The 144,179-nt window shown below is 42.0% G+C and overlaps 28 non-coding genes across 28 annotated transcripts; all 28 read right to left on the reverse strand.

The window, feature by feature from the left end:
• Nucleotides 1-3,213: 3,213 nt before the first annotated feature.
• On the reverse strand, nt 3,214-3,295 carry TRNAS-UGA (transfer RNA serine (anticodon UGA)). Its single transcript has one exon. It is a non-coding gene; the product is annotated as a tRNA-Ser (tRNA).
• Nucleotides 3,296-7,202: 3,907 nt separating this feature from the next.
• TRNAS-UGA (transfer RNA serine (anticodon UGA)) lies at nt 7,203-7,284 on the reverse strand. Its single transcript has one exon. It is a non-coding gene; the product is annotated as a tRNA-Ser (tRNA).
• Nucleotides 7,285-11,191: 3,907 nt separating this feature from the next.
• Nucleotides 11,192-11,273, reverse strand: TRNAS-UGA (transfer RNA serine (anticodon UGA)). Its single transcript has one exon. It is a non-coding gene; the product is annotated as a tRNA-Ser (tRNA).
• Nucleotides 11,274-15,180: 3,907 nt separating this feature from the next.
• TRNAS-UGA (transfer RNA serine (anticodon UGA)) lies at nt 15,181-15,262 on the reverse strand. Its single transcript has one exon. It is a non-coding gene; the product is annotated as a tRNA-Ser (tRNA).
• A 3,907-nt stretch (nt 15,263-19,169) lies between these two features.
• TRNAS-UGA (transfer RNA serine (anticodon UGA)) lies at nt 19,170-19,251 on the reverse strand. Its single transcript has one exon. It is a non-coding gene; the product is annotated as a tRNA-Ser (tRNA).
• A 3,905-nt stretch (nt 19,252-23,156) lies between these two features.
• Nucleotides 23,157-23,238, reverse strand: TRNAS-UGA (transfer RNA serine (anticodon UGA)). Its single transcript has one exon. It is a non-coding gene; the product is annotated as a tRNA-Ser (tRNA).
• Nucleotides 23,239-27,144: 3,906 nt separating this feature from the next.
• TRNAS-UGA (transfer RNA serine (anticodon UGA)) lies at nt 27,145-27,226 on the reverse strand. Its single transcript has one exon. It is a non-coding gene; the product is annotated as a tRNA-Ser (tRNA).
• Nucleotides 27,227-31,133: 3,907 nt separating this feature from the next.
• On the reverse strand, nt 31,134-31,215 carry TRNAS-UGA (transfer RNA serine (anticodon UGA)). The gene has a single exon. It is a non-coding gene; the product is annotated as a tRNA-Ser (tRNA).
• Nucleotides 31,216-35,120: 3,905 nt separating this feature from the next.
• On the reverse strand, nt 35,121-35,202 carry TRNAS-UGA (transfer RNA serine (anticodon UGA)). Its single transcript has one exon. It is a non-coding gene; the product is annotated as a tRNA-Ser (tRNA).
• A 3,906-nt stretch (nt 35,203-39,108) lies between these two features.
• TRNAS-UGA (transfer RNA serine (anticodon UGA)) lies at nt 39,109-39,190 on the reverse strand. The gene has a single exon. It is a non-coding gene; the product is annotated as a tRNA-Ser (tRNA).
• A 6,689-nt stretch (nt 39,191-45,879) lies between these two features.
• On the reverse strand, nt 45,880-45,961 carry TRNAS-UGA (transfer RNA serine (anticodon UGA)). Its single transcript has one exon. It is a non-coding gene; the product is annotated as a tRNA-Ser (tRNA).
• Nucleotides 45,962-49,866: 3,905 nt separating this feature from the next.
• Nucleotides 49,867-49,948, reverse strand: TRNAS-UGA (transfer RNA serine (anticodon UGA)). Its single transcript has one exon. It is a non-coding gene; the product is annotated as a tRNA-Ser (tRNA).
• A 3,903-nt stretch (nt 49,949-53,851) lies between these two features.
• TRNAS-UGA (transfer RNA serine (anticodon UGA)) lies at nt 53,852-53,933 on the reverse strand. Its single transcript has one exon. It is a non-coding gene; the product is annotated as a tRNA-Ser (tRNA).
• Nucleotides 53,934-61,880: 7,947 nt separating this feature from the next.
• Nucleotides 61,881-61,962, reverse strand: TRNAS-UGA (transfer RNA serine (anticodon UGA)). Its single transcript has one exon. It is a non-coding gene; the product is annotated as a tRNA-Ser (tRNA).
• Nucleotides 61,963-64,515: 2,553 nt separating this feature from the next.
• Nucleotides 64,516-64,587, reverse strand: TRNAH-GUG (transfer RNA histidin (anticodon GUG)). Its single transcript has one exon. It is a non-coding gene; the product is annotated as a tRNA-His (tRNA).
• A 9,356-nt stretch (nt 64,588-73,943) lies between these two features.
• TRNAS-UGA (transfer RNA serine (anticodon UGA)) lies at nt 73,944-74,025 on the reverse strand. The gene has a single exon. It is a non-coding gene; the product is annotated as a tRNA-Ser (tRNA).
• A 3,907-nt stretch (nt 74,026-77,932) lies between these two features.
• On the reverse strand, nt 77,933-78,014 carry TRNAS-UGA (transfer RNA serine (anticodon UGA)). The gene has a single exon. It is a non-coding gene; the product is annotated as a tRNA-Ser (tRNA).
• Nucleotides 78,015-80,568: 2,554 nt separating this feature from the next.
• On the reverse strand, nt 80,569-80,640 carry TRNAH-GUG (transfer RNA histidin (anticodon GUG)). The gene has a single exon. It is a non-coding gene; the product is annotated as a tRNA-His (tRNA).
• Nucleotides 80,641-81,922: 1,282 nt separating this feature from the next.
• On the reverse strand, nt 81,923-82,004 carry TRNAS-UGA (transfer RNA serine (anticodon UGA)). Its single transcript has one exon. It is a non-coding gene; the product is annotated as a tRNA-Ser (tRNA).
• A 3,908-nt stretch (nt 82,005-85,912) lies between these two features.
• On the reverse strand, nt 85,913-85,994 carry TRNAS-UGA (transfer RNA serine (anticodon UGA)). The gene has a single exon. It is a non-coding gene; the product is annotated as a tRNA-Ser (tRNA).
• A 3,908-nt stretch (nt 85,995-89,902) lies between these two features.
• On the reverse strand, nt 89,903-89,984 carry TRNAS-UGA (transfer RNA serine (anticodon UGA)). The gene has a single exon. It is a non-coding gene; the product is annotated as a tRNA-Ser (tRNA).
• Nucleotides 89,985-93,887: 3,903 nt separating this feature from the next.
• TRNAS-UGA (transfer RNA serine (anticodon UGA)) lies at nt 93,888-93,969 on the reverse strand. The gene has a single exon. It is a non-coding gene; the product is annotated as a tRNA-Ser (tRNA).
• Nucleotides 93,970-97,869: 3,900 nt separating this feature from the next.
• On the reverse strand, nt 97,870-97,951 carry TRNAS-UGA (transfer RNA serine (anticodon UGA)). The gene has a single exon. It is a non-coding gene; the product is annotated as a tRNA-Ser (tRNA).
• Nucleotides 97,952-101,853: 3,902 nt separating this feature from the next.
• TRNAS-UGA (transfer RNA serine (anticodon UGA)) lies at nt 101,854-101,935 on the reverse strand. The gene has a single exon. It is a non-coding gene; the product is annotated as a tRNA-Ser (tRNA).
• Nucleotides 101,936-116,055: 14,120 nt separating this feature from the next.
• On the reverse strand, nt 116,056-116,137 carry TRNAS-UGA (transfer RNA serine (anticodon UGA)). Its single transcript has one exon. It is a non-coding gene; the product is annotated as a tRNA-Ser (tRNA).
• Nucleotides 116,138-120,048: 3,911 nt separating this feature from the next.
• On the reverse strand, nt 120,049-120,130 carry TRNAS-UGA (transfer RNA serine (anticodon UGA)). Its single transcript has one exon. It is a non-coding gene; the product is annotated as a tRNA-Ser (tRNA).
• Nucleotides 120,131-136,400: 16,270 nt separating this feature from the next.
• TRNAS-UGA (transfer RNA serine (anticodon UGA)) lies at nt 136,401-136,482 on the reverse strand. The gene has a single exon. It is a non-coding gene; the product is annotated as a tRNA-Ser (tRNA).
• Nucleotides 136,483-143,607: 7,125 nt separating this feature from the next.
• On the reverse strand, nt 143,608-143,679 carry TRNAH-GUG (transfer RNA histidin (anticodon GUG)). The gene has a single exon. It is a non-coding gene; the product is annotated as a tRNA-His (tRNA).
• Nucleotides 143,680-144,179: the final 500 nt, after the last annotated feature.

Consider the following 144,179-nt stretch of genomic DNA (forward strand, 5'->3'; position numbering starts at 1 on the left):
CAGTATCCGAGGACAGTGTAAAGCATTTGTTGTACACACTCAGTCAGCAAATGGTCTCACACACTCAAGAACTGAACTCTAGGCCAATGGTTTGTATAAAAAATATATCGTTGTTTTATTTTAGAACCAACAATAGGTATCAAAATATACTTTCTCAGAATAAGATGCTTTAGTTAAATACTTTGCAATAGGCAATTGACTTTTGCAGGTAATAGTTACAGTTTATTGCAATAGGAAACACAATTTCAAATACAATAATACATTGAGCTCAATGGGAATTTTAAGTTATATGCAATTAATTACTTTCAGGATTACTTTTCTAAATCCAGGGCTGGATCCTAGATTCAGTCCTGGGACAGTTCTTGGAAACAAGTGAGTAAATTAGTTTTAGTAACTGTTGTGATTTTCAAGCAATATTTTGCTATTTTAAAAGTTGACACTTAGAAATTTTTTCTGATCAAATTACCAATGTTATCCTATGGAAGGAATTTCACTTAGCAGGTAGGTGGGGTTATGGTTACTTTTTCTATGTCAGTGTTGGATCCTAGATCCAGCACTACTGTACCACCTGTAAGCAGTTGAGAAACTGCGTTTAAGTTATACAAGCGATTTTTAAGGAATATTTATAAGTTTGCAAAATCGTCACTTAGAAGAAATTTTACAGAAAAACAGTCAATGGTTTCCTATGGAAGAAAATTCAAGTTACGGGTAAAGTACATTCTCGTTACTTTGGTAATTCAGTGCTGGGCTCCTAGGCTCAGTACTGGGACATCTATCTAAAACAGGTAAGCAATTACGTTTTCACAATTGGTACGATTTTTAAAGAATATTTGTAAGTTTCAAAAATCGACACTTAGAAACTTTGTCAGCAAAAAGCAAGCAATGATATCCTATGGAAGAAAATTCGAGTTACTGGTAAGTACGGTTAAAATTACTTTTCAGGGTCAGTACTGAGCTACAAGATGCAGCACTGAGGTCTCTCCTGATAACAGGGGAGTAAATCAGAATTCGTTGTTCGGCTGATTTTAGATGAATATTTTAAAGTTCCAAAACTCCACACTTAGAAGAATTTCCAAGTGAAACCAGTCAATGTTAGCCTGTGGAAGAGAAGTGAGTTATCGGCTTTTAGGTAAGTACTCGACTGGCAGAGTTATGGTTCTGGGCATAGACTCAGGGGTCTCCCAGGGGAGTCCCAGTCTACTTGCCAAGCCCTAAACTCCCCTTTTATTACACATAATTTACCCCTAAGGTAGGCCCTAGGTAGTCCTAGGTGCATGATGCTATGCAAGTAAAAGATAAGATATGTACTTTGGTGGTTCGCATGTCCTGTAAGTACCAAACAGTCTATTTCATTTTTCACTACTGTGAGGTCTACCTCTCTCATAGGTTAGCATTGGGTATTCCCCTATACTTTTTATTTGGTAATTCCATATCGGAGAGGCGAAGCTTTATTTATTTATTGAAAATCCTACTTATTGGTGAGGTTGGATTTAACTTTACTATTTTAGAAATGCCACTTTTAGAGAGTGAACATTTCTCTGCACTTACTGCTCTATTTACCTGAAACCTGGCCCCAATACACGTCTGGATTGGGCTGGGTGACAGCAACATTTGTGCCTTCCCTGTAGAGAGCCACAACACAGGTTACTCAACTGCACCTGGGGGGTGAGCTCCGCTCCCCCTCCACCCCCAATAGGTTCAAGAACGATAATTTATGTAAGTAAATACATTACAGCTACAGCTTATAATCATGTTAAATTAAATAATTTGTTGTTAGATGGTTTAAATATTTAAACCTCTGGTACATTTGGTAATTCTGTAAAAGCAGAACCCAACTGCCGTAACATTGCCAACCACAATGCCGTGACTTGGATTCGAACCAAGGTTGCTGCGGCCACAACACAGACTACTAACCACTATACGATCACGGCGAGGTACATGGGCTCAATGACATACACTAACATGGAGAATTTATAATTTGGAACACTCAGGGCTGCTCCTGTGATAGGCTGGATGTATTCATTGCTTCCTCATTCCTCATACAGAGGCTGCGTCTCCTCAGTGGTTGATAGGCTGAAACCGTTTCCTGGCCGCCTGCTTGTGAACTGCCAGGAGTCAAAGATAACACATTACACTTGCGGGCCTGTGATGGGACACCAATGCAGAGAAACCCACTTTGCACAGACCTTCTATTCTGTCTATTAGACCTGCATCTTCCCTGCACCTTTCAAGCCATTTGTATGTGAAGCAAGAAAGAGTTAAGGAGTGATCCATCTACACTTTTATAGGGAGGATGCCGCCGTGAGATCCTCCCAGCTAATCACACGAACAGCAGTAAAGTAATATAAATACACAGTTGAGGGCGGGCTGCAAGGTCATGTTTTTGAGTAATTATTGAAACTGACCTCAGTGGCTCATTAGCAGAGCTGCGGCTAATGACTGGTTCCAAATCATGATGAAGCAAGCACCATGGCTCGTAGGGGACCCACAACACGCTTTTCTTAGCTCACTGAATTAAAGTATAAACTTCCGCCGTGTGTGAGTGGTAAAGGCTTGTTAATATGGTTCCTTTTTCAATTCAAGTCTGACAACAAGAGGCAGAAACCACGTGGCTTCGAAAGCTCTGGATTTTAGCAACCAACGACAGAGAAAGAGAGAACTGGCAGTATGAGAGTTGGAGAAAACAGGAGCGGGAGCAAGGAGCTCAAATGAGATTAATGGCGCGTAAATAGAGAGCGTAAAGGAACAGTTACACAGCTAAGAAAAGGGAAAGAAAGACTAAGGAAAAAAACACAGAAAGAGCCTGTAGAGGAAATTCTCTTCCTGGGACAGCACATTAAGAGAAATTACATAGGGAGAGGTTAAGCATGTAACATGGGGGAGAATAAAAAAGAAAATGCAGTTTTATGAAGTGTGGTTGCCAAATCCAGCCAGCACTTTTGTTCTATTTCTCTCTTTGCATCTTTTATTGGTAAAGTAAGTTTCAAGTGCATGCGCAGGTATGATTGAGAGAGCAATGGTATAATAATTTCAAGTGTTTACACCAGTGCTAAAGTAGGAAGAGAGGTGTAGCAAAGACATGAAAGAGGTAGCGATAATAAATATGTGGAGAGGCAATAGTGACACAAAAATAAGCCACCTATTTATAAAACTGAAATTGAAGAAATACTAAAGGTTAACTTCTGAAATTGTAGACGATAATAACAAGACTCTTGTTGTTGGCAGGATTCGAACCTGCGCGGGGAGACCCCAATGGATTTCAAGTCCATCGCCTTAACCACTCGACCACAACAACTTACTGTAAGCTGCATGCAAATATTTTGTTTGAAAGTATTCAAGTTGTCCCACATCAAAGTACTGATATTCTGCAATGCGCTTTTTAAAAACAATGTTTTTTTCATCATGCACGTTCTGTCCTAAAAACAAAAATTGCATGAGTATATCTCTGGATCTGTAAAAGGATACGCTTGCATGCAAACTCTCATGTGGCACTCAATTTTTTGGACCCTGTTGCACTCTGTTTTTGCGCTGCTTTTAGTCTACGACCCATATTACAGAAGTCTACCATCTCTGAGTATTTGTGACTCCTTTGTAAGTACCTTATCTTTAATCCTTGAAGAGCTCTATAATAAATGGGTCCGTCAAAGATTGCTTGAATGGAAGATAAAAGAAGGCCCACTTGTCTCACCAAATGCCGTAGAGAAACCTGATGTTTTACTCACGTAATCCTCAGTTAATTTTTGTTAGACACGGCATCCTTAAGGTGGCCTACCAGCAACCTTTTTGCTTTTCACCTCACGTTTTGCTCTATCTTTATGTTGGCCTTAGGACTCTAATCACTTTATCACTACTGTGAGAAAGTGGCTCTGTATATACTGTTCCCAAATAGGTACAGTGTGCACAGAGTCCTCAGTACCCAGAGGTTTGACAGAGGCTAAAGTTTGATATAACCTTACTCTCTAAATTGGTAGCTTGCTCGAGCAGTAAGGCAGTATCCGAGGACAGTGTCAAGCATTTGTTGTACACACTCAGTCAGCAAATGGTCTCACACACTCAAGAACTGAACTCTAGGCCAATGGTTTGTATAAAAAATATATTGTTGTTTTATTTTAGAACCAACAATAGGTATCAAAATACACTTTCTCAGAATAAGATGCTTTAGTTAAATACTTTGCAATAGCCAATTGACTTTTGCAGGTAATAGTTACAGTTTATTGCAATAGGAAACACAATTTCAAATACAATAATACATTGAGCTCAATGGGAATTTTAAGTTATATGCAATTAATTACTTTCAGGATTACTTTTCTAAATCCAGGACTGGATCCTAGATTCAGTCCTGGGACAGTTCTTGGAAACAAGTGAGTAAATTCGTTTTAGTAACTGTTGTGATTTTCAAGCAATATTTTGCTATTTTAAAAGTTGACTCTTCGAAATTTTTTCTGATCAAATTACCAATGTTATCCTATGGAAGGAAATTCACTTAGCAGGTAGGTGGGGTTATGGTTACTTTTTCTATGTCAGTGTTGGATCCTAGATCCAGCACTACTGTACCACCTGTAAGCAGTTGAGAAACTGCGTTTAAGTTATACAAGCGATTTTTAAGGAATATTTATAAGTTTGCAAAATCGACACTTAGAAGAAATTTTACAGAAAAACAGTCAATGGTTTCCTATGGAAGAAAATTCAAGTTGCGGGTAAAGTACATTCTCGTTACTTTGGTAATTCAGTGCTGGGCTCCTAGGCTCAGTACTGGGACATCTATCTAAAACAGGTAAGCAATTACGTTTTCACAATTGGTACGATTTTTAAAGAATATTTGTAAGTTTCAAAAATCGACACTTAGAAACTTTGTCAGCAAAAAGCAAGCAATGATATCCTATGGAAGAAAATTCGAGTTACTGGTAAGTACGGTTAAAATTACTTTTCAGGGTCAGTACTGAGCTACAAGATGCAGCACTGAGGTCTCTCCTGATAACAGGTGAGTAAATCAGAATTCGTTGTTCGGCTGATTTTAGATGAATATTTTAAAGTTCCAAAACTACACACTTAGAAGAATTTCCAAGTGGAACCAGTCAATGTTAGCCTATGGAAGAGAAGTGAATTATCGGCTTTTAGGTAAGTACTCGACTGGCAGAGTTATGGTTCTGGGCATAGACTCAGGGGTCTCCCAGGGGAGTCCCAGTCTACTTGCCAAGCCCTAAACTCCCCTTTTATTACATATAATTTACCCCTAAGGTAGGCCCTAGGTAGTCCTAGGTGCATGATGCTATGCAAGTAAAAGATAAGATATGTACTTTGGTGGTTCGCATGTCCAGTAAGTACCAAACAGTCTATTTCATTTTTCACTACTGTGAGGTCTACCTCTCTCATAGGTTAGCATTGGGTATTCCCCTGTACTTTTTATTTGGTAATTCCATATCGGAGAGGAGTAGTTTTATTTATTTATTGAAAATCCTACTTACTGGTGAGGTTGGATTTAACTTTACTATTTTAGAAATGCCACTTTTAGAGAGTGGACATTTCTCTGCACTTACTGCTCTATTTACCTGAAACCAGGCCCCAATACACGTCTGGATTGGGCTGGGTGACAGCAACATTTGTGCCTTCCCTGTAGAGAGCCACAACACAGGTTACTCAACTGCACCTGGGGGGTGAGCTCCGCTCCCCCTCCACCCCCAATAGGTTCAAGAACGATAATTTATGTAAGTAAATACATTATAGCTACAGCTTATAATCATGTTAAATTAAATAATTTGTTGTTAGATGGTTTAAATATTTAAACCTCTGGTACATTTGGTAATTCTGTAAAAGCAGAACCCAACTGCCGTAACATTGCCAACCACAATGCCGTAACTTGGATTCGAACCAAGGTTGCTGCGGCCACAACGCAGAGTACTAACCACTATACGATCACAGCGAGCTACATGGGGTCAATGACATACACTAACATGGAGAATTTATAATTTGGAACACTCAGGGCTGCTCCTGGTATAGGCTGGAAGTATTCATTGCTTCCTCATTCCTCATACAGAGGCTGCGTCTCCTCAGTGGTTGATAGGCTGAAACCGTTTCCTGGCCGCCTGCTTGTGAACTGCCAGGAGTCAAAGATAACACATTACACTTGCGGGCCTGTGATGGGACACCAATGCAGAGAAACCCACTTGGCACAGACCTTCTATTCTGTCTATTAGACCTGCATCTTCCCTGCACCTTTCAAGCCATTTGTATGTGAAGCAAGAAAGAGTTAAGGAGTGATCCATCTACACTTTTATAGGGAGGATGCCGCCGTGAGCTCCTCCTAGCTAATCACACGAACAGCAGTAAAGTAATATAAATACACAGTTGAGGGCGGGCTGCAAGGTCATGTTTTTGAGTAATTATTGAAACTGACCTCAGTGGCTCATTAGCAGAGCTGCGGCTAATGACTGGTTCCAAATCATGATGAAGCAAGCACCATGGCTCGTAGGGGACCCACAACACGCTTTTCTTAGCTCACTGAATTAAAGTATAAACTTCCGCCGTGTGTGAGTGGTAAAGGCTTGTTAATATGGTTCCTTTTCCAATTCAAGTATGACAACAAGAGGCAGAAACCACGTGGCTTCGAAAGCTTTGGATTTTAGCCACCAACCACAGAGAAAGAGAGAACTGGCAGTATGAGAGTTGGAGAAAACAGGAGCGGGAGCAAGGAGCTCAAATGAGATTAATGGCGCGTAAATAGAGAGCGTAAAGGAACAGTTACACAGCTAAGAAAAGGGAAAGAAAGACTAAGGAAAAAAACACAGAAAGAGCCTGTAGATGAAATTCTCTTCCTGGGACAGCAGATTAAGAGAAATTACATAGGGAGAGGTTAAGCATGTAAAACGGGAGAGAATAAAAAAGAAAATGCAGTTTTATGAAGTGTGTTTGCCAAATCCAGCCACCACTTTTGTTCTATTTCTCTCTTTGCATCTTTTATTGGTAAAGTAAGTTTCAAGTGCATGCCCAGGTATGATTGAGAGAGCAATGGTATAATAATTTGAAGCGTTTACACCAGTGCTAAAGTAGGAAGAGAGGTGTAGCAAAGACATGAAAGAGGTAGCGATAATAAATATGTGGAGAGGCAATAGTGACACAAAAATAAGCCACCTATTTTTAAAACTGAAATTGAAGAAATACTAAAGGTTAACTTCTGAAATTGTAGACGATAATAACAAGATTCTCGTTGTTGGCAGGATTCGAACCTGCGCGGGGAGACCCCAATGGATTTCAAGTCCATCGCCTTAACCACTCGGCCACAACAACTTACTGTAAGCTGCATGCAAATATTTTGTTTGAAAGTATTCAAGTTGTCCCACATCAAAGTACTGATATTCTGCAATGCGCTTTTTAAAAACAATGTTTTTTTCATCATGCACGTTCTGTCCTAAAAACAAAAATTGCATGAGTATATCTCTGGATCTGTAAAAGGATACGCTTGCATGCAAACTCTCATGTGGCACTCAATTTTTTGGACCCTGTTGCACTCTGTTTTTGCGCTGCTTTTAGTCTACGACCCATATTACAGAAGTCTACCATCTCTGAGTATTTGTGACTCCTTTGTAAGTACCTTATCTTTAATCCTTGAAGAGCTCTATAATAAATGGGTCCGTCAAAGATTGCTTGAATGGAAGATAAAAGAAGGCCCACTTGTCTCACCAAATGCCGTAGAGAAACCTGATGTTTTACTCACGTAATCCTCAGTTAATTTTTGTTAGACACGGCATCCTTAAGGTGGCCTACCAGCAACCTTTTTGCTTTTCACCTCACGTTTTGCTCTATCTTTATGTTGGCCTTAGGACTCTAATCACTTTATCACTACTGTGAGAAAGTGGCTCTGTATATACTGTTCCCAAATAGGTACAGTGTGCACAGAGTCCTCAGTACCCAGAGGTTTGACAGAGGCTAAAGTTTGATATAACCTTACTCTCTAAATTGGTAGCTTGCTCGAGCAGTAAGGCAGTATCCGAGGACAGTGTCAAGCATTTGTTGTACACACTCAGTCAGCAAATGGTCTCACACACTCAAGAACTGAACTCTAGGCCAATGGTTTGTATAAAAAATATATTGTTGTTTTATTTTAGAACCAACAATAGGTATCAAAATATACTTTCTCAGAATAAGATGCTTTAGTTAAATACTTTGCAATAGCCAATTGACTTTTGCAGGTAATAGTTACAGTTTATTGCAATAGGAAACACAATTTCAAATACAATAATACATTGAGCTCAATGGGAATTTTAAGTTATATGCAATTAATTACTTTCAGGATTACTTTTCTAAATCCAGGACTGGATCCTAGATTCAGTCCTGGGACAGTTCTTGGAAACAAGTGAGTAAATTCGTTTTAGTAACTGTTGTGATTTTCAAGCAATATTTTGCTATTTTAAAAGTTGACTCTTCGAAATTTTTTCTGATCAAATTACCAATGTTATCCTATGGAAGGAAATTCACTTAGCAGGTAGGTGGGGTTATGGTTACTTTTTCTATGTCAGTGTTGGATCCTAGATCCAGCACTACTGTACCACCTGTAAGCAGTTGAGAAACTGCGTTTAAGTTATACAAGCGATTTTTAAGGAATATTTATAAGTTTGCAAAATCGACACTTAGAAGAAATTTTACAGAAAAACAGTCAATGGTTTCCTATGGAAGAAAATTCAAGTTACGGGTAAAGTACATTCTCGTTACTTTGGTAATTCAGTGCTGGGCTCCTAGGCTCAGTACTGGGACATCTATCTAAAACAGGTAAGCAATTACGTTTTCACAATTGGTACGATTTTTAAAGAATATTTGTAAGTTTCAAAAATCGACACTTAGAAACTTTGTCAGCAAAAAGCAAGCAATGATATCCTATGGAAGAAAATTCGAGTTACTGGTAAGTACGGTTAAAATTACTTTTCAGGGTCAGTACTGAGCTACAAGATGCAGCACTGAGGTCTCTCCTGATAACAGGTGAGTAAATCAGAATTCGTTGTTCGGCTGATTTTAGATGAATATTTTAAAGTTCCAAAACTACACACTTAGAAGAATTTCCAAGTGGAACCAGTCAATGTTAGCCTATGGAAGAGAAGTGAATTATCGGCTTTTAGGTAAGTACTCGACTGGCAGAGTTATGGTTCTGGGCATAGACTCAGGGGTCTCCCAGGGGAGTCCCAGTCTACTTGCCAAGCCCTAAACTCCCCTTTTATTACATATAATTTACCCCTAAGGTAGGCCCTAGGTAGTCCTAGGTGCATGATGCTATGCAAGTAAAAGATAAGATATGTACTTTGGTGGTTCGCATGTCCTGTAAGTACCAAACAATCTATTTCATTTTTCACTACTGTGAGGTCTACCTCTCTCATAGGTTAGCATTGGGTATTCCCCTGTACTTTTTATTTGGTAATTCCATATCGGAGAGGAGTAGTTTTATTTATTTATTGAAAATCCTACTTACTGGTGAGGTTGGATTTAACTTTACTATTTTAGAAATGCCACTTTTAGAGAGTGAACATTTCTCTGCACTTACTGCTCTATTTACCTGAAACCAGGCCCCAATACACGTCTGGATTGGGCTGGGTGACAGCAACATTTGTGCCTTCCCTGTAGAGAGCCACAACACAGGTTACTCAACTGCACCTGGGGGGTGAGCTCCGCTCCCCCTCCACCCCCAATAGGTTCAAGAACGATAATTTATGTAAGTAAATACATTATAGCTACAGCTTATAATCATGTTAAATTAAATAATTTGTTGTTAGATGGTTTAAATATTTAAACCTCTGGTACATTTGGTAATTCTGTAAAAGCAGAACCCAACTGCCGTAACATTGCCAACCACAATGCCGTAACTTGGATTCGAACCAAGGTTGCTGCGGCCACAACGCAGAGTACTAACCACTATACGATCACAGCGAGCTACATGGGGTCAATGACATACACTAACATGGAGAATTTATAATTTGGAACACTCAGGGCTGCTCCTGGTATAGGCTGGAAGTATTCATTGCTTCCTCATTCCTCATACAGAGGCTGCGTCTCCTCAGTGGTTGATAGGCTGAAACCGTTTCCTGGCCGCCTGCTTGTGAACTGCCAGGAGTCAAAGATAACACATTACACTTGCGGGCCTGTGATGGGACACCAATGCAGAGAAACCCACTTGGCACAGACCTTCTATTCTGTCTATTAGACCTGCATCTTCCCTGCACCTTTCAAGCCATTTGTATGTGAAGCAAGAAAGAGTTAAGGAGTGATCCATCTACACTTTTATAGGGAGGATGCCGCCGTGAGCTCCTCCTAGCTAATCACACGAACAGCAGTAAAGTAATATAAATACACAGTTGAGGGCGGGCTGCAAGGTCATGTTTTTGAGTAATTATTGAAACTGACCTCAGTGGCTCATTAGCAGAGCTGCAGCTAATGACTGGTTCCAAATCATGATGAAGCAAGCACCATGGCTCGTAGGGGACCCACAACACGCTTTTCTTAGCTCACTGAATTAAAGTATAAACTTCCGCCGTGTGTGAGTGGTAAAGGCTTGTTAATATGGTTCCTTTTCCAATTCAAGTATGACAACAAGAGGCAGAAACCACGTGGCTTCGAAAGCTTTGGATTTTAGCCACCAACCACAGAGAAAGAGAGAACTGGCAGTATGAGAGTTGGAGAAAACAGGAGCGGGAGCAAGGAGCTCAAATGAGATTAATGGCGCGTAAATAGAGAGCGTAAAGGAACAGTTACACAGCTAAGAAAAGGGAAAGAAAGACTAAGGAAAAAAACACAGAAAGAGCCTGTAGATGAAATTCTCTTCCTGGGACAGCAGATTAAGAGAAATTACATAGGGAGAGGTTAAGCATGTAAAACGGGAGAGAATAAAAAAGAAAATGCAGTTTTATGAAGTGTGTTTGCCAAATCCAGCCACCACTTTTGTTCTATTTCTCTCTTTGCATCTTTTATTGGTAAAGTAAGTTTCAAGTGCATGCCCAGGTATGATTGAGAGAGCAATGGTATAATAATTTGAAGCGTTTACACCAGTGCTAAAGTAGGAAGAGAGGTGTAGCAAAGACATGAAAGAGGTAGCGATAATAAATATGTGGAGAGGCAATAGTGACACAAAAATAAGCCACCTATTTTTAAAACTGAAATTGAAGAAATACTAAAGGTTAACTTCTGAAATTGTAGACGATAATAACAAGATTCTCGTTGTTGGCAGGATTCGAACCTGCGCGGGGAGACCCCAATGGATTTCAAGTCCATCGCCTTAACCACTCGGCCACAACAACTTACTGTAAGCTGCATGCAAATATTTTGTTTGAAAGTATTCAAGTTGTCCCACATCAAAGTACTGATATTCTGCAATGCGCTTTTTAAAAACAATGTTTTTTTCATCATGCACGTTCTGTCCTAAAAACAAAAATTGCATGAGTATATCTCTGGATCTGTAAAAGGATACGCTTGCATGCAAACTCTCATGTGGCACTCAATTTTTTGGACCCTGTTGCACTCTGTTTTTGCGCTGCTTTTAGTCTACGACCCATATTACAGAAGTCTACCATCTCTGAGTATTTGTGACTCCTTTGTAAGTACCTTATCTTTAATCCTTGAAGAGCTCTATAATAAATGGGTCCGTCAAAGATTGCTTGAATGGAAGATAAAAGAAGGCCCACTTGTCTCACCAAATGCCGTAGAGAAACCTGATGTTTTACTCACGTAATCCTCAGTTAATTTTTGTTAGACACGGCATCCTTAAGGTGGCCTACCAGCAACCTTTTTGCTTTTCACCTCACGTTTTGCTCTATCTTTATGTTGGCCTTAGGACTCTAATCACTTTATCACTACTGTGAGAAAGTGGCTCTGTATATACTGTTCCCAAATAGGTACAGTGTGCACAGAGTCCTCAGTACCCAGAGGTTTGACAGAGGCTAAAGTTTGATATAACCTTACTCTCTAAATTGGTAGCTTGCTCGAGCAGTAAGGCAGTATCCGAGGACAGTGTCAAGCATTTGTTGTACACACTCAGTCAGCAAATGGTCTCACACACTCAAGAACTGAACTCTAGGCCAATGGTTTGTATAAAAAATATATTGTTGTTTTATTTTAGAACCAACAATAGGTATCAAAATATACTTTCTCAGAATAAGATGCTTTAGTTAAATACTTTGCAATAGCCAATTGACTTTTGCAGGTAATAGTTACAGTTTATTGCAATAGGAAACACAATTTCAAATACAATAATACATTGAGCTCAATGGGAATTTTAAGTCATATGCAATTAATTACTTTCAGGATTACTTTTCTAAATCCAGGACTGGATCCTAGATTCAGTCCTGGGACAGTTCTTGGAAACAAGTGAGTAAATTCGTTTTAGTAACTGTTGTGATTTTCAAGCAATATTTTGCTATTTTAAAAGTTGACTCTTCGAAATTTTTTCTGATCAAATTACCAATGTTATCCTATGGAAGGAAATTCACTTAGCAGGTAGGTGGGGTTATGGTTACTTTTTCTATGTCAGTGTTGGATCCTAGATCCAGCACTACTGTACCACCTGTAAGCAGTTGAGAAACTGCGTTTAAGTTATACAAGCGATTTTTAAGGAATATTTATAAGTTTGCAAAATCGACACTTAGAAGAAATTTTACAGAAAAACAGTCAATGGTTTCCTATGGAAGAAAATTCAAGTTACGGGTAAAGTACATTCTCGTTACTTTGGTAATTCAGTGCTGGGCTCCTAGGCTCAGTACTGGGACATCTATCTAAAACAGGTAAGCAATTACGTTTTCACAATTGGTACGATTTTTAAAGAATATTTGTAAGTTTCAAAAATCGACACTTAGAAACTTTGTCAGCAAAAAGCAAGCAATGATATCCTATGAAAGAAAATTCGAGTTACTGGTAAGTACGGTTAAAATTACTTTTCAGGGTCAGTACTGAGCTACAAGATGCAGCACTGAGGTCTCTCCTGATAACAGGTGAGTAAATCAGAATTCGTTGTTCGGCTGATTTTAGATGAATATTTTAAAGTTCCAAAACTACACACTTAGAAGAATTTCCAAGTGGAACCAGTCAATGTTAGCCTATGGAAGAGAAGTGAATTATCGGCTTTTAGGTAAGTACTCGACTGGCAGAGTTATGGTTCTGGGCATAGACTCAGGGGTCTCCCAGGGGAGTCCCAGTCTACTTGCCAAGCCCTAAACTCCCCTTTTATTACATATAATTTACCCCTAAGGTAGGCCCTAGGTAGTCCTAGGTGCATGATGCTATGCAAGTAAAAGATAAGATATGTACTTTGGTGGTTCGCATGTCCTGTAAGTACCAAACAGTCTATTTCATTTTTCACTACTGTGAGGTCTACCTCTCTCATAGGTTAGCATTGGGTATTCCCCTGTACTTTTTATTTGGTAATTCCATATCGGAGAGGAGTAGTTTTATTTATTTATTGAAAATCCTACTTACTGGTGAGGTTGGATTTAACTTTACTATTTTAGAAATGCCACTTTTAGAGAGTGAACATTTCTCTGCACTTACTGCTCTATTTACCTGAAACCAGGCCCCAATACACGTCTGGATTGGGCTGGGTGACAGCAACATTTGTGCCTTCCCTGTAGAGAGCCACAACACAGGTTACTCAACTGCACCTGGGGGGTGAGCTCCGCTCCCCCTCCACCCCCAATAGGTTCAAGAACGATAATTTATGTAAGTAAATACATTATAGCTACAGCTTATAATCATGTTAAATTAAATAATTTGTTGTTAGATGGTTTAAATATTTAAACCTCTGGTACATTTGGTAATTCTGTAAAAGCAGAACACAACTGCCGTAACATTGCCAACCACAATGCCGTAACTTGGATTCGAACCAAGGTTGCTGTGGCCACAACGCAGAGTACTAACCACTATACGATCACAGCGAGCTACATGGGGTCAATGACATACACTAACATGGAGAATTTATAATTTGGAACACTCAGGGCTGCTCCTGGTATAGGCTGGAAGTATTCATTGCTTCCTCATTCCTCATACAGAGGCTACGTCTCCTCAGTGGTTGATAGGCTGAAACCGTTTCCTGGCCGCCTGCTTGTGAACTGCCAGGAGTCAAAGATAACACATTACACTTGCGGGCCTGTGATGGGACACCAATGCAGAGAAACCCACTTGGCACAGACCTTCTATTCTGTCTATTAGACCTGCATCTTCCCTGCACCTTTCAAGCCATTTGTATGTGAAGCAAGAAAGAGTTAAGGAGTGATCCATCTACACTTTTATAGGGAGGATGCCGCCGTGAGCTCCTCCTAGCTAATCACACGAACAGCAGTAAAGTAATATAAATACACAGTTGAGGGCGGGCTGCAAGGTCATGTTTTTGAGTAATTATTGAAACTGACCTCAGTGGCTCATTAGCAGAGCTGCGGCTAATGACTGGTTCCAAATCATGATGAAGCAAGCACCATGGCTCGTAGGGGACCCACAACACGCTTTTCTTAGCTCACTGAATTAAAGTATAAACTTCCGCCGTGTGTGAGTGGTAAAGGCTTGTTAATATGGTTCCTTTTCCAATTCAAGTATGACAACAAGAGGCAGAAACCACGTGGCTTCGAAAGCTTTGGATTTTAGCCACCAACCACAGAGAAAGAGAGAACTGGCAGTATGAGAGTTGGAGAAAACAGGAGCGGGAGCAAGGAGCTCAAATGAGATTAATGGCGCGTAAATAGAGAGCGTAAAGGAACAGTTACACAGCTAAGAAAAGGGAAAGAAAGACTAAGGAAAAAAACACAGAAAGAGCCTGTAGATGAAATTCTCTTCCTGGGACAGCAGATTAAGAGAAATTACATAGGGAGAGGTTAAGCATGTAAAACGGGAGAGAATAAAAAACAAAATGCAGTTTTATGAAGTGTGTTTGCCAAATCCAGCCACCACTTTTGTTCTATTTCTCTCTTTGCATCTTTTATTGGTAAAGTAAGTTTCAAGTGCATGCCCAGGTATGATTGAGAGAGCAATGGTATAATAATTTGAAGCGTTTACACCAGTGCTAAAGTAGGAAGAGAGGTGTAGCAAAGACATGAAAGAGGTAGCGATAATAAATATGTGGAGAGGCAATAGTGACACAAAAATAAGCCACCTATTTATAAAACTGAAATTGAAGAAATACTAAAGGTTAACTTCTGAAATTGTAGACGATAATAACAAGATTCTCGTTGTTGGCAGGATTCGAACCTGCGCTGGGAGACCCCAATGGATTTCAAGTCCATCGCCTTAACCACTCGGCCACAACAACTTACTGTAAAGTGCATGCAAATATTTTGTTTGAAAGTATTCAAGTTGTCCCACATCAAAGTACTGATATTCTGCAATGCGCTTTTTAAAAACAAGGTTTTTTTCATCATGCACGTTCTGTCCTGAAAACAAAAATTGCATGAGTATATCTCTGGATCTGTAAAAGGATACGCTTGCATGCAAACTCTCATGTGGCACTCAATTTTTTGGACCCTGTTGCACTCTGTTTTTGCGCTGCTTTTAGTCTACGACCCATATTACAGAGGTCTACCATCTCTGAGTATTTGTGACTCCTTTGTAAGTACCTTATCTTTAATCCTTGAAGAGCTCTATAATAAATGGGTCCGTCAAAGATTGCTTGAATGGAAGATAAAACAAGGCCCACTTGGCTCACCAAATGCCGTAGAGAAACCTGATGTTTTACTCACGTAATCCTCAGTTCATTTTTGTTAGACATGGCATCCTTAAGGTGGCCTACCAGCAACCTTTTTGCTTTTCACCTCACGTTTTGCTCTATCTTTATGTTGGCCTTAGGACTCTAATCACTTTATCACTACTGTGAGAAAGTGGCTCTGTATATACTGTTCCCAAATAGGTACAGTGTGCACAGAGTCCTCAGTGCCCAGAGGTTTGACAGAGGCTAAAGTTTGATATAACCTCACTCTCTAAAGTGGTAGCTTGCTCGAGCAGTAAGGCAGTATCCGAGGACAGTGTAAAGCATTTGTTGTACACACTCAGTCAGCAAATGGTCTCACACACTCAAGAACTGAACTCTAGGCCAATGGTTTGTATAAAAAATATATTGTTGTTTTATTTTAGAACCAACAATAGGTATCAAAATATACTTTCTCAGAATAAGATGCTTTAGTTAAATACTTTGTAATAGCCAATTGACTTTTGCAGGTAATAGTTACAGTTTATTGCAATAGGAAACACAATTTCAAATACAATAATACATTGAGCTCAATGGGAATTTTAAGTTATATGCAATTAATTACTTTCAGGATTACTTTTCTAAATCCAGGACTGGATCCTAGATTCAGTCCTGGGACAGTTCTTGGAAACAAGTGAGTAAATTCGTTTTAGTAACTGTTGTGATTTTCAAGCAATATTTTGCTATTTTAAAAGTTGACTCTTCGAAATTTTTTCTGATCAAATTACCAATGTTATCCTATGGAAGGAAATTCACTTAGCAGGTAGGTGGGGTTATGGTTACTTTTTCTATGTCAGTGTTGGATCCTAGATCCAGCACTACTGTACCACCTGTAAGCAGTTGAGAAACTGCGTTTAAGTTATACAAGCGATTTTTAAGGAATATTTATAAGTTTGCAAAATCGACACTTAGAAGAAATTTTACAGAAAAACAGTCAATGGTTTCCTATGGAAGAAAATTCTAGTTACGGGTAAAGTACATTCTCGTTACTTTGGTAATTCAGTGCTGGGCTCCTAGGCTCAGTACTGGGACATCTATCTAAAACAGGTAAGCAATTACGTTTTCACAATTGGTACGATTTTTAAAGAATATTTGTAAGTTTCAAAAATCGACACTTAGAAACTTTGTCAGCAAAAAGCAAGCAATGATATCCTATGGAAGAAAATTCGAGTTACTGGTAAGTACGGTTAAAATTACTTTTCAAGGTCTGTACTGAGCTACAAGATGCAGCACTGAGGTCTCTCCTGATAACAGGTGAGTAAATCAGAATTCGTTGTTCGGCTGATTTTAGATGAATATTTTAAAGTTCTAGAACTACACACTTAGAAGAATTTCCAAGTGGAACCAGTCAATGTTAGCCTATGGAAGAGAAGTGAATTATCGGCTTTTAGGTAAGTACTCGACTGGCAGAGTTATGGTTCTGGGCATAGACTCAGGGGTCTCCCAGGGGAGTCCCAGTCTACTTGCCAAGCCCTAAACTCCCCTTTTATTACATATAATTTACCCCTAAGGTAGGCCCTAGGTAGTCCTAGGTGCATGATGCTATGCAAGTAAAAGATAAGATATGTACTTTGGTGGTTCGCATGTCCTGTAAGTACCAAACAGTCTATTTCATTTTTCACTACTGTGAGGTCTACCTCTCTCATAGGTTAGCATTGGGTATTCCCCTGTACTTTTTATTTGGTAATTCCATATCGGAGAGGAGTAGTTTTATTTATTTATTGAAAATCCTACTTACTGGTGAGGTTGGATTTAACTTTACTATTTTAGAAATGCCACTTTTAGAGAGTGAACATTTCTCTGCACTTACTGCTCTATTTACCTGAAACCAGGCCCCAATACACGTCTGGATTGGGCTGGGTGACAGCAACATTTGTGCCTTCCCTGTAGAGAGCCACAACACAGGTTACTCAACTGCACCTGGGGGGTGAGCTCCGCTCCCCCTCCACCCCCAATAGGTTCAAGAACGATAATTTATGTAAGTAAATACATTATAGCTACAGCTTATAATCATGTTAAATTAAATAATTTGTTGTTAGATGGTTTAAATATTTAAACCTCTGGTACATTTGGTAATTCTGTAAAAGCAGAACCCAACTGCCGTAACATTGCCAACCACAATGCCGTAACTTGGATTCGAACCAAGGTTGCTGCGGCCACAACGCAGAGTACTAACCACTATACGATCACAGCGAGCTACATGGGGTCAATGACATTCACTAACATGGAGAATTTATAATTTGGAACACTCAGGGCTGCTCCTGGTATAGGCTGGATGTATTCATTGCTTCCTCATTCCTCATACAGAGGCTGCGTCTCCTCAGTGGTTGATAGGCTGAAACCGTTTCCTGGCCGCCTGCTTGTGAACTGCCAGGAGTCAAAGATAACACATTACACTTGCGGGCCTGTGATGGGACACCAATGCAGAGAAACCCACTTGGCACAGACCTTCTATTCTGTCTATTAGACCTGCATCTCGCCTGCACCTTTCAAGCCATTTGTATGTGAAGCAAGAAAGAGTTAAGGAGTGATCCATCTACACTTTTATAGGGAGGATGCCGCCGTGAGCTCCTCCTAGCTAATCACACGAACAGCAGTAAAGTAATATAAATACACAGTTGAGGGCGGGCTGCAAGGTCATGTTTTTGAGTAATTATTGAAACTGACCTCAGTGGCTCATTAGCAGAGCTGCGGCTAATGACTGGTTCCAAATCATGATGAAGCAAGCACCATGGCTCGTAGGGGACCCACAACACGCTTTTCTTAGCTCACTGAATTAAAGTATAAACTTCCGCCGTGTGTGAGTGGTAAAGGCTTGTTAATATGGTTCCTTTTCCAATTCAGGTATGACAACAAGAGGCAGAAACCACGTGGCTTCGAAAGCTTTGGATTTTAGCCACCAACCACAGAGAAAGAGAGAACTGGCAGTATGAGAGTTGGAGAAAACAGGAGCGGGAGCAAGGAGCTCAAATGAGATTAATGGCGCGTAAATAGAGAGCGTAAAGGAACAGTTACACAGCTAAGAAAAGGGAAAGAAAGACTAAGGAAAAAAACACAGAAAGAGCCTGTAGATGAAATTCTCTTCCTGGGACAGCAGATTAAGAGAAATTACATAGGGAGAGGTTAAGCATGTAACACGGGGGAGAATAAAAAAGAAAATGCAGTTTTATGAAGTGTGTTTGCCAAATCCAGCCAGCACTTTTGTTCTATTTCTCTCTTTGCATCTTTTATTGGTAAAGTAAGTTTCAAGTGCATGCCCAGGTATGATTGAGAGAGCAATGGTATAATAATTTGAAGCGTTTACACCGGTGCTAAAGTAGGAAGAGAGGTGTAGCAAAGACATGAAAGAGGTAGCGATAATAAATATGTGGAGAGGCAATAGTGACACAAAAATAAGCCACCTATTTATAAAACTGAAATTGAAGAAATACTAAAGGTTAACTTCTGAAATTGTAGCCGATAATAACAAGATTCTCATTGTTGGCAGGATTCGAACCTGCGCTGGGAGACCCCAATGGATTTCAAGTCCATCGCCTTAACCACTCGGCCACAACAACTTACTGTAAAGTGCATGCAAATATTTTGTTTGAAAGTATTCAAGTTGTCCCACATCAAAGTACTGATATTCTGCAATGCGCTTTTTAAAAACAAGGTTTTTTTCATCATGCACGTTCTGTCCTGAAAACAAAAATTGCATGAGTATATCTCTGGATCTGTAAAAGGATACGCTTGCATGCAAACTCTCATGTGGCACTCAATTTTTTGGACCCTGTTGCACTCTGTTTTTGCGCTGCTTTTAGTCTACGACCCATATTACAGAGGTCTACCATCTCTGAGTATTTGTGACTCCTTTGTAAGTACCTTATCTTTAATCCTTGAAGAGCTCTATAATAAATGGGTCCGTCAAAGATTGCTTGAATGGAAGATAAAACAAGGCCCACTTGTCTCACCAAATGCCGTAGAGAAACCTGATGTTTTACTCACGTAATCCTCAGTTCATTTTTGTTAGACATGGCATCCTTAAGGTGGCCTACCAGCAACCTTTTTGCTTTTCACCTCACGTTTTGCTCTATCTTTATGTTGGCCTTAGGACTCTAATCACTTTATCACTACTGTGAGAAAGTGGCTCTGTATATACTGTTCCCAAATAGGTACAGTGTGCACAGAGTCCTCAGTGCCCAGAGGTTTGACAGAGGCTAAAGTTTGATATAACCTCACTCTCTAAAGTGGTAGCTTGCTCGAGCAGTAAGGCAGTATCCGAGGACAGTGTAAAGCATTTGTTGTACACACTCAGTCAGCAAATGGTCTCACACACTCAAGAACTGAACTCTAGGCCAATGGTTTGTATAAAAAATATATTGTTGTTTTATTTTAGAACCAACAATAGGTATCAAAATATACTTTCTCAGAATAAGATGCTTTAGTTAAATACTTTGTAATAGCCAATTGACTTTTGCAGGTAATAGTTACAGTTTATTGCAATAGGAAACACAATTTCAAATACAATAATACATTGAGCTCAATGGGAATTTTAAGTTATATGCAATTAATTACTTTCAGGATTACTTTTCTAAATCCAGGACTGGATCCTAGATTCAGTCCTGGGACAGTTCTTGGAAACAAGTGAGTAAATTCGTTTTAGTAACTGTTGTGATTTTCAAGCAATATTTTGCTATTTTAAAAGTTGACTCTTTGAAATTTTTTCTGATCAAATTACCAATGTTATCCTATGGAAGGAAATTCACTTAGCAGGTAGGTGGGGTTATGGTTACTTTTTCTATGTCAGTGTTGGATCCTCGATCCAGCACTACTGTACCACCTGTAAGCAGTTGAGAAACTGCGTTTAAGTTATACAAGCGATTTTTAAGGAATATTTATAAGTTTGCAAAATCGACACTTAGAAGAAATTTTACAGAAAAACAGTCAATGGTTTCCTATGGAAGAAAATTCAAGTTACGGGTAAAGTACATTCTCGTTACTTTGGTAATTCAGTGCTGGGCTCCTAGGATCAGTACTGGGACATCTATCTAAAACAGGTAAGCAATTACGTTTTCACAATTGGTACGATTTTTAAAGAATATTTGTAAGTTTCAAAAATCGACACTTAGAAACTTTGTCAGCAAAAAGCAAGCAATGATATCCTATGGAAGAAAATTCGAGTTACTGGTAAGTACGGTTAAAATTACTTTTCAGGGTCAGTACTGAGCTACAAGATGCAGCACTGAGGTCTCTCCTGATAACAGGTGAGTAAATCAGAATTCGTTGTTCGGCTGATTTTAGATGAATATTTTAAAGTTCCAAAACTACACACTTAGAAGAATTTCCAAGTGGAACCAGTCAATGTTAGCCTATGGAAGAGAAGTGAATTATCGGCTTTTAGGTAAGTACTCGACTGGCAGAGTTATGGTTCTGGGCATACTCAGGGGTCTCCCAGGGGAGTCCCAGTCTACTTGCCAAGCCCTAAACTCCCCTTTTATTACATATAATTTACCCCTAAGGTAGGCCCTAGGTAGTCCTAGGTGCATGATGCTATGCAAGTAAAAGATAAGATATGTACTTTGGTGGTTCGCATGTCCTGTAAGTACCAAACAGTCTATTTCATTTTTCACTACTGTGAGGTCTACCTCTCTCATAGGTTAGCATTGGGTATTCCCCTGTACTTTTTATTTGGTAATTCCATATCGGAGAGGAGTAGTTTTATTTATTTATTGAAAATCCTACTTACTGGTGAGGTTGGATTTAACTTTACTATTTTAGAAATGCCACTTTTAGAGAGTGAACATTTCTCTGCACTTACTGCTCTATTTACCTGAAACCAAGCCCCAATACACGTCTGGATTGGGCTGGGTGACAGCAACATTTGTGCCTTCCCTGTAGAGAGCCACAACACAGGTTACTCAACTGCACCTGGGGGGTGAGCTCTGCTCCCCCTCCACCCCCAATAGGTTCAAGAACGATAATTTATGTAAGTAAATACATTATAGCTACAGCTTATAATCATGTTAAATTAAATAATTTGTTGTTAGATGGTTTAAATATTTAAACCTCTGGTACATTTGGTAATTCTGTAAAAGCAGAACCCAACTGCCGTAACATTGCCAACCACAATGCCCTAACTTGGATTCGAACCAAGGTTGCTGCGGCCACAACGCAGAGTACTAACCACTATACGATCACAGCGAGCTACATGGGGTCAATGCCATACACTAACATGGAGAATTTATAATTTGGAACACTCAGGGCTGCTCCTGGTATAGGCTGGATGTATTCATTCCTTCCTCATTCCTCATACAGAGGCTGCGTCTCCTCAGTGGTTGATAGGGTGAAACCGTTTCCTGGCCGCCTGCTTGTGAACTGCCAGGAGTCAAAGATAACACATTACACTTGCAGGCCTGTGATGGGACACCAATGCAGAGAAACCCACTTGGCACAGACCTTCTATTCTGTCTATTAGACCTGCATCTCCCCTGCACCTTTCAAGCCATTTGTATGTGAAGCAAGAAAGAGTTAAGGAGTGATCCATCTACACTTTTATAGGGAGGATGCCGCCGTGAGCTCCTCCCAGCTAATCACACGAACAGCAGTAAAGTAATATAAATACACAGTTGAGGGCGGGCTGCAAGGTCATGTTTTTGAGTAATTATTGAAACTGACCTCAGTGGCTCATTAGCAGAGCTGCGGCTAATGACTGGTTCCAAATCATGATGAAGCAAGCACCATGGCTCGTAGGGGACCCACAACACGCTTTTCTTAGCTCACTGAATTAAAGTATAAACTTCCGCCGTGTGTGAGTGGTAAAGGCTTGTTAATATGGTTCCTTTTCCAATTCAAGTCTGACAACAAGAGGCAGAAACCACGTGGCTTCGAAAGCTCTGGATTTTAGCAACCAACCACAGAGAAAGAGAGAACTGGCAGTATGAGAGTTGGAGAAAACAGGAGCGGGAGCAAGGAGCTCAAATGAGATTAATGGCGCGTAAATACAGAGCGTAAAGGAACAGTTACACAGCTAAGAAAAGGGAAAGAAAGACTAAGGAAAAAAACACAGAAAGAGCCTGTAGAGGAAATTCTCTTCCTGGGACAGCAGATTAAGAAAAATTACATAGGGAGAGGTTAAGCATGTAACATGGGGGAGAATAAAAAAGAAAATGCAGTTTTATGAAGTGTGTTTGCCAAATCCAGCCAGCACTTTTGTTCTATTTCTCTCTTTGCATCTTTTATTGGTAAAGTAAGTTTCAAGTGCATGCGCAGGTATGATTGAGAGAGCAATGGTATAATAATTTCAAGCGTTTACACCAGTGCTAAAGTAGGAAGAGAGGTGTAGCAAAGACATGAAAGAGGTAGCGATAATAAATATGTGGAGAGGCAATAGTGACACAAAAATAAGCCACCCATTTATAAAACTGAACTTGAAGAAATACTAAAGGTTAACTTCTGAAATTGTAGCCGATAATAACAAGATTGTCGTTGTTGGCAGGATTTGAACCTGTGCGGGGAGACCCCAATGGATTTCAAGTCCATCGCCTTAACCACTCGGCCACAACAACTTACTGTAAGCTGCATGCAAATATTTTGTTTGAAAGTATTCAAGTTGTCCCACATCAAAGTACTGATATTCTGCAATGCGCTTTTTAAAAACAATGTTTTTTTCATCATGCACGTTCTGTCCTAAAAACAAAAATTGCATGATTATATCTCTGGATCTGTAAAAAGATACGCTTGCATGCAAACTCTCATGTGGCACTCAATTTTTTGGACCCTGTTGCACTCTGTTTTTGCGCTGCTTTTAGTCTACGACCCATATTACAGAAGTCTACCATCTCTGAGTATTTGTGACTCCTTTGTAAGTACCTTATCTTTAATCCTTGAAGAGCTCTATAATAAATGGGTCCGTCAAAGATTGCTTGAATGGAAGATAAAAGAAGGCCCACTTGTCTCACCAAATGCCGTAGAGAAACCTGATGTTTTACTCACGTAATCCTCAGTTCATTTTTGTTAGACATGGCATCCTTAAGGTGCCCTACCAGCAACCTTTTTGCTTTTCACCTCACGTTTTGCTCTATCTTTATGTTGGCCTTAGGACTCTAATCACTTTATCACTACTGTGAGAAAGTGGCTCTGTATATACTGTTCCCAAATAGGTACAGTGTGCACAGAGTCCTCAGTGCCCAGAGGTTTGACAGAGGCTAAAGTTTGATATAACCTTACTCTCTAAAGTGGTAGCTTGCTCGAGCAGTAAGGCAGTATCCGAGGACAGTGTAAAGCATTTGTTGTACACACTCAGTCAGCAAATGGTCTCACACACTCAAGAACTGAACTCTAGGCCAATGGTTTGTATAAAAAATATATCGTTGTTTTATTTTAGAACCAACAATAGGTATCAAAATATACTTTCTCAGAATAAGATGCTTTAGTTATAAAATTTGCAATAGGCAATTGACTTTTGCAGGTAATAGTTACAGTTTATTGCAATAGGAAACACAAATTCAAATACAATAATACATTGAGCTCAATGGGAATTTTAAGTTATATGCAATTCATTACTTTCAGGATTACTTTTCTAAATCCAGGACTGGATCCTAGATTCAGTCCTGGGACAGTTCTTGGAAACAAGTGAGTAAATTCGTTTTAGTAACTGTTGTGATTTTCAAGCAATATTTTGCTATTTTAAAAGTTGACACTTCGAAATTTTTTCTGATCAAATTACCAATGTTATCCTACGGAAGGAAATTCACTTAGCAGGTAGGTGGGGTTATGGTTACTTTTTCTATGTCAGTGTTGGATCCTAGATCCAGCACTACTGTACCACCTGTAAGCAGTTGAGAAACTGCGTTTAAGTTATACAAGCGATTTTTAAGGAATATTTATAAGTTTGCAAAATCGACACTTAGAAGAAATTTTACAGAAAAACAGTCAATGGTTTCCTATGGAAGGAAATTCAAGTTACGGGTAAAGTACATTCTCGTTACTTTGGTAATTCAGTGCTGGGCTCCTAGGCTCAGTACTGGGACATCTATCTAAAACAGGTAAGCAACTACGTTTTCACAATTGGTACGATTTTTAAAGAATATTTGTAAGTTTCAAAAATCGACACTTAGAAACTTTGTCAGCAAAAAGCAAGCAATGATATCATATGGAAGAAAATTCGAGTTACTGGTAAGTACGGTTAAAATTACTTTTCAGGGTTAGTACTGAGCTACAAGATGCAGCACTGAGGTCTCTCCTGATAACAGGGGAGTAAATCAGAATTCGTTGTTCGGCTGATTTTAGATGAATATTTTAAAGTTCCAAAACTCCACACTTAGAAGAATTTCCAAGTGAAACCAGTCAATGTTAGCCTGTGGAAGAGAAGTGAGTTATCGGCTTTTAGGTAAGTACTCGACTGGCAGAGTTATGGTTCTGGGCATAGACTCAGGGGTCTCCCAGGGGAGTCCCAGTCTACTTGCCAAGCCCTAAACTCCCCTTTTATTACATATAATTTACCCTTAAGGTAGGCCCTAGGTAGTCCTAGGTGCATGATGCTATGCAAGTAAAACATAAGATATGTACTTTGGTGGTTCGCATGTCCTGTAAGTACCAAACAGTCTATTTCATTTTTCACTACTGTGAGGTCTACCTCTCTCATAGGTTAGCATTGGGTATTCCCCTATACTTTTTATTTGGTAATTCCATATCGGAGAGGAGTAGCTTTATTTATTTATTGAAAATCCTACTTATTGGTGAGTTTGGATTTAACTTTACTATTTTAGAAATGCCACTTTTAGAGAGTGAACATTTCTCTGCACTTACTGCTCTATTTACCTGAAACCTGGCCCCAATACACGTCTGGATTGGGCTGGGTGACAGCAACATTTGTGCCTTCCCTGTAGAGAGCCACAACACAGGTTACTCAACTGCACCTGGGGGGTGAGCTCCGCTCCCCCTCCACCCCCAATAGGTTCAAGAACGATAATTTATGTAAGTAAATACATTACAGCTACAGCTTATAATCATGTTAAATTAAATAATTTGTTGTTAGATGGTTTAAATATTTAAACCTCTGGTACATTTGGTAATTCTGTAAAAGCAGAACCCAACTGCCGTAACATTGCCAACCACAATGCCGTGACTTGGATTCGAACCAAGGTTGCTGCTGCCACAACGCAGACTACTAACCACTATACGATCACGGCGAGGTACATGGGCTCAATGACATACACTAACATGGAGAATTTATGATTTGGAACACTCAGGGCTGCTCCTGTGATAGGCTGGATGTATTCATTGCTTCCTCATTCCTCATACAGAGGCTGCGTCTCCTCAGTGGTTGATAGGCTGAAACCGTTTCCTGGCCGCCTGCTTGTGAACTGCCAGGAGTCAAAGATAACACATTACACTTGCGGGCCTGTGATGGGACACCAATGCAGAGAAACCCACTTGGCACAGACCTTCTATTCTGTCTATTAGACCTGCATCTTCCCTGCACCTTTCAAGCCATTTGTATGTGAAGCAAGAAAGAGTTAAGGAGTGATCCATCTACACTTTTATAGGGAGGATGCCGCCGTGAGCTCCTCCCAGCTAATCTTACGAACAGCAGTAAAGTAATATAAATACACAGTTGAGGGCGGGCTGCAAGGTCATGTTTTTGAGTAATTATTGAAACTGACCTCAGTGGCTCATTAGCAGAGCTGCGGCTAATGACTGGTTCCAAATCATGATGAAGGAAGCACCATGGCTCGTAGGGGACCCACAACACGCTTTCTTAGCTCACTGAATTAAAGTATAAACTTCCGCCGTGTGTGAGTGGTAAAGGCTTGTTAATATGGTTCCTTTTCCAATTCAAGTCTGACAACAAGAGGCAGAAACCACGTGGCTTCGAAAGCTCTGGATTTTAGCAACCAACCACAGAGAAAGAGAGAACTGGCAGTATGAGAGTTGGAGAAAACAGGAGCGGGAGCAAGGAGCTCAAATGAGATTAATGGCGCGTAAATAGAGAGCGTAAAGGAACAGTTACACAGCTAAGAAAAGGGAAAGAAAGACTAAGGAAAAAAACACAGAAAGAGCCTGTAGAGGAAATTCTCTTCCTGGGACAGCAGATTAAGAGAAATTACATAGGGAGAGGTTAAGCATGTAACATGGGGGAGAATAAAAAAGAAAATGCAGTTTTATGAAGTGTGTTTGCCAAATCCAGCCAGCACTTTTGTTCTATTTCTCTCTTTGCATCTTTTATTGGTAAAGTAAGTTTCAAGTGCATGCGCAGGTATGATTGAGAGAGCAATGGTATAATAATTTCAAGCGTTTACACCAGTGCTATAGTAGGAAGAGAGGTGTAGCAAAGACATGAAAGAGGTAGCGATAATAAATATGTGGAGAGGCAATAGTGACACAAAAATAAGCCGCCCATTTATAAAACTGAAATTGAAGAAATACTAAAGGTTAACTTCTGAAATTGTAGACGATAATAACAAGATTCTCGTTGTTGGCAGGATTCGAACCTGCGCGGGGAGACCCCAATGGATTTCAAGTCCATCACCTTAACCACTCGGCCACAACAACTTACTGTAAGCTGCATGCAAATATTTTGTTTGAAAGTATTCAAGTTGTCCCACATCAAAGTACTGATATTCTGCAATGCACTTTTTAAAAACAATGTTTTTTTCATCATGCACGTTCTGTCCTAAAAACAAAAATTGCATGATTATATCTCTGGATCTGTAAAAGGATACGCTTGCATGCAAACTCTGATGTGGCACTCAATTTTTTGGACCCTGTTGCACTCTGTTTTTGCGCTGCTTTTAGTCTACGACCCATATTACAGAAGTCTACCATCTCTGAGTATTTGTGACTCCTTTGTAAGTACCTTATCTTTAATCCTTGAAGAGCTCTATAATAAATGGGTCCGTCAAAGATTGCTTGAATGGAAGATAAAAGAAGGCCCACTTGTCTCACCAAATGCCGTAGAGAAACCTGATGTTTTACTCACGTAATCCTCAGTTCATTTTTGTTAGACATGGCATCCTTAAGGTGCCCTACCAGCAACCTTTTTGCTTTTCACCTCACGTTTTGCTCTATCTTTATGTTGGCCTTAGGACTCTAATCACTTTATCACTACTGTGAGAAAGTGTCTCTGCATATACTGTTCCCAAATAGGTACAGTGTGCACAGAGTCCTCAGTGCCCAGAGGTTTGACAGAGGCTAAAGTTTGATATAACCTTACTCTCTAAAGTGGTAGCTTGCTCGAGCAGTAAGGCAGTATCCGAGGACAGTGTAAAGCATTTGTTGTACACACTCAGTCAGCAAATGGTCTCACACACTCAAGAACTGAACTCTAGGCCAATGGTTTGTATAACAAATATATCGTTGTTTTATTTTAGAACCAACAATAGGTATCAAAATATACTTTCTCAGAATAAGATGCTTTAGTTATAAAATTTGCAATAGGCAATTGACTTTTGCAGGTAATAGTTACAGTTTATTGCAATAGGAAACACAATTTCAAATACAATAATACATTGAGCTCAATGGGAATTTTAAGTTATATGCAATTAATTACTTTCAGGATTACTTTTCTAAATCCAGGACTGGATCCTAGATTCAGTCCTGGGACAGTTCTTGGAAACAAGTGAGTAAATTCGTTTTAGTAACTGTTGTGATTTTCAAGCAATATTTTGCTATTTTAAAAGTTGACTCTTCGAAATTTTTTCTGATCAAATTACCAATGTTATCCTATGGAAGGAAATTCACTTAGCAGGTAGGTGGGGTTATGGTTACTTTTTCTATGTCAGTGTTGGATCCTAGATCCAGCACTACTGTACCACCTGTAAGCAGTTGAGAAACTGCGTTTAAGTTATACAAGCGATTTTTAAGGAATATTTATAAGTTTGCAAAATCGACACTTAGAAGAAATTTTACAGAAAAACAGTCAATGGTTTCCTATGGAAGAAAATTCTAGTTACGGGTAAAGTACATTCTCGTTACTTTGGTAATTCAGTGCTGGGCTCCTAGGCTCAGTACTGGGACATCTATCTAAAACAGGTAAGCAATTACGTTTTCACAATTGGTACGATTTTTAAAGAATATTTGTAAGTTTCAAAAATCGACACTTAGAAACTTTGTCAGCAAAAAGCAAGCAATGATATCCTATGGAAGAAAATTCGAGTTACTGGTAAGTACGGTTAAAATTACTTTTCAAGGTCTGTACTGAGCTACAAGATGCAGCACTGAGGTCTCTCCTGATAACAGGTGAGTAAATCAGAATTCGTTGTTCGGCTGATTTTAGATGAATATTTTAAAGTTCCAAAACTACACACTTAGAAGAATTTCCAAGTGGAACCAGTCAATGTTAGCCTATGGAAGAGAAGTGAATTATCGGCTTTTAGGTAAGTACTCGACTGGCAGAGTTATGGTTCTGGGCATAGACTCAGGGGTCTCCCAGGGGAGTCCCAGTCTACTTGCCAAGCCCTAAACTCCCCTTTTATTACATATAATTTACCCCTAAGGTAGGCCCTAGGTAGTCCTAGGTGCATGATGCTATGCAAGTAAAAGATAAGATATGTACTTTGGTGGTTCGCATGTCCTGTAAGTACCAAACAGTCTATTTCATTTTTCACTACTGTGAGGTCTACCTCTCTCATAGGTTAGCATTGGGTATTCCCCTGTACTTTTTATTTGGTAATTCCATATCGGAGAGGAGTAGTTTTATTTATTTATTGAAAATCCTACTTACTGGTGAGGTTGGATTTAACTTTACTATTTTAGAAATGCCACTTTTAGAGAGTGAACATTTCTCTGCACTTACTGCTCTATTTACCTGAAACCAGGCCCCAATACACGTCTGGATTGGGCTGGGTGACAGCAACATTTGTGCCTTCCCTGTAGAGAGCCACAACACAGGTTACTCAACTGCACCTGGGGGGTGAGCTCCGCTCCCCCTCCACCCCCAATAGGTTCAAGAACGATAATTTATGTAAGTAAATACATTATAGCTACAGCTTATAATCATGTTAAATTAAATAATTTGTTGTTAGATGGTTTAAATATTTAAACCTCTGGTACATTTGGTAATTCTGTAAAAGCAGAACCCAACTGCCGTAACATTGCCAACCACAATGCCGTAACTTGGATTCGAACCAAGGTTGCTGCGGCCACAACGCAGAGTACTAACCACTATACGATCACAGCGAGCTACATGGGGTCAATGACATTCACTAACATGGAGAATTTATAATTTGGAACACTCAGGGCTGCTCCTGGTATAGGCTGGATGTATTCATTGCTTCCTCATTCCTCATACAGAGGCTGCGTCTCCTCAGTGGTTGATAGGCTGAAACCGTTTCCTGGCCGCCTGCTTGTGAACTGCCAGGAGTCAAAGATAACACATTACACTTGCGGGCCTGTGATGGGACACCAATGCAGAGAAACCCACTTGGCACAGACCTTCTATTCTGTCTATTAGACCTGCATCTCGCCTGCACCTTTCAAGCCATTTGTATGTGAAGCAAGAAAGAGTTAAGGAGTGATCCATCTACACTTTTATAGGGAGGATGCCGCCGTGAGCTCCTCCTAGCTAATCACACGAACAGCAGTAAAGTAATATAAATACACAGTTGAGGGCGGGCTGCAAGGTCATGTTTTTGAGTAATTATTGAAACTGACCTCAGTGGCTCATTAGCAGAGCTGCGGCTAATGACTGGTTCCAAATCATGATGAAGCAAGCACCATGGCTCGTAGGGGACCCACAACACGCTTTTCTTAGCTCACTGAATTAAAGTATAAACTTCCGCCGTGTGTGAGTGGTAAAGGCTTGTTAATATGGTTCCTTTTCCAATTCAGGTATGACAACAAGAGGCAGAAACCACGTGGCTTCGAAAGCTTTGGATTTTAGCCACCAACCACAGAGAAAGAGAGAACTGGCAGTATGAGAGTTGGAGAAAACAGGAGCGGGAGCAAGGAGCTCAAATGAGATTAATGGCGCGTAAATAGAGAGCGTAAAGGAACAGTTACACAGCTAAGAAAAGGGAAAGAAAGACTAAGGAAAAAAACACAGAAAGAGCCTGTAGATGAAATTCTCTTCCTGGGACAGCAGATTAAGAGAAATTACATAGGGAGAGGTTAAGCATGTAACACGGGGGAGAATAAAAAAGAAAATGCAGTTTTATGAAGTGTGTTTGCCAAATCCAGCCAGCACTTTTGTTCTATTTCTCTCTTTGCATCTTTTATTGGTAAAGTAAGTTTCAAGTGCATGCCCAGGTATGATTGAGAGAGCAATGGTATAATAATTTGAAGCGTTTACACCGGTGCTAAAGTAGGAAGAGAGGTGTAGCAAAGACATGAAAGAGGTAGCGATAATAAATATGTGGAGAGGCAATAGTGACACAAAAATAAGCCACCTATTTATAAAACTGAAATTGAAGAAATACTAAAGGTTAACTTCTGAAATTGTAGCCGATAATAACAAGATTCTCATTGTTGGCAGGATTCGAACCTGCGCTGGGAGACCCCAATGGATTTCAAGTCCATCGCCTTAACCACTCGGCCACAACAACTTACTGTAAAGTGCATGCAAATATTTTGTTTGAAAGTATTCAAGTTGTCCCACATCAAAGTACTGATATTCTGCAATGCGCTTTTTAAAAACAAGGTTTTTTTCATCATGCACGTTCTGTCCTGAAAACAAAAATTGCATGAGTATATCTCTGGATCTGTAAAAGGATACGCTTGCATGCAAACTCTCATGTGGCACTCAATTTTTTGGACCCTGTTGCACTCTGTTTTTGCGCTGCTTTTAGTCTACGACCCATATTACAGAGGTCTACCATCTCTGAGTATTTGTGACTCCTTTGTAAGTACCTTATCTTTAATCCTTGAAGAGCTCTATAATAAATGGGTCCGTCAAAGATTGCTTGAATGGAAGATAAAACAAGGCCCACTTGTCTCACCAAATGCCGTAGAGAAACCTGATGTTTTACTCACGTAATCCTCAGTTCATTTTTGTTAGACATGGCATCCTTAAGGTGGCCTACCAGCAACCTTTTTGCTTTTCACCTCACGTTTTGCTCTATCTTTATGTTGGCCTTAGGACTCTAATCACTTTATCACTACTGTGAGAAAGTGGCTCTGTATATACTGTTCCCAAATAGGTACAGTGTGCACAGAGTCCTCAGTGCCCAGAGGTTTGACAGAGGCTAAAGTTTGATATAACCTCACTCTCTAAAGTGGTAGCTTGCTCGAGCAGTAAGGCAGTATCCGAGGACAGTGTAAAGCATTTGTTGTACACACTCAGTCAGCAAATGGTCTCACACACTCAAGAACTGAACTCTAGGCCAATGGTTTGTATAAAAAATATATTGTTGTTTTATTTTAGAACCAACAATAGGTATCAAAATATACTTTCTCAGAATAAGATGCTTTAGTTAAATACTTTGTAATAGCCAATTGACTTTTGCAGGTAATAGTTACAGTTTATTGCAATAGGAAACACAATTTCAAATACAATAATACATTGAGCTCAATGGGAATTTTAAGTTATATGCAATTAATTACTTTCAGGATTACTTTTCTAAATCCAGGACTGGATCCTAGATTCAGTCCTGGGACAGTTCTTGGAAACAAGTGAGTAAATTCGTTTTAGTAACTGTTGTGATTTTCAAGCAATATTTTGCTATTTTAAAAGTTGACTCTTCGAAATTTTTTCTGATCAAATTACCAATGTTATCCTATGGAAGGAAATTCACTTAGCAGGTAGGTGGGGTTATGGTTACTTTTTCTATGTCAGTGTTGGATCCTAGATCCAGCACTACTGTACCACCTGTAAGCAGTTGAGAAACTGCGTTTAAGTTATACAAGCGATTTTTAAGGAATATTTATAAGTTTGCAAAATCGACACTTAGAAGAAATTTTACAGAAAAACAGTCAATGGTTTCCTATGGAAGAAAATTCAAGTTACGGGTAAAGTACATTCTCGTTACTTTGGTAATTCAGTGCTGGGCTCCTAGGATCAGTACTGGGACATCTATCTAAAACAGGTAAGCAATTACGTTTTCACAATTGGTACGATTTTTAAAGAATATTTGTAAGTTTCAAAAATCGACACTTAGAAACTTTGTCAGCAAAAAGCAAGCAATGATATCCTATGGAAGAAAATTCGAGTTACTGGTAAGTACGGTTAAAATTACTTTTCAGGGTCAGTACTGAGCTACAAGATGCAGCACTGAGGTCTCTCCTGATAACAGGTGAGTAAATCAGAATTCGTTGTTCGGCTGATTTTAGATGAATATTTTAAAGTTCCAAAACTACACACTTAGAAGAATTTCCAAGTGGAACCAGTCAATGTTAGCCTATGGAAGAGAAGTGAATTATCGGCTTTTAGGTAAGTACTCGACTGGCAGAGTTATGGTTCTGGGCATACTCAGGGGTCTCCCAGGGGAGTCCCAGTCTACTTGCCAAGCCCTAAACTCCCCTTTTATTACATATAATTTACCCCTAAGGTAGGCCCTAGGTAGTCCTAGGTGCATGATGCTATGCAAGTAAAAGATAAGATATGTACTTTGGTGGTTCGCATGTCCTGTAAGTACCAAACAGTCTATTTCATTTTTCACTACTGTGAGGTCTACCTCTCTCATAGGTTAGCATTGGGTATTCCCCTGTACTTTTTATTTGGTAATTCCATATCGGAGAGGAGTAGTTTTATTTATTTATTGAAAATCCTACTTACTGGTGAGGTTGGATTTAACTTTACTATTTTAGAAATGCCACTTTTAGAGAGTGAACATTTCTCTGCACTTACTGCTCTATTTACCTGAAACCAAGCCCCAATACACGTCTGGATTGGGCTGGGTGACAGCAACATTTGTGCCTTCCCTGTAGAGAGCCACAACACAGGTTACTCAACTGCACCTGGGGGGTGAGCTCTGCTCCCCCTCCACCCCCAATAGGTTCAAGAACGATAATTTATGTAAGTAAATACATTATAGCTACAGCTTATAATCATGTTAAATTAAATAATTTGTTGTTAGATGGTTTAAATATTTAAACCTCTGGTACATTTGGTAATTCTGTAAAAGCAGAACCCAACTGCCGTAACATTGCCAACCACAATGCCCTAACTTGGATTCGAACCAAGGTTGCTGCGGCCACAACGCAGAGTACTAACCACTATACGATCACAGCGAGCTACATGGGGTCAATGCCATACACTAACATGGAGAATTTATAATTTGGAACACTCAGGGCTGCTCCTGGTATAGGCTGGATGTATTCATTCCTTCCTCATTCCTCATACAGAGGCTGCGTCTCCTCAGTGGTTGATAGGGTGAAACCGTTTCCTGGCCGCCTGCTTGTGAACTGCCAGGAGTCAAAGATAACACATTACACTTGCAGGCCTGTGATGGGACACCAATGCAGAGAAACCCACTTGGCACAGACCTTCTATTCTGTCTATTAGACCTGCATCTCCCCTGCACCTTTCAAGCCATTTGTATGTGAAGCAAGAAAGAGTTAAGGAGTGATCCATCTACACTTTTATAGGGAGGATGCCGCCGTGAGCTCCTCCCAGCTAATCACACGAACAGCAGTAAAGTAATATAAATACACAGTTGAGGGCGGGCTGCAAGGTCATGTTTTTGAGTAATTATTGAAACTGACCTCAGTGGCTCATTAGCAGAGCTGCGGCTAATGACTGGTTCCAAATCATGATGAAGCAAGCACCATGGCTCGTAGGGGACCCACAACACGCTTTTCTTAGCTCACTGAATTAAAGTATAAACTTCCGCCGTGTGTGAGTGGTAAAGGCTTGTTAATATGGTTCCTTTTCCAATTCAAGTCTGACAACAAGAGGCAGAAACCACGTGGCTTCGAAAGCTCTGGATTTTAGCAACCAACCACAGAGAAAGAGAGAACTGGCAGTATGAGAGTTGGAGAAAACAGGAGCGGGAGCAAGGAGCTCAAATGAGATTAATGGCGCGTAAATACAGAGCGTAAAGGAACAGTTACACAGCTAAGAAAAGGGAAAGAAAGACTAAGGAAAAAAACACAGAAAGAGCCTGTAGAGGAAATTCTCTTCCTGGGACAGCAGATTAAGAAAAATTACATAGGGAGAGGTTAAGCATGTAACATGGGGGAGAATAAAAAAGAAAATGCAGTTTTATGAAGTGTGTTTGCCAAATCCAGCCAGCACTTTTGTTCTATTTCTCTCTTTGCATCTTTTATTGGTAAAGTAAGTTTCAAGTGCATGCGCAGGTATGATTGAGAGAGCAATGGTATAATAATTTCAAGCGTTTACACCAGTGCTAAAGTAGGAAGAGAGGTGTAGCAAAGACATGAAAGAGGTAGCGATAATAAATATGTGGAGAGGCAATAGTGACACAAAAATAAGCCACCCATTTATAAAACTGAACTTGAAGAAATACTAAAGGTTAACTTCTGAAATTGTAGCCGATAATAACAAGATTGTCGTTGTTGGCAGGATTTGAACCTGTGCGGGGAGACCCCAATGGATTTCAAGTCCATCGCCTTAACCACTCGGCCACAACAACTTACTGTAAGCTGCATGCAAATATTTTGTTTGAAAGTATTCAAGTTGTCCCACATCAAAGTACTGATATTCTGCAATGCGCTTTTTAAAAACAATGTTTTTTTCATCATGCACGTTCTGTCCTAAAAACAAAAATTGCATGATTATATCTCTGGATCTGTAAAAAGATACGCTTGCATGCAAACTCTCATGTGGCACTCAATTTTTTGGACCCTGTTGCACTCTGTTTTTGCGCTGCTTTTAGTCTACGACCCATATTACAGAAGTCTACCATCTCTGAGTATTTGTGACTCCTTTGTAAGTACCTTATCTTTAATCCTTGAAGAGCTCTATAATAAATGGGTCCGTCAAAGATTGCTTGAATGGAAGATAAAAGAAGGCCCACTTGTCTCACCAAATGCCGTAGAGAAACCTGATGTTTTACTCACGTAATCCTCAGTTCATTTTTGTTAGACATGGCATCCTTAAGGTGCCCTACCAGCAACCTTTTTGCTTTTCACCTCACGTTTTGCTCTATCTTTATGTTGGCCTTAGGACTCTAATCACTTTATCACTACTGTGAGAAAGTGGCTCTGTATATACTGTTCCCAAATAGGTACAGTGTGCACAGAGTCCTCAGTGCCCAGAGGTTTGACAGAGGCTAAAGTTTGATATAACCTTACTCTCTAAAGTGGTAGCTTGCTCGAGCAGTAAGGCAGTATCCGAGGACAGTGTAAAGCATTTGTTGTACACACTCAGTCAGCAAATGGTCTCACACACTCAAGAACTGAACTCTAGGCCAATGGTTTGTATAAAAAATATATCGTTGTTTTATTTTAGAACCAACAATAGGTATCAAAATATACTTTCTCAGAATAAGATGCTTTAGTTATAAAATTTGCAATAGGCAATTGACTTTTGCAGGTAATAGTTACAGTTTATTGCAATAGGAAACACAAATTCAAATACAATAATACATTGAGCTCAATGGGAATTTTAAGTTATATGCAATTCATTACTTTCAGGATTACTTTTCTAAATCCAGGACTGGATCCTAGATTCAGTCCTGGGACAGTTCTTGGAAACAAGTGAGTAAATTCGTTTTAGTAACTGTTGTGATTTTCAAGCAATATTTTGCTATTTTAAAAGTTGACACTTCGAAATTTTTTCTGATCAAATTACCAATGTTATCCTACGGAAGGAAATTCACTTAGCAGGTAGGTGGGGTTATGGTTACTTTTTCTATGTCAGTGTTGGATCCTAGATCCAGCACTACTGTACCACCTGTAAGCAGTTGAGAAACTGCGTTTAAGTTATACAAGCGATTTTTAAGGAATATTTATAAGTTTGCAAAATCGACACTTAGAAGAAATTTTACAGAAAAACAGTCAATGGTTTCCTATGGAAGGAAATTCAAGTTACGGGTAAAGTACATTCTCGTTACTTTGGTAATTCAGTGCTGGGCTCCTAGGCTCAGTACTGGGACATCTATCTAAAACAGGTAAGCAACTACGTTTTCACAATTGGTACGATTTTTAAAGAATATTTGTAAGTTTCAAAAATCGACACTTAGAAACTTTGTCAGCAAAAAGCAAGCAATGATATCATATGGAAGAAAATTCGAGTTACTGGTAAGTACGGTTAAAATTACTTTTCAGGGTTAGTACTGAGCTACAAGATGCAGCACTGAGGTCTCTCCTGATAACAGGGGAGTAAATCAGAATTCGTTGTTCGGCTGATTTTAGATGAATATTTTAAAGTTCCAAAACTCCACACTTAGAAGAATTTCCAAGTGAAACCAGTCAATGTTAGCCTGTGGAAGAGAAGTGAGTTATCGGCTTTTAGGTAAGTACTCGACTGGCAGAGTTATGGTTCTGGGCATAGACTCAGGGGTCTCCCAGGGGAGTCCCAGTCTACTTGCCAAGCCCTAAACTCCCCTTTTATTACATATAATTTACCCTTAAGGTAGGCCCTAGGTAGTCCTAGGTGCATGATGCTATGCAAGTAAAACATAAGATATGTACTTTGGTGGTTCGCATGTCCTGTAAGTACCAAACAGTCTATTTCATTTTTCACTACTGTGAGGTCTACCTCTCTCATAGGTTAGCATTGGGTATTCCCCTATACTTTTTATTTGGTAATTCCATATCGGAGAGGAGTAGCTTTATTTATTTATTGAAAATCCTACTTATTGGTGAGTTTGGATTTAACTTTACTATTTTAGAAATGCCACTTTTAGAGAGTGAACATTTCTCTGCACTTACTGCTCTATTTACCTGAAACCTGGCCCCAATACACGTCTGGATTGGGCTGGGTGACAGCAACATTTGTGCCTTCCCTGTAGAGAGCCACAACACAGGTTACTCAACTGCACCTGGGGGGTGAGCTCCGCTCCCCCTCCACCCCCAATAGGTTCAAGAACGATAATTTATGTAAGTAAATACATTACAGCTACAGCTTATAATCATGTTAAATTAAATAATTTGTTGTTAGATGGTTTAAATATTTAAACCTCTGGTACATTTGGTAATTCTGTAAAAGCAGAACCCAACTGCCGTAACATTGCCAACCACAATGCCGTGACTTGGATTTGAACCAAGGTTGCTGCTGCCACAACGCAGACTACTAACCACTATACGATCACGGCGAGGTACATGGGCTCAATGACATACACTAACATGGAGAATTTATGATTTGGAACACTCAGGGCTGCTCCTGTGATAGGCTGGATGTATTCATTGCTTCCTCATTCCTCATACAGAGGCTGCGTCTCCTCAGTGGTTGATAGGCTGAAACCGTTTCCTGGCCGCCTGCTTGTGAACTGCCAGGAGTCAAAGATAACACATTACACTTGCGGGCCTGTGATGGGACACCAATGCAGAGAAACCCACTTGGCAAAGACCTTCTATTCTGTCTATTAGACCTGCATCTTCCCTGCACCTTTCAAGCCATTTGTATGTGAAGCAAGAAAGAGTTAAGGAGTGATCCATCTACACTTTTATAGGGAGGATGCCGCCGTGAGCTCCTCCCAGCTAATCTTACGAACAGCAGTAAAGTAATATAAATACACAGTTGAGGGCGGGCTGCAAGGTCATGTTTTTGAGTAATTATTGAAACTGACCTCAGTGGCTCATTAGCAGAGCTGCGGCTAATGACTGGTTCCAAATCATGATGAAGGAAGCACCATGGCTCGTAGGGGACCCACAACACGCTTTCTTAGCTCACTGAATTAAAGTATAAACTTCCGCCGTGTGTGAGTGGTAAAGGCTTGTTAATATGGTTCCTTTTCCAATTCAAGTCTGACAACAAGAGTCAGAAACCACGTGGCTTCGAAAGCTCTGGATTTTAGCAACCAACCACAGAGAAAGAGAGAACTGGCAGTATGAGAGTTGGAGAAAACAGGAGCGGGAGCAAGGAGCTCAAATGAGATTAATGGCGCGTAAATAGAGAGCGTAAAGGAACAGTTACACAGCTAAGAAAAGGGAAAGAAAGACTAAGGAAAAAAACACAGAAAGAGCCTGTAGAGGAAATTCTCTTCCTGGGACAGCAGATTAAGAGAAATTACATAGGGAGAGGTTAAGCATGTAACATGGGGGAGAATAAAAAAGAAAATGCAGTTTTATGAAGTGTGTTTGCCAAATCCAGCCAGCACTTTTGTTCTATTTCTCTCTTTGCATCTTTTATTGGTAAAGTAAGTTTCAAGTGCATGCGCAGGTATGATTGAGAGAGCAATGGTATAATAATTTCAAGCGTTTACACCAGTGCTATAGTAGGAAGAGAGGTGTAGCAAAGACATGAAAGAGGTAGCGATAATAAATATGTGGAGAGGCAATAGTGACACAAAAATAAGCCGCCCATTTATAAAACTGAAATTGAAGAAATACTAAAGGTTAACTTCTGAAATTGTAGACGATAATAACAAGATTCTCGTTGTTGGCAGGATTCGAACCTGCGCGGGGAGACCCCAATGGATTTCAAGTCCATCACCTTAACCACTCGGCCACAACAACTTACTGTAAGCTGCATGCAAATATTTTGTTTGAAAGTATTCAAGTTGTCCCACATCAAAGTACTGATATTCTGCAATGCACTTTTTAAAAACAATGTTTTTTTCATCATGCACGTTCTGTCCTAAAAACAAAAATTGCATGATTATATCTCTGGATCTGTAAAAGGATACGCTTGCATGCAAACTCTGATGTGGCACTCAATTTTTTGGACCCTGTTGCACTCTGTTTTTGCGCTGCTTTTAGTCTACGCCCATATTACAGAAGTCTACCATCTCTGAGTATTTGTGACTCCTTTGTAAGTACCTTATCTTTAATCCTTGAAGAGCTCTATAATAAATGGGTCCGTCAAAGATTGCTTGAATGGAAGATAAAAGAAGGCCCACTTGTCTCACCAAATGCCGTAGAGAAACCTGATGTTTTACTCACGTAATCCTCAGTTCATTTTTGTTAGACATGGCATCCTTAAGGTGCCCTACCAGCAACCTTTTTGCTTTTCACCTCACGTTTTGCTCTATCTTTATGTTGGCCTTAGGACTCTAATCACTTTATCACTACTGTGAGAAAGTGTCTCTGCATATACTGTTCCCAAATAGGTACAGTGTGCACAGAGTCCTCAGTGCCCAGAGGTTTGACAGATATCAAAGGAGGAACAAGGGCACCCAAAGGAAATAGACAGGGACCTTGGGTAGATACGTATTACAGGAAACAGTGGTCCCTGAAACCAAACGATAGAGCAAAAAGTGAATATAGTCAAAATTGAAACTATATTTTAGCCAGTGTCCAGCCGGGCATGGCAACTTTAATAAGTAGAAATTCTTGATAGTGAACAGGGAAATGTAAGTAGAATTCGGTGGGACACAAGCCTGTATCCTCTGACTTACATACCGAGTAAACAGAAAATGACAAAACACATTCAGGCAATTACAGTGATGTTTCTGTGACAGATAATGAATAGCGAAACATCTGATATTCAGACTGCCACCTTCACACTATATTACATACAGCAATATTTATGGTGTAGGGTGGGCAACAGAGTCGACGGCGTTTCGATCCTTATGGGAAAGATACAGGATCATCATCAGGACTAAATTAGTTAAATTGCCCTTATTAGGAATGCCTGAGTAAACATTAGACATAAGGCAAACGTACAACCAACATAAATATGGAAAAAACAATAAAAATAATAAAGGGGAGGGAAGGGAAAAAATGGAAAATAATAATCAATCAGTTGGTGATTACAATAAAAACAATACATTTCGCATCAACCAGGTACTGCGTCAGATCAGGTGCTCATTCAGGTGTGCATTCTTATGTAAAAGTGACATCGCAAGTGGTTGTTTCATGGCGACTAATGTCTATACAGAATTATGAAAGATAGACGATTGTAAAAGTTACGTTAGAAATTTATTAAATTAAAAAAGGCATTTAGGACAGCCGTGGTTCGATAGTCACTAGATGCGCGGTACGATGTGGACCCGTGAGGCGTACGAGGACGTTAAGTGAAGAGGGGTGGTGGGGAACGAAGGTGAAGAGGGGATAAGTGAATAGGGAATTACCTCATGTTGCCATGGAGGCAACGAAAAAGATGGCGAATCACGAAAAGGTACCGTTGAGATAAGGGTACGAGTTTACGGTAGGACAATGCCTGTGAAATAATAGAAAAACATAAGAAGGGCGAAGTGTGGAAGTGAATGCGTAGGGCGTGCTGTGAATGAAGGGCTTACCTACGGACAATTGTTCCGGGAGGAAGGACACGGATAGGTCTAATGAAGGAAAGTGAAAGCAATAAATATGGGTCCAAGTATGAGCAGCGGGACATCTGGATCGTGAGTGCGTGGTGGGAGGGCTTACCTCAGTCAACTTGCAGAAATGGGTTCCGTGGCCATGCAGTGTGAACGGACGATGCCGGATCAACTGTGGGGGCAGAAAGGTGAAACTGCCTAATGTAGGTGTTTCAGGTCATGTGAGAAGTCACATGGTGTGGCAGGTCATATGGGTGGTCACATGGTGTCATGTGACCAAGGAACAACGCCGTGCGAGTGAAGGCAATTGCCTTCACTCGCACGGCGTTGTTCCTTGGTCACATGACACCATGTGACCACCCATATGACCTGCCACACCATGTGACTTCTCACATGACCTGAAACACCTACATTAGGCAGTTTCACCTTTCTGCCCCCACAGTTGATCCGGCATCGTCCGTTCACACTGCATGGCCACGGAACCCATTTCTGCAAGTTGACTGAGGTAAGCCCTCCCACCACGCACTCACGATCCAGATGTCCCGCTGCTCATACTTGGACCCATATTTATTGCTTTCACTTTCCTTCATTAGACCTATCCGTGTCCTTCCTCCCGGAACAATTGTCCGTAGGTAAGCCCTTCATTCACAGCACGCCCTACGCATTCACTTCCACACTTCGCCCTTCTTATGTTTTTCTATTATTTCACAGGCATTGTCCTACCGTAAACTCGTACCCTTATCTCAACGGTACCTTTTCGTGATTCGCCATCTTTTTCGTTGCCTCCATGGCAACATGAGGTAATTCCCTATTCACTTATCCCCTCTTCACCTTCGTTCCCCACCACCCCTCTTCACTTAACGTCCTCGTACGCCTCACGGGTCCACATCGTACCGCGCATCTAGTGACTATCGAACCACGGCTGTCCTAAATGCCTTTTTTAATTTAATAAATTTCTAACGTAACCTTTACAATCGTCTATCTTTCATAATTCTGTATAGACATTAGTCGCCATGAAACAACCACTTGCGATGTCACTTTTACATAAGAATGCACACCTGAATGAGCACCTGATCTGACGTAGTACCTGGTTGATGCGAAATGTATTGTTTTTATTGTAATCACCAACTGATTGATTATTATTTTCCATTTTTTCCCTTCCCTCCCCTTTATTATTTTTATTGTTTTTTCCATATTTATGTTGGTTGTACGTTTGCCTTATGTCTAATGTTTACTCAGGCATTCCTAATAAGGGCAATTTAACTAATTTAGTCCTGATGATGATCCTGTATCTTTCCCATAAGGATCGAAACGCCGTCGACTCTGTTGCCCACCCTACACCATAAATATTGCTGTATGTAATATAGTGTGAAGGTGGCAGTCTGAATATCAGATGTTTCGCTATTCATTATCTGTCACAGAAACATCACTGTAATTGCCTGAATGTGTTTTGTCATTTTCTGTTTACTCGGTATGTAAGTCAGAGGATACAGGCTTGTGTCCCACCGAATTCTACTTACATTTCCCTGTTCACTATCAAGAATTTCTACTTATTAAAGTTGCCATGCCCGGCTGGACACTGGCTAAAATATAGTTTCAATTTTGACTATATTCACTTTTTGCTCTATCGTTTGGTTTCAGGGACCACTGTTTCCTGTAATACAGAGGTTTGACAGAGGCTAAAGTTTGATATAACCTTACTCTCTAAAGTGGTAGCTTGCTCGAGCAGTAAGGCAGTATCCGAGGACAGTGTAAAGCATTTGTTGTACACACTCAGTCAGCAAATGGTCTCACACACTCAAGAACTGAACTCTAGGCCAATGGTTTGTATAACAAATATATCGTTGTTTTATTTTAGAACCAACAATAGGTATCAAAATATACTTTCTCAGAATAAGATGCTTTAGTTATAAAATTTGCAATAGGCAATTGACTTTTGCAGGTAATAGTTACAGTTTATTGCAATAGGAAACACAAATTCAAATACAATAATACATTGAGCTCAATGGGAATTTTAAGTTATATGCAATTCATTACTTTCAGGATTACTTTTCTAAATCCAGGACTGGATCCTAGATTCAGTCCTGGGACAGTTCTTGGAAACAAGTGAGTAAATTCGTTTTAGTAACTGTTGTGATTTTCAAGCAATATTTTGCTATTTTAAAAGTTGACACTTCGAAAATTTTTCTGATCAAATTACCAATGTTATCCTACGGAAGGAAATTCACTTAGCAGGTAGGTGGGGTTATGGTTACTTTTTCTATGTCAGTGTTGGATCCTAGATCCAGCACTACTGTACCACCTGTAAGCAGTTGAGAAACTGCGTTTAAGTTATACAAGCGATTTTTAAGGAATATTTATAAGTTTGCAAAATCGACACTTAGAAGAAATTTTACAGAAAAACAGTCAATGGTTTCCTATGGAAGAAAATTCAAGTTACGGGTAAAGTACATTCTCGTTACTTTGGTAATTCAGTGCTGGGCTCCTAGGCTCAGTACTGGGACATCTATCTAAAACAGGTAAGCAACTACGTTTTCACAATTGGTACAATTTTTAAAGAATATTTGTAAGTTTCAAAAATCGACACTTAGAAACTTTGTCTGCAAAAAGCAAGCAATGATATCCTATGGAAGAAAATTCGAGTTACTGGTAAGTACGGTTAAAATTACTTTTCAGGGTCAGTACTGAGCTACAAGATGCAGCACTGAGGTCTCTCCTGATAACAGGGGAGTAAATCAGAATTCGTTGTTCGGCTGATTTTAGATGAATATTTTAAAGTTCCAAAACTCCACACTTAGAACAATTTCCAAGTGAAACCAGTCAATGTTAGCCTGTGGAAGAGAAGTGAGTTATCGGCTTTTAGGTAAGTACTCGACTGGCAGAGTTATGGTTCTGGGCATAGACTCAGGGGTCTCCCAGGGGAGTCCCAGTCACCTTGCCAAGCCCTAAACTCCCCTTTTATTACACATAATTTACCCCTAAGGTAGGCCCTAGGTAGTCCTAGGTGCATGATGCTATGCAAGTAAAAGATAAGATATGTACTTTGGTGGTTCGCATGTCCTGTAAGTACCAAACAGTCTATTTCATTTTTCACTACTGTGAGGTCTACCTCTCTCATAGGTTAGCATTGGGTATTCCCCTATACTTTTTATTTGGTAATTCCATATCGGAGAGGAGTAGCTTTATTTATTTATTGAAAATCCTACTTATTGGTGAGGTTGGATTTAACTTTACTATTTTAGAAATGCCACTTTTAGAGAGTGAACATTTCTCTGCACTTACTGCTCTATTTACCTGAAACCTGGCCCCAATACACGTCTGGATTGGGCTGGGTGACAGCAACATTTGTGCCTTCCCTGTAGAGAGCCACAACACAGGTTACTCAACTGCACCTGGGGGGTGAGCTCCGCGCCCCCTCCACCCCCAATAGGTTCAAGAACGATAATTTATGTAAGTAAATACATTACAGCTACAGCTTATAATCATGTTAAATTAAATAATTTGTTGTTAGATGGTTTAAATATTTAAACCTCTGGTACATTTGGTAATTCTGTAAAAGCAGAACCCAACTGCCGTAACATTGCCAACCACAATGCCGTGACTTGGATTCGAACCAAGGTTGCTGCGGCCACAATGCAGACTACTAACCACTATACGATCACGGCGAGGTACATGGGCTCAATGACATACACTAACATGGAGAATTTATAATTTGGAACACTCAGGGCTGCTCCTGTGATAGGCTGGATGTATTCATTGCTTCCTCATTCCTCATACAGAGGCTGCGTCTCCTCAGTGGTTGATAGGCTGAAACCGTTTCCTGGCCGCCTGCTTGTGAACTGCCAGGAGTCAAAGATCACACATTACACTTACGGGCCTGTGATGGGACACCAATGCAGAGAAACCCACTTGGCACAGACTTTCTCTTCTGTCTATTAGACCTGCATCTTCCCTGCACCTTTCAAGCCATTTGTATGTGAAGCAAGAAAGAGTTAAGGAGTGATCCATCCACACTTTTATAGGGAGGATGCCGCCGTGAGCTCCTCCCAGCTAATCACAAGAACAGCAGTAAAGTAATATAAATACACAGTTGAGGGCGGGCTGCAAGGTCATGTTTTTGAGTAATTATTGAAACTGACCTCAGTGGCTCATTAGCAGAGCTGCGGCTAATGACTGGTTTCAAATCATGATGAAGCAAGCACCATGGCTCGTAGGGGACCCACAACACGCTTTTGTTAGCTCACTGAATTAAAGTATAAACTTCCGCCGTGTGTGAGTGGTAAAGGCTTGTTAATATGGTTCCTTTTCCAATTCAAGTCTGACAACAAGAGGCAGAAACCACGTGGCTTCGAAAGCTCTGGATTTTAGCCACCAACCACAGAGAAAGAGAGAACTGTCAGTATGAGAGTTGGAGAAAACAGGAGCGGGAGCAAGGAGCTCAAATGAGATTAATGGCGCGTAAATAGAGAGCGTAAAGGAACAGTTACACAGCTAAGAAAAGTGAAAGAAAGACTAAGGAAAAAAACATAGAAAGAGCCTGTAGATGAAATTCTCTTCGTGGGACAGCAGATTAAGAGAAATTACATAGGGAGAGGTTAACCATGTAACACGGGGGAGAATAAAAAAGAAAATGCAGTTTTATGAAGTGTGTTTGCCAAATCCAGCCAGCACTTTTGTTCTATTTCTCTCTTTGCATCTTTTATTGGTAAAGTAAGTTTCAAGTGCATGCCCAGGTATGATTGAGAGAGCAATGGTATAATAATTTGAAGCGTTTACACCAGTGCTAAAGTAGGAAGAGAGGTGTAGCAAAGACATGAAAGAGGTAGCGATAATAAATATGTGGAGAGGCAATAGTGACACAAAAATAAGCCACCTATTTATAAAACTTAAATTGAGGAAATACTAAAGGTTAACTTCTGAAATTGTAGCCGATAATAACAAGATTCTCGTTGTTGGCAGGATTCGAACCTGCGCGGGGAGACCCCAATGGATTTCAAGTCCATTGCCTTAACCACTCGGCCACAACAACTTACTTTAAGCTGCATGCAAATATTTTGTTTGAAAGTATTCAAGTTGTCCCACATCAACGTACTGATATTCTGCAATGCCCTTTTTCAAAAACAATGTTTTTTTCATCATGCACGTTCTGTCCTAAAAACAAAAATTGCATGAGTATATCTCTGGATCTGTAAAAGGATACGCTTGCATTCAAACTCTCATGTGGCACTCAATTTTTGGACCCTGTTGCACTCTGTTTTTGCGCTGCTTTTAGTCTACGACCCATATTACAGAAGTCTACCATCTCTGAGTATTTGTGACTCCTTTGTAAGTACCTTGTCTTTAATCCTTGAAGAGCTCTATAATAAACGGGTCCGTCAAAGATTGCTTGAATGGAAGATAAAAGAAGGCCCACTTGTCTCACCAAATGCCGTAGAGAAACCTGATGTTTTACTCACATAATCCTCAGTTCATTTTTGTTAGACATGGCATCCTTAAGGTGGCCTACCAGCAACCTTTTTGCTTTTCACCTCACGTTTTGCTCTATCTTTATGTTGGCCTTAGGACTCTAATCACTTTATCACTACTGTGAGAAAGTGGCTCTGTATATACTGTTCCCAAATAGGGACAGTGTGCACAGAGTCCTCAGTGCCCAGAGGTTTGACAGAGGCTAAAGTTTGATATAACCTTACTCTCTGAAGTGGTAGCTTGCTCGAGCAGTAAGGCAGTATCCGAGGACAGTGTAAAGCATTTGTTGTACACACTCAGTCAGCAAATGGTCTCACACACTCAAGAACTGAACTCTAGGCCAATAGTTTGTATAAAAAATATATCGTTATTTTATTTTAGAACCAACAATAGGTATCAAAATATACTTTCTCAGAATAAGATGCTTTAGTTAAATACTTTGCAATAGGCAATTGACTTTTGCAGGTAATAGTTACAGTTTATTGCAATAGGAAACACAATTTCAAATGCAATAATACATTGAGCTCAATGGGAATTTTAAGTTATATGCAATTCATTACTTTCAGGATTACTTTTCTAAATCCAGGACTGGATCCTAGATTCAGTCCTGGGACAGTTCTTGGAAACAAGTGAGTAAATTCGTTTTAGTAACTGTTGTGATTTTCAAGCAATATTTTGCTATTTTAAAAGTTGACACTTAGAATTTTTTTCTGATCAAATTACCAATGTTATCCTATGGAAGGAAATTCACTTAGCAGGTAGGTGGGGTTATGGTTACTTTTTCTATGTCAGTGTTGGATCCTAGATCCAGCACTACTGTACCACCTGTAAGCAGTTGAGAAACTGCGTTTAAGTTATACAAGCGATTTTTAAGGAATATTTATAAGTTTGCAAAATCGACACTTAGAAGAAATTTTACAGAAAAACAGTCAATGGTTTCCTATGAAAGAAAATTCAAGTTACGGGTAAAGTACGTTCTCGTTACTTTGGTAATTCAGTGCTGGGCTCCTAGGCTCAGTACTGGGACATCTATCTAAAACAGGTAAGCAATTACGTTTTCACAATTGGTATGATTTTTAAAGAATATTTGTAAGTTTCAAAAATCGACACTTAGAAACTTTGTCAGCAAAAAACAAGCAATGATATCCTATGGAAGAAAATTCGAGTTACTGGTAAGTACGGTTAAAATTACTTTTCAGGGTCAGTACTGAGCCACAAGATGCAGCACTGAGGTCTCTCCTGATAACAGGTTAGTAAATCAGAATTCGTTGTTCGGCTGATTTTAGATGAATATTTTAAAGTTCCAAAACTAAATACTTAGAAGAATTTCCAAGTGAAACCAGTCAATGTTAGCCTATGGAAGAGAAGTGAGTTATCGGCTTTTAGGTAAGTACTCGACTGGCAGAGTTATGGTTCTGGGCATAGACTCAGGGGTCTCCCAGGGGAGTCCCAGTCTACTTGCCAAGCCCTAAACTCCCCTTTTATTACATATAATTTACCCCTAAGGTAGGCCCTAGGTAGTCCTGGGTGCATGATGCTATGCAAGTAAAAGATAAGATATGTACTTTGGTGGTTCGCATGTCCTGTAAGAACCAAACAGTCTATTTGATTTTTCACTACTGTGAGGTCTACCTCTCTCATAGGTTAGCATTGGGTATTCCCCTATACTTTTTATTTGGTAATTCCATATCGGAGAGGAGTAGCTTTATTTATTTATTGAAAATCCTACTTACTGGTGAGGTTGGATTTAACTTTACTATTTTAGAAATGCCACTTTTAGAGAGTGAACATTTCTCTGCACTTACTGCTCTATTTACCTGAAACCCGGCCCCAATACACGTCTGGATTGGGCTGGGTGACAGCAACATTTGTGCCTTCCCTGTAGAGAGCCACCACACAGGTTACTCAACTGCACCTGGGGGGTGAGCTCTGCTCCCCCTCCACCCCCAATAGGTTCAAGAACGATAATTTATGTAAGTAAATACATTATAGCTACAGCTTATAATCATGTTAAATTAAATAATTTGTTGTTAGATGGTTTAAATATTTAAACCTCTGGTACATTTGGTAATTCTGTAAAAGCAGAACCCAACTGCCGTCACATTGCCAACCACAATGCTGTGACTTGGATTCGAACCAAGGTTGCTGCGTCTACAACGCAGAGTACTAACCACTAAACAATCACGGCGAGCTACATGGGCTCAATGACATACACTAACATGGAGAATTTATAATTTGGAACACTCAGAGCTGCTCCTGTGATAGGCTGGATGTATTCATTGCTTCCTCATTCCTCATACAGAGGCTGCGTCTCCTCAGTGGTTGATAGGCTGAAACCGTTTCCTGGCCGCCTGCTTGTGAACTGCCAGGAGTCAAAGATAACACATTACACTTGCGGGCCTGTGATGGGACACCAATGCAGAGAAACCCACTTGGCACAGACCTTATATTCTGTCTATTAGACCTGCATCTTCCCTGCACCTTTCAAGCCATTTGTATGTGAAGCAAAAAGAGTTAAGGAGTGATCCATCTACACTTTTATAGGGAGGATGCCGCCGTGAGCGCCTCCCAGCTAATCACACGAACAGCAGTAAAGTAATATAAATACACAGTTGAGGGCGGGCTGCAAGGTCATGTTTTTGAGTAATTATTGAAACTGACCTCAGTGGCTCATTAGCAGAGCTGCGGCTAATGACTGGTTCCAAATCATGATGAAGCAAGCACCATGGCTCGTAGGGGACCCACAACACGCTTTTCTTAGCTCACTGAATTAAAGTATAAACTTCCGCCGTGTGTGAGTGGTAAAGGCTTGTTAATATGGTTCCTTTTCCAATTCAAGTCTGACAACAAGAGGCAGAAACCACGTGGCTTCGAAAGCTCTGGATTTTAGCCACCAACCACAGAGAAAGAGAGAACTGGCAGTATGAGAGTTGGAGAAAACAGGAGCGGAAGAAAGGAGCTCAAATGAGATTAATGGCGCGTAAATAGAGAGCGTAAAGGAACAGTTACACAGCTAAGAAAAGGGAAAGAAAGACTAAGGAAAAAAACACAGAAAGAGCATGTAGATGAAATTCTCTTCCTTAGACAGCAGATTAAGAGAAATTACATAGGGAGAGGTTAAGCATGTAACACGGGGAGAATAAAAAAGAAAATGTAGTTTTATGAAGTGTGTTTGCCAAATCCAGCCAGCACTTTTGTTCTATTTCTCTCTTTGCATCTTTTATTGGTAAAGTAAGTTTCAAGTGCATGCCCAGGTATGATTGAGAGAGCAATGGTATAATAATTTGAAGCGTTTACACCAGTGCTAAAGTAGGAAGAGAGGTGTAGCAAAGACATGAAAGAGGTAGCGATAATAAATATGTGGAGAGGCAATAGTGACACAAAAATAAGCCACCTATTTATAAAACTGAAATTGAAGAAATACTAAAGGTTAACTTCTGAAATTGTAGCCGATAATAACAAGATTCTTGTTGTTGGCAGGATTCGAACCTGCGCGGGGAGACCCCAATGGATTTCAAGTCCATCGCCTTAACCACTCGGCCACAACAACTTACTGTAAGCTGCATGCAAATATTTTGTTTGAAAGTATTCAAGTTGTCCCACATCAAAGTACTGATATTCTGTAATGCGCTTTTTAAAAACAATGTTTTTTTCATCATGCACGTTCTGTCCTAAAAACAAAAATTGCATGAGTATATCTCTGGATCTGTAAAAGGATACGCTTGCATGCAAACGCTCATGTGGCACTCAATTTTTTGGACCCTGTTGCACTCTGTTTTTGCGCTGCTTTTAGTCTACGACCCATATTACAGAAGTCTACCATCTCTGAGTATTTGTGACTCCTTTGTAAGTACTTTATCTTTAATCCTTGAAGAGCTCTATAATAAATGGGTCCGTCAAAGATTGCTTGAATGGAAGATAAAAGAAGGCCCACTTGTCTCACCAAATGCCGTAGAGAAACCTGATGTTTTACTCACGTAATCCTCAGTTCATTTTTGTTAGACATGGCATCCTTAAGGTGGCCTACCAGCAACCTTTTTGCTTTTCACCTCACGTTTTGCTCTATCTTTATGTTGGCCTTAGGACTCTAATCACTTTATCACTACTGTGAGAAAGTGGCTCTGTATATACTGTTCCCAAATAGGTACAGTGTGCACAGAGTCCTCAGTGCCCAGAGGTTTGACAGAGGCTAAAGTTGATATAACCTTACTCTCTAAAGTGGTAGCTTGCTCGAGCAGTAAGGCAGTATCCGAGGACAGTGTAAAGCATTTGTTGTACACACTCAGTCAGCAAATGATCTCACACACTCAAGAACTGACCTCTAGGCCAATGGTTTGTATAAAAAATATATCGTTGTTTTATTTTAGAACCAACAATAGGTATCAAAATATACTTTCTCAGAATAAGATGCTTTAGTTAAATTCTTTGCAATAGGCAATTGACTTTTGCAGGTAATAGTTACAGTTTATTGCAATAGGAAACACAATTTCAAATACAATAATACATTGAGCTCAATGGGAATTTTAAGTTATATGCAATTCATTACTTTCAGGATTACTTTTCTAAATCCAGGACTGGATCCTAGATTCAGTCCTGGGACAGTTCTTGGAAACAAGTGAGTAAATTCGTTTTAGTAACTGTTGTGATTTTCAAGCAATATTTTGCTATTTTAAAAGTTGACACAGACATTTTTTCTGATCAAATTACCAATGTTATCCTATGGAAGGAAACTCACTTAGCAGGTAGGTGGGGTGATGGTTACTTTTTCTATGTCAGTGTTGGATCCTAGATCCAGCACTACTGTACCACCTGTAAGCAGTTGAGAAACTGCGTTTAAGTTATACAAGCGATTTTTAAGGAATATTTATAAGTTTGCAAAATCGACACTTAGAAGAAATTTTACAGAAAAACAGTCAATGGTTTCCTATGGAAGAAAATTCAAGTTACGGGTAAAGTATGTTCTCGTTACTTTGGTAATTCAGTGCTGGGCTCTTAGGCTCAGTACTGGGACATCTATCTAAAACAGGTAAGCAATTACGTTTTCACAATTGGTATGATTTTTAAAGAATATTTGTAAGTTTCAAAAATCGACACTTAGAAACTTTGTCAGCAAAAAGCAAGCAATGATATCCTATGGAAGAAAATTCGAGTTACTGGTAAGTACGGTTAAAATTACTTTTCAGGGTCAGTACTGAGCTACAAGATGCAGCACTGAGGTCTCTCCTGTTAACAGGTGAGTAAATCAGAATTCGTTGTTCGGCTGATTTTAGATGAATATTTTAAAGTTCCAAAACTCCACACTTAGAAGAATTTCCAAGTGAAACCAGTCAATGTTAGCCTATGGAAGAGAAGTGAGTTATCGGCTTTTAGGTAAGTACTCGACTGGCAGAGTTGTGGTTCTGGGCATAGACTCAAGGGTCTCCCAGGGGTGTCCCAGTCTACTTGCCAAGCCCTAAACTCCCCTTTTATTACATATAATTTACCCCTAAGGTAGGCCCTAGGTAGTCCTAGGTGCATGATGCTATGCAAGTAAAAGATAAGATATGTACCTCGGTGGTTCGCATGTCCTGTAAGTACCAAACAGTCTATTTCATTTTTCACTACTGTGAGGTCTACCTCTCTCATAGGTTAGCATTGGGTATTCCCCTATACTTTTTATTTGGTAATTCCATATCGGAGAGGAGTAGCTTTATTTATTTACTGAAAATCCTACTTACTGGTGAGGTTGGATTTAACTTTACTATTTTAGAAATGCCACTTTTAGAGAGTGAACATTTCTCTGCACTTACTGCTCTATTTACCTGAAACCCGGCCCCAATACACATCTGGATTGGGCTGGGTGACAGCAACATTTGTGCCTTCCCTGTAGAGAGCCACAACACAGGTTACTCAACTGCACCTGGGGGGTGAGCTCCGCTCCCCCTCCACCCCCAATAGGTTCAAGAACGATAATTTATGTAAGTAAATACATTATAGCTACAGCTTATAATCATGTTAAATTAAATAATTTGTTGTTAGATGGTTTAAATATTTAAACCTCTGGTACATTTGGTAATTCTGTAAAAGCAGAACCCAACTGCCGTCACATTGCCAACCACAATGCTGTGACTTGGATTCGAACCAAGGTTGCTGCGTCTACAACGCAGAGTACTAACCACTAAACGATCACGGCGAGCTACATGGGCTCAATGACATACACTAACATGGAGAATTTATAATTTGGAACACTCAGAGCTGCTCCTGTGATAGGCTGGATGTATTCATTGCTTCCTCATTCCTCATACAGAGGCTGCGTCTCCTCAGTGGTTGATAGGCTGAAACCGTTTCCTGGCCGCCTGCTTGTGAACTGCCAGGAGTCAAAGATAACACATTACACTTGCGGGCCTGTGATGGGACACCAATGCAGAGAAACCCACTTAGCACAGACCTTATATTCTGTCTATTAGACCTGCATCTTCCCTGCACCTTTCAAGCCATTTGTATGTGAAGCAAAAAGAGTTAAGGAGTGATCCATCTACACTTTTATAGGGAGGATGCCGCCGTGAGCGCCTCCCAGCTAATCACACGAACAGCAGTAAAGTAATATAAATACACAGTTGAGGGCGGGCTGCAAGGTCATGTTTTTGAGTAATTATTGAAACTGACCTCAGTGGCTCATTAGCAGAGCTGCGGCTAATGACTGGTTCCAAATCATGATGAAGCAAGCACCATGGCTCGTAGGGGACCCACAACACGCTTTTCTTAGCTCACTGAATTAAAGTATAAACTTCCGCCGTGTGTGAGTGGTAAAAGCTTGTTAATATGGTTCCTTTTCCAATTCAAGTCTGACAACAAGAGGCAGAAACCACGTGGCTTCGAAAGCTCTGGATTTTAGCCACCAACCACAGAGAAAGAGAGAACTGGCAGTATGAGAGTTGGAGAAAACAGGAGCGGAAGAAAGGAGCTCAAATGAGATTAATGGCGCGTAAATAGAGAGCGTAAAGGAACAGTTACACAGCTAAGAAAAGGGAAAGAAAGACTAAGGAAAAAAACACAGAAAGAGCCTGTAGATGAAATTCTCTTCCTGGGACAGCAGATTAAGAGAAATTACATAGGGAGAGGTTAAGCATGTAACACGGGGGAGAATAAAAAAGAAAATGCAGTTTTATGAAGTGTGTTTGCCAAATCCAGCCAGCACTTTTGTTCTATTTCTCTCTTTGCATCTTTTATTGGTAAAGTAAGTTTCAAGTGCATGCCCAGGTATGATTGAGAGAGCAATGGTATAATAATTTGAAGCGTTTACACCAGTGCTAAAGTAGGAAGAGAGGTGTAGCAAAGACATGAAAGAGGTAGCGATAATAAATATGTGGAGAGGCAATAGTGACACAAAAATAAGCCACCTATTTATAAAACTGAAATTGAAGAAATACTAAAGGTTAACTTCTGAAATTGTAGCCGATAATAACAAGATTCTTGTTGTTGGCAGGATTCGAACCTGCGCGGGGAGACCCCAATGGATTTCAAGTCCATCGCCTTAACCACTCGGCCACAACAACTTACTGTAAGCTGCATGCAAATATTTTGTTTGAAAGTATTCAAGTTGTCCCACATCAAAGTACTGATATTCTGCAATGCGCTTTTTAAAAACAATGTTTTTTTCATCATGCACGTTCTGTCCTAAAAACAAAAATTGCATGAGTATATCTCTGGATCTGTAAAAGGATACGCTTGCATGCAAACTCTCATGTGGCACTCAATTTTTTGGACCCTGTTGCACTCTGTTTTTGCGCTGCTTTTAGTCTACGACCCATATTACAGAAGTCTACCATCTCTGAGTATTTGTGACTCCTTTGTAAGTACTTTATCTTTAATCCTTGAAGAGCTCTATAATAAATGGGTCCGTCAAAGATTGCTTGAATGGAAGATAAAAGAAGGCCCACTTGTCTCACCAAATGCCGTAGAGAAACCTGATGTTTTACTCACGTAATCCTCAGTTCATTTTTGTTAGACATGGCATCCTTAAGGTGGCCTACCAGCAACCTTTTTGCTTTTCACCTCACGTTTTGCTCTATCTTTATGTTGGCCTTAGGACTCTAATCACTTTATCACTACTGTGAGAAAGTGGCTCTGTATATACTGTTCCCAAATAGGTACAGTGTGCACAGAGTCCTCAGTGCCCAGAGGTTTGACAGAGGCTAAAGTTGATATAACCTTACTCTCTAAAGTGGTAGCTTGCTCGAGCAGTAAGGCAGTATCCGAGGACAGTGTAAAGCATTTGTTGTACACACTCAGTCAGCAAATGATCTCACACACTCAAGAACTGACCTCTAGGCCAATGGTTTGTATAAAAAATATATCGTTGTTTTATTTTAGAACCAACAATAGGTATCAAAATATACTTTCTCAGAATAAGATGATTTAGTTCAATACTTTGCAATAGGCAATTGACTTTTGCAGGTAATAGTTACAGTTTATTGCAATAGGAAACACAATTTCAAATACAATAATACATTGAGCTCAATGGGAATTTTAAGTTATATGCAATTAATTACTTTCAGGATTACTTTTCTAAATCCAGGACTGGATCCTAGATTCAGTCCTGGGACAGTTCTTGGAAACAAGTGAGTAAATTCGTTTTAGTAACTGTTGTGATTTTCAAGCAATATTTTGCTATTTTAAAAGTTGACACTTAGAAACTTTTTCTGATCAAATTACCAATGTTATCCTATGGAAGGAAATTCACTTAGCAGGTAGGTGGGGTTATGGTTACTTTTTCTATGTCAGTGTTGGATCCTAGATCCAGCACTACTGTACCACCTGTAAGCAGTTGAGAAACTGCGTTTAAGTTATACAAGCGATTTTTAAGGAATATTTATAAGTTTGCAAAATCGACACTTAGAAGAAATTTTACAGAAAAACAGTCAATGGTTTCCTATGGAAGAAAATTCAAGTTACGGGTAAAGTACGTTCTCATTACTTTGGTAATTCAGTGCTGGGCTCCTAGGCTCAGTACTGGGACATTTATCTAAAACAGGTAAGCAATTACGTTTTCACAATTGGTACGATTTTTAAAGAATATTTGTAAGTTTCAAAAATCGACACTTAGAAACTTTGTCAGCAAAAAGCAAGTAATGATATCCTATGGAAGAAAATTCGAGTTACTGGTAAGTACGGTTAAAATTACTTTTCAGGGTCAGTACTGAGCTACAAGATGCAGCACTGAGGTCTCTCCTGATAACAGATGAGTAAATCAGAATTCGTTGTTCGGCTGATTTTAGATGAATATTTTAAAGTTCCAAAACTCCACACTTAGAAGAATTTCCAAGTGAAACCAGTCAATGTTAGCCTATGGAAGAGAAGTGAGTTATCGGCTTTTAGGTAAGTACTCGACTGGCAGAGTTATGGTTCTGGGCATAGCCTCAGGGGTCTCCCAGGGGAGTCCCAGTCTACTTGCCAAGCCCTAAACTCCCCTTTTATTACATATAATTTACCCCTAAGGTAGGTCCCAGGTAGTCCTGGGTGCATGATGCTATGCAAGTAAAAGATAAGATATGTACTTTGGTGGTTCGCATGTCCTGTAAGAACCAAACAGTCTATTTTATTTTTCACTACTGTGAGGTCTACCTCTCTCATAGGTTAGCATTGGGTATTCCCCTTTACTTTTTATTTGGTAATTCCATATCGGAGAGGAGTAGCTTTATTTATTTATTGAAAATCCTACTTACTGGTGAGGTTGGATTTAACTTTACTATTTTAGAAATGCCACTTTTAGAGAGTAAACATTTCTCTGCACTTACTGCTCTATTTACCTGAAACCTGGCCCCAATACACGTCTGGATTGGGCTGGGTGACAGCAACATTTGTGCCTTCCCTGTAGAGAGCCACAACACAGGTTACTCAACTGCACCTTGGGGGTGAGCTCCGCTCCCCCTCCACCCCCAATAGGTTCAAGAACGATAATTTATGTAAGTAAATACATTATAGCTACAGCTTATAATCATGTTAAATTAAATAATTTGTTGTTAGATAGTTTAAATATTTAAACCTCTGGTACATTTGGTAATTCTGTAAAAGCAGAACCCAACTGCCGTAACATTGCCAACCACAATGCCGCGACTTGGATTCGAACCAAGGTTGCTGCAGCCACAACGCAGAGTACTAACCACTATACGATCACAGTGAGCTACATGGGCTCAATGACATGCACTAACATGGAGAATTTATAATTTGGAACACTCAGGGCTGCTCCTGTGATAGGCTGGATGTATTCATTGCTTCCTCATTCCTCATACAGAGGCTGTGTCTCCTCAGTGGTTGATAGGCTGAAACCGTTTCCTGGCCGCCTGCTTGTGAACTGCCAGGAGTCAAAGATAACACATTACACTTGCGGGCCTCTGATGGGACACCAATGCAGAGAAACCCACTTTGCACAGACCTTCTATTCTGTCTATTAGACCTGCATCTTCCCTGCACCTTTCAAGCCATTTGTATGTGAAGCAAGAAAGAGTTAAGGAGTGATCCATCTACACTTTTGTAGGGAGGATGCCGCCGTGAGCTCCTCCCAGCTAATCACACGAACAGCAGTAAAGTAATATAAATACACAGTTGAGGGCGGGCTGCAAGGTCATGTTTTTGAGTAATTATTGAAACTGACCTCAGTGGCTCATTAGCAGAGCTGCGGCTAATGACTGGTTCCAAATCATGAAGAAGCAAGCACCATGGCTCGTAGGGGACCCACAACACGCTTTTCTTAGCTCACTGAATTAAAGTATAAACTTCCGCCGTGTGTGAGTGGTAAAGGCTTGTTAATATGGTTCCTTTTCCAATTCAAGTCTGACAACAAGAGGCAGAAACCACGTGGCTTCGAAAGCTCTGGATTTTAGCCACCAACCACAGAGAAAGAGAGAACTGGCAGTATGAGAGCTGGAGAAAACAGGAGCAGGAGCAAGGAGCTCAAACTTGCAATCTCCTGAGGCGGAAGCCGGGAGAGGACGAAATATTTTTAAAATTTGTATTTTGTGTCACTGATAAAAATTGCATTTTAACTGCGCACTCACCCTTCAGGCACCTCCTTTTGGGCTAGAAGTACGCCTAAACAGCGACCCCTTCGCTGCACCGATTCCGCCAAAACAAACAGTTCTGCCGCCATTACCGGCGAGGAACAGAGGCCACGCCTACCTGCAGGCCACGCCCACTCACCTTGGTATAAAACGCTGCCGACAGCGCGACCTAGCCAGAACTTCGCAATCTCCTGAGGCGGAAGCCGGGAGAGGACGAAATATTTTTAAAATTTGTATTTTGTGTCACTGATAAAAATTGCATTTTAACTGCGCACTCACCCTTCAGGCACCTCCTTTTGGGCTAGAAGTACGCCTAAACAGCGACCCCTTCGCTGCACCGATTCCGCCAAAACAAACAGTTCTGCCGCCATTACCGGCGAGGAACAGAGGCCACGCCTACCTGCAGGCCACGCCCACTCACCTTGGTATTAAACGCTGCCGACAGCGCGACCTAGCCAGAACTTCGCAATCTCCTGAGGCGGAAGCCGGGAGAGGACGAAATATTTTTTAAATTTGTATTTTGTGTCACTGATAAAAATTTGCATTTTAACTGCGCACTCACCCTTCAGGCACCTCCTTTTGGGCTAGAAGTACGCCTAAACAGCGACCCCTTCGCTGCACCGATTCCGCCAAAACAAACAGTTCTGCCGCCATTACCGGCGAGGAACAGAGGCCACGCCTACCTGCAGGCCACGCCCACCCTCCCCCTCTCCCACCTTTAAGGATGTGCATTCACCGGACGCGCAGCGGACGGGCGCAGCGGGCGCGCCGTTTGCGCGCCGAAGGCGCGCCTAAGGCAAGCCCGTCTTCGCCCGTCCTCGCCAAGTCCTCGCCTCTCGCCAGACCCCCTGCCCAAAAGTCATACGTATACGACAGTGATACACTGTGGTCACTCAACCCTGGCCTGAGATGCGACAAGCTAGAGGGCTGCATTGGTCGTACCGCCCTCCACTGTAAAAGCTGTAACCTGGTCTTACCTGCACCACGCCATATCAGCCAGAAAGAGAACAAAAGGAAGGAAACGTCACTTACCATCATGCAGCTGAATGTTAGATCCCTGGTCAAACACCATGCGGAGGTAAGAACGCTATTAATGGATGAGAACCCAGACATAATGTTTCTGAGTGAAACCTGGCTTAAAGATGAACTAACCAGTATCCCCAATCTTGCTATACCGGATGGGTTTGCTATGACCTGTATTAACAGAGATTCAAGAGGAGGGGGCATCGCCGCCATCCACAGATCCTCCTGCACCTGCTCCTTTCTAAAGGAAAGCATTGCGGACTGTGAATGCGCACGCTTCAAAATTTCCACTAATCCAAATTGCACTTTTTCAGGCCTGTTTATCTACAGACCGCCGGGGCCTTCCACGAAATTCACGGAAGAGCTCATTGAGGTAACACACGCTATGATTACTGACTCGGCCAACTTCACAATCTTAGGAGATCTCAATCTCCATATAGACAATTCATCAGATGCTAAAATCAGCAACTTGACAGCAGACCTAGCTGCTCTTCAGCTAATTCAGCTTGTCCGAACCCCAACACATGTTGCGGGCCATCTGCTGGACCCAGTGTTTACGAACATTCCAGAGGCCAGAGCGGATGATCCTATACCCATGGCCTGGACGGACCACTCACTAGTAACCTTCTCCATCCCTAATAACCACTCCACCATAAAAAAGTCTCCAACTTCCTGCCTAAAACGACCTTGGCACAAACTCCAACAATGTGACCTTGCAGCGAGTTTGGGGAGACCTAACCTGGAGGATATAGATGATATTGAGAAATCATATATGTCCTTCCAGAACTGGATTACCAAGGGACTGGACGCCATTATACCAGCGAAGTGGACCAAAGGGCGTAGCACCCCTTCCAATCCCTGGTACAATGAGAACCTCAAAACAATGAGGAAAGTCTGTAAAAAAATGGAGCGACAATGGAGAAAGGAGTACAAGCAGGAGGACAAAGACGCATATTTGACCACTCTCAGAACGTATCACAAGGCAATCCGGGTAGCCCGTGCTGCCTTCTACGCCACTGAGATAAATGCTAGCCCTAACCCCACGAAAACGATCTTCCAAATCGTGCAAAAACTACAAAACGGAAACAAGCCGGCTTCTCACATTACCTCCACGCAACAATGTGAAGACCTAGCTACCTTCTTCACGGATAAAGTGAAAAAAATTTACAACGCCTTCACCCAGGACAGTCCAGAGGACATCAACCCTCCCACTACCATCCTCGGAGACTCTAGTCTCACACGCATACCCGCCATCTCCGGTGAAGAACTCTCTAAACTTTGTAGGAAGGTGAAATCGGGCGCACCCACAGATCCGATGAGGCCTACTCATTTTCTGGAAGCCTTGGAATTCTTCCTCCCACCCTTGACCTCACTCCTTAATCTTTCATTTGCCACGGCTACGGTCCCCACTTGCTGGAAACAGGCCTGGGTAACACCGATCATAAAAAAACCCTCCCTAGACCCCGCTAAACCGGAAAACTACCGGCCCGTTTCTCTGCTCCCATGGGTCGCGAAACTGGCGGAAGCCCACGCTAACAAAATTCTAAGTGAGCACATGGCGAAAAACAACATCCTGGACCCTTCCCAGCACGGGTTCAGGCCGGGCCATAGCACGGAATCCGCGCTCCTAACTTCCACAGAAAGCTTACGGGAAATTATGGACTCCGGCAAAAGTGCCGCGCTGATATTACTCGATCTCAGCGCGGCCTTTGACACGGTCTCCCATGCCATCCTATTGAAACGCCTGGAAAACATAGGTATCGTAGACGCGGCACTCCAATGGTTTAGATCATTTCTAACCAACAGATCGTTTAGGGTATCTGCCCCCCCGTTTATCTCCCAACCTCAAAACATAGGACAAGGAGTTCCACAGGGCTCTGCCCTCAGTCCCTCCTTGTTTAACCTATACATGCAACCCCTGGCGGAGGTTGCCAAGAAATGGGGCCTCACAATGGTGTCGTACGCCGACGACACCCAGTTGGTCATCAGCCTCAACCATGCCCCCTCTCCCGATGCCACTAGATTCAGGGATGGTCTGACCGCCGTTGCTAAATGGATGACGGCTAATTGCCTTCAACTCAACGGCGGCAAAACAGAGGTGCTGATAATGGGGAAAAATAGTAACAACTGGAATGACCTCTGGTGGCCCCAATCACTGGGCCCAGCACCCCCCCCAAAGACTCTAGCTAAAAACCTGGGAGTGTGGCTGGACTCTGCTCTTAGCTTCCAGTCGCACACAAAAAAAGCTGCCGCAACCTGCATTGGCTTACTGAGAAGCCTCACCCCCATCTTAGGCTATTTTGACTCCAAAACTCGACAACTCATCGTACAATCTACCATTCTGTCCAGACTGGACTACGCGAGTGTCTTGTTGTTAGGAGCTAATAAAACTGAAGTTAAGAGACTCCAACGGATACAAAATTCGGCGGCAAGGGCTATAGTAGGTCTCCCTAAAAGATGCTCGGCGAGAGCGACCATTCACAGATTACATTGGTTACCCATGGAAGCCCGCATCCAGTTCAAAGCCCTCATATTCGCCTTTAAAATCATGAAGAACGAAGGCCCGTAGCTACTCCGCTCGCTGTTGACCCCCTACACTCCCAAACGGAACCTCAGGTCCATGGGGCAACACCTAGCTATGGTACCCTACACTAAGTTTTGCCGCATCGGAGGGCGCTCCTTCAAACTACTAGGGGACAAATTATGGAACTCCCTTCCCCTCAATATTCGATGCATGGACAACATCCTAGCTTTCCGCAGAGCTATTAAAACCTACCTCTTCCCCCCCTGTTAGGTCCCTCCCTTCCCCCTGTTTCAGTTGGTTGTGTTATGGTTCCAGCGCCGGGACGTCCCGTTGCGGGGGCAGCTGTTTGCGCTTTACAAAACTGATAACATAACATAACATAACATAACAAATGAGATTAATGGCGCGTAAATAGAGAGCGTAAAGGAACAGTTACACAGCTAAGAAAAGGGAAAGAAAGACTAAGGAAAAAAACACAGAAAGAGCCTGTAGATGAAATTCTCTTCCTGGGACAGCAGATTAAGAGAAATTACATAAGGAGAGGTTAAGCATGTAACACGGGGGAGAATAAAAAAGAAAATGCAGTTTTATGAAGTGTGCTTGCCAAATCCAGCCAGCACTTTTGTTCTATTTCTCTCTTTGCATCTTTTATTGGTAAAGTAAGTTTCAAGTGCATGCCCAGGTATGATTGAGAGAGCAATGGTATAATAATTTGAAGCGTTTACACCAGTGCTAAAGTAGGAAGAGAGGTGTAGCAAAGACATGAAAGAGGTAGCGATAATAAATATGTGGAGAGGCAATAGTGACACAAAAATAAGCCACCTATTTATAAAACTGAAATTGAAGAAATACTAAAGGTTAACTTCTGAAATTGTAGCCGATAATAACAAGATTCTCGTTGTTGGCAGGATTCGAACCTGCGCAGGGAGACCCCAATGGATTTCAAGTCCATCGCCTTAACCACTCGGCCACAACAACTTACTATAAGCTGCATTCAAATATTTTGTTTGAAAGTATTCAAGTTGTCCCACATCAAAGTACTGATATTCTGCAATGCGCTTTTTAAAAACAATGTTTTTTTCATCATGCACGTTCTGTCCTAAAAACAAAAATTGCATGAGTATATCTCTGGATCTGTAAAAGGATACGCTTGCATGCAAACTCTCATGTGCCACTCAATTTTTTGGACCCTGTTGCACTCTGTTTTTGCGCTGCTTTTAGTCTACGACCCATATTACAGAAGTCTACCATCTCTGAGTATTTGTGACTCCTTTGTAAGTACCTTATCTTTAATCCTTGAAGAGCTCTATAATAAATGGGTCCGTCAAAGATTGCTTGAATGGAAGATAAAAGAAGGCCCACTTGTCTCACCAAATGCCGTAGAGAAACCCGATGTTTTACTCACGTAATCCTCAGTTCATTTTTGTTAGACATGGCATCCTTAAGGTGGCCTACCAGCAACCTTTTTGCTTTTCACCTCACGTTTTGCTCTATCTTTATGTTGGCCTTAGGACTCTAATCACTTTATCACTACTGTGAGAAAGTGGCTCTGTATATACTGTTCCCAAATAGGTACAGTGTGCACAGAGTCCTCAGTGCCCAGAGGTTTGACAGAGGCTAAAGTTTGATCTAACCTTACTCTCTAAAGTGGTAGCTTGCTCGAGCAGTAAGGCAGTATCCGAGGACAGTGTAAAGCATTTGTTGTACACACTCAGTCAGCAAATGGTCTCACACACTCAAGAACTGAACTCTAGGCCAATGGTTTGTATAAAAAATATATCGTTGTTTTATTTTAGAACCAACAATAGGTATCAAAATATACTTTCTCAGAATAAGATGCTTTAGTTAAATACTTTGCAATAGGCAATTGACTTTTGCAGGTAATAGTTACAGTTTATTGCAATAGGAAACACAATTTCAAATACAATAATACATTGAGCTCAATGGGAATTTTAAGTTATATACAATTAATTACTTTCAGGATTACTTTTCTAAATCCAGGACTGGATCCTAGATTCAGTCCTGGGACAGTTCTTGGAAACAAGTGAGTAAATTAGTTTTAGTAACTGTTGTGATTTTCAAGCAATATTTTGCTATTTTAAAAGTTGACACTTAGAAATTTTTTCTGATCAAATTACCTATGTTATCATATGGAAGGAAACTCACTTAGCAGGTATGTGGGGTTATGGTTACTTTTTCTATGTCAGTGTTGGATCCTAGATCCAGCACTACTGTACCACCTGTAAGCAGTTGAGAAACTGCGTTTAAGTTATACAAGCGATTTTTAAGGAATATTTATATGTTTGCAAAATCAACACTTAGAAGAAATTTTACAGAAAAACAGTCAATGGTTTCCTATGGAAGAAAATTCAAGTTACGGGTAAAGTACGTTCTCATTACTTTGGTAATTCAGTGCTGGGCTCCTAGGCTCAGTACTGGGACATTTATCTAAAACAGGTAAGCAATTACGTTTTCACAATTGGTACGATTTTTAAAGAATATTTGTAAGTTTCAAAAATCGACACTTAGAAACTTTGCCAGCAAAAAGCATGTAATGATATCCTATGGAAGAAAATTCGAGTTACTGGTAAGTACGGTTAAAATTACTTTTCAGGGTCAGTACTGAGCTACAAGATGCAGCACTGAGGTCTCTCCTGATAACAGGTGAGTAAATCAGAATTCGTTGTTCGGCTGATTTTAGATGAATATTTTAAAGTTCCAAAACTCCACACTTAGAAGAATTTGCAAGTGAAACCAGTCAATGTTAGCCTATGGAAGAGAAGTGAGTTATCGGCTTTTAGGTAAGTACTCGACTGGCAGAGTTATGGTTCTGGGCATAGACTCAGGGGTCTCCCAGGGGAGTCCCAGTCTACTTGCCAAGCCCTAAACTCCCCTTTTATTACATATAATTTACCCCTAAGGTAGGCCCTAGGTAGTCCTAGGTGCATGATGCTATGCAAGTAAAAGATAAGATATGTACTTTGGTGGTTCGCATGTCCTGTAAGTACCAAACAGTCTATTTCATTTTTCACTACTTTGAGGTCTACCTCTCTCATAGGTTAGCATTGGGTATTCCCCTATACTTTTTATTTGGTAATTCCATATCGGAGAGGAGTAGCTTTATTTATTTATTGAAAATCCTACTTACTGGTGAGGTTGGATTTAACTTTACTATTTTAGAAATGCCACTTTTAGAGAGTGAACATTTCTCTGCACTTACTGCTCTATTTACCTGAAACCTGGCCCCAATACACGTCTGGATTGGGCTGGGTGACAGCAACATTTGTGCCTTCCCTGTAGAGAGCCACAACACAGGTTACTCAACTGCACCTGGGGGGTGAGCTCCGCTCCCCCTCCACCCCCAATAGGTTCAAGAACGATAATTTATGTAAGTAAATACATTATAGCTACTGCTTATAATCATGTTAAATTAAATAATTTGTTGTTAGATGGTTTAAATATTTAAACCTCTGGTACATTTGGTAATTCTGTAAAAGCAGAACCCAACTGCCGTAACATTGCCAACCACAATGCCGTGACTTGGATTCGAACCAAGGTTGCTGCGGCCACAACGCAGAGTACTAACCACTATACGATCACAGCGAGCTACATGGGCTCAATGACATACACTAACATGGAGAATTTATAATTTGGAACACTCAGGGCTGCTCCTGTGATAGGCGACCCCTGTGCCCCCCACAGACGGATGCTCCCCTCCACCGCTCTGCTGACCTACCTGCCTCCGCTGCCTGACGCCTGATTGCCGCATCCTTCACTTACCTGCCTCCGCTGCCTGACGCCTGACTGCCGCCGCCGCATTTTTTTAATTATTTAATTTTTTCTCCTCACTTACCTGACACCGCTGACTGCCTCCTGCTCCCAGGTAATGCCTGCTGCCTCCTGGCCGCTCCCCACGCCGCTGCCTGTACTCCTCTCGCTAGCTGACCCCCGCTGCTCACCTGGTCACTCCTGGTGTCCGCCGCTTCCCGCCGTTTTCCCGCCGCCACTGCCCCAGGCGCACCCTCCCAGTCCCGCCTCCACCTACAGTCCCGCCCCCCCTCCCTGCCCATTGGCCACCCCGCTCCCGCCTCCCGCTGACCCTCCCTCCCGGCTCCTTATTTAAGGGGACCCTGCGGGCTGGTCAGTGCGACCCCTGTGCCCCCCACAGACGGACGCTCCCCTCCACCGCTCTGCTGACCTACCTGCCTCCACTGCCTGACGCCTGATTGCCGCATCCTTCACTTACCTGCCTCCACTGCCTAACGCCTGACTGCCGCCGCCGCATTTTTTAAATTATTTAATTTTTTCTCCTCACTTACCTGACGCCGCTGCCTGCCTCCTGCTCCCAGGTAACGCCTGCTGCCTCCTGGCCGCTCCCCACGCCACTGCCTGTACTCCTCTCACTAGCTGACCCCCGCTGCTCACCTGGTCACTCCTGGTGTCCGCCGCTTCCCGCCGTTTTCCCGCCGTTGCTGCCCCAGGCGCACACTCCAGGTCCCGCCTCCACCTACAGTCCCGCCCCCCCTCCCTGCCCATTGGCCACCCCGCTCCCGCCTCCCGCTGACCCTCCCTCCCGGCTCCTTATTTATGACGCCCCTTCAGCGACCGCGTAGCGGACGCGCGCAGCGGGAGCGCCGACTGAGCGCCGAAGGTGCGCCAAAGGTAAGCCCGTCTGCGCCCGTCCGCGCCTGGACCGCGCCCAGCGCCAGACCCCCTGGTCCCCGCGCCCGCCAGCCCCCCCGCAGGATCTACGGCTTCGCTACGCTCATCGCACTCAAAACCGCCCGAGCCCCCGGATGCTACCGAGCGTCCCCGCGACGCACCCATGGACCCTTCGCCTGCCGATCCTGCAACTTCTCCTGCCTCCAAACAAGCACCACGCCCACCAAGACGGACAACAGCAACCACCTCAAGTGCATCCTGCTCAACACCCGCTCCGTCCACAGACACGCCGTGGAACTCTGGAACCTCCTCGACACCGCATCTCCAGACGTCGCCTTCCTCACGGAAACCTGGATGAACGACTCTTCAGCCCCCGACATCGCCATAGCCATCCCGGACGGCTACAAGATCATCAGGAAGGATCGCGTCAACCAGTCCGGAGGAGGCATCGCCATCGTACACAAGAGCACCATTCGCATCTCGACTGACTCCATCGACGTATTCAACGCCGCCGAATACCTGCACTTCCAGATCCACACCGACACCAAGACTACCCTCAGAGGCACCCTCATCTACAGACCCCCGGGACCATGCGCACAGTTCTGCGAAGACATCGCCGACTTCATCAGCCCTCACGCCCTCCCCTCCGCCGACTACATCCTCCTCGGGGACCTCAACTTCCACCTGGAGAACAACAATGACCGCAACACCACCACCCTGCTGGATAACCTCGCCAACCTCGGACTTCAGCAACTAGTCAACACCCCCACCCACTTCGCCGGCCACACGCTCGACCCACTCTTCTCGTCCAGCAAGCACGTCACCTTCAGCCACTCCACCGGACTTCACTGGACCGACCACAGCTGCGTCCATTTCAGCTTCAGAAAGAACACGGTCCACCATCACCCGAAGCAGGCTCCCCACAGAAACTGGAGCAAGATCACCGCCGACCAGCTCGCCACCTCCCTCAGCCAGAGCCCACCTGTCAGGACCACGGACCCTAACACAGCTGCCCTCGACCTCACGCAGTGGCTGACCTCCTGTGCCGACGACCTCGCCCCACTGAAGAACCCCCTCACCAGGCCCAGAAGCAAGAAGGCCCCCTGGTTCACCGACGAACTTAAGGACTCCAAGAAGGCCTGCCGCACCCTCGAGAAGGCCTGGCTCCTCAACAAGACCGCCGACAACAGAACAGCACTCAATCTCGCCACCCGCAGACATCACCAGCTCATCCGCACCACCAAGAAGAAATCTCTGCGGGAACGACTGGACAAGAACGCCCATGACAGCAAGGAGCTCTTCAACATCGTCAAGGAGTTCTCCAACCCCAGCACCGGCAACAACGACATCACTCCCTCACAGGACCTCTGCGACTCCCTCGCCTCGTACTTCCACCGCAAGATCGCCGACATCCACAACAGCTTCGACATTTCACCCCCGCACCCATCGGTCGTACCTTCGCACCCCGCCGCCACCCTCCAGACATGGACCGAGGTGACCCCCGAGGACACGTCACGCATGATGAACACCATCCACTCCGGATCTCCGACCGACCCGTGCCCCCATCATGTCTTCAACAAGGCAGCCTCTACCATCGCACCCCACCTCCGAGACATCATCAACACCTCCTTCAACACAGCAACCTTCCCGGAGAGCTGGAAGCACGCCGAACTCAGCGCTCTGCTGAAGAAACCAACAGCGGACCCGACCGACCTCAAGAACTTCCGCCCCATCTCGCTCCTTCCTTTCCCCGCCAAAGTCATCGAGAAGGTCGTCAACAAGCAACTGGCAGCCTTCCTCGAGACGAACGGATCCCTCGACCCATCACAGTCCGGATTCAGAGCCAACCACAGCACCGAGACCGCCCTCATCGCAGCCACCGACGACATCCGAGCCCTGCTCGACAACGGCGAAACAGCGGCACTCATCCTCCTAGACCTCTCCGCAGCATTTGACACTGTCTGCCACCGCACATTAGTCCAACGCCTCAACGACACCGGCATCCAAGGGAAGGCTCTGGAATGGATCATCTCATACCTCTCCGGCAGAACACAGAGAGTACACCTCCCTCCGTTCCGCTCCGAGACCACCGAAGTAATCTGCGGCGTCCCGCAAGGATCGTCGCTCAGCCCCACTCTCTTCAACATCTACATGAAACCCCTCGCTGCCATCGCACGCCAACACAACCTCAACATCATTTCCTACGCCGATGACACCCAGCTAATTCTCTCCCTCTCCAGAGACCCCGACACCGCCAAAGCCAGCCTGCACGAAGGGATGACAGACGTCGCTGAATGGATGAACATCAGCCGCCTGAAACTGAAACCGGACAAGACAGAAGTCCTCATCCTGGGACCATCACCCTCCGCATGGGACGACTCCTGGTGGCCCCCGGCACTAGGCACCGCACCTGAACCGACGGACCACGCACGCAACTTGGGCGTCATACTGGACTCCTCCCTATCGATGACCAGACAAGTCAACGCCGTCTCCTCAGCTTGCTTCCACAACCTCCGCATGCTCCGAAAGATCTTCCGATGGATCCCGACCGAGACCAGGAAGACGGTCACCCACGCTCTCGTCACCAGCAGACTAGACTACGGAAACACCCTCTACGCCGGTACTACAGCCAAGCTTCAGAAAAGACTTCAGCGTATCCAGAACGCCTCCGCCGACTCATCCTGGACGTCCCCCGACACAGCCACATCTCGTGCCACCTGAGAGACCTGCACTGGCTCCCTGTCAACAAGAGGATCACGTTCAGACTCCTCACCCACGCACACAAGTCCCTCCACGACCTAGGCCCAGGGTACCTCAACAGCCGCCTCACCTTCTACACGCCCACCCGCCGGCTACGTTCCGCTAACCTCGCCCTCGCCGTCGTCCCTCGCATCCAGAGAGCCACCGCTGGAGGAAGGTCATTCTCCTACCTGGCAGCTAAGACTTGGAACTCCCTACCCGTCCACCTGCGGATGACCCAGGACCACCTGGCCTTCAGGAAACAGCTCAAGACCTGGCTGTTCGAGCAGTAGCAGACCCCCTTCCCCAAGCGCCTTGAGACCCTTACGGGTGAGTAGTGCGCGATATAAGTTCCATGATTGATTGATTGATTCATTCATTGCTTCCTCATTCCTCATACAGAGGCTGCGTCTCCTCAGTGGTTGATAGGCTGAAACCGTTTCCTGGCCGCCTGCTTGTGAACTGCCAGGAGTCAAAGATAACACATTACACTTGCGGGCCTGTGATGGGACACCAATGCAGAGAAACCCACTTGGCACAGACCTTCTATTCTGTCTATTAGACCTGCATCTTCCCTGCACCTTTCAAGCCATTTGTATGTGAAGCAAGAAAGAGTTAAGGAGTGATCCATCTACACTTTTATAGGGAGGATGCCGCCGTGAGCTCCTCCCAGCTAATCACACGAACAGCAGTAAAGTAATATAAATACACAGTTGAGGGCGGGCTGCAAGGTCATGTTTTTGAGTAATTATTGAAACTGACCTCAGTGGCTCATTAGCAGAGCTGCGGCTAATGACTGGTTCCAAATCATGATGAAGCAAGCACCATGGCTCGTAGGGGACCCACAACACGCTTTTCTTAGCTCACTGAATTAAAGTATAAACTTCCGCCATGTGTGAGTGGTAAAGGCTTGTTAATATGGTTCCTTTTCCAATTCAAGTCTGACACCAAGAGGCAGAAACCACGGGGCTTCGAAAGCTCTGGATTTTAGCCACCAACCACAGAGAAAGAGAGAACTGGCAGTATGAGAGTTGGAGAAAACAGGAGCGGCTGCAAGGAGCTCAAATGAGATTAATGGCGCGTAAATAGAGAGCGTAAAGGAACAGTTACACAGCTAAGAAAAGGGAAAGAACGACTAAGGAAAAAAACACAGAAAGAGCCTGTAGATGAAATTCTCTTCCTGGGACAGCAGATTCAGAGAAATTACATAGGGAGAGGTTAAGCATTTAACACGGGGGAGAATAAAAAAGAAAATGCAGTTTTACGAAGTGTGTTTGCCAAATCCAGCCAGCACTTTTGTTCTATTTCTCTCTTTGCATCTTTTATTGGTAAAGTAAGTTTCAAGTGCATGCCCAGGTATGATTGAGAGAGCAATGGTATAATAATTTGAAGCGTTTACACCAGTGCTAAAGTAGGAAGAGAGGTGTAGCAAAGACATGAAAGAGGTAGCGATAATAAATATGTGGAGAGGCAATAGTGACACAAAAATAAGCCACCTATTTATAAAACTGAAATTGAAGAAATACTAAAGGTTAACTTCTGAAATTGTAGCCGATAATAACAAGATTCTCATTGTTGGCATGATTCGAACCTGCGCAGGGAGACCCCTATGGATTTTAAGTCCATCGCCTTAACCACTTGGCCACAACAACTTACTGCAAGCTGCATGCAAATATTTTGTTTGAAAGTATTCAAGTTGTCCCACATCAAAGTACTGATATTCTGCAATGCGCTTTTTAAAAACAATGTTTTTTTCATCATGCACGTTCTGTCCTAAAAACAAAAATTGCATGAGTATATCTCTGGATCTGTAAAAGGATACGCTTGCATGCAAACTCTCATGTGGCACTCAAATTTTTGGACCCTGTTGCACTCTGTTTTTGCGCTGCTTTTAGTCTACGACCCATATTACAGAAGTCCACCATCTCTGAGTATTTGTGACTCCTTTGTAAGTACCTTATCTTTAATCCTTGAAGAGCTCTATAATAAATGGGTCCGTCAAAGATTGCTTGAATGGAAGATAAAAGAAGGCCCACTTGTCTCACCAAATGCCGTAGAGAAACCTGATGTTTTACTCACGTAATCCTCAGTTCATTTTTGTTAGACATGGCATCCTTAAGGTGGCCTACCAGCAACCTTTTTGCTTTTCACCTCACGTTTTGCTCTATCTTTATGTTGGCCTTAGGACTCTAATCACTTTATCACTAATGTGAGAAAGTGGCTCTGTATATACTGTTCCCAAATAGGTACAGTGTGCACAGAGTCCTCAGTGCCCAGAGGTTTGACAGAGGCTAAAGTTTGATATAACCTTACTCTCTAAAGTGGTAGCTTGTACGAGCAGTAAGGCAGTATCCGAGGACAGTGTAAAGCATTTGTTGTACACACTCAGTCAGCAAATGGTCTCACACACTCAAGAACTGAACTCTAGGCCAATGGTTTGTATAAAAAATATATCGTTGTTTTATTTTAGAACCAACAATAGGTATCAAAATATACTTTCTCAAAATAAGATGCTTTAGTTAAATACTTTGCAATAGGCAATTGACTTTTGCAGGTAAGAGTTACAGTTTATTGCAATAGGAAACACAATTTCAAATACAATAATACATTGAGCTCAATGGGAATTTTAAGTTATATGCAATTAATTACTTTCAGGATTACTTTTCTAAATCCAGGACTGGATCCTAGATTCAGTCCTGGGACAGTTCTTGGAAACAAGTGAGTAAATTAGTTTTAGTAACTGTTGTGATTTTCAAGCAATATTTTGCTATTTTAAAAGTTGACACTTAGAAATGTTTTCTGATCAAATTACCAATGTTATCCTATGGAAGGAAATTCACTTAGCAGGTAGGTGGGGTTATGGTTACTTTTTCTATGTCAGTGTTGGATCCTAGATCCAGCACTACTGTACCACCTGTAAGCAGTTGAGAAACTGCGTTTAAGTTATACAAGCGATTTTTAAGGAATATTTATAAGTTTGCAAAATCGACAGTTAGAAGAAATTTTACAGAAAAACAGTCAATGGTTTCCTATGGAAGAAAATTCAAGTTACGGGTAAAGTACGTTCTCGTTACTTTGGTAATTCAGTGCTGGGCTCCTAGGCTCAGTACTGGGACATCTATCTAAAACAGGTAAGCAATTACGTTTTCACAATTGGTACGATTTTTAAAGAATATTTGAAAGTTTCAAAAATCGACACTTAGAAACTTTGTCAGCAAAAAGCAAGCAATGATATCCTGTGGAAGAAAATTCGAGTTACTGGTAAGTACGGTTAAAATTACTTTTCAGGGTCAGTACTGAGCTACAAGATGCAGCACTGAGGTCTCTCCTGATAACAGGTGAGTAAATCAGAATTCGTTGTTCGGCTGATTTTAGATGAATATTTTAAAGTTCCAAAACTCCACACTTAGAAGAATTTCCAAGTGAAACCAGTCAATGTTAGCCTATGGAAGAGAAGTGAGTTATCGGCTTTTAGGTAAGTACTCGACTGGCAGAGTTATGGTTCTGGGCATAGACTCAGGGGTCTCCCAGGGGAGTCCCAGTCTACTTGCCAAGCCCTAAACTCCCCTTTTATTACATATAATTTACCCCTAAGGTAGGCCCTAGGTAGTCCCAGGTGCATGATGCTATGCAAGTAAAAGATAAGATATGTACTTTGGTGGTTCGCATGTCCTGTAAGTACCAAACAGTCTATTTCATTTTTCACTACTGTGAGGTCTACCTCTCTCATAGGTTAGCATTGGGTATTCCCCTATACTTTTTATTTGGTAATTCCATATCGGAGAGGAGTAGCTTTATTTATTAATTGAAAATCCTACTTACTGGTGAGGTTGGATTTAACTTTACTATTTTAGAAATGCCACTTTTAGAGAGTGAACATTTCTCTGCACTTACTGCTCTATTTACCTGAAACCCGGCCCCAATACACGTCTGGATTGGGCTGGGTGACAGCAACATTTGTGCCTTCCCTGTAGAGAGCCACAACACAGGTTACTCAACTGCACCTGGGGGTGAGCTCCGTTCCCCCTCCACCCCCAATAGGTTCAAGAATGATAATTTATGTAAGTAAATACATTATAGCTACAGCTTATAATCATGTTAAATTAAATAATTTGTTGTTAGATGCTTTAAATATTTAAACCTCTGGTACATTTGGTAATTCTGTAAAAGCAGAACCCAACTGCCGTAACATTGCCAACCACAATGTCGTAACTTGGATTCGAACCAAGGTTGCTGCAGCCACAACGCAGAGTACTAACCACTATACGATCACGGCGAGCTACATGGGCTCAATTACATACACTAACATGGAGAATTTATAATTTGAAACACTCAGGGCTGCTCCTGTGATAGGCTGGATGTATTCATTGCTTCCTCATTCCTCATACAGAGGCTGCGTCTCCTCAGTGGTTGATAGGCTGAAACCGTTTCCTGGCCGCCTGCTTGTGAACTGCCAGGAGTCAAAGATAACACATTACACTTGCGGGCCTGTGATGGGACACCAATGCAGAGAAACCCACTTGGCACAGACCTTCTATTCTGTCTATTAGACCTGCATCTTCCCTGCACCTTTCAAGCCATTTGTATGTGAAGCAAGAAAGAGTTAAGGAGTGATCCATCTACACTTTTATAGGGAGGATGCCGCTGTGAGCTCCTCCCAGCTAATCACATGAACAGCAGTAAAGTAATATAAATACACAGTTGAGGGTGGGCTGCAAGGTCAAGTTTTTGAGTAATTATTGAAACTGACCTCAGTGGCTCATTAGCAGAGCTGCGGCTAATGACTGGTTCCAAATCATAATGAAGCAAGCACCATGGCTCGTAAGGGACCCACAACACGCTTTTCATAGCTCACTGAATTAAAGTATAAACTTCCGCCGTGTGTGAGTGGTAAAGGCTTGTTAATATGGTTCCTTTTCCAATTCAAGTCTGACAACAAGAGGCAGAAACCACGTGGCTTCGAAAGCTCTGGATTTTAGCCACCAACCACAGAGAAAGAGAGAACTGGCAGTATGAGAGTTGGAGAAAACAGGAGCGGGAGCGAGGAGCTCAAATGAGATTAATGGCGCGTAAATAGAGAGCGTAAAGGAACAGTTACACAGCTAAGAAAAGGGAAAGAAAGACTAAGGAAAAAAACACAGAAAGAGCCTGTAGAGGAAATTCTCTTCCTGGGACAGCAGATTAAGAGAAATTACATAGGTAGAGGTTAAGCATGTAACACGGGGGAGAATAAAAAAGAAAATGCAGTTTTATGAAGTGTGTTTGCCAAATCCAGCCAGCACTTTTGTTCGATTTCTCTCTTTGCATCTTTTATTGGTAAAGTAAGTTGCAAGTGCATGCGCAGGTATGATTGAGAGAGCAATGCTATAATAATTTGAAGCGTTTACACCAGTGCTAAAGTAGGAAGAGAAGTGTAGCAAAGACATGAAAGAGGTAGCGATAATAAATATGTGGAGAGGCAATAGTGACACAAAAATAAGCCACCTATTTATAAAACTGAAATTGAAGAAATACTAAAGGTTAACTTCTGAAATTGTAGCCGATAATAACAAGATTCTCGTTGTTGGCAGGATTCGAACCTGCGCGGGAAGACCCCAATGGATTTCAAGTCCATCGCCTTAACAACTCGGCCACAACAACTTACTGTAAGCTGCATGCAAATATTTTGTTTGAAAGTATTCAAGTTGTCCCACATCAAAGTACTGATATTCTGCAATGCGCTTTTTAAAAACAATGTTTTATTCATCATGCACGTTCTGTCCTAAAAACAAAAATTGCATGAGTATATCTCTGGATCTGTAAAAGGATACGCTTGCATGCAAACTCTCATGTGGCACTCAATTTTTTGGACCCTGTTGCACTCTGTTTTTGCGCTGCTTTTAGTCTACGACCCATATTACAGAAGTCTACCATCTCTGAGTATTTGTGACTCCTTTGTAAGTACCTTATCTTTAATCCTTGAAGAGCTCTATAATAAATGGGTCCGTCAAAGATTGCTTGAATGGAAGATAAAAGAAGGCCCACATGTCTCACCAAATGCCGTAGAGAAACCTGATGTTTTACTCACGTAATCCTCAGTTCATTTTTGTTAGACATGGCATCCTTAAGGTGGCCTACCAGCAACCTTTTTGCTTTTCACCTCACGTTTTGCTCTATCTTTATGTTGGCCTTAGGACTCTAATCACTTTATCACTACTGTGAGAAAGTGGCTCTGTGTATACTGTTCCCAAATAGGTACAGTGTGCACAGAGTCCTCAGTGCCCAGAGGTTTGACAGAGGCTAAAGTTTGATATAACCTTACTCTCTAAAGTGGTAGCTTGCTCGAGCAGTAAGGCAGTATCCGAGGACAGTGTAAAGCATTTGTTGTACACACTCAGTCAGCAAATGGTCTCACACACTCAAGAACTGAACTCTAGGCCAATGGTTTGTATAAAAAATATATCGTTGTTCTATTTTAGAACCAACAATAGGTATCAAAATATACTTTCTCAGAATAAGATGCTTTAGTTAAATACTTTGCAATAGGCAATTGACTTTTGCAGATAATAGTTACAGTTTATTGCAAGAGGAAACACAATTTCAAATACAATAATACATTGAGCTCAATGGGAATTTTAAGTTATATGCAATTAATTACTTTCAGGATTACTTTTCTAAATCCAGGACTGGATCCTAGATTCAGTCCTGGGACAGTTCTTGGAAACAAGTGAGTAAATTCGTTTTAGTAACTGTTGTGATTTTCAAGCAATATTTTGCTATTTTAAAAGTTGACACTTAGAAATTTTTTCTGATCAAATTACCAATGTATCCTATGGAAGGAAATTCCCTTAGCAGGTAGGTGGGGTTATGGTTACTTTTTCTATGTCAGTGTTGGATCCTAGATCCAACACTACTGTACCACCTGTAAGCAGTTGAAAAACTGCGTTTAAGTTATACAAGCGATTTTTAAGGAATATTTATAAGTTTGCAAAATCGACACTTAGAAGAAATTTTTACAGAAAAACAGTCAATGGTTTCCTATGGAAGAAAATTCAAGTTACGGGTAAAGTACGTTCTCGTTACTTTGGTAATTCAGTGCTGGGCTCCTAGGCTCAGTACTGGGACATCTATCTAAAACAGGTAAGCAATTACATTTTCACAATTGGTACGATTTTTAAAGAATATTTGTAAGTTTCAAAAATCGACACTTAGAAACTTTGTCAGCAAAAAGCAAGCAATGATATCCTATGGAAGAAAATTTGAGTTACTGGTAAGTACGGTTACAATTACTTTTCAGGGTCAGTACTGAGCTACAAGATGCAGCACTGAGGTCTCTCCTGATAACAGGTGAGTAAATCAGAATTCGTTGTTCGGCTGATTTTAGATGAATATCTTAAAGTTCCAAAACTCCACACTTTGAAGAATTTCCAAGTGAAACCAGTCAATGTTAGCCTATGGAAGAGAAGTGAGTTATCGGCTTTTAGGTAAGTACTCGACTGGCAGAGTTATGGTTCTGGGCATAGACTCAGGGGTCTCCCAGGGGAGTCCCAGTCTACTTGCCAAGCCCTAAACTCCCCTTTTATTACATATAATTTACCCCTAAGGTAGGCCCTAGGTAGTCCTAGGTGCATGATGCTATGCAAGTAAAAGATAAGATATGTACTTTGGTGGTTCGCATGTCCTGTAAGTACCAAACAGTCTATTTCATTTTTCACTACTGTGAGGTCTACCTCTCTCATAGGTTAGCATTGGGTATTCCCCTATACTTTTTATTTGGTAATTCCATATCGGAGAGGAGTAGCTTTATTTATTAATTGAAAATCCTACTTACTGGTGAGGTTGGATTTAACTTTACTATTTTAGAAATGCCACTTTTAGAGAGTGAACATTTCTCTGCACTTACTGCTCTATTTACCTGAAACCCGGCCCCAATACACGTCTGGATTGGGCTGGGTGACAGCAACATTTGTGCCTTCCCTGTAGAGAGCCACAACACAGGTTACTCAACTGCACCTGGGGGGTGAGCTCCGTTCCCCCTCCACCCCCAATAGGTTCAAGAACGATAATTTATGTAAGTAAATACATTATAGCTACAGCTTATAATCATGTTAAATTAAATATTTTGTTGTTAGATGGTTTAAATATTTAAACCTCTGGTACATTTGGTAATTCTGTAAAAACAGAACCCAACTGCCGTAACATTGCCAACCACAATGTCGTAACTTGGATTCGAACCAAGGTTGCTGCGGCCACAACGCAGAGTACTAACCACTATACGATCACGGCGAGCTACATGGGCTCAATGACATACACTAACATGGAGAATTTATAATTTGGAACACTCAGGGCTGCTCCTGTGATAGGCTGGATGTATTCATTGCTTCCTCATTCCTCATACAGAGGCTGCGTCTCCTCAGTGGTTGATAGGCTGAAACCGTTTCCTGGCCGCCTGCTTGTGAACTGCCAGGAGTCAAAGATAACACATTACACTTGCGGGCCTGTGATGGGACACCAATGCAGAGAAACCCACTTGGCACAGACCTTCTATTCTGTCTATTAGACCTGCATCTTCCCTGCACCTTTCAAGCCATTTGTATGTGAAGCAAGAAAGAGTTAAGGAGTGATCCATCTACACTTTTATAGGGAGGATGCCGCTGTGAGCCCCTCCCAGCTAATCACATGAACAGCAGTAAAGTAATATAAATACACAGTTGAGGGCGGGCTGCAAGGTCATGTCTTTGAGTAATTATTGAAACTGACCTCAGTGGCTCATTAGCAGAGCTGCGGCTAATGACTGGTTCCAAATCATGATGAAGCAAGCACCATGGCTCGTAGGGGACCCACAACACGCTTTTCTTAGCTCACTGAATTAAAGTATAAACTTCCGCCATGTGTGAGTGGTAAAGGCTTGTTAATATGGTTCCTTTTCCAATTCAAGTCTGACAACAAGAGGCAGAAACCACGTGGCTTCGAAAGCTCTGGATTTTAGCCACCAACCACAGAGAAAGAGAGAACTGGCAGTATGAGAGTTGGAGAAAACAGGAGCGGGAGCAAGGAGCTCAAATGAGATTAATGGCGCGTAAATAGAGAGCGTAAAGGAACAGTTACACAGCTAAGAAAAGGGAAAGAAAGACTAAGGAAAAAAACACAGAAAGAGCCTGTAGAGGAAATTCTCTTCCTGGGACAGCAGATTAAGAGAAATTACATAGGGAGAGGTTAAGCATGTAACACGGGGGAGAATAAAAAAGAAAATGCAGTTTTATGAAGTGTGTTTGCCAAATCCAGCCAGCACTTTTGTTCGATTTCTCTCTTTGCATCTTTTATTGGTAAAGTAAGTTTCAAGTGCATGCGCAGGTATGATTGAGAGAGCAATGGTATAATAATTTGAAGCGTTTACACCAGTGCTAAAGTAGGAAGAGAAGTGTAGCAAAGACATGAAAGAGGTAGCGATAATAAATATGTGGAGAGGCAATAGTGACACAAAAATAAGCCACCTATTTATAAAACTGAAATTGAAGAAATACTAAAGGTTAACTTCTGAAATTGTAGCCGATAATAACAAGATTCTCGTTGTTGGCAGGATTCGAACCTGTGCGGGGAGACCCCAATGGATTTCAAGTCCATCGCCTTAACCACTCGGCCACAACAACTTACTGTAAGCTGCATGCAAATATTTTGTTTGAAAGTATTCAAGTTGTCCCACATCAAAGTACTGATATTCTGCAATGCGCTTTTTAAAAACAATGTTTTTTTCATCATGCACGTTCTGTCCTAAAAACAAAAATTGCATGAGTATATCTCTGGATCTGTAAAAGGATACGCTTGCATGCAAACTCTCATGTGGCACTCAATTTTTTGGACCCTGTTGCACTCTGTTTTTGCGCTGCTTTTAGTCTACGACCCATATTACAGAAGTCCACCATCTCTGAGTATTTGTGACTCCTTTGTAAGTACCTTATCTTTAATCCTTGAAGAGCTCTATAATAAATGGGTCCGTCAAAGATTGCTTGAATGGAAGCTAAAAGAAGGCCCACTTGTCTCACCAAATGCCGTAGAGAAACCTGATGTTTTACTCACGTAATCCTCAGTTCATTTTTGTTAGACATGGCATCCTTAAGGTGGCCTACCAGCAACCTTTTTGCTTTTCACCTCACGTTTTGCTCTATCTTTATGTTGGCCTTAGGACTCTAATCACTTTATCACTACTGTGAGAAAGTGGCTCTGTGTATACTGTTCCCAAATAGGTACAGTGTGCACAGAGTCCTCAGTGCCCAGAGGTTTGACAGAGGCTAAAGTTTGATATAACCTTACTCTCTAAAGTGGTAGCTTGCTCGAGCAGTAAGGCAGTATCCGAGGACAGTGTAAAGCATTTGTTGTACACACTCAGTCAGCAAATGGTCTCACACACTCAAGAACTGAACTCTAGGCCAATGGTTTGTATAAAAAATATATTGTTGTTCTATTTTAGAACCAACAATAGGTATCAAAATATACTTTCTCAGAATAAGATGCTTTAGTTAAATACTTTGCAATAGGCAATTGACTTTTGCAGGTAATAGTTACAGTTTATTGCAAGAGGAAACACAATTTCAAATACAATAATACATTGAGCTCAATGGGAATTTTAAGTTATATGCAATTAATTACTTTCAGGATTACTTTTCTAAATCCAGGACTGGATCCTAGATTCAGTCCTGGGACAGTTCTTGGAAACAAGTGAGTAAATTCGTTTTAGTAACTGTTGTGATTTTCAAGCAATATTTTGCTATTTTAAAAGTTGACACTTAGAAATTTTTTCTGATCAAATTACCAATGTTATCCTATGGAAGGAAATTCCCTTAGCAGGTAGGTGGGGTTATGGTTACTTTTTCTATGTCAGTGTTGGATCCTAGATCCAACACTACTGTACCACCTGTAAGCAGTTGAAAAACTGCGTTTAAGTTATACAAGCGATTTTTAAGGAATATTTATAAGTTTGCAAAATCGACACTTAGAAGAAATTTTTACAGAAAAACAGTCAATGGTTTCCTATGGAAGAAAATTCAAGTTACGGGTAAAGTACGTTCTCCTTACTTTGGTAATTCAGTGCTGGGCTCCTAGGCTCAGTACTGGGACATCTATCTAAAACAGGTAAGCAATTACATTTTCACAATTGGTACGATTTTTAAAGAATATTTGTAAGTTTCAAAAATCGACACTTAGAAACTTTGTCAGCAAAAAGCAAGCAATGATATCCTATGGAAGAAAATTTGAGTTACTGGTAAGTACGGTTAAAATTACTTTTCAGGGTCAGTACTGAGCTACAAGATGCAGCACTGAGGTCTCTCCTGATAACAGATGAGTAAATCAGAATTCGTTGTTCGGCTGATTTTAGATGAATATTTTAAAGTTCCAAAACTCCACACTTAGAAGAATTTCCAAGTGAAACCAGTCAATGTTAGCCTATGGAAGAGAAGTGAGTTATCGGCTTTTAGGTAAGTACTCGACTGGCAGAGTTATGGTTCTGGGCATAGCCTCAGGGGTCTCCCAGGGGAGTCCCAGTCTACTTGCCAAGCCCTAAACTCCCCTTTTATTACATATAATTTACCCCTAAGGTAGGTCCCAGGTAGTCCTGGGTGCATGATGCTATGCAAGTAAAAGATAAGATATGTACTTTGGTGGTTCGCATGTCCTGTAAGAACCAAACAGTCTATTTCATTTTTCACTACTGTGAGGTCTACCTCTCTCATAGGTTAGCATTGGGTATTCCCCTATACTTTTTATTTGGTAATTCCATATCGGAGAGGAGTAGCTTTATTTATTTATTGAAAATCCTACTTACTGGTGAGGTTGGATTTAACTTTACTATTTTAGAAATGCCACTTTTAGAGAGTAAACATTTCTCTGCACTTACTGCTCTATTTACCTGAAACCTGGCCCCAATACACGTCTGGATTGGGCTGGGTGACAGCAACATTTGTGCCTTCCCTGTAGAGAGCCACAACACAGGTTACTCAACTGCACCTTGGGGGTGAGCTCCGCTCCCCCTCCACCCCCAATAGGTTCAAGAACGATAATTTATGTAAGTAAATACATTATAGCTACAGCTTATAATCATGTTAAATTAAATAATTTGTTGTTAGATGGTTTAAATATTTAAACCTCTGGTACATTTGCTAATTCTGTAAAAGCAGAACCCAACTGCCGTGACATTGCCAACCACAATGCCGTGACTTGGATTCGAACCAAGGTTGCTGCGGCCACAACGCAGAGTACTAACCACTATACGATCACGGCGAGCTACATGGGCTCAATGACATATACTAACATGGAGAATTTATAATTTGGAACACTCAGTGCTGTTCCTGTGATAGGCTGGATGTCTTCACTGCTTCCTCATTCCTCATTCAGAGGCTGCGTCTCCTCAGTGGTTGATAGGCTGAAACCGTTTCCTGGCCGCCTGCTTGTGAACTGCCAGGAGTCAAAGATCACACATTACACTTCCGGGCCTGTGATGGGACACCAATGCAGAGAAACCCACTTGGCACAGACCTTCTATTCTGTCTATTAGACCTGCATCTTCTCTGCACCTTTCAAGCCATTTGTATGTGAAGCAAGAAAGAGTTAAGGAGTGATCCATCTACACTTTTATAGGAAGGATGCCGCCGTGAGCTCCTCCCAGCTAATCACACGAACAGCAGTAAAGTAATATAAATACACAGTTGAGGGGGGGCTGCAAGGTTATGTTTTTGAGTTACTATTGAAACTGACCTCAGTGGCTCATTAGCAGAGCAGCGGCTAATGACTGGTTCCAAATCATAATGAAGCAAGCACCATGGCTCGTAGGGGACCCACAACACGCTTTTCTTAGCTCACTGAATTAAAGTATAAACTTCCGCCGTGTGTGAGTGGTAAAGGCTTGTTAATATGGTTCCTTTTCCAATTCAAGTCTGACAACAAGAGGCAGAAACCACGGGGTTTCGCAAGCTGTGGATTTTAGCCACCAACCACAGAGAAAGAGAGAACTGGCAGTATGAGAGGTGGAGAAAACAGGAGCGGGAGCAAGGAGCTCAAATGAGATTAATGGCGCGTAAATAGAGAGCGTAAAGGAACAGTTACACAGCTAAGAAAAGGGAAAGAAAGACTAAGGAAAAAAACACAGAAAGAGCCTGTAGATGAAATTCTCTACCTGGGACAGCAGATTAAGAGAAATTACATAGGGAGAGGTTAAGCATGTAACACAGGGGAGAATACAAATGAAAATGCAGTTTTATGAAGTGTGTTTGCCAAATCAAGCCAGCACTTTTGTTCTATTTCTCTCTTTGCGTCTTTTATTGATAAAGTAACTTTCAAGTGCATGCGCAGGTATGATTGAGAGAGCAATGGTATAATAATTTGAAGCGTTTACACCAGTGCTATAGTAGAAAGACTGGTGTAGCAATGACATGAAAGAGGTAGCGATAATAAATATGTGGAGAGGCAATAGCGACACAAAAATAAGCCACCTATTTATAAAACTGAAATGGAAGAAATACTAAAGGTTAACTTCTGAAATTGAAGCCGATAATAACAAGACTTTCGTTGTTGGCAGGATTCGAACCTGCGCGGGGAGACCCCAATGGATATCAAGTCCATCGCCTTAACCACTCGGCCACAACAACTTACTGTATGGTACGTACAAATATTTTGTTTGAAAGTTTTCAAGTTGTCCCACATCAAAGTACTGATATTCTGCAATGCGCTTTTTAAAAACAATGTTTTTTTCATCATGCACGTTCTGTCCTAAAAACAAAAATTGCATGAGTATATCTCTGGATCTGTAAAAGGATATGCTTGCATGCAAACTCTCATGTGGCACTCAATTTTTTGGACCCTGTTGCACTCTGTTTTTGCGCTGCTTTTAGTCTACGACCCATATTACAGAGGTCTACCATCTCTGAGTATTTGTGACTCCTTTGTAAGTGCCTTATCTTTAATCCTTGAAGAGCTCTATAATAAAGGGGTCCGTCAAAGATTGCTTGAATGGAAGATAAAAGAAGGCCCACTTGTCTCACCAAATGCCGTAGAGAAACCTGATGTTTTACTCACGTAATCCTCAGTTCATTTTTGTTAGACCTGGCATCCTTAAGGTGGCCTACCAGCAACCTTTTTGCTTTTCACCTCACGTTTTGCTCTATCTTTATGTTGGCCTTAGGACTCTAATCACTTTATCACTACTGTGAGAAAGTGGCTCTGTGTATATACTGTTCCAAAATAGGTACAGTGTGCACAGAGTCCTCAGTCCCCAGAGGTTTGACAGAGGCTAACGTTTGATATAACCTTACTCTCTAAAGTGGTAGCTTGCTCGAGCACTAAGGCAGTATCTGAGGATAGTGTAATGCATTTGTTGTACACACTCAGTCAGCAAATGGTCTCACACACTCAAGAACTGAACTCTAGGCAAATGGTTTGTATAAAAAATATATTGTTGTTTTATTTTAGAACCAACAATAGGTATCAAAATATACTTTCTCAGAATAAGATGCTTTAGTTAAATACTTTGCAATAGGCAATTGACTTTTGCAGGTAATAGTTACAGTTTATTGCAATAGGAAACACAATTTCAAATACAATAATACATTGAGCTCAATGGGAATTTCAAGTTATATGCAATCAATTACTTTCAGGATTACTTTTCTAAATCCAGGACTGGATCCTAGATTCAGTCCTGGGACAGTTCTTGGAAACAAGTTAGTAAATTCGTTTTAGTTACTGGTGTGATTTTTAAGCAATATTTTGCTATTTTAAAAGTTGACACTTAGAAATTTTTTCTGATCAAATTGCCAATGTTATCCTATGGAAGGAAATTCACTTAGCAGGTAAGTGGGGTTATGGTTACATTTTCTATGTCAGTGATGGATCCTAGATCCAGCACTACTGTACCACCTGTAAGCAGTTGAGAAACTGCGTTTAAGTTATACAGGCGATTTTTAAGGAATATTTATAAGTTAGCAAAATCGACACTTAGAAGAAATTTTACAGAAAAACAGTCAATGCTTTCCTATGGAAGAAAATTCAAGTTACGGGTAAAGTACGTTCTCGTTACTTTTGTAATTCAGTGCTGGGCTCCTAGGCTCAGTACTGGGACATCTATCTAAAACAGGTAAGCAATTACGTTTTCACAATTGGTACGATTTTTAAAGAATATTTGTAAGTTTCAAAAATCGACACTTAGAAACTTTGTCAGCAAAAAGCAAGCTATGATATCCTATGGTTGGAAATTCGAGTTACTGGTAATTACGGTTAAAATTACTTTTCAGGGTCAGTACTGAGCTACAAGATGCAGCACTGAGGTCTCTCCTGATAACAGGTGAGTAAATCAAAATTCGTTGTTCGGCTGATTTTAGATGAATATTTTAAAGTTCCAAAACTCCACACTTAGAAGAATTTCCAAGTGAAACCAGTCAATGTTAGCCTATGGAAGAGAAGTGAGTTATCGGCTTTTAGGTAAGTACTCGACTGGCAGAGTTATGGTTCTGGGCATAGACTCAGGGGTCTCCCAGAGGAGTCCCAGTCTACTTGCCAAGCCCTAAACTCCCCTTTTAATACATATAATGTACCCCTAAGGTAGGCCCTAGGTAGTCCTAGGTGCATGATGCTATGCAAGTAAAAGTTAAGATATGTACTTTGGTGGTTCGCATGTCCTGTAAGTACCAAACAGTCTATTTTATTTTTCACTACTGTGAGGTCTACCTCTCTCATGGGTTAGCATTGGGTATTCCCCTTTACTTTTTATTTGGTAATTCCATATCGGAGAGGAGTAGCTTTATTTATTTATTGAAAATCCTACTTACTGGTGAGGTTGGATTTAACTTTACTATTTTAGAAAGCCACTTTTAGAGAGTGAACATTTCTCTGCACTTACTGCTCTATTTACCTGAAACCTGGCCCCAATACACGTCTGGATTGGGCTGGGTGACAGCAACATTTGTGCCTTCCCAGTAGAGAGCCACAACACAGGTTACTCAACTGCACCTGGGGGGTGAGCTCCGCTCCCCCTCCACCCCCAATAGGTTCAAGAACGATAATTTATGTAAGTAACTACATTATAGCTACAGCTTATAATCATGTGAGATTAATTAATTTGTTGTTAGATGGTTTAAATATTTAAACCTCTGGTACATTTGCTAATTCTGTAAAAGCAGAACCCAAGTGCCGTGACATTGCCAACCACAATGCCGTGATTTGGATTCGAACCAAGGTTGCTGCGGCCACAACGCAGAGTACTAACCACTATACGATCACGGCGAGCTACATGAGCTCAATGACATGCACTAACATGGAGAATTTATAATTTGGAACACTCAGGGCTGTTCCTGTGATAGGCTGGATGTATTCATTGCTTCCTCATTCCTCATACAGAGGCTGCGTCTCCTCAGTGGTTGATAGGCTGAAACCGTTTCCTGGCCGCCTGCTTGTGAACTGCCAGGAGTCAAAGATCACACATTACACTTCCGGGCCTGTGATGGGACACCAATGCAGAGAAACCCACTTGGCACAGCCTTTCTATTCTGCCTATTAGACCTGCATCTTCCCTGCACCTTTCAAGCCATTTGTATGTGAAGCAAGAAAGAGTTAAGGAGTGATCCATCTACACTTTTATAGGGAGGATGCCGCCGTGAGCTCCTCCCAGCTAATCACACGAACAGCAGTAAAGTAATATAAATACACAGTTGAGAGGGGGCTGCAAGGTTATGTTTTTGAGTAATTATTGAAACTGACCTCATTGGCACATTAGCAGAGCTGCGGCTAATGACTGGTGCCAAATCATAATGAAGCAAGCACCATGGCTCGTAGGGGACCCACAACACGCTTTTCATAGCTCACTGAATTAAAGTATAAACTTCCGCCGTGTGTGAGTGGTAAAGGCTTGTTAATATGGTTCCTTTTCCAATTCAAGTCTGACAACAAGAGGCAGAAACCACGGGGTTTCGAAAGCTCTGGATTTTAGCCACCAACCACAGAGAAAGAGAGAACTGGCAGTATGAGAGGTGGAGAAAACAGGAGCGGGAGCAAGGAGCTCAAATGAGATTAATGGCGCGTCAATAGAGCGCGTAAAGGAACAGTTACACAGCTAAGAAAAGGGAAAGAAAGACTAAGGAAAAAAACACAGAAAGAGCCTGTAGATGAAATTCTCTACCTGGGACAGCAGATTCAGAGAAATTACATAGGGAGAGGTTAAGCATGTAAAACAGGGGAGAATAAAAATGAAAATGCAGTTTTATGAAGTGTGTTTGCCAAATCCAGCCAGCACTTTTGTTCTATTTCTCTCTTTGCGCCTTTTATTGATAAAGTAACTTTCAAGTGCATGCGCAGAGATGATTGAGACAGCAATGGTATAATAATTTGAAGCGTTTACACCAGTGCTATAGTAAAAAGACTGGTGTAGCAAAGACATGAAAGAGGTAGCGATAATAAATATGTGGAGAGGCAATAGCGACACAAAAATAAGCCACCTATTTATAAAACTGAAATGGAAGAAATACTAAAGGTTAACTTCTTAAATTGTAGCCGATAATAACAAGACTCTCGTTGTTGGCAGGATTCGAACCTGCGCGGGGAGACCCCAAAGGATTTCAAGTCCATCACCTTAACCACTCGGCCACAACAACTTACTGTAAGCTGCATGCAAATATTTTGTTTGAAAGTTTTCAAGTTGTCCCACATCAAAGTACTGCTATTCTGCAATGCGCTTTTTAAAAACAATGTTTTTTTCATCATGCACGTTCTGCCTAAAAACAAAAATTGCATGAGTATATCTCTGGATCTGTAAAAGGATACGCTTGCATGCAAACTCTCATGTGGCACTCAATTTTTTGGACCCTGTTGCACTCTGTTTTTGCGCTGCTTTTAGTCTACGACCCATATTACAGAAGTCTACCATCTCTGAGTATTTGTGACTCCTTTGTAAGTGCCTTATCTTTAATCCTTGAAGAGCTCTATAATAAAGGGGTCCGTCAAAGATTGCTTGAATGGAAGATAAAAGAAGGCCCACTTGTCTCACCAAATACTGTAATGAAACCTGATGTTTTACTCACGTAATCCTTAGTTCATTTTTGTTAGACCTGGCATCATTAAGGTGGCCTACCAGCAACCTTTTTGCTTTTCACCTCACGTTTTGCTCTATCTTTATGTTGGCCTTAGGACTCTAATCACTTTATCACTACTGTGACAAAGTGGCTCTGTGTATATACTGTTCCAAAATAGGTACAGTGTGCACAGAGTCCTCAGTCCCCAGAGGTTTGACAGAGGCTAAAGTTTGATATAACCTTACTCTCTAAAGTGGTAGCTTGCTCGAGCAGTAAGGCAGTATCCGAGGACAGTGTAAAGCATTTGTTGTACACACTCAGTCAGCAAATGGTCTCACACACTCAAGAACTGAACTCTAGGCCAATGGTTTGTATAAAAAATATATCGTTGTTTTATTTTAGAACCAACAATAGGCATCAAAATATACTTTCTCAGAATAAGATGCTTTAGTTAAATACTTTGCAATAGGCAATTGACTTTTGCAGGTAATAGTTACAGTTTATTGCAATAGGAAACACAATTTCAAATACAATAATACATTGAGCTCAATGGGAATTTCAAGTTATATGCAATCAATTACTTTCAGGGTTACTTTTCTAAATCCAGAACTGGATCCTAGATTCAGTCCTGGGACAGTTCTTGGAAACAAGTTAGTAAATTCGTTTTAGTTACTGTTGTGATTTTTAAGCAATATTTTGCTATTTTAAAAGTTGACACTTAGATATTTTTTCTGATCAAATTGCCAATGTTATCCTATGGAAGGAAATTCACTTAGCAGGTAAGTGGGGTTATGGTTACTTATTCAATGTCAGTGTTGGATCCTAGATCCAGCACTACTGTACCACCTGTAAGCAGTTGAGAAACTGCGTTTAAGTTATACAGGCGATTTTTAAGGAATATTTATAAGTTTGCAAAATCGACACTTAGAAGAAATTTTACAGAAAAACAGTCAATGGTTTCCTATGGAAGAAAATTCAAGTTACGGGTAAAGTACGTTCTCGTTACTTTTGTAATTCAGTGCTGGGCTCCTAGGCTCAGTACTGGGACATCTATCTAAAACAGGTAAGCAATTACGTTTTCACAATTGGTACGATTTTTAAAGAATATTTGTAAGTTTCAAAAATCGACACTTAGAAACTTTGTCAGCAAAAAGCAAGCAATGATATCCTATGGAAGGAAATTCAAGTTACTGGTAAGTACGGTTACAATTACTTTTCAGGGTCAGTACTGAGCTACAAGATGCAGCACTGAGGTCTCTCCTGATAACAGGTGAGTAAATCAGAATTCGTTGTTCGGCTGATTTTAGGTGAATATTTTAAAGTTCCAAAACTCCACACTTGGAAGAATTTCCAAGTGAAACCAGTCAATGTTAGCCTATGGAAGAGAAGTGAGTTATCGGCTTTTAGGTAAGTACTCGACTGGCAGAGTTATGGTTCTGGGCATAGACTCAGGGGTCTCCCAGGGGAGTCCCAGTCTACTTGCCAAGCCCTAAACTCCCCTTTTATTACATATAATTTACCCCTAAGGTAGGCCCTAGGTAGTCCTAGGTGCATGATGCTATGCAAGTAAAAGATAAGATATGTACTTTGGTGGTTCGCATGTCCTGTAAGTACCAAACAGTCTATTTCATTTTTCACTACTGTGAGGTCTACCTCTCTCATAGGTTAGCATTGGGTATTCCCCTATAATTTTTATTTGGTAATTCCATATCGGAGAGGAGTAGCTTTATTTATTTATTGAAAATCCTACTTACTGGTGAGGTTGGATTTAACTTTACTATTTTAGAAATGCCACTTTTAGAGAGTGAATATTTCTCTGCACTTACTGCTCTATTTACGTGAAACCTGGCCCCAATACACGTCTGAATTGGGCTGGGTGACAGCAACATTTGTGCCTTCCCTGTAGAGAGACACAACACAGGTTAATCAACTGCACCTGGGGGGTGAGCTCCGCTCCCCCTCCACCCCCAATAGGTTCAAGAACGATAATTTATGTAAGTAAATACATTATAGCTACAGCTTATAATCATGTGAGATTAATTAATTTGTTGTTAGATGGTTTAAATATTTAAACCTCTGGTACATTTGCTAATTCTGTAAAAGCAGAACCCAACTGCCGTGACATTGCCAACCACAATGCCGTGACTTGCATTCGAACCAAGGTTGCTGCGGCCACAACGCAGAGTACTAACCACTATACGATCACGGCGAGCTACATGGGCTCAATGACATACACTAACATGGAGAATTTATAATTTGGAACACTCAGGGCTGTTCCTGTGATAGACTGGATGTATTCATTGCTTCCTCATTCCTCATACAGAGGCTGCGTCCCCTCAGTGGTTGATAGGCTGAAACCGTTTCCTGGCCGCCTGCTTGTGAACTGCCAGGAGTCAAAGATCACACATTACACTTCCGGGCCTGTGATGGGACACCAATGCAGAGAAACCCACTTGTCACAGACCTTGTATTCTGTCTATTAGACCTGCATCTTCCCTGCACCTTTCAAGCCATTTGTATGTGAAGCAAGAAAGAGTTAAGGAGTGATCCATCTACACTTTTATAGGGAGGATGCCGCCGTGAGCTCCTCCCAGCTAATCACACGAACAGCAGTAAAGTAAAATAAATACACAGTTGAGAGGGGGCTGCAAGGTTATGTTTTTGAGTAATTATTTAAACTGACCTCATTGGCTCATTAGCAGAGCTGCGGCTAATGACTGGTTCCAAATCATAATGAAGCAAGCACCATGGCTCGTAGGGGACCCACAACACGCTTTTCATAGCTCACTGAATTAAAGTATAAACTTCCGCCGTGTGTGAGTGGTAAAGGCTTGTTAATATGGTTCCTTTTCCAATTCAAGTCTGACAACAAGAGGCAGAAACCACGGGGTTTCGAAAGCTCTGGATTTTAGCCACCAACCACAGAGAAAGAGAGAACTGGCAGTATGAGAGGTGGAGAAAACAGGAGCGGGAGCAAGGAGCTCAAATGAGATTAATGTGGCGTAAATAGAGCGCGTAAAGGAACAGTTACACAGCTAAGAAAAGGGAAAGAAAGACTAAGGAAAAAAACACAGAAAGAGCCTGTAGATGAAATTCTCTACCTGGGACAGCAGATTAAGAGAAATTACATAGGGAGAGGTTAAGCATGTAACACAGGGGAGAATAAAAATGAAAATGCAGTTTTATGAAGTGTGTTTGCCAAATACAGCCAGCACTTTTGTTCTATTTCTCTCTTTGCGCCTTTTATTGATAAAGTAACTTTCAAGTGCATGCGCAGGTATGATTGAGAGACCAATGGTATAATAATTTGAAGCGTTTACACCAGTGCTATAGTAGAAAGACTGGTGTAGCAAAGACATGAAAGAGGTAGCGATAATAAATATGTGGAGAGGCAATAGCGACACAAAAATAAGCCACCTATTTATAAAACTGAAATGGAAGAAATACTAAAGGTTAACTTCTGAAATTGTAGCCGATAATAACAAGATTCTTGTTGTTGGCAGGATTCGAACCTGCGTGGGGAGACCCCAATGGATTTCAAGTCCATCGCCTTAACCACTCGGCCACAACAACTTACTGTAAGCTGCATGCATGCAAATATTTTGTTTGAAAGTATTCAAGTTGTCCCACATCAAAGTACTGATATTCTGCAATGCGCTTTTTAAAAACAATGTTTTTTTCATCATGCACGTTCTGCCTAAAAACAAAAATTGCATGAGTATATCTCTGGATCTGTAAAAGGATACGCTTGCATGCAAACTCTCATGTGGCACTCAATTTTTTGGACCCTGTTGCACTCTGTTTTTGCGCTGCTTTTAGTCTACGACCCATATTACAGAAGTCTACCATCTCTGAGTATTTGTGACTCCTTTGTAAGTGCCTTATCTTTAATCCTTGAAGAGCTCTATAATAAAGGGGTCCGTCAAAGATTGCTTGAATGGAAGATAAAAGAAGGCCCACTTGTCTCACCAAATACTGTAGAGAAACCTGATGTTTTACTCACGTAATCCTTAGTTCATTTTTGTTAGACCTGGCATCCTTAAGGTGGCCTACCAGCAACCTTTTTGCTTTTCACCTCACGTTTTGCTCTATCTTTATGTTGGCCTTAGGACTCTAATCACTTTATCACTACTGTGAGAAAGTGGCTCTGTGTATATACTGTTCCAAAATAGGTACAGTGTGCACAGAGTCCTCAGTCCCCAGAGGTTTGACAGAGGCTAAAGTTTGATATAACCTTACTCTCTAAAGTGGTAGCTTGCTCGAGCAGTAAGGCAGTATCCGAGGACAGTGTAAAGCATTTGTTGTACACACTCAGTCAGCAAATGGTCTCACACACTCAAGAACTGAACTCTAGGCCAATGGTTTGTATAAAAAATATATCGTTGTTTTATTTTAGAACCAACAATAGGTATCAACATATACTTTCTCAGAATAAGATGCTTTAGTTAAATACTTTGCAATAGGCAATTGACTTTTGCAGGTAATAGTTACAGTTTATTGCAATAGGAAACACAATTTCAAATACAATAATACATTGGGCTCAATGGGAATTTCAAGTTATATGCAATCAATTACTTTCAGGGTTACTTTTCTAAATCCAGAACTGGATCCTAGATTCAGTCTTGGGACAGTTCTTGGAAACAAGTTAGTAAATTCGTTTTAGTTACTGGTGTGATTTTTAAGCAATATTTTGCTATTTTAAAAGTTGACACAGAAATTTTTTCTGATCAAATTGCCAATGTTATCCTATGGAAGGAAATTCACTTAGCAGGTAAGTGGGGTTATGGTTACTTTTTCTATGTCAGTGTTGGATCCTAGATCCAGCACTACTGTACCACCTGTAAGCAGTTAAGAAACTGTGTTTAAGTTATACAGGCGATTTTTAAGGAATATTTATAAGTTTGCAAAATCGACACTTAGAAGAAATTTTACAGAAAAACAATCAATGGATTCCTATGGAAGAAAATTCAAGTTACGGGTAAAGTACGTTCTCGTTACTTTTGTAATTCAGTGCTGGGCTCCTAGGCTCTGTACTGGGACATCTATCTAAAACAGGTAAGCAATTACGTTTTCACAATTGGTATGATTTTTAAAGAATATTTGTAAGTTTCAAAAATCGACACTTAGAAACTTTGTCAGCAAAAAGCAAGCAATGATATCCTATGGAAGGAAATTCGAGTTACTGGTAAGTACGGTTAAATTACTTTTCAGGGTCAGTACTGAGCTACAAGATGCAGCACTGAGGTCTCTCCTGATAACAGGTGAGTAAATCAGAATTCGTTGTTCGGCTGATTTTAGATGAATATTTTAAAGTTCCAAAACTCCACACTTAGAAGAATTTCCAAGTGAAACCAGTCAATGTTAGCCTATGGAAGAGAAGTGAGTTATCGGCTTTTAGGTAAGTACTCGAGTGGCAGAGTTATGGTTCTGGGCATAGACTCAGGGGTCTCCCAGGGGAGTCCCAGTCTACTTTCTAAGCCCTAAACTCCCCTTTTATTACATATAATTTACCCCTAAGGTAGGCCCTAGGTAGTCCTAGGTGCATGATGCTATGCAAGTAAAAGATAAGATATGTACTTTGGTGGTTCGCATGTCCTGTAAGTACCAAACAGTCTATTTCATTTTTCACTACTGTGAGGTCTACCTCTCTCATAGGTTAGCATTGGGTATTCCCCTATACTTTTGATTTGGTAATTCCATATCGGAGAGGAGTAGCTTTATTTATTTATTGAAAATCCTACTTACAGGTTGGATTTAACTTTACTATTTTAGAAATGCCACTTTTAGAGAGTGAATATTTCTCTGCACTTACTCCTCTATTTAGGTGAAACCTGGCCCCAATACACGGTTGAATTGGGCTGGGTGACAGCAACATTTGTGCCTTCCCTGTAGAGAGCCACAACACAGGTTACTCAACTGCACCTGGGGGGTTAGCTCTGCTCCCCCTCCACCCCCAATAGGTTCAACAACGATAATATATGTAAGTAAATACATTATAGCTACCGCTTATAATCATGTGAGATTAATTAATTTGTTGTTAGATGGTTTAAATCTTTAAACCTCTGGTACATTTGCTAATTCTGTAAAAGCAGAACCCAACTGCCGTGACATTGCCAACCACCATGCCGTGACTTGGATACGAACCAAGGTTGCTGCAGCCACAACGCAGATTACTAACTACTATACGATCACAGCGAGCTACATGGGCTCAATGACATACACTAACATGGAGAATTTATAATTTGGAACACTCAGGCCTGTTCCTGTGATAGGCTGGATGTATTCATTGCTTCCTCATTCCTCATACAGAGGCTGCGTCTCCTCAGTGGTTGATAGGCTGAAACCGTTTCCTGGCCGCCTGCTTGTGAACTGCCAGGAGTCAAAGATCACACATTACACTTCCGGGCCTGTGATGGGACACCAATGCAGAGAAACCCACTTGTCACAGACCTTGTATTCTGTCTATTAGACCTGCATCTTCCCTGCACCTTTCAAGCCATTTGTATGTGAAGCAAGAAAGAGTTAAGGAGTGATCCATCTACACTTTTATAGGGAGGATGCCGCCGTGAGCTCCTCCCAGCTAATCACACGAACAGCAGTAAAGTAATATAAATACACAGTTGAGAGGGGGCTGCAAGGTTATGTTTTTGAGTAATTATTGAAACTGACCTCATTGGCTCATTAGCAGAGCTGCGGCTAATGACTGGTTCCAAATCATAATGAAGCAAGCACCATGGCTCGTAGGGGACCCACAACACGCTTTTCATAGCTCACTGAATTAAAGTATAAACTTCCACCATGTGTGAGTGATAAAGGCTTGTTAATATGGTTCCTTTTCCAATTCAAGTCTGACAACAAGAGGCAGAAACCACGGGGTTTCGAAAGCTCTGGATTTTAGCCACCAACCACAGAGAAAGAGAGAACTGGCAGTATGAGAGGTGGAGAAAACAGGAGCGGGAGCAAGGAGCTCAAATGAGATTAATGGGGCGTAAATAGAGCGCGTAATGAACAGTTACACAGCTAAGAAAAGGGAAAGAAAGACTAAGGAAAAAAACACAGAAAGAGCCTGTAGATGAAATTCTCTACCTGGGACAGCAGATTAAGAGAAATTACATAGGGAGTGGTTAAGCATGTAACACAGGGGAGAATAAAAATGAAAATGCAGTTATATGAAGTGTGTTTGCCAAATCCAGCCAGCACTTTTGTTCTATTTCTCTCTTTGCGCCTTTTATTGATAAAGTAACTTTCAAGTGCATGCGCAGGTATGAATGAGAGAGCAACGGTATAATAATTTGAAGCGTTTACACAAGTGCTATAGTAGAAAGACTGGTATAGCAAAGACATGAAAGAGCTAGCGATAATAAATATGTGGAGAGGCAATAGCGACACAAAAATAAGCCACCTATTTATAAAACTGAAATGGAAGAAATACTAAAGGTTAACTTCTGAAATTGTAGCCGATAATAACAAGACTATCGTTGTTGGCAGGATTCGAACCTGCGCGGGGAGACCCCAATGGATTTCAAGTCCATCGCCTTAACCACTCGGCCACAACAACTTACTGTAAGCTGCATTCAAATATTTTGTTTGAAAGTTTTCAAGTTGTCCCACATCAAAGTACTGATATTCTGCAATGCGCTTTTTAAAAACAATGTTTTTTTCATCATGCACGTTCTGCCTAAAAACAAAAATTGCATGAGTATATCTCTGGATCTGTAAAAGGATACGCTTGCATGCAAACTCTCATGTGGCACTCAATTTTTTGGACCCTGTTGCACTCTGGTTTTTGCGCTGCTTTTAGTCTACGACCCATATTACAGAAGTCTACCATCTCTGAGTATTTGTGACTCCTTTGTAAGTGCCTTATCTTTAATCCTTGAAGAGCTCTATAATAAAGGGGTCCGTCAAAGATTGCTTGAATGGAAGATAAAAGAAGGCCCACTTGTCTCACCAAATACTGTAGAGAAACCTGATGTTTTACTCACGTAATCCTTAGTTCATTTTTGTTAGACCTGGCATCCTTAAGGTGGCCTACCAGCAACCTTTTTGCTTTTCACCTCACGTTTTGCTCTATCTTTATGTTGGCCTTAGGACTCTAATCACTTTATCACTACTGTGAGAAAGTGGCTCTGTGTATATACTGTTCCAAAATAGGTACAGTGTGCACAGAGTCCTCCGTCCCCAGAGGTTTGACAGAGGCTAAAGTTTGATATAACCTTACTCTCTAAAGTGGTAGCTTGCTCGAGCAGTAAGGCAGTATCCGAGGACAGTGTAAAGCATTTGTTGTACACACTCAGTCAGCAAATGGTCTCACACACTCAAGAACTGAACTCTAGGCCAATGGTTTGTATAAAAAATATATCGTTGTTTTATTTTAGAACCAACAATAGGTATCAAAATATACTTTCTCAGAATAAGATGCTTTAGTTAAATACTTTGCAATAGGCAATTGACTTTTGCAGGTAATAGTTACAGTTTATTGCAATAGGAAACACAATTTCAAATACAATAATACCTTGAGCTCAATGGGAATTTCAAGTTATATGCAATCAATTACTTTCAGGGTTACTTTTCTAAATCCAGAACTGGATCCTAGATTCAGTCCTGGGACAGTTCTTGGAAACAAGTTAGTAAATTCGTTTTAGTTACTGGTGTGATTTTTAAGCAATATTTTGCTATTTTAAAAGTTGACACAGAAATTTTGTCTGATCAAATTGCCAATGTTATACTATGGAAGGAAATTCACTTAGCAGGTAAGTGGGGTTATGGTTACTTTTTCTATGTCAGTGTTGGATCCTAGATCCAGCACTACTGTACCACCTGTAAGCAGTTAAGAAACTGCTTTTAAGCTATACAGGCGATTTTTAAGGAATATTTATAAGTTTGCAAAATCGACACTTAGAAGAAATTTTACAGAAAAACAGTCAATGGATTCCTATGGAAGAAAATTCAAGTTACGGGTAAAGTACGTTCTCGTTACTTTTGTAATTCAGTGCTGGGCTCCTAGGCTCTGTACTGGGACATCCATCTAAAACAGGTAAGCAATTACGTTTTCACAATTGGTATGATTTTTAAAGAATATTTGTAAGTTTCAAAAATCGACACTTAGAAACTTTGTCAGCAAAAAGCAAGCAATGATATCCTATGGAAGGAAATTCGAGTTACTGGTAAGTACGGTTAAATTACTTTTCAGGTCAGTACTGAGCTACAAGATGCAGCACTGAGGTCTCTCCTGATAACAGGTGAGTAAATCAGAATTCGTTGTTCGGCTGATTTTAGATGAATATTTTAAAGTTCCAAAACTCCACACTTAGAAGAATTTCTAAGTGAAACCAGTCAATGTTAGCCTATGGAAGAGAAGTGAGTTATCGGCTTTTAGGTAAGTACTCGAGTGGCAGAGTTATTGTTCTGGGCATAGACTCAGGGGTCTCCCAGGGGAGTCCCAGTCTACTTTCTAAGCCCTAAACTCCCCTTTTATTACATATAATTTACCCCTAAGGTAGGCCCTAGGTAGTCCTAGGTGCATGATGCTATGCAAGTAAAAGATAAGATATGTACTTTGGTGGTTCGCATGTCCTGTAAGTACCAAACAGTCTATTTCATTTTTCACCACTGTGAGGTCTACCTCTCTCATAGGTTAGCATTGGGTATTCCCCTATACTTTTTATTTGGTAATTCCATATCGGAGAGGAGTAGCTTTATTTATTTATTGAAAATCCTACTTACAGGTTGGATTTAACTTTACTATTTTAGAAATGCCACTTTTAGAGAGTGAATATTTCTCTGCACTTACTCCTCTATTTACGTGAAACCTGGCCCCAATACACGTTTGAATTGGGCTGGGTGACAGCAACATTTGTGCCTTCCCTGTAGAGAGCCACAACACAGGTTACTCAACTGCACCTGGGGGGTGAGCTCTGCTCCCCCTCCACCCCCAATAGGTTCAAGAACGATAATATATGTAAGTAAATACATTATAGCTACCGCTTATAATCATGTGAGATTAATTAATTTGTTGTTAGATGGTTTAAATATTTAAGCCTCTGGTACATTTGCTAATTCTGTAAAAGCAGAACCTAACTGCCGTGACATTGCCAACCACCATGCCGTGACTTGGATTCGAACCAAGGTTGCTGCAGCCACAACACAGATTACTAACCACTATACGATCACGGCGAGCTACATGGGCTCAATGACATACACTAACATGGAGAATTTATAATTTGGAACACTCAGGGCTGCTCCTGTGATAGGCTGGATGTATTCATTGCTTCCTCATTCCTCATACAGAGGCTGCGTCTCCTCAGTGGTTGATAGGCTGAAACCGTTTCCTGGCCGCCTGCTTGTGAACTGCCAGGAGTCAAAGATCACACATTACACTTCCGGGCCTGTGATGGGACACCAATGCAGAGAAACCCACTTGGCACAGACCTTCTATTCTGTCTATTAGACCTGCATCTTCTCTGCACCTTTCAAGCCATTTGTATGTGAAGCAAGAAAGAGTTAAGGAGTGATCCATCTACACTTTTATAGGGAGGATGCCGCCTTGAGCTCCTCCCAGCTAATCACACGAACAGCAGTAAAGTAATATAAATACACAGTTGAGGGGGGGCTGCAAGGTTATGTTTTTGAGCAACTATTGAAACTGACCTCAGTGGCTCATTAGCAGAGCTGCGGCTAATGACTGGTTCCAAATCATAATGAAGCAAGCACCATGGCTCGTAGGGGACCCACAACACGCTTTTCATAGCTCACTGAATTAAAGTATAAACTTCCGCCGTGTGTGAGTGGTAAAGGCTTGTTAATATGGTTCCTTTTCCAATTCAAGTCTGACAACAAGAGGCAGAAACCACGGGGTTTCGAAAGCTCTGGATTTTAGCCACCAACCACAGAGAAAGAGAGAACTGGCAGTATGAGAGGTGGTGAAAACAGGAGCGGGAGCAAGGAGCTCAAATGAGATTAATGGCGCGTAAATAGAGCGCGTAAAGGAACAGTTACACAGCTAAGAAAAGGGAAAGAAAGACTAAGGAAAAAAACACAGAAAGAGCCTGTAGATGAAATTCTTTTCCTGGGACAGCAGATTAAGAGAAATTACATAGGGAGAGGTTAAGCATGTAACACAGGGGAGAATAAAAATGAAAATGCAGTTTTATGAAGTGTGTTTGCCAAATCCAGCCAGCACTTTTGTTCTATTTCTCTCTTTGCGTCTTTTATTGATAAAGTAACTTTCAAGTGCATGCGCAGGTATGATTGAGAGAGCAATGGTATAATAATTTGAAGCGTTTACACCAGTGCTATAGTAGAAAGGCTGGTGTAGCAATGACATGAAAGAGGTAGCGATAATAAATATGTGGAGAGGCAATAGCGACACAAAAATAAGCCACCTATTTATAAAACTGAAATAGAAGAAATACTAAAGGTTAACTTCTGAAATTGTAGCCGATAATAACAAGATTCTCGTTGTTGGCAGGATTCGAACCTGCGCAGGGAGACCCCAATGGATTTCAAGTCCATCGCCTTAACCACTCGGCCACAACAACTTACTGTAAGCTGCATGCAAATATTTTGTTTGAAAGTTTTCAAGTTGTCCCACATCAAAGTACTGATATTCTGCAATGTGCTTTTTAAAAACAATGATTTTTTCATCATGCAAGTTCTGTCCTAAAAACAAAAATTGCATGAGTATATCTCTGGATCTGTAAAAGGATACGCTTGCATGCAAACTCTCATGTGGCACTCAATTGTTTGGACCCTGTTGCACTCTGTTTTTGCGCTGCTTTTAGTCTACGACCCATATTACAGAAGTCTACCATCTCTGAGTATTTGTGACTCCTTTGTAAGTGCCTTATCTTTAATCCTTGAAGAGCTCTATAATAAAGGGGTCCGTCAAAGATTGCTTGAATGGAAGATAAAAGAAGGCCCACTTGTCTCACCAAATGCAGTAGAGAAACCTGATGTTTTACTCACGTAATCCTTAGTTCATTTTTTTGTTAGACCTGGCATCCTTAAGGTGGCCTACCAGCAACCTTTTTGCTTTTCACCTCACGTTTTGCTCTATCTTTATATTGCCCTTAGGAATCTAATCACTTTATCACTACTGTGAGAAAGTGGCTCTGTATATACTGTTCCAAAATAGGTACAGTGTGCACAGAGTCCTCAGTCCCCAGAGGTTTGACAGAGGCTAAAGTTTGATATAACCTTACTCTCTAAAGTGGTAGCTTGCTCGAGCAGTAAGGCAGTATCCGAGGATAGTGTAATGCATTTGTTGTACACACTCAGTCAGCAAATGGTCTCACACACTCAAGAACTGAACTCTAGGCCAATGGTTTGTATAAAAAATATATCGTTGTTTTATTTTAGAACCAACAATAGGTATCAAAATATACTTTCTCAGAATAAGATGCTTTAGTTAAATACTTTGCAATAGGCAATTGACTTTTGCAGGTAATAGTTACAGTTTATTGCAATAGGAAACACAATTTCAAATACAATAATACATTGAGCTCAATGGGAATTTCAAGTTATATGCAATCAATTACTTTCAGGATTACTTTTCTAAATCCAGGACTGGATCCTAGATTCAGTCCTGGGACAGTTCTTGGAAACAAGTTAGTAAATTCGTTTTAGTTACTGGTGTGATTTTTAAGCAATATTTTGCTATTTTAAAAGTTGACAGAAATTTTTTCTGATCAAATTGCCAATGTTATCCTATGGAAGGAAATTCACTTAGCAGGTAAGTGGGGTTATCGTTCCTTTTTCTAGGTCAGTGTTGGATCCTAGATCCAGCACTACTGTACCACCTGTAAGCAGTTGAGAAACTGTGTTTAAGTTATACAGGCGATTTTTAAGGAATATTTATAAGTTAGCAAAATCGACACTTAGAAGAAATTTTACAGAAAAACAGTCAATGGTTTCCTATGGAAGAAAATTCAAGTTACGGGTAAAGTACGTTCTCGTTACTTTTGTAATTCAGTGTACTCCTCGGCTCAGTACTGGGACATCTATCTAAAACAGATAAGCAATTACGTTTTCACAATTGATACGATTTTTAAAGAATATTTGTAAGTTTCAAAAATCGACACTTTGAAACTTTGTCAGCAAAAAGCAAGCAATGATATCCTATGGAAGGAAATTCGAGTTACTGGTCAGTACGGTAAAAATTACTTTTCAGGGTCAGTACTGAGCTACAAGGTGCAGCACTGAGGTCTCTCCTGATAACAGGTGAGTAAATCAGAATTCGTTGTTCGGCTGATTTTAGATGAATATTTTAAAGTTCCAAAACTCCACACTTAGAAGAATTTCCAAGTGAAACCAGTCAATGTTAGCCTATGGAAGAGAAGTGAGTTATCGGCTTTTAGGTAAGTACTCGAGTGGCAGAGTTATGGTTCTGGGCATAGACTCAGGGGTCTCCCAGAGGAGTCCCAGTCTACTTGCCAAGCCCTAAACTCCCCTTTTATTACATATAATGTACCCCTAAGGTAGGCCCTAGGTAGTCCTAGGTGCATGATGCTATGCAAGTAAAAGATAAGATATGTACTTTGGTGGTTCGCATGTCCTGTAAGTACCAAACAGTCTATTTAATTTTTCACTACTGTGAGGTCTACCTCTCTCATAGGTTAGCATTGGGTATTCCCCTATACTTTTTATTTGGTAATTCCATATCGGAGAGGAGTAGCTTTATTTATTTATTGAAAATCCTACTTACTGGTGAGGTTGGATTTAACTTTACTATTTTAGAAATGCCACTTTTAGAGAGTGAATATTTCTCTGCACTTACTGCTCTATTTACGTGAAACCTGGCCCCAATACACGTCTGAATTGGGCTGGGTGACAGCAACATTTGTGCCTTCCCTGTAGAGAGCCACAACACAGGTTACTCAACTGCACCTGGGGGGTGAGCTCTGCTCCCCCTCCACCCCCAATAGGTTCAAGAACGATAATTTATGTAAGTAAATACACTATAGCTACAGCTTATAATCATGTGAGATTAATTAATTTTTTGTTAGATGGTTTAAATATTTAAACCTCTGGTACATTTGCTAATTCTGTAAAAGCAGAACCCAACTGCCGTGACATTGCCAACCACAATGCCGTGACTTGGATTCGAACCAAGGTTGCTGCGGCCACAACGCAGAGTACTAACCACTATACGATACCGGCGAGCTACATGGGCTCAATGACATACACTAACATGGAGAATTTATAATTTGGAACACTCAGGGCTGTTCCTGTGATAGGCTGGATGTATTCATTGCTTCCTCATTCCTCATACAGAGGCTGCGTCTCCTCAGTGGTTGATAGGCTGAAACCGTTTCCTGGCCGCCTGCTTGTGAACTGGCAGTAGTGAAAGATCACACATTATACTTCCGGGCCTGTGATGGGACACCAATGCAGAGAAACCCACTTGGCACAGACCTTCTAGTCTGTCTATTAGACCTGCATCTTCCCTGCACCTTTCAAGCCATCTGTATGTGAAGCAAGAAAGAGTTAAGGAGTGATCCATCTACACTTTTATAGGGAGGATGCCGCCTTGAGCTCCTCCCAGCTAATCACACGAACAGCAGTAAAGTAATATAAATACACAGTTGAGGGGGGGCTGCAAGGTTATGTTTTTGAGTAATTATTGAAACTGACCTCAGTGGCTCATTAGCAGAGCTGCGGCTAATGACTGGTTCCAAATCATAATGAAGCAAGCACCATGGCTCGTAGGGGACCCACAACACGCTTTTCTTAGCTCACTGAATTAAAGTATAAACTTCCGCCGTGTGTGAGTGGTAAAGGCTTGTTAATATGGTTCCTTTTCCAATTCAAGTCTGACAACAAGAGGCAGAAACCACGGGGTTTCGAAAGCTCTGGATTTTAGCCACCAACCACAGAGAAAGAGAGAACTGGCAGTATGAGAGGTGGAGAAAACAGGAGCGGGAGCAAGGAGCTCAAATGAGATTAATGGGGCGTAAATAGAGCGCGTAAAGGAACAGTTACACAGCTAAGAAAAGGGAAAGAAAGACTAAGGAAAAAAACACAGAAAGAGCCTGTAGATGAAATTCTCTTCCTGGGACAGAAGATTAAGAGAAATTACATAGGGAGAGGTTAAGCATGTAACACAGGGGAGAATAAAAATGAAAATGCAGTTTTATGAAGTGTGTTTGCCAAATCCAGCCAGCACTTTTGTTCTATTTCTCTCTTTGCGTCTTTTATTGATAAAGTAACGTTCAAGTGCATGCGCAGGTATGATTGAGAGAGCAATGGTATAATAATTTGAAGCGTTTACACCAGTGCTATAGTAGAAAGACTGGTGTAGCAATGACATGAAAGTGGTAGCGATAATAAATATGTGGAGAGGCAATAGTGACACAAAAATAAGCCACCTATTTATAAAACTGAAATGGAAGAAATACTAAAGGTTAACTTCTGAAATTGTAGCCGATAATAACAAGATTCTCATTGTTGGCAGGATTCGAACCTGCGCAGGGAGACCCCAATGGATTTCAAGTCCATCGCCTTAACCACTCGGCCACAACAACTTACTGTAAGCTGCATGCAAATATTTTATTTGAAAGTTTTCAAGTTGTCCCACATCAAAGTACTGATATTCTGCAATGCGCTTTTTAAAAACAATGTTTTTTTCATCATGCACGTTCTGCCTAAAAACAAAAATTGCATGAGTATATCTCTGGATCTGTAAAAGGATACGCTTGCATGCAAACTCTCATGGGGCACTCAATTTTTTGGACCCTGTTGAAGTACTGGGTATTTTAAGCCCAGCGGCGGAACACACCCTATGACTTCGGGTTCTTCCTGTTTCAGACCTACAGAAACACAGAGTCTTCTGGGTGAAGTCAGAGATCAGTTTATTGGCTGCAGACCAATTACAGGTATCCAAGAAGTAGCACAGCGTGTATATTCTTAGGAGACTGCTGAAAATCACAGAAACGGGCTTCTCCTTAAAAACAAAATATCCTGCTTCAGGCATACATTCCTAGTTTTATGGCATGGTCATTTAGATGTATACATTTCAAACGAAAAGGCAGAGTCATGATGACCATCCCACATTCCAGTTAAGCCAGCCCGCAATGATTTACCCAGCAAGGCTCAGATCCCACATCAGATATCGATAGGCCCCAATAAACATGAGCATCTCCTGTTTAGAAAACAAGCCATAAAGCAGGAACAGTCAGGTGAGAAAGAGATTAGCTGGAGGCTCGTGTTTAATGTAAAGGCTTTATGGTGTGTCAAGCCCTGATGCTAATCACAGGTGGCCAGAGGACGGGGAACTCGTGAGACCGGACTGACCTGGGGCAGCGGAGCCAAGCTGCCCAGGTCACAGAAAAGTCAAAGAAAGGCACATGTGCTCTAAAAGGCCTGTATTTGCTTCATGCTATATAGCCTATGTGAGGGCAACCATAAGATGGCCACCGCTCTAAAATGGGACCCACGTAATAATGTATAATAGCGTATACACAGTGCATTCATAGCTAAAACGTTACACAAAGCACTTGTACATACCGCATTAACCATTCGCGGTTCACTAATACTGGGATAGACAGGGGTAGGACCCTGCCTCCTACGCGGTCCCAAATTCTAAAGTACGACAGACCCTCCTTTTGCCCTTACATAGGCAATAACTATACTCATTTCAATCCGAGTCTAGGTCAATATTCACGAAGTCATGGAGATGTTGCTGTAGCATCATCCTATTACTTAGCTCGTCCCTCGATACAGGTTTCCTTACACATAATGTAGCACAGAGGCCACATATCGCAGGAGCACACTGTATGCACAGACAGAAAAGGAAAAGGATGGCTAAGATCATTCCAATGACCATCAGAACTTTCCAACCCCAGGCAGATATCAGTTCCCAGAACCACCCCACCAGTGACCAATCTCCTTCATCCACGTGTATGGACTCAGATATTTTATGTAGTTTGGAAATGGCTTGATAAACTGTTGGAGCGTTGTCTGGTATGAAAATGCAACAACTAGATTGGATAACCTTACATACCCCACAGCGGTCTGCAAGTATGACGTCTAGAACCATGCGGTTCTGCAAAGTCATGAGGCGATTCGCCTGGAGCTCAGCTGTCAAATTACCAAGGGCACCAGCCGTAACATTAACAGTGGATTCAACCACACGAGTCAGCTGTCTCAGGTTCCTACTATTAACCATAGGTCCCCAAAACGGCAGGAAACCCAAAAAGAAGTCTCCCGCTTCCTGACCGGCAGTATCCTCCTTACTAATCACGCCTCTCACAACTCTGGTCTTGTGATAGTCAGAGGCGGCAGTAAATGTTGGCGGTAGCAGATTTGCAATATAACATGTGCCCGAGAAGTCAGGGGGCAACCATGTATATGCTCGGTCATTGCAGATAAAATATGTACCCTTGGCAGCCAGAAACGCAGGGGAAAACTGTGACGGAAAAGTGTATGTTTCAGTACAGTCACTTCTTCCCAGTTGAGCTCTAGGATTCTGACCATTACCTTGTAAACAGAACCGACCTATGTGGGGTACGACCCAGATTGGGGATGAGATTTTTCGCTGTCTTTCACCCAGACTAATACTATACCCCGTCGCGTTTCACCCTACATAAGCTCTCAACTCTTCTTTGGGAATAGATGAGTATGCATCGATATCTCTGCTCATATCAGCAACTCCTTTCATTAAAGCTTTATTATTTGTGCTAGGTCGGATGGAATGCGGTTGTCGCGGGGAGTACGCATCTAGAGCAAAGAGAAACATGGTCTGGAATGCCCATGACGATCCATTGTAACTAAACGGCAGCACTAGATAAGGAATACCCTTATTAATGGTATGTGGCATTAAACCACACACCCAGCAATTGGTTGTATTCATCACTAGTTGGTGCTGGTGCAGGAGCTGAATAAACGAGTTGTTTACAAATTCAGACCGTCTAGCTTGTTCATGTTCAGGCAGAGGGTGAAAAGAGTGTGAGGAGACAGTAGGAGGAGGCATAGGCTGTACAGTGGGTGCAATGGGCTCTTGAGAGGAGAAGAATACAAATCCTACAGTAAACACTACCATACTACATAATACAAACAGGCATAAAAATACAAAACGTTTGCTCTTCATTATTTTACACATTCTTGCTTTAAAGTTCATTTCCTCAGCAAGTCTCTCCATCTTACAAAACTCCATCCTCTAATCGTGCCGCTCGCGGCGGGTGAGTATCTTCTGCTAAGGAGTATGCCTGTCAGTCCAGGGAACGCCCTAGACCAACCAGAACCGTTGACCTAACGTCTTCGTCCTGTACCCCAAAGTCTTGGCACCGCGACCCTGCGGCTGAACCCGGATGGTGGTTCGAAAAACAAAAATCAAGAAAGTCCTTCTGATGGGAGAGCTCTGGTTATCAAAAAATAAAAAGGTAAAAGAAAAAGAATATTTATTTGTCCATAGGCCTTGGTCTTAGATTATAATGAAAACGGCCAGGTACTGTTTGATCTTGAAACAAGAGTTCAGGCTCTGTAGTGTCCAATTGAATTGACGGTGGCACAGCTTCTTGCAAAATATCGTCACTCTCCTGTGCTGAAGTTGTGCCTTTTATGCGTGCATCACTGAACGGCACAAAACGAGGTACAGTGTCTGTTTCAGAGTCTGCGATACCCTCCTGGACCCACTGGTCATACGGCAGAGGCAAAGGGATCCTTTTCACGTGGGCGCCGTGGATCCAGTTCTTCTTCCCCTTTACTCGAACAGCTGATCTTGTTTATAGAAGTACGAGATGAGGGCCGATCCAACGAAGCTCATCGTTGCTCTTGCGCTGAAAACTTTTCACCAAGACCCACGTGCCAGGGTCGATAGGGTGTCCTGGAGCCTCAGAGGCCTGGGGGAGAGTATCATGCACCTGTTGGTGTAAAACACGTAATTTAGCCGTCAATTCATACAAGTAATCAAGCAGTACTGGATGTTCGATTTCACTGAATTTTGTCGGTCTTGGCACACCCCATACATTAGCCGGGCGGCCAAAAACGACCTCGTAGGGACTAAGTCCCACTCGTGAATGCACAGTCATTCTGGTGGACAGGAGTGCTAGAGGCAGAGCGTCAGGCCATTTAAGACCTGAGCTCGCTTGGATTTTGGCCAGTTTGAGTTTTAGAGCGCCATTGTAGCGCTCTACTAATCCAGCTGATTGGGGGTGATTTGCAGCGTGGAATTTCTGCTTTATCCCTACTCCCTCACACACATTCTTCATCACTTGACCCACAAACTCACTCCCATTATCACTCCACACCATTCTTGGCATTCCAAACCTAGGGAAAAATTCCTTCACAAGGGCTTTGGCTGTGGATAGAGCAGTGTTGTCCTTTAGGGGATAGGCCTCTATCCATTTTGAAAAAGCACAGACAACCACCAATACATATTTCAGGTTGTTGCACCTTTCCATGTGGATAAAATCTATCTGCAAAACTTCAAATGGATATGATGGAGGCGCAAAATGACCAGCTGGAGTTGGGGTTCCCCTACCAGGGCTGTACTTCAAGCATACCATACAATTCTTGACCACATTCTCTGCACACTTAGGAATTCCAGCATTCTGCCATACTGGAGCCAACAACTTACAAATTCCTTTCGTACTGATATGTGCCATTCCATGTGCCATAGTATCCACTGGAAGCACATATGCATCAGGTAACAACCATCGCCTATGTTCTGACAAATCAATCCAACAACCATTCTCATCCAACTTACCCATACTTTCTCTCCACTTGCTCAACTCTTTCTCTGTGGCTTCAGCTTGAAGGGACTTTACACTCTCTATTGTGTTTTCACACATTCCAACATCACCAACCCATCTGGCAGGGCCTGCAACATACATTCGAGTCTTCACATCTTTTGCTGCTTCTTTCGCGACTTCATCAGCAAACGCATTACCACGACCAACATCATCAGTGATTTTCTTGTGCGCACTGCATTTCATAATCGCAACTTGTGATGGTAGGGTCAGCGACTCAAGGAGATCATTCACCAACTTGCCATTCTGAATCTTAGCTCCATGCGAAGTCAGGAACCCACGTTCTTTCCACAATCGCCCAAAACTATGAGCCACCCCAAAGGCGTACTGGCTATCCGTATATATGTTCACTTTCATTCCTTCAGACAACACGCATGCTCTCGTAAGGGCAATCAATTCTGCTGCTTGAGCCGAATTTTGTGGCACACGCGCAGTTTCCACAATCGTGTGCAAAGTCGTGATAGCATATGCAGCAGTCGTATCACCATTTGGAAGCTTAAAACACGAACCATCCACCCATAAAGTACCATCACACTCAGTCAGGGGAGTATCTTTAAGATCTACTCTCCCTTTCGTCTCTTCTTCTGTTCTGAACAGACAATCATGTTGCTCAATCTCATCTAGGTCTGCTGGGATTGGTAATAGTGTAGCTGGATTCAACGTGTTGCATCTCTTTATGTGTATATGGTTTGCTAACAGTGTCAGCTCATATCCAGATAATCGCGCACTAGTTAAGTGTTGTGTCTTGGTCCTGTTTAACAATGTGTCCACAGCATGTGGAACCATAACAATCAATGTATTATCCATTACTAGGCCAGCAGACTGTCGAATAGACATAGCTGCAGCGGCTGTGGCTCTCAGACAGCTTGGCAATGCCCTAGCTACTGGGTCCAAGGTTGACGAAAAATACGCGCATGGACGCGGTCTATCGCCAAAAGGCTGTGTTAACACTGATAATGCGCAACCATCTTTCTCATGAACATACAATGTAAAAGGCTTGCTGTAGTCAGGGGTACCCAACACAGGAGCTGAACACAATGCATCACGCAATTCCCAAAAACTTTTCTGACACTCTTCAGACCATGGAATAGGATTCGGTGTGTCTTTGCATGTTAATGCTAACAAAGGTTTTGCCAACAAGGAAAAATTGGGAATCCAATGCCTACAGTATGAAGTAATGCCCAAGAAAGAACGTACTTCTCTCTGTGTTCTTGGCACACTCAACTGTGCAATGGCTTGAATTCTTTCTGGGGTCAGTTTCCTTCCCTCCTTCGATAAGAGATGACCTAAGTAGGTCACTTCTTGTCGACAATATTGCAGCTTTGAGAGAGACACTTTGTGATGGAAGGCAGACAAATGACGCAACAATGACAAGGTAGCGTTTTTTGCAAATCTTTTCAGTATCCGCGGCGATTAGTAAATCGTCAACGTACTGAATGAGGATAGCGCCACTGGGTAAAACAAGTGCATCAAGCTGCGCCTTTAAAGCCTGACTGTATATAGATGGACTTTCACAGTAGCCCTGGGGAGCGCGTTTAAAGCGGAAGCTGCGACCTCCTAAACTAAAGCCAAAAATGTCTCTGCTCTCCTCTGCAATTGGGATGCTAAAGAAGGCATTCTTCTGATCGATCACTGAGAACCATGCAGCGGATGCTGGAATCATGGTTAACAAGGCAGTTATATCAGGGACAACTGGAAACTGTGGCACAACAATCTTATTAACCTCTCTAAGATCAATCACAAATCTGTAAACAGGTGGCTGTGAAGGGTCCGTTCGTTTTAAGACAGGTAAAACAGGACTATTGCAAACGTTGCCTCTTATCTCTTCAATTACACCCTTTTTAATCAAATCACTGACAATTGCTAACAATGCTTTCTGACCTTCATTGGAGATCTTGTACTGGGGAATACGTGGCAATCTGACATTGGCTTTTAAAGTGACCACATATGGCGGTATTTACAAAAGACCCACATCATTGGGACCAGTAGCCCAAAGGACATCCGGAAGGGATGACAATTCAGGTGGCATTGCATTTTTAGACAAATACATTGGGGAAATCACTTTCTTGCCTAATGTAAGTTGTACTCCTGAGGGAGAACAATATAGCGTTGCATGCAATCTTTTTAGCAAATCTAATCCTAGCAAATTTTCACCACAACCTGTTGTTAGGATGAGGGGTGCTTTTAGCTCACAAGGTCCAACAGAAAGTGACATAGGACTAGAAATCGGGTTCCTAACTGGGGCGCCAGAAAATCCTACTGAGACATTTATTTCGCCAGACAAAGGCGCGCCAGGGAGTTTTAAATTCATGATTGAACTCTTTGCAGCACCAGTATCCAGCAGAAAGGGCTCCGTTACATTTGCTGTAGTTACTTTAACATAAGGTCCGCTCTGATCCACTGGCACTGAAACAACTCCCTCTCTCTGTCTATGGCTGTCCTAGTAATCGTTATCTTCTACATTGTCGTCTTCTGCATAATAATCATTATTGTAGTACTGAGCTGTATTACCAGACGCATTGGCTTGCTGATCAAAGCTATTTATGGTATTTTGAGGCGGAAGAGGATGCGCGTTCTGGAGAGCATTTCCACGCCCTCTACCCCTAGGAGCTTGCTGACCACCTCTACCTCTTGCGCCATACGCATTACTGTTACGCTGCATTAATTTAGGGCAACTATATTTAAAATGCCCTTCCTCTTTGCAATATGAACATTGGTTGGGACCTACAGGGATTCGTGGTTGATAATACCCGTTCATGTGCTGATTATTCTGAAACTGTTGGGGCTGCTGATAGATACCTTGTGTTTGCCTATAATTACTCTGTCCTCCACGTGGCGGATAAGCCTGCTGCAAGAGGACCTTTGTTTTTAGTTCTTTCGTTTTCTTATCTGTTCTATCCTTCTCATCTTTGTCTCTATTTTCATAATACTGTGCAGTAGCCAGTATTTGTGCTGAAGAGGAAACAGCCCAAGAACTTTCTGAGTCTTTTAATTTTTTACACAACTCGGGAAGTAGATTCTGCACAAATTTATCAACAAATAACCGTTGGCCACCTTCAGTGCTCATGCCTTGACCACTGTGGTCGATAAACGTTTCTTCAAACCTAGTAAAGAAATCAGACACTGTCTCATCTTTCTTCTGCTTACATGCGGATAGTTTATCCCAATTTACGCACATCGCTGGCATTATAGTTTTCATGTAGGTGATAATTCTACCAGGGAGTTCTGCTACTAAAGGATCAGGTTTCGCGCCACCAACTTGGCCAGCATCTGCAGCAATGATATTAGCCCATGTGTTACCCAATTCTGCAGCGTGATCTACTGTACAAATGGATCCCCATAAAGGCTGTGGAACAACATTCCCAAACAACATATCTATGTCAGCCAAATTCATTACACATGATTCTGCAGTTTGTGATAACTCCTTATAATAACTAGTAGGGTTTTTACGGGGGTCAGGCAATGTCTGCTTAAGTGCTAACACCTCAGATCTCTTCCATGGGACATGCACCCAAACACGCTGAAAATGTGCTGGAGCAGCAGCAATACCTTGAGCGGCATTAGCCGCAACGGCTTCTTTCCATACCGGAGGGACTTCTCTCATAGGGTATTGTCGCGCTTTTCCCTTCTTCCCCACAGGGAATTCCTGTTCGAACAATGATTGTTGACAATCACCATTTCTGAGGGACAGTAATGTTGCAACTGCTTTATCTACATTGGGGCCCTCAATTGTACCTTTTTCAAAATCAAATCGCACTCGACACAATTCCTGTGGGTTTGGGTTTGCACCATTATCCTCCAATTCCTCACAGAGGAATTCACACATCTTATCAAAGACATACCTCTGTTTTGGGGCATCCCATTGGTGAAAAACGTTAACAACTGATTCCACATCATAGAGTGAAGGGAAACCAATCCACCTACCCGCCAGATGATCTAACACCTCTTTCTCGTCAGGACCAGGCAGCTGACTGCGCAATTGCTTACGCTGTGAGGCAGGAGTCGCACTCGATGACCCAAAGAGAGGCGACATTAAACTAGTAACTACATTAGCTAGTCGTTGTCGTGCTGAAGGAGAAGTTGAGGCGAAAACGGGGGGATAGACAGAGGGAAGAAAAACAGATTCAGATACAGGTACCTGGGTAGTGTAAGAAGGAGCGCCAGGGGAAGCCACTGGCGTGCCAGGCAAAGTCGCAGGAAGCGCAGGGGCAACAGGTAGCAAAACTGGCGGCCCTTGAGAGGGCTGCACTGCAGGGATAGGAGCCAGCTGAAGAGGAGCTGGCGGCTGCGGGAAGGCTTGCGGCATATTTACTGGAGGCTGCGCATTTACAAGCTGTGGAGGTGCTGTGGCATTTTGCGCATATGGGGGTGGCGAACTTAGCAAATGGGACATTAGGGAATCTTTTTCTTTCTCTTTTGTCTCATCTTGCACAAGGGGTGACAAAACAGGGTAACATTTATCAATCCCTAGTTTGCGCTGCCTGTGCAATTGCGCATTCATTTGTTCCTCCTCATTATCTTTAAATTGCACAGCTGCTTGCATCACTGACATACCTCTTTCTCTCTTATTTCTTTTCGCTAGCTTAATTTCCTTCTGTTTGGCTTCCTTTCGCCATAGGCGGAAAGAATCAAACATCGCCGGCCGGGCTTTCTTTTTAAACAATTTAACCTCCAAATTATCTAAGATATCTGTATCGAAACTACCATTTTGGGGCCATTTTAAAACACCGTCCTTTCTGGTGTATCGGATCCATACTTCATTATATGCAATGGGGCCCACGCCATGTTTTACATAAAGCTCATAAGTTGGAGTTCCAATTGGAGGAACCGGACATGAATCCTCTAACTGGAAATCCCTTCCACAACTCAAACAAAACAATCTTCCAAATACACTAGCACCAGGCATCTTTGCTCACTAGTCTAGTTCCAAACTTCAAAGGATTATCGATTACGATAGTCTCGTGAATACACGAGTCCTCTGGCTTTGGGGTTTGCAAACTCCAAATAAACCGAAATTATCCCGAAGGATACCAAACAAATTGGGAGACGCTCCACTTATACTTAACTGAATATCGATGATCAATGGCGTCACCAGAAGACTCTCTCGATTGTTTCGCTCTACCAAAATCGTCAAGGGTCCAAAACAGGGCGATTAATCAGGGCAGCAGTCCTTCGTAGCCGTCGGGACGCGGAGAACCTCGCAGAAAAGACTTTCGGACCACGTCGACATGCAGGGGTCGATGAAGTGGCGGCCTTCCTCCAGAATTTCCACACGAAGCTCCTCACGAACCTCTAGCTTGGACCGGTACCGCTGAAATCGCGCCGAGTTGGGCGCCAACTGAAGTACTGGGTATTTTAAGCCCAGCAGTGCAGGGGAACACACCCTATGACTTCGGGTTCTTCCTGTTTCAGACCTACAGAAACACAGAGTCTTCTGGGTGAAGTCAGAGATCAGTTTATTGGCTGCAGACCAATTACAGGTATCCAAGAAGTAGCACAGCGTATATGTCTTAGGAGACTGCTGAAAATCACAGAAACGGGCTTCTCCTTAAATACAAAATATCCTGCTTCAGGCATACATTCCTAGTTTTATGGCATGGTCATTTAGATGTATACATTTCAAACGAAAAGGCAGAGTCATGATGACCATCCCACATTCCAGTTAAGCCAGCCCGCAATGATTTACCCAGCAAGGCTCAGATCCCACATCAGATATCGATAGGCCCCAATAAACATGAGCATCTCCTGTTTGGAAAACAAGCCATAAAGCAGGAACAGTCAGGTGAGAAAGAGATTAGCTGGAGGCTCATGTTTAATGTAAAGGCTCTATGGTGTGTCAAGCCCTGATGCTAATCACAGGTGGCCAGAGGACGGGGAACTCGTGAGACCGGACTGACCTGGGGCAGCGGAGCCAAGCTGCCCAGGTCACAGAAAAGTCAAAGAAAGGCACATGTGCTCTAAAAGGCCCGTATTTGCTTCATGCTATGTAGCCTATGTGAGGGCAAACATAAGATGGCCACCGCTCTAAAATGGGACCCACGTAGTAATGTATAATAGCGTATACACAGTGCATTCATAGCTAAAATGTTACACAAAGCACTGGTACATACCGCATTAACCATTCGCGATTCACTAATACCGGGATAGACAGGGGTAGGGCCCTGCCTCCTACGCGGTCCCAAATTCTAAATTACGACAGAGTTGCACTCTGTTTTTGCGCTGCTTTTAGTCTACGACCCATATTACAGAAGACTACCATCTCTGAGTATTTGTGACTCCTTTGTAAGTGCCTTATCTTTAATCCTTGAAGAGCTCTATAATAAAGGGGTCCGTCAAAGATTGCTTGAATGGAAGATGAAAGAAGGCCCACTTGTCTCACCAAATACCGTAGAGAAACCTGATGTTTTACTCACGTAATCCTTAGTTCATTTTTGTTAGACCTGGCATCCTTAAGGTGGCCTACCAGCAACCTTTTTGCTTTTCACCTCACGTTTTGCTCTATCTTTATGTTGGCCTTAGGACTCTAATCACTTTATCACTACTGTGAGAAAGTGGCTCTGTGTATATACTGTTCCAAAATAGGTACTGTGTGCACAGAGTCCACAGTCCCCAGAGGTTTGACAGAGGCTAAAGTTTGATATAACCTTACTCTCTAAAGTGGTAGCTTGCTCGAACAGTAAGGCAGTATCCGAGGATAGTGTAATGCATTTGTTGTACACACTCAGTCAGCAAATGGTCTCACACACTCAAGAACTGAACTCTAGGCCAATGGTTTGTATAAAAAATATATCGTTGTTTTATTTTAGAACCAACAATAGGTATCAAAATATACTTTCTCAGAATAAGATGCTTTAGTTAAATACTTTGCAATAGGCAATTGACTTTTGCAGGTAAAAGTTACAGTTTATTGCAATAGGAAACACAATTTCAAATACAATAATACATTGAGCTCATTGGGAATTTCAAGTTATATGCAATCAATTACTTTCAGGATTACTTTTCTAAATCCAGGACTGGATCCTAGATTCAGTCCTGGGACAGTTCTTGGAAACAAGTTAGTAAATTCGTTTTAGTTACTGTTGTGATTTTTAAGCAATATTTTGCTATTTTAAAAGTTGCCACTTAGAAATTTTTTCTGATCAAATTACCAATGTTATCCTATGGAAGGAAATTCACTTAGCAGGTAAGTGGGGTTATGGTTACTTTTTCTATGTCAGTGTTGGATCCTAGATCCAGCACTACTGTACCACCTGTAAGCAGTTGAGAAACTGCGTTTAAGTTATACAGGCGATTTTTAAGGAATATTTATAAGTTAGCAAAATCGACACTTAGAAGAAATTTTACAGAAAAACAGTCAATGGTTTCCTATGGAAGAAAATTCAAGTTACGGGTAAAGTACGTTCTCGTTACTTTTGTAATTCAGTGCTAGGCTCCTAGGCTCAGTACTGGGACATCTATCTAAAACAGGTAAGCAATTACGTTTTCACAATTGGTACGATTTTTAAAGAATATTTGTAAGTTTCAAAAATCGACACTTAGAAACTTTGTCAGCAAAAAGCAAGCAATGATATCCTATGGAAGGAAATTCGAGTTACTGGTAAGTACGGTTAAAATTACTTTTCAGGGTCAGTACTGAGCTACAAGATGCAGCACTGAGGTCTCTCCTGATAACAGGTGAGTAAATCAGAATTTGTTGTTCGGCTGATTTTAGATGAATATTTTAAAGTTCCAAAACTCCACACTTAGAAGAATTTCCAAGTGAAACCAGTCAATGTTAGCCTATGGAAGAGAAGTGAGTTATCGGCTTTTAGGTAAGTACTCGACTGGGGGAGTTATGGTTCTGGGCATAGACTCAGGGGTCTCCCAGGGGAGTCCCAGTCTACTTGCCAAGCCCTAAACGCCCCTTTTAATACATATAATTTACCCCTAAGGTGGGCCCTAGGTAGTCCTAGGTGCATGATGCTATGCAAGTAAAAGATAAGATATGTACTTTGGTGGTTCGCATGTCCTGTAAGTACCAAACAGTCTATTTCATTTTTCACTACTGTGAGGTCTACCTCTCTCATAGGTTAGCATTGGGTATTCCCCTATACTTTTTATTTGGTAATTCCATATCGGAGAGGAGTAGCTTTATTTATTTATTGAAAATCCTACTTACTGGTGAGGTTGGATTTAACTTTACTATTTTAGAAATGCCACTTTTAGAGAGTGAACATTTCTCTGCACTTACTGCTCTATTTACCTGAAACCTGGCCCCAATACACATCTGGATTGGGCTGGGTGACAGCAACATGTGTGCCTTCCCTGTAGAGAGCCACAACACAGGTTACTCAACTGCACCTGGGGGGTGAGCTCTGCTCCCCCTCCTCCCCCAATAGGTTCAAGAACGATAATTTATGTAAGTAAATACATTATAGCTACCGCTTATAATCATGTGAGATTAATTAATTTGTTGTTAGATGGTTTAAATATTTAAACCTCTGGTACATTTGCTAATTCTGTAAAAGCAGAACCCAACTGCCTTGACATTGCCAACCACAATGCCATGACTTGGATTCGAACCATGGTTGCTGAGGTCACAACGCAGAGTACTAACCACTATACGATCACGGCGAGCTACATGGGCTCAATGACATACACTAACATGGAGAATTTATAATTTGGAACACTCAGGGCTGTTCCTGTGATAGGCTGGATGTATTCATTGCTTCCTCATTCCTCATACAGAGGCTGCGTCTCCTCAGTGGTTGATAGGCTGAAAGCGTTTCCTGGCCGCCTGCTTGTGAACTGCCAGGAGTCAAAGATCACACATTACACTTCCGGGCCTGTGATGGGACACCAATGCAGAGAAACCCACTTGGCACAGACCTTCTATTCTGTCTATTAGACCTGCATCTTCCCTGCACCTTTCAAGCCATTTGTATGTGAAGCAAGAAAGAGTTAAGGAGTGATCCATCTACACTTTTATAGGGAGGATGCCGCCGTGAGCTCCTCCCAGCTAATCACACGAACAGAAGTAAAGTAATATAAATACACAGTTGAGGGGGGGGCTGCAAGGTTATGTTTTTGAGTAATTATTGAAACTGACCTCAGTGGCTCATTAGCAGAGCTGCGGCTAATGACTGGTTCCAAATCATAATGAAGCAAGCACCATGGCTCGTAGGGGACCCACAACACGCTTTTCTTAGCTCACTGAATTAAAGTATAAACTTCCGCCGTGTGTGAGTGGTAAAGGCTTGTTAATATGGTTCCTTTTCCAATTCAAGTCTGACAACAAGAGGCAGAAACCACGGGGTTTCGAAAGCTCTGGATTTTAGCCACCAACCACAGAGAAAGAGAGAACTGGCAGTATGAGAGGTGGAGAAAACAGGAGCGGGAGCAAGGAGCTCAAATGAGATTAATGGGGCGTAAATAGAGCGCGTAAAGGAACAGTTACACAGCTAAGAAAAGGGAAAGAAAGACTAAGGAAAAAAACACAGAAAGAGCCTGTAAATGAAATTATCTACCTGGGACAGCAGATTAAGAGAAATTACATAGGGAGAGGTTAAGCATGTAACACAGGGGAGAATAAAAATGAAAATGCAGTTTTATGAAGTGTGTTTGCCAAATCCAGCCAACACTTTTGTTCTATTTCTCTCTTTGCGTCTTTTATTGATAATGTAACTTTCATGTGCATGCGCAGGTATGATTGAGAGAGCAATGGTATAATAATTTGAAGCGTTTACACCAGTGCTATAGTAGAAAGACTGGTGTAGCAATGACATGAAAGAGGTAGCGATAATAAATATGTGGAGAGGCAATAGCGACACAAAAATAAGCCACCTATTTATAAAACTGAAATGGAAGAAATACTAAAGGTTAACTTCTGAAATTGTAGCCGATAATAACAACATTCTCATTGTTGGCAGGATTCGAACCTGCGCGGGGAGACCCCAATGGATTTCAAGTCCATCGCCTTAACCACTCGGCCACAACAACTTACTGTAAGCTGCATGCAAATATTTTGTTTGAAAGTTTTCAAGTTGTCCCACAACAAAGTACTGATATTCTGCAATGCGCTTTTTAAAAACAATGTTTTTTTCATCATGCACGTTCTGTCCTAAAAACAAAAATTGCATGAGTATATCTCTGGATCTGTAAAAGGATACGCTTGCATGCAAACTCTCATGTGTGGCACTCAATTTTTTGGACCCTGTTGCACTCTGTTTTTGCGCTGCTTTTAGTCTACGACCCATATTACAGAAGTCTACCATCTCTGAGTATTTGTGACTCCTTTGTAAGTGCCTTATCTTTAATCCTTGAAGAGCTCTATAATAAAGGGGTCCGTCAAAGATTGCTTGAATGGAAGATAAAAGAAGGCCCACTTGTCTCACCAAATACCGTAGAGAAACCTGATGTTTTACTCACGTAATCCTTAGTTCATTTTTGTTAGACCTGGCATCCTTAAGGTGGCCTACCAGCAACCTTTTTGCTTTTCACCTCACGTTTTTCTCTATCTTTATGTTGGCCTTAGGACTCTAATCACTTTATCACTACTGTGAGAAAGTGGCTCTGTGTATATACTGTTCCAAAATAGGTACAGTGTGCACAGAGTCCACAGTCCCCAGAGGTTTGACAGAGGCTAAAGTTTGCTATAACCTTGCTCTCTAAAGTGGTAGCTTGCTCGAGCAGTAAGGCAGTTTCCGAGGACAGTGTAAAGCATTTGTTGTACACACTCAGTCAGCAAATGGTCTCACACACTCAAGAACTGAACTCTAGGCCAATGGTTTGTATAAAAAATATATCGTTGTTTTATTTTAGAACCAACAATAGGTATCAAAATATACTTTCTCAGAATAAGATGCTTTAGTTAAATACTTTGCAATAGGCAATTGACTTTTGCAGGTAATAGTTACAGTTTATTGCAATAGGAAACACAATTTCAAACACAATAATACATTGAGCTCAATGGGAATTTCAAGTTATATGCAATTAATTACTTTCAGGATTACTTTTCTAAATCCAGGACTGTATCCTAGATTCAGTCCTGGGACAGTTCTTGGAAAAAAGTTAGTAAATTCGTTTTAGTTACTGTTGTGATTTTTAAGCAATATTTTGCTATTTTAAAAGTTGCCACTTAGAAATTTTTTCTGATCAAATTACCAATGTTATCCTACGGAAGGAAATTCACTTAGCAGGTAAGTGGGGTTATGGTTACTTTTTCTATGTCAGTGTTGGATCCTAGATCCAGCACTACTGTACCACCTGTAAGCAGTTGAGAAACTGCGTTTAAGTTATACAGGCGATTTTTAAGGAATATTTCTAAGTTAGCAAAATCGACACTTAGAAGAAATTTTACAGAAAAACAGTCAATGGTTTCCTATGGAAGAAAATTCAAGTTACGGGTAAAGTACGTTCTCGTTACTTTTGTAATTCAGTGCTGGGCTCCTAGGCTCAGTACTGGGACATCTATCTAAAACAGGTAAGCAATTACGTTTTCACATTTGGTACGATTTTTAAAGAATATTTGTAAGTTTCAAAATTCGACACTTAGAAACTTTGTCAGCAAAAAGCATGCAATGATATCCTATGGAAGGAAATTCGAGTTACTGGAAAGTACGGTTAAAATTACTTTTCAGGGTCAGTACTGAGCTACAAGATGCAGCACTGAGGTCTCTCCTGATAACAGGTGAGTAAATCAGAATTTGTTGTTCGGCTGATTTTAGATGAATATTTTAAAGTTCCAAAACTCCACACTTAGAAGAATTTCCAAGTGAAACCAGTCAATGTTAGCCTATGGAAGAGAAGTGAGTTATCGGCTTTTAGGTAAGTACTCGACTGGCAGAATTATGGTTCTGGGCATAGACTCAGGGGTCTCCCAGGGGAGTCCCAGTCTACTTGCCAAGCCCTAAACTCCCTTTTTATTACATATAATGTACCCCTAAGGTAGGCCCTAGGTAGTCCTAGGTGCATGATGCTATGCAAGTAAAAGATAAGATATGTACTTTGGTGGTTCGCATGTCCTCTAAGTACCAAACAGTCTATTTCATTTTTCACTACTGTGAGGTCTACCTCTCTCATAGGTTAGCATTGGGTATTCCCCTATACTTTTTATTTGGTAATTCCATATCGAAGAGGAGTAGCTTTATTTATTTATTGAAAATCCTACTTAATGGTGAGGTTGGATTTAACTTTACTATTTTAGAAATGCCACTTTTAGAGAGTGAACATTTCTCTGCACTTACTGCTCTATTTACCTGAAACCTGGCCCCAATACACATCTGGATTGGGCTGGGTGACAGCAACATGTGTGCCTTCCCTGTAGAGAGCCACAACACAGGTTACTCAACTGCACCTGGGGGGTGAGCTCTGCTCCCCCTCCACCCCCAATAGGTTCAAGAACGATAATATATGTAAGTAAATACATTATAGCTACCGCTTATAATCATGTGAGATTAATTAATTTGTTGTTAGATGGTTTAAATATTTAAACCTCTGGTACATTTGCTAATTCTGTAAAACCAGAACCCAACTGCCGTGACATTGCCAACCACAATGCCGTGACTTGGATTCGAACCAAGGTTGCTGAGGGCACAACGCAGAGTACTAACCACTATACGATCACGGCGAGCTACATGGGCTCAATGACATACACTAACATGGAGAATTTATAATTTGGAACACTCAGGGCTGTTCCTGTGATAGGCTGGATGTATTCATTGCTTCCTCATTCCTCATACAGAGGCTGCGTCTCCTCAGTGGTTGATAGGCTGAAAGCGTTTCCTGGCCGCCTGCTTGTGAACTGCCAGGAGTCAAAGATCACACATTACACTTGCGGGCCTGTGATGGGACACCAATGCAGAGAAACCCACTTGGCACAGACCTTCTATTCTGTCTATTAGACCTGCATCTTCCCTGCACCTTTCAAGCCATTTGTATGTGAAGCAAGAAAGAGTTAAGGAGTGATCCATCTACACTTTTATAGGGAGGATGCCGGCGTGAGCTCCTCCCAGCTAATCACATGAACAGCAGTAAAATAATATAAATACACAGTTGAGGGGGGGCTGCAAGGTTATGTTTTTGAGTAATTATTGACACTGACCTCAGTGGCTCATTAGCAGAGCTGCGGGTAATGACTGGTTCCAAATCATAATGAAGCAAGCACCATGGCTCGTAGGGGACCCACAACACGCTTTTCTTAGCTCACTGAATTAAAGTATAAACTTCCGCCGTGTGTGAGTGGTAAAGGCTTGTTAATATGGTTCCTTTTCCAATTCAAGTCTGACAACAAGAGGCAGAAACCACGGTGTTTCGAAAGCTCTGGATTTTAGCCACCAACCACAGAGAAAGAGAGAACTGGCAGTATGAGAGGTGGAGAAAACAGGAGCGGGAGCAAGGAGCTCAAATGAGATTAATGGGGCGTAAATAGAGCGTGTAAAGGAACAGTTACACAGCTAAGAAAAGGGAGAGAAAGACTAAGGAAAAAAACACAGAAAGAGCCTGTAGATGAAATTCTCTACCTGGGACAGCAGATTAAGAGAAATTACATAGAGAGAGGTTAAGCATGTAACACAGGGGAGAATACAAATGAAAATGCAGTTTTATGAAGTGTGTTTGCCAAATCCAGCCAGCACTTTTGTTCTATTTCTCTCTTTGCGTCTTTTATTGATAAAGTAACGTTCAAGTGCATGCGCAGGTATGATTGAGAGAGCAATGGTATAATAATTTGAAGCGTTTACACCAGTGCTATAGTAGAAAGACTGGTGTAGCAATGACATGAAAGAGGTAGCGATAATAAATATGTGGAGAGGCAATAGCGACACAAAAATAAGCCACCTATTTATAAAACTGAAATGGAAGAAATACTAAAGGTTAACTTCTGAAATTGTAGCCGATAATAACAAGATTCTCGTTGTTGGCAGGATTCGAACCTGCGCGGGGAGACCCCAATGGATTTCAAGTCCATCGCCTTAACCACTCGGCCACAACAACTTACTGTAAGCTGCATGCAAATATTTTGTTTGAAAGTTTTCAAGTTGTCCCACATCAAAGTACTGATATTCTGCAATGCGCTTTTTAAAAACAATGTTTTTTTCATAATGCACGTTCTGTCCTAAAAACAAAAATTGCATGAGTATATCTCTGGATCTGTAAAAGGATACGCTTGCATGCAAACTCTCATGTGGCACTCAACTTTTTAGACCCTGTTGCACTCTGTTTTTGCGCTGCTTTTAGTCTACGACCCATATTACAGAAGTCTACCATCTCTGAGTATTTGTGACTCCTTTGTAAGTGCCTTATCTTTAAACCTTGAAGAGCTCTATAATAAAGGGGTCCGTCAAGGATTGCTTGAATGGAAGATAAAAGAAGGCCCACTTGTCTCACCAAATACTGTAGAGAAACCTGATGTTTTACTCACGTAATCCTTAGTTCATTTTTGTTAGACCTGGCATCCTTAAGATGGCCTACCAGCAACCTTTTTGCTTTTCACCTCACGTTTTGCTCTATCTTTATGTTGGCCTTAGGACTCTAATCACTTTATCACTACTGTGAGAAAGTGGCTCTGTATATACTGTTCCCAAATAGGTACAGTGTGCACAGAGTCCTCAGTGCCCAGAGGTTTGACAGAGGCTAAAGTTTGATATAACCTTACTCTCTAAAGTGGTAGCTTGCTCGAGCAGTAAGGCAGTTTCCGAGGACAGTGTAAAGCATTTGTTGTACACACTCAGTCAGCAAATGGTCTCACACACTCAAGAACTGAACTCTAGGCCAATGGTTTGTATAAAAAATATATCGTTGTTTTATTTTAGAACCAACAATAGGTATCAAAATATACTTTCTCAGAATAAGATGCTTTAGTTAAATACTTTGCAATAGGCAATTGACTTTTGCAGGTAATAGTTACAGTTTATTGCAATAGGAAACACAATTTCAAATACAATAATACATTGAGCTCAATGGGAATTTTAAGTTATATGCAATTAATTACTTTCAGGATTACTTTTCTAAATCCACGACTGGATCCTAGATTCAGTCCTGGGACAGTTCTTGGAAACATGTTAGTAAATTCGTTTTAGTTACTGTTGTGGTTTTTAAGCCATATTTTGCTATTTTAAAAGTTGCCACTTAGAATTTTTTTCTGATCAAATTACCAATGTTATCCTACGGAAGGAAATTCACTTAGCAGGTAAGTGGGGTTATGGTTACTTTTTCTATGTCAGTGTTGGATCCTAGATCCAGCACTACTGTACCACCTGTAAGCAGTTGAGAAACTGCGTTTAAGTTATACAGGCGGTTTTTAAGGAATATTTATAAGTTTGCAAAATCGACACTTAGAAGAAATTTTACAGAAAAACAGTCAATGGTTTCCTATGGAAGAAAATTCAAGTTACGGGTAAAGTATGTTCTCGTTACTTTTGTAGTTCAGTGCTGGGCTCCTAGGCTCAGTACTGGGACATCTATCTAAAACAGGTAAGCAATTACGTTTTCACAATTGGTACGATTTTTAAAGAATATTTGTAAGTTTCAAAAATCGACACTTAGAAACTTTGTCAGCAAAAAGCAAGCAATGATATCCTATGGAAGGAAATTCGAGTTACTGGTAAGTACGGTTAAAATTACTTTTCAGGGTCAGTACTGAGCTACAAGATGCAGCACTGAGGTCTCTCCTGATAACAGGTGAGTAAATCAGAATTCGTTGTTCGGCTGATTTTAGATGAATATTTTAAAGTTCCAAAACTCCACACTTAGAAGAGTTTCCAAGTGAAACCAGTCAATGTTAGCCTATGGAAGAGAAGTGAGTTATCGGCTTTTAGGTAAGTACTCGACTGGCAGAGTTATGGTTCTGGGCATAGACTCAGGGGTCTCCCAGGGGAGTCCCAGTCTACTTGCCAAGCCCTAAACGCCCCTTTTAATACATATAATTTACCCCTAAGGTAGGCCCTAGGTAGTCCTAGGTGCATGATGCTATGCAAGTAAAAGATAAGATATGTACTTTGGTGGTTCGCATGTCCTGTAAGTACCAAACAGTCTATTTCATTTTTCACTACTGTGAGGTCTACCTCTCTCATAGGTTAGCATTGGGTATTCTCCTATACTTTTTATTTGGTAATTCCATATCGGAGAGGAGTAGCTTTATTTATTTATTGAAAATCCTACTTACTGGTGAGGTTGGATTTAACTTTACTATTTTAGAAATGCCACTTTTAGAGAGTGAACATTTCTCTGCACTTACTGCTCTATTTACCTGAAACCTGGCCCCAATACACGTCTGAATTTGGCTGGGTGACAGCAACATTTGTGCCTTCCCTGTAGAGAGCCACAACACAGGTTACTCAACTGCATCTGGGGGGTGAGCTCTGCTCCCCCTCCACCCCCAATAGGTTCAAGAACGATAATTTATGTAAGTAAATACATTATAGCTACCGCTTATAATCATGTGAGATTAATTAATTTGTTGTTAGATGGTTTAAATATTCAAACCTCTGGTACATTTGCTAATTCTGTAAAAGCAGAACCCAACTGCCGTGACATTGCCAACCACAATGCAGTGACCAAGGTTGCTGCGGCCACAACGCAGAGTACTAACCACTATACGATCACGGCGAGCTATGCTGGAGCAGGATTTTCTAATAAAAATCTATAGGGTTTTTAAGCTCTGGTTTGTCTATTTGTCATAGTTTTTTTTTTTTTTTTTTTTTTTTAAATTTTCAAAAACCTTTATTGAGTCGGACATAAGCAGTACACAGCCCCTGTGCCTACAACCAGCAACTGGCCGGCAGCGTAATATATGAACTGAATGATGGTTTAGTACACAGCTGTCCGCCTACAACCCCATCAGGGGCCGGCAGCGTTACAGTAAACAGTAGTGCCACAGTACGATGTTCAGTGGGGCCGCAGCATACCTTACGTCATGTGATGTGTATGCGTTCTTAAACCTGATAAACCATTACAATATGTGCATAGGTTGTCTCTGTAGAGGGTAGTGACTTCTCAAGCCATCCCCGAGGAACACAGTAACTCATGATCACAGTGGCAATCGATTCGTGGTCTGTGGTAACATTTGGGATGACTATAACCTCATCGCCTTCCTGTACTCCCAAAGAGGGCATGCCAGTTCTCGGAGGGACCAACAGTCAGCAGAGGGTGCTTCGACCCGCCGATTAAGAGTGAGATCTAGGCCCTCCCTCACCTAACAGCGTTTCCACCCCCCCCCCCCCCAAATGGAATGATCTGGTGGAATCAGTGGCATAGGATTCGGTCAATCGGGTAAGTGAGGGTGTGCTATGTCTGCGGGTGTGATAATAAATATGTCGTAAGGGGACTCCAAATATCCACTGGTCTGGACGCTGTGGGTAGCAGCTCAGCATAGCAGAGCAGTGTATCTTGGCAATGCACCATGTTGTCGATCCAGTCTTTGTATTTAGGAGCCCTGCCCCTACCCCATCTGCAGGCGATTAGCCTCTTCGCAAGGAGGAAAGCAACGGTGGCAAACCGGCGAACCGGTTTCTTAATGGTTTTCGTGTACCCCAGGAGTGCCTGCATCGGAGATGGTGTAAGTGAGACTCCTGTCATTTCCGAAATCCCGGAATAAATTTGTTGCCAGTAATCGGCTATTTCCCGGCAGCCCCAAGCCATGTGCAGAAAATCTGCCCCTGGTGTGCGGCATCGCCAACAGAGATCATCCCCTCGGAGGCCCACTCTACACATGTGGGCTGGAGTACAATAAAGACGATGCAGAAACTTATAGTGGATAACCCTGAATCGACTACTGGAGGAGATCTGTGCGGTCTGGAGTCAACAATAACTCCAGAGTTCGTCCTCTATGGATATCCCTAAGTCAGCCTCCCACCTGGTACGGGCCCTGCAGGTTCCCGGGTCGGACCCCGCACGTATAGAGTGATATAGATTGGAGACCGCGTGTGCCGGAGTGGAAGCTTTAAGCAGCTGATGTAGAGGGTCTAGAGTGGGTGGTTCCTCCGGGAATCCCTCGGTCAGCGATCGCACCCCTCCCCGCAGACGAGTGTAAAGGAATGTATCCATGGGAGTGGGTGTGAGGTCTGCCAGCATGTGCGATTGAGACCGAAATAACCCATTGTGGTACAGGTCTCCCCACGTCTTGAGGTTGAGTTTGGCCATAAATTTCTTGAATATTTGCTCCTGCAGAATGGGGAGTCGGGGATGATATGCCAGAGGCAGCAGAGGAGAATACAGAAGTGTCATTCTGGCTTCTTTTGCTATCTTACGCCACGCTAGAGCCGAGCTGGAGACTGTGGTGTGGTGTGCAGCCCTAGTCTCCGGCGCACTAAAGATGGCACCCTCCAGTGGGATAGGATCCACTAGCCAGTGTTCCACCGCTATGTGTGGCATAAAGGGAGTGGGGTGAATCCAATGGTGAACATAATGGGCTTGAGCGCTGTAGTAATAAAGTTCGAGCTCTGGTAAATCGAAGCCTCCCTGAGCGAATGGGCGAGTCAAGACGTCCCAGCTCAGGCGCGGCCTCTTCCCCCCCCACACCAAACGGATGAGCTCGGAGCGCAGTAGGCGGAAGAAGGACCTGCCCGGATAATATGGGATATTTAAGAAGAGGTAAAGTAGCTTGGGAAGGATCACCATTTTAATGAGAGACGCCCGCCCTGCAAAAGAAAGGGGCAGCGTGATCCATCTGGTCACGCAAGTTTGGATATGGTCAAACGTGCGACCATAATTCATCCGCATCAGTTCGGTCCTATCTCGGGAGAGTAGAATGCCCAGGTAGCGGACTTCGTCCTCACACCATCTCAGAGGGTAATCTAGCTGAAAAGGCTGGGCGGCCGCGGTGAGCGGGAAGATAGTGGATTTTCCCCAGTTAATGTGTATACCTGACAGGCCAGCAAATCGAATGAATTCCCTCAAGATAGGGTTAAGATTAGCAGCTGGGTCGCGGATGTATAGCGTGATGTCGTCCGCATACAATGATATGAGCACTTCCCTTTGAAGACATCGCAGGGCCCTTTCCCGGTGATGTTGTCGAAGGCGAGCAGCTAGCGGTTCCATCGCTATGGCGAACAATAATGGGGAGAGGGGGCACCCCTGACGAGTACCCCTGGATACAGCAAAGGCCTCAGAAATCCGACCATTCACCCCCACCCGAGCCACTGGTCTGCGGTAAAGGATTCCGATCCATTGCGTAAAGCCTATCGGCATGCCCATGTTCCGCAGGATACATTGGAGATAGTCCCACTCTAGGGAGTCGAATGCCTTGGTGGCGTCCAGTAGGACAGCCGCCAGAGGCAAGTTAGGGTCCACATTATCCACTATTGAGAAGAGGGTCCTGAGGTTGTGGGAGGTGGCTCTGCCGGGGACAAATCCCGCTTGGTCCGCCAGTACCAGGCCCCCCAATATTAGCTGCAAGCGATTGGCCAGTACTTTGGCCAAGATTTTTGCATCACAATTGATTAGTGAGAGTGGCCTGTAGGAGTCACAGTATTGAGGTGGTTTCCCGGGTTTTAGAAGCAAGGTGATTAGGGCTTCCTGCATGGAGGGGGGAAGTGTGCCGGATTCATGAGCCTCCATATAAACCTCCCGAAGCACCGGCGCAAGTAAATCTCCGTATGCCTTGTAGAAGTCCATAGGTAGGCCGTCCAGGCCAGGGGCTTTCCCGGGTGTCATCTGCCTGATAGCGTCCCTGATTTCGTCCAGGCCAATGGGTTCAGCCAAGAACTCCCGGTGACGATCTGAGAGCCAGCCCAGCGTCAGCTCCCTCAAGTAGTCGTTCATGTCTAGTGCTCCCACCCTGGTAGTTGAGTAAAGGGCAGAATAATGGGCAGTGAAGGCAGCTAGCAGCGAGTCAGAGTCTCGCAGGGGCAGCCCGTCACCTCCCTCCAGTTCCATAACGAAATTTGAGCCTCTTGGGGGCCTAACTATTCCCGCTAGAAATTTCCCGGGCCGCTCGCCCTCACCATAAGCCCTCGCCCTAAAATATTTACCCCGGAATTTGACCTCCCTCTCGGCGGTGGATGTGTAGTCCGAAAGGGCTTGTCTGTATTGGGCCTGTGTATCCGAGTCGGTGGCAAAGTCCGGTCGGGTTTCGAGCGTGTGTAGTGTAGTTTCCAATGTGCGCAATGAGGCCCGTAAAGTTCTCAGTACTCCCGAGCTCTTTGAGATACAGATGCCTCGCACTGTGACCTTCAGCGCTTCCCAGAGAGTAGCAACCCGCTCCACTGAACCCTTGTTGTGAGCAAGAAAGTCGGCAAGCTCCTGGCCCAGTTCAGAGCGGAACAGTTCATCTAGTAAAATGTTGGGTTGGAGTCGCCAGGCGGGTGGCCTACCCATTATGTCCGGTAAGCGGAGCTTAACCAATACCGGGGAGTGGTCCGAAAAAGTGCGTGGTACGTGTTGGACTGTGACCAGTGAGGGTGCCAGGCCTCTGGACACTAAAACGTAATCCAGTCTGGCCCATGTGGCATGGGCGGTATTCCAATGTGTGCCCTCCTTCTGCGTCGGGTGTAAGTGGCGCCAGGTATCTACGATGTCCTGAGCGTCGCAAATGTCTCGGAGGTATTTGTGTGTGGTGGTGTAATGTTGAGCAGAGGGGTTGGATCTATCTAAAGCAGGATTAAGCACAGCATTAAAATCTCCCCCCAGATAAGATGTGTTGAGCCCACCTCCCTGATCTTGTTCCAGAGAGCAATGAAGCTGCTCGGGTCGTCACAGTTAGGACCATATGAGCAGGCAAATGTGATAGTTTCCACTCCCATCCTTCCCCAAGCCATGCAATACCTTCCCTCCCGGTCGACAGCGTCACCCATGGGAACAAACGGGACAGTTCTTTTAATCAGGATTGCAGTACCCCTTGCATAGGACGAGTAGGAAGCAAATGCAGAGTGCGCTGCCCAACGGGAGGCAAAGGAACCCCCACGTCGGGGATCCATATGTGTCTCCTGCAAGAATGCGACCTGGGCCCCCAGCCTGTCAAGAGCTCCCAAAATTTGCCTCCTCTTTCTAGGGTCACCCAACCCTCTTACATTCCAGGTGATGACGGAGAGTAGTCCCTCCCCAGTGATGTCAGGATTCACAATGTGACTCATATCTGCCGATGGGAGAGGAACAAGTCATGAGACTCACTGTGCCGCACCCTCTGTGGTGCCACTGTGCCATTGAGATGTCAGAAGTTGCAACAACGCTATGCCAAGTAAACATATCAGTATGTACTGTAAACCTAACAAGAACAATCCCTTGAAATCCTCCCTGCCCTCCCACTCCGACAACCCCAACCCGTCGGGCATCACCCCCACCCCATTTAATCCCACAACTTTGAATCATATCCTTCTGGGGAATACCCAATTGGGGGACACAAGGGCTCCGGAACTGCCACCAACTCCCCCGATATTGCACCCGCTGTCCGCTAGCGACAATAGCCTGCGGAAAACACGGGAGGGGGAGGTAGGTGCCGAGGCAAGAAACAGATGTAGTGCACATCCAGGAATCCAGTAGATAATTAAGGCTCAACTGGTGATAGCCTACCAAGTCCAGGCTAGGGCCAAGAGCAACCGACATAGCGAGCGCCCGGGCCTAGACCCCAGGCGAGAGCAGAGCACAATGTCAGCATTGTGAGGATCCATTGCAGGAGCTGTGATGATACGATCAGTCAAGAGCGGAAGTGGGCGAGCGAGAGCATGCCTCCCCCGACGGGGACCCAGCAGCACCGCAGGTCCGCCTGCATTCCTTCAGGAAGAGTTCCGCCTGAGAAGGGTCCTGAAAAATGTGGGGCTTGCCTTGATGAAAGACCCTGAGCCGGGCCGGGTACAACATGGAGTATTGGATTTCGCTTTGCATAAGTCGTTTTTTAACCGGGCCAAATTTACGGCGAGCCTCCTGCACCGATTGCGTGAAATCTGGAAAAAAGGAGATGGTGGTATTCTCAAACCGGACAGGTTGCTTCTCCCGGGCTAGGCGGAGCAGGGTGTCGCGGTCTCTATAGTTCAGGAATCTGATAAGTACAGGCCGTGGAGGGGCTCCCGGCACCGGGCGAGGGCCCAAGGTGCGATGCGCCCGTTCCACCACCAGTTGTGTCGAGAAGGCAGCGGTGCCAAACAAGTCAGCAAGTAATTTTTCAATGAAGAGCTCCATTTTGCCCACCGCGGTGGACTCCGCCAACCCAATAAGGCGTACATTATTGCGGCGCGATCTCGCCTCTAAGTCCTCATTCTTGTCGGCAATCACCTTAAGTAGTCTCTCCATCTGCGATACTTTGGCTTCAGCGGCCGTTGCCCCATCCTCCAGGCCGGAGATCCGCTGTTCGGACTCCTTGACCCGCTCTTCTTGTTGATCAAGTCTATGCACCACTGAGTCGAGGCGGCGGGACATGCCGTCAATCTTGGAGTCTATGGAGGTCAGGCTTGTTTGCATGTTTAGGAGAAGCGCCTTCCAGTCCACTTCGTCAGTATCCCTACCATCAGAATCGCCTTCTCCCGGCGGCTGGGCACGGGATTTCTTCTTTGGGGTGTCAAAGGGGAGCCGGGACTGCTTAGCATCTGACTTCCCCATCGTGAGAGGCTAGCAAGTCTGACGTGCCCTGTAGGCGCGCCGGTATGTGAGACCCCCGCCGGAGTCGCTGCGACCACGCCATGTAGATAGATAGGCCGCAACGGTCTCACCCGGTGCCGCACGATAACGGCGGATGTATATGTAATGGATTGGCAAGAGGGACAGGGGTCAACCTGCCCACAGCATCGGCCGTGGTGCTCCGTCTCGAGGTGTGGGCCCCGTGTCCCGCCGCAGGTCCACCAGTCTCCCTCCGCAGAGGCCCCAAAGATACAAGGGAGACAGCACAGTCAGGTGCAGCAGATGGAGCAGCACGGATTAAGATTACAGTCCACCTAGCATATCAGCCTCTTGGTGCGGCAAGAAAGCGGGCCAGCAGCGAGTCCCAGGGGGCCCAGCCAGTGTAGAAAGCACTGCACCCTCAGCGGGGTACACTCCGGGTCCGGCAGCAAGCGGCTCTCCGCTGGGGACTGGGGGCGGAGGGGGGAGAATAGGAGGGGGGGGGGGTCCCGGCAGTTAGGATCCACGAAGTTACAAGGCAAGAAGCGGGCCGGGGACGCAGCACCCCCCCGCTCCGATGCGACCAGTTCTGGTATGTCGGGGTCACAGATGGCTCCACCCCAGTGACTCCCCAGCCCCCCGCACCTTACCGGCACCTCAGGAGGGCAGCCGATTCGCACCGCGGCCACTGTTCGTCCTTTCCCGCCGTTGCAGCGTCCCGCGGCCTTCCGCCCACGTGTGAGCCGCGGCCTCGCGTACACACCTCCGCCGGCCGCCTCGTGTCTCTGGTTCCGCAGTCGCTCCCGCTGAAAGTTGCGGCGGCTGTTGCTCCGGGTGCACCCGGCAGAATGGCCCAGAACTCGCCACAGGTGCGTCGCAGCCCCAGCCCAACACTCGGCGCTGCTCAAATTCTGGCTTCCAATGTGCAGGATGGGCTGATGAATTACAAAACTCGCCCGGCGGGCGGGAGCCTCACGGATGTGCGGCCATTGCAGTCCGGCGCCCTCTAGCGCCCCCGTCTATTTGTCATAGTTAACATTAATAATCATTAATTATTAATTATTTGTTTTGTGTAAGTGTTTTTACTTATCAACATGTACGTATTAACAAGAGAGAACTACACGTGGGAACGCGTATGTGTTGCCTATTGACAATGTGCATGTTTTATTAAATAAACGTTGCTGAGTGCTGTTTATTTTAAAGCACGAAACGCTTTTGAATTAATGCTTTTCTGTGTTGCAAAAGCTAGATAATTACATACACATAAGGGTATTAGTGGGGTTGACACTGTTTAATCATTATGCCGTGGTAACGTTGTTTTTGTCTCTTTTAATTAAGATGGTCTATTTTGGCCTAGAAAAACATGGCCGCCGTTTGCAGCCTGGCCTCGAGTGAGAAATTTGTGATGAGAGGGCTTTGCTGAATATGGTCACGAGACATCTGATCACAGTCCGTGCCTGGTTAAAACTTTCCGTGAGGACAGCAGCAGTTCTGGGCGAGTTTCCAGATGTATTGGACAGCCTTGGAGGACAAAGGAGCTGTTAAGAAAGAACTCTGAGCTCATTGTATCATCGCCGAGGAAATGTGGTTGTTAAAAGTTACTTTTTATTTTTGGTTCCTGTTCTGTCTTTTTATTTTTGTGATTTCCTGAGCGGAGATTTTCCAAATGTAGCGATGCTATATCCTTTCCTGCTCGCTCTGCTCAGCGGTTCGGCGGACGTGTAAAACATTTAATGTTTCTTTAATATTGCAAGTTTCATTATAAATATACTAGACTAGAGAGGGTCCGTGTCATTGCATTCGGGATTTTGAGGCCACTTTGCCATTTTTCTTCCCAAACCTGCGTTGGTGAGGATCGATGCTGAGAGGACAGTGACTTGGGAGATTTCTGCTGAGAGACTTGTCCTGATGACCCATTCTGACATTTAGCTAGAATAGGTAATTATGAGAAAATGATTTATTCTGATTAATTTCTTTTGACTAATTTTAGATAAAGAATCATAATTTTAAATACGGTGTTGGTGATTATTTCTTGTCAATTATTGAGTACTCTATTTGATTATTGATGTATAGATTATTTAGATTATGACAATTGCAATAACTAGGTCTTATCGACCTCGGTGTAGATGTGGGGTTTAGGAGTTTGAACCATTGAGAATCTCAGAAAGGAGATCTGATTCTGAAAGAGAGCCTTAAGTTCCAAAAAGCAGTGGAGGAAAAAGAAAAGAAAAGAGCAGTTCCATAGAAATTACTCCTGAATCAGAAGAGGAGGAGATTGAAGAACCACTTGAGATTATATCTGAAGAAGTAGGGTCAGAAGAAGATAGAGAGGGACAGATTGCGGAAGACCCCCGAGGAGGTGTAGGGAACACTTCTAAGAAGCTAGGTGAAGGGACAAGTAGACAGCAAGAAGATTGCGTGTCGGAGACCCGAGGAGGGAAAGAAGTAGGGAAGTCTCAAATAGTGGTGAAAAAGACTGTGGAGCGAAAGAAAACTGCTGAAGAACAAGAGGCATTTGAAACAGAATCGGATGAAAGTGAGAATGGAAAATCAGAGGGTCGAGTTCTGAGAAAGAGAACTTGGATTGGAGAAAGAAATAATACAGAAACAAGACCGAAAAAGGTCGTAAGAGGAGATTTTTGGCCTAACAACAGAGTAAAGAGGCTGAGATACAGACTGATAAGAGGAAATACATCGAAAGCTGAACAAGTGAATGAAGTATAGAGTCAAAACGAAGTAAAAAGAAAGGAGCAAAAGGAATCAAGAGAACCTGAGGAAATAAAAAGAATTAGAAGACCCAGCCAAAAGTACAGATCACCGGAATGGTCTTATGTAGCACTGTCTGAAGAAGGAGAAGAAGAAACAGTGACTCGAGATAATCCGGAGGGGATCTTGAGAAAAGTGGTTGAGGAAAAGGAAGAATCTGTTGGAATCTTAAAAGTTATTCTGACTGACATTGGAGAAGAGTCGGATGCACAGGATGTTGTTGATGATCTGATACAATTTGATGTTGCTGAAGAAGGAGGAGTGAAAAGTGATGAATATCCAAATTGAGAGAACTGAAGAAATCACTTGGAGAAAGTGAAAAGGAGAAAGTCTGAAATTCAGCTGTCTGAAGTAATCCAAAGTTTAAGAAATTACAGTAGTGGAGTAGCAGAGGCTAAGTCAAAAGACAAGGTCAAAGTAGTAAAATGGCTAACATAGAGAATAATCAAAGTAGATGTGCCTTCTTAAGAAGATGGTGTAGAATGTGCTGCTGCTGTACTGGATTATTAATGCTACTATGGGGTATTTTAGCTTTATTAGTTACATTTAGAGTTTCAATAGGTACATTTGAAATACATACTGAGAATGAGACAAATGTAGAAAAGAATTTGCAAAAAGTAATTCCAACTAGAATTAGTAATACTTACATGCATAAAGATAGGTCAATTAATGATTTTTCTAGTAATGTTTTTTCAAAGTTGTTATACGAATATGTGAAAACAATGGAAGTAAGGGATTGCTACGTTTGTATGCAATTACCTGCATCCGTTTCAGAGGGTGTTACTTATCACCATTTACCAGCTACGTATGGAATTTCTTGTAGTGTATTAAGTAGTGTTTTTTATTTGTTAGGGAAAATAGATTATAAGATGTCTAACAGAGATAGTATTTTTGGGCACTTGCCAATGAACAAAGAGCTGAATCCAGCTAAAGAAGCTAACATTTTTGGTGAGATTTTTATTGAGAAAGAAGAATTAACATTAGATTACATTTTTAAGAATAATTTAACTTGTAGTTTGGAAGAAGAGGAGAAAGCTTTCCTGAACATGGAGGAGCAAAGGAGATTGAGTATGCATGAAAAGGCAGGGAAATATAAAGTGAGTGAGACAATTTGGGACATTGAGATGGGAAAAGAATTGAGAAATGGAGCTAGTCCAACTTTAGCTTTAGATGCACCACAGAAGGGTAAGCTGTGCATTACAAGAGGGAAATCCCAATATGATACATATTTTGTTGGGACTAGTGAATGTCATGATACATACTTCATTGCAACAGGATGGGGTTTCAGAGGTGGAGAAGATACAATTTTTCCAGGAGTGTATTATGTTTGTGGGAACAAGGCTTATTACAAGTTGCCTGACCATTGGTATGGCACGTGTTATGTGGGCCTGGTTTTTCCAAAGATTTTTCATATAGATAGAATAGAAGATGTAGAACATATTAATTTACTAATGCGCTTCAAGAGGGAAACTTGGTCTGAAATAGTGGGTGACATTTTTGGAGCTTTAATTCCAGCAGTGGGAATTTCTTTAAATGCTTATGGGATTCGGAAACTGTCAACAGTGGTGGATCGCTTATCGACAAATACCGCTGGAGGGTTTCTTTTGGTGAATACGGAATTAATTGCCGTACGTGCCATGTCTATGCAAAATAGACTTGCTCTTGATATTCTATTGGCTAAGGAGGGTGGAGTTTGTGGAATGCTGAAAGTTCAACATTGTTGCACTTACATTCCAGACGAAAGCAAAGACCTGAAGGTCTATATCAAAAATATTACCGATTTGCATGAAGAATTAGTACCACTTGAAGCTGAAAGTATCTGGACTAAATTAGCTAATAAGGTGATAGCTATTAAAAGTTTTATTGCAAAAATAGGTAGTACTATTATAGGTAAGATATTGTTTCCTTTAACTTGTATAATTGTTGCTTTATTGATATTGAGATTGGTGTGTTTGTGTTGTAAAAACAGGGGAGGGAAAAAGAAATTAATTAAAAGAAATAATGAAAAGAGAAATAAAAGGTTGAAAAGAGAACCACAAGAAATTGAATTAGAAGAATTAAGCGAGAGTGTCTACTTAGAAACAAAGAGGGATGATGAAAGAGTGTCTGGTGTGTAGTGTTGTGTAAGGAGGAAAAAGACATTTCCAATTTCTCCTAAAATGGGACTAAATTTCACTAAATTTTTTTTTTGGGTTATTTGGTGATAAAATCACCAAAGGGGAGATTGCTGGAGCAGGATTTTCTAATAAAAATCTATAGGGTTTTTAAGCTCTGGTTTGTCTATTTGTCATAGTTAACATTAATAATCATTAATTATTAATTATTTGTTTTGTGTAAGTGTTTTTACATATCAACATGTACGTATTAACAAGAGAGAACTACACGTGGGAACGCGTATGTGTTGCCTATTGACAATGTGCATGTTTTATTAACCCCTTCAGTGCCCGCCCCTTTCCCCGCCCAGTGCCGGCCGTTGCATTAGCGGGCGGGGTCTATGACGAGCTGGACTCGTCATGGGCACAGCGCCACCGCGGCCCATGACGAGTCCAGCTCGTCATGGGCACTGAAGGGGTTAAATAAACGTTGCTGAGTGCTGTTTATTTTAAAGCACGAAACGCTTTTGAATTAATGCTTTTCTGTGTTGCAAAAGCTAGATAATTACATACACATAAGGGTATTAGTGGGGTTGACACTGTTTAATCATTATGCTGTGGTAACGTTGTTTTTGTCTCTTTTAATTAAGATGGTCTATTTTGGCCTAGAAAAACATGGCCGCCGTTTGCAGCCTGGCCTCGAGTGAGAAATTTGTGATGAGAGGGCTTTGCTGAATATGGTCACGAGACATCTGATCACAGTCCTTGCCTGGTTAAAACTTTCCGTGAGGACAGCAGCAGTTCTGGGCGAGTTTCCAGATGTATTGGACAGCCTTGGAGGACAAAGGAGCTGTTAAGAAAGAACTCTGAGCTCATTGTATCATCGCCGAGGAAATGTGGTTGTTAAAAGTTACTTTTTATTTTTGGTTCCTGTTCTGTCTTTTTATTTTTGTGATTTCCTGAGCGGAGATTTTCCAAATGTAGCGATGCTATATCCTTTCCTGCTCGCTCTGCTCAGCGGTTCGGCGGACGTGTAAAACATTTAATGTTTCTATAATATTGCAAGTTTCATTATAAATATACTAGACTAGAGAGGGTCCGTGTCATTGCATTCGGGATTTTGAGGCCACTTTGCCATTTTTCTTCCCAAACCTGCATTGGTGAGGATCGATGCTGAGAGGACGGTGACTTGGGAGATTTCTGCTGAGAGACTTGTCCTGATGACCCATTCTGACATTTAGCTAGAATAGGTAATTATGAGAAAATGATTTATTCTGATTAATTTCTTTTGACTAATTTTAGATAAAGAATCATAATTTTAAATACGGTGTTGGTGATTTTTTCTTGTCAATTATTGAGTACTCTATTTGATTATTGATGTATAGATTATTTAGATTATGACAATTGCAATAACTAGGTCTTATCGACCTCGGTGAAGATATGGGGTTTAGGAGTTTTCTTTCCACAGGTTCAATGCTGGTGGAGTATTTGAGTGTATGTTAGTGAAATGGGCCCTAGTGTATGATGAGTGTATGTGCGTGTAACTGTGAAATTACTCTATCCGTGGAAGTAGGGAGATTTTGTACACTCCAATCTGCATCAGCTACATGGGCTCAATGACATATACTAACATGGAGAATTTATAATTTGGAACACTCAGTGCTGTTCCTGTGATAGGCTGGATGTCTTCATTGCTTCCTCATTCCTCATTCAGAGGCTGCGTCTCCTCAGTGGTTGATAGGCTGAAACCGTTTCCTGGCCGCCTGCTTGTGAACTGCCAGGAGTCAAAGATCACACATTACAATTCCGGGCCTGTGATGGGACACCAATGCAGAGAAACCCACTTGGCACAGACCTTCTATTCTGTCTATTAGACCTGCATCTTCCCTGCACCTTTCAAGCCATTTGTATGTGAAGCAAGAAAGAGTTAAGGAGTGATCCATCTACACTTTTATAGGGTGGATGCCGCCGTGAGCTCCTCCCAGCTAATCACACGAACAGCAGTAAAGTAATATAAATACACAGTTGAGGGGGGGCTGCAAGGTTATGTTTTTGAGTAACTATTGAAACTGTCCTCAGTGGCTCATTAGCAGAGCTGCGGCTAATGACTGGTTCCAAATCATAATGAAGCAAGCACCATGGCTCGTAGGGGACCCACAACACGCTTTTCTTAGCTCACTGAATTAAAGTATAAACTTCCGCCGTGTGTGAGTGGTAAAGGCTTGTTAATATGGTTCCTTTTCCAATTCAAGTCTGACAACAAGAGGCAGAAACCACGGGGTTTCGAAAGCTCTGGATTTTAGCCACCAACCACAGAGAAAGAGAGAACTGGCAGTATGAGAGGTGGAGAAAACAGGAGCGGGAGCAAGGAGCTCAAATGAGATTAATGGGGCGTAAATAGAGCGCGTAAAGGAACAGTTACACAGCTAAGAAAAGGGAAAGAAAGACTAAGGAAAAAAACACAGAAAGAGCCTGTAGATGAAATTCTCTACCTGGGAGAGCAGATTAAGAGAAATTACATAGGGAGAGGTTAAGCATGTAACACAGGGGAGAATAAAAATGAAAATGCAGTTTTATGGTGTGTGTGCCAAATCCAGCCAGCACTTTTGTTCTATTTCTCTCTTTGCGTCTTTTATTGATAAAGTAACGTTCAAGTGCATGCGCAGGTATGATTGAGAGAGCAATGGTATAATAATTTGAAGCGTTTACACCAGTGCTATAGTAGAAAGACTGGTGTAGCAATGACATGAAAGAGGTAGCGATAATAAATATGTGGAGAGGCAATAGCGACACAAAAATAAGCCACCTATTTATAAAACTGAAATGGAAGAAATACTAAAGGTTAATTCTGAAATTGTAGCCGATAATAACAAGATTCTCGTTGTTGGCAGGATTCGAACCTGCGCGGGGAGACCCCAATGGATTTCAAGTCCATCACCTTAACCACTCGGCCACAACAACTTACTGTAAGCTGCATGCAAATATTTTGTTTGAAAGTTTTCAAGTTGTCCCACATCAAAGTACTGATATTCTGCAATGCGCTTTTTAAAAACAATGTTTTTTTCATCATGCACGTTCTGTCCTAAAAACAAAAATTGCATGAGTATATCTCTGGATCTGTAAAAGGATACGCTTGCATGCAAACTCTCATGTGGCACTCAATTTTTTGGACCCTGTTGCACTCTGTTTTTGCGCTGCTAGTCTACCATCTCTGAGTATTTGTGACTCCTTTGTAAGTGCCTTATCTTTAATCCTTGAAGAGCTCTATAATAAAGGGGTCCGTCAAAGATTGCTTGAATGGAAGATAAAAGAAGGCCCACTTGTCTCACCAAATACCGTAGAGAAACCTGATGTTTTACTCACGTAATCCTTAGTTCATTTTTGTTAGACCTGGCATCCTTAAGGTGGCCTACCAGCAACCTTTTTGCTTTTCACCTCACGTTTTGCTCTATCTTAATGTTGTGTTTTAAAGAACAAGGGTACCCCTTATGCGAACCTGGGGTGATACAATGTGGAAGAGAACAATGGTTCGGGATGGCCTGGGAAGGTCCAGTGAAATGAAAAGCCCTTAGGAGGCCGAGATGATTTAGTATAGGTTCAAGGACTCATATTGGAGAGTGATACTTAATATAGAGAAACAAGGGACAGGAGAGGTCAATGTATGACACTTATTTATTGAACAAAGATTGAATTCAAGTGCTCACATATTTAGTGACAAGAAAGCGTGACATGCAGGTGAGGGTGGGGTCTTTAAAAGAGAACATTGCATTGGCAACAATAGAGAACCATTTTTTAAATAAAATTAGTACAAAATAGGTTCGAGTTGCATAGGGTCGACGGCGTTTCGAACTCAGTTATTTGAGTTCATCATCAGGACAAAATGTGAGCATATGAACTCTAAATGTGAAAAAAATACAGAAAAAATAAATAAATAAACAAGTACAAAACATAAATTAGTCCCTGAACTGTAACAAGCATCACAAGCAATTAATGAGCGGTACATGGTGTTCTCCGAAACGTGATGCAATTACATAAAGATGAGAAATCGGTAACCTGGCAGAGTCAGCAAAGTCATGGAACTGAGCAGTCTAGTGCCCTGAAGGAATGCGCAATTACAAGAATATGATGTTAGAGACTCGGAGCTCATAGTGACGAAGTAAATTATAGCGCTAGGGGCGGAGGTTGGGGCATCATAGCGCGCGCATGAAGTGGAACACTTACTGAGCATATGAGCGGTAGGGTGACGGGATAGTCGTCAGTAAAAACGTGTTCGTCGCGGTAGTGAACGTCTTGGTTTGAATCAATAGCCTAGGAGAACGGAGTGATTATGGGATACAACTGGGCAAAGCGCGTGGTGATTAAAGCAGGAATACCGCGTGGTGTTACGGTAGTGAAGACACTTACTGAAGTAATAAGCTGGGTCCGGACTTCTCATTAAATGGAAGCGCGGTGTCTGTGCCGAAATTTATTTCAAGCAGGTATCAGGAGGAAGTTGCCTGAGGAAAAAGGGGGGGGGGGGGGGTGTTTTTGTTAGAGGGACGTAGTACGGTGTGTGTACATGTAAATACGGGGCGGTGCCAAAGTTAGAGCGAGGACACTTACTTAAGGTAGAAGTGTAATCATGCCTGCTCAGCGAGTTGAGGCGAGTTTTCGGTGCCGAGGAACTCAATCTGTAGAGGAGGATGCGGGAGGTTTCCTTCAGGCGGATATCAAAGCCGCGAGCAAGTGGAGGGAAGGGGATTTAGTTTCAATAGTACTTACTTAATCCATGCGGCACTCGGTGCATTCAATGGGGGTCACGGGGTGGAGCGAATCCTGTGTGCGTGTAGTTACGCGCGGCGACTGGCCGGGAAGTGGGAGGGGGAGGTATTTAAGGGGCAGGGTTGCCATTGGTTACTCGAGGCGTCTGCAGATGCGCCGATCGCAAGGTGTGAAGGCCCAACAAGGGTAGTAGGCTCAGGGGGTGCCTGTATGCAATTAAAAACGCTAGCATGAATGGAACAGCTCGAGTTACTAGTTACTGTGATAGAGCATGATTCCATACCGTTGGGCACACAATGTTGAGAATTCTTAAGTCTGGGGTCAATGAAAAAGGCCAAAGGGGGTATTGGGCGGTGCAGTAACTAAATTGCAGCGTCAATATAGTAAAGGCAGCGTAGGTGTTCAAATACTTGCCCGCTTAGTCTACATTCAAGTATATACAAGTAGTACAATAAGAAACAGAATGATTGCTTTACATACAATAGTACAGAATTGCATGTACGAGGTCTCAGGGTTGGCAAGAAGAGACTGGTGTTGCAAGAGTTAATGGCATATTTGAACACAGAAGGTGGTTACAGAATGGTTCTGTATTCGTCCAGAGTGTTAAGTCCTTGTTCAATGGAGCGGCATTTAAAAATCCATTTACATTCCATGCGGTTAAGGATTTGCTGTTGATTTCCTCCTCTGTGGTTGTGTTGTAGGCTGTCAATCACTTGCCATGTGAAATCAGATTCAGAGTGTCCTTTGGCCAGAAAATGTTCCACAAGAGGTGCCGTTTGTGTTTTGCAGCGGATCCTGCTCCTATGTTGCGAGATCCTAGTCTTGATTTTCTGCGTGGTTTGCCCGATATAGAGTAGTTGGCAGGGACATTTTATACAGTAGATCACATTTTGTGAATTACAATTAGAGAAGAACTGTAAAGTGTGTTTGGTGCCATTATATTCAAAGGACTGGGTGTTACAGGTGGAATCACACGACAGACAGTTGTTACATTTATAGTGGCCTTGTAGAGGAGGGAGGCCAAGGAAAGAATGAAGAGTATTGTCCTTGTGCACTGGTTTCTGGGCTCTAACTAGGTGGTCCTTAATATTACGTCCTCTCTTGAAGGCAAAGAGTGGAGTGCCTGTATTGAGTTCCAATGGGCCTAGTACTGACCAGTGTTTCTTTATCATTTTGGTGAGTTTGTTGCTAACCGGGCAGAAGGTAGTGACGCATGTGATTTTGTTGAGGGATGCCTTTTCTTTGGGTTGCAGCAGGAATTCACGATGTGAGTACCATGCTCGTTTCATTGACCTCTTTACTAGACGTCTAGGGTAGCCCCGATTGGTGAGTTTTTTACACAGGATTTCAGCCTCTTGGAAGAAATCTTCTTTGAACCTGCAATTTCTGCGAATACGCAGGAATTGACCGTAGGGTAGGCCATCTCTCAGAGCCCTGGGATGACAGCTATCGTACTGTAAGAGGGTGTTACGCTCTGTAGGTTTTCTAAAGAGGGTAGTGTAGAGTTCACCCTCGGACGTTTTGACCGTGACGTCTAGGTAGTCAATTTTGTTTTTATTGAAATTGTAGGTAAATTTTAGGTCCGGCTGGGTGTTATTGAGCCATGCACTGAATAGTTGGAGTTCAGTTTCAGTGCCAGACCAAATCATGAAGACGTCATCTATGTACCTTCGCCATATGCGAATTTTGTTAAAGAAGGGGTTGTTGTTGTTGAGGATGAACTTATTTTCAATGTCATCAACAAAGAGTATGGCAAAATTAGGAGCAAAAATGGCCCCCATTGAAGTGCCTTTACATTGCCTGTAATACTGGTCTTCAAACATAAAATAGTTTCTGGTGAGGGCTATTTCCAGGAGTGAGATGATAAATTCTGTTGGGACCCGATGAGGTGCTGGGCGTAGATTGAGATGTTTAGTGATAACTTCTATGCCTTTGTCTTGGGGAATGTTGGTGTATAGTGACTCGATGTCCAGAGTGACCAGGAGTTCAGTTTGGGGGTCAAAGGGCTGGGATTCAATTAGGTTGATAAAGTGAGTGGTGTCCTTAACGTAAGTGGCGGTGTCTTGTACCATATTCTTTATAAAGAAGTCAATGTAGCTCCCTAAAGGTTCTAGAATGGATCCGCACCCAGAAAGGATGGGTCTGCCTGGTGGAGTTTCCAGATTCTTATGGATCTTTGGAAGAGTATATAGGACAGGAGTTCTAGGGTTTTTATTATTTAGAAAGGAAAATTCGTGTTTGCTGATGTAGCCTTCTTCTAGAGCCGTTTTGGTAGCTGTGAGGATGAGGTCACTGATGTCTTGAAGAGGATTGCGCATAAGGCGTTCATAGTGTGACGTGTTCCTGAGTTGGCGTTGGATTTCATTGTCGTAGGCGGTTTTGTCCTGTAGGACGATACCGCCTCCCTTGTCACAGGGTTTTATCACCACGTCATCGAGGTTTTTTAGAGCGTTGAGACTATGTCTTCCTTCAAGGCTAACATTGAAGGGAGTGAACCTGTAGTTAGTTTTTATGTTGTTGAAGTCTTAAAGTACGAGATGTTCGAAGGTAATAACTTCCGGGGGCATCGAACCAGTGGGTGGATTGAATGTGGATTTGGGTCACAATCCTGTGATATCATTTCTCGTGGTTGTCTCTTTATCTTGGAAAAATACATTAAGTCTTACTTTCCTAAAGAATTGAAGAATTTCGGTGTGGATGTCAAACCAGTTAGGTTTTTCCGTGATGACAAAGGAAAGTCCTCTACTAAGTAGGGCTATGTCAGTCGAGGCCAGCTGATGTTTGGAGAGGTTAAAGATAGGCATTTGGTCCATGTTAGATGAGAGAGGTGGGAGGGGGGAAGGTGTTAGTATTGGTATCCCCATTGGTAGAATTTCCTGCGTGTTTGTCGCTCCCCTGGGGGGAGGTTGTACCTGGGCCTCCCTCTGCCCCGACCTCTGCCTCTCGGTCTCTCCCCTGTGAATGTTTGGCCTCTCTCTAAAAAATTGGGATTGTATGTAGAGGAGCTAGTGCCTTCCCCGGGATCAGAGTTGTCGGACTCTATTGTTGCCAATGCGATGTTCTCTTTTAAAGACCCCACCCTCACCTGCATGTCACGCTTTCTTGTCACTAAATATGTGAGCACTTGAATTCAATCTTTGTTCAATAAATAAGTGTCATACATTGACCTCTCCTGTCCCTTGTTTCTTTATATTAAGTATCACTCTCCAATATGAGTCCTTGAACCTATACTAAATCATCTCGCCCTCCTAAGGGCTTTTCATTTCACTGGACCTTCCCAGGCTATCTTAATGTTGGCCTTAGGACTCTAATCACTTTATCACTACTGTGAGAAAGTGGCTCTGTGTATATACTGTTCCAAAATAGGTACAGTGTGCACAGAGTCCTCAGTCCCCAGAGGTTTGACAGAGGCTAAAGTTTGATATAACCTTACTCTCTAAAGTGGTAGCTTGCTCGAGCAGTAAGGCAGTATCCGAGGACAGTGTAAAGCATTTGTTGTACACACTCAGTCAGCAAATGGTCTCACACACTCAAGAACTGAACTCTAGGCCAATGGTTTGTTTAAAAAAATATATCGTTGTTTTATTTTAGAACCAACAATAGGTATCAAAATATATTTCTCAGAATAAGATGCTTTAGTTAAATACTTTGCAATAGGCAATTGACTTTTGCAGGTAATAGTTACAGTTTATTGCAATAGGAAACACAATTTCAAACACAATAATACATTGAGCTCGATGGGAATTTCAAGTTATATGCAATTAATTACTTTCAGGATTACTTTTCTAAATCCAGGACTGGATCCTAGATTCAGTCCTGGGACAGTTCTTGGAAAAAAGTTAGTAAATTCGTTTTAGTTACTGTTGTGGTTTTTAAGCAATATTTTGCTATTTTAAAAGTTGTCACTTAGAAATTTTTTCTGATCAAATTACCAATGTTATCCTATGGAAGGAAATTCACTTAGCAGGTAAGTGGGGTTATGGTTGCTTTTTCTATGTCAGTGTTGGATCCTAGATCCAGCACTACTTTACCACCTGTAAGCAGTGGAGAAACTGCGTTTAAGTTATACAGGCGATTTTTAAGGAATATTTATAAGTTTGCAAAATCGACCCTTAGAAGAAATTTAACAGAAAAACAGTCAATGGTTTCCTATGGAAGAAAATTCAAGTTACGGGTAAAGTACGTTCTCGTTACTTTTGTAATTCAGTGCTGAGCTCCTAGGCTCAGTACTGGGACATCTATCTAAAACAGGTAAGCAATTACGTTTTCACAATTGGTACGATTTTTAAAGAATATTTGTAAGTTTCAAAAATCGACACTTTGAAACTTTGTCAGCAAAAAGCAAGCAATGATATCCTATGGAAGGAAATTAGAGTTACTGGTAAGTACGGTTAAAATTACTTTTTAAGGTCAGTACTGAGCTACAAGATGCAGCACTGAGGTCTCTCCTGATAACAGGTGAGTAAATCAGAATTCGTTGTTCGGCTGATTTTAGATTAATATTTTAAAGTTCCAAAACTCCACACTTAGAAGAATTTCCAAGTGAAACCAGTCAATGTTAGCCTATGGAAGAGAAGTGAGTTATCGGCTTTTAGGTAAGTACTCGACTGGCAGAGTTATGGTTCTGGGCATAGACTCAGGGGTCTCCCAGGGGAGTCCCAGTCTACTTGCCAAGCCCTAAACTCCCCTTTTATTACATATAATTTACCCCTAAGGTAGGCCCTAGGTAGTCCTAGGTGCATGATGCTATGCAAGTAAAAGATAAGATATGTACTTTGGTGGTTCGCATGTCCTGTAAGTACCAAACAGTCTATTTCATTTTTCACTACTGTGAGGTCTACCTCTCTCATAGGTTAGCATTGGGTATTCCCCTATACTTTTTATTTGGTAATTCCATATCGGAGAGGAGTAGCTTCATTTATGTAATGAAAATCCTACTTACTGTTGAGGTTGGATTGAACTTGACTATTTTAGAAATGCCACTTTTAGAGAGTGAATATTTCTCTGCACTTACTGCTCTATTTACCTGAAACCTGGCGCCAATACACGTCTGGATTGGGCTGGGTGACAGCAACATTTGTGCCTTCCCTGTAGAGAGCCACAACACAGGTTACTCAACTGCACCTGGGGGGTGAGCTCCGCTCCCCCTCCACCCCCAATAGGTTCAAGAACGATAATTTATGTAAGTAAATACATTATAGCTACAGCTTATAATCATGTGAAATTAAATAATTTGTTGTTAGATGGTTTAAATATTTAAACCTCTGGTACATTTGCTAATTCTGTAAAAGCAGAACCCAACTGCCATGACATTTGAAACCACAATGCCGTGACTTGGATTCGAACCAAGGTTGCTGCAGCCACAACGCAGAGTACTAACCACTATACGATCACGGCGAGCTACATGGGCTCAATGACATATAATAACATGGAGAATTTATAATTTGGAACACTCTGTTCCTGTGATAGGCTCGATGTATTCATTGCTTCCTCATTCCTCATACAGAGGCTGCGTCTCCTCAGTGGTTGATAGGCTGAAACCGTTTCTTCGCCGCCTGCTTGTGAACTGCCAAGAGTCAAAGATCACACATTACACTTGCGGGCCTGTGATGGGACACCAATGCAGAGAAACCCACTTGGCACAGACCTTCTATTCTGTCTATTAGACCTGCATCTTCCCTGCACCTTTCAAGCCATTTGTATGTGAAGCAAGAAAGAGTTAAGGAGTGATCCATCTACACTTTTATAGGGAGGATGCCGCCGTGAGCTCCTCCCAGCTAATCACACGAACAGCAGTAAAGTAATATAAATACACAGTTGAGGGGGGGCTGCAAGGTTATGTTTTTGAGTAATTATTGAAACTGACCTCAGTGGCTCATTAGCAGAGCTGCGGCTAA

Source organism: Triturus cristatus, chromosome 12 (genome assembly GCF_964204655.1).
Source record: "Triturus cristatus chromosome 12, aTriCri1.1, whole genome shotgun sequence".
Lineage (NCBI taxonomy): Eukaryota > Metazoa > Chordata > Amphibia > Caudata > Salamandridae > Triturus > Triturus cristatus.